This window comes from Mastigoproctus giganteus, chromosome 4, assembly GCF_048544385.1.
Source record: "Mastigoproctus giganteus isolate SK-2022 chromosome 4, ASM4854438v1, whole genome shotgun sequence".
Classification (NCBI taxonomy): domain Eukaryota; kingdom Metazoa; phylum Arthropoda; class Arachnida; order Uropygi; family Thelyphonidae; genus Mastigoproctus; species Mastigoproctus giganteus.
The window spans coordinates 50,516,798-50,660,976 of record NC_143578.1 but is presented as its reverse complement, the minus strand read 5'-3'; the positions used below and the strand labels follow the sequence as shown (position 1 = coordinate 50,660,976).

Below are 144,179 nucleotides of genomic sequence, written 5' to 3'. Positions count from 1 at the left end.
GCACTATATACAGTACAGTATTAATGTTTAGAATGAGAGGTATTTCTGAATTTTTCAATACATAATCCTCTCCAAGGCATTCTTTGGGTTCTGGTACCGTGTTTCCTGCAAAACATCATTAACTCAAATACCAATGTCGATTACTGCAAACACTTTTTATATATAATAACTCCTGAAAAAGTACACTAAAAATGATTATTAAATTGTCTTCTTCAAAATAATAAAATTATTATCTAAATATTTTCATTCTGTATCGATCTATTCAGTTTTTATTGATGTTTTTGAAATGACCGAATCAACTGTATTTTATCAAATACCGCCATAGAAATAGACTCATATCCCACCATCGGACCAATCCCAACCCAAGGTGTTGGGATTGGTCCGATGGGTTGTTTGGAATTTTGGGTTGGGTTGTTTGGAATTTAGCCGAAGGCATCAAAGGTCAGGAGGCGTTAGCATATCGTGTTGAATGTTTTTCACCCAACCCAGAAAAATCATGCAGCTCTCACCAGATGCTGAAGGAGGATCTGCATAAAAAAGAAAAAAACCATAAAATTTCTAAATTTGTTAAAATATTAGTTTCAAATTAAGAGTATAGGCAAACCGTGCTTTTGGAGCCATCGAATTAAAAAAAAAATAACAGAGGAAATGAGAGGAAAACACGAATAAAAATCATTTCATATTTAGCCTCATCTCTTCAATTTAGTTACCACAGAGGGTGAAACAGCCGTGTCTACTATTTACATAATCGCAGCGCGAACAAAGATGTCTGTCCAACTTCCTCTATATTTAAACAACTAATTATGTCGATGCGAACTTCAATTATGTCGAGGTAAACTTGATTCAATCCTATTCAGATCTGCCTTTCAAAGCGACAGCTCCTGTACGTTTAACCGTTGATGCGAAAATTAACAAAACATTAATTTAATAAATAATTATGGAACTAAACGTTTTGACAGATGATGCAATTACCTTTCCTAGCCAGTCAAGTCAGGAACCTATATAACGAGGAGAGGACAATAAAACTTTGGTATATGTATGGCAGAAATGCAAAGATTTCCAAGATGTTCTAGGATTGCAATGAATATTCGGGTACCTTTATATTATAAGTAGTCATTCAAAGTGTTTGTAACTTGACTACTAAGGAATTAATAAGATTGACTTTCAATTTTTAGACATAGTTAATTTAGATCTTTTAGGATCATGTACCAAATTTCATAGTAATAATGTTCGTTTAACCCGATTAATAGACGTTTGTGTGTAAGTTTTTAACATGAGACAATATGGATGTTATGAACGTTGATAAGCAAAAACAAAGGCAACTTCGAATGATGGCCTATTGCAGTTTGGAGTTGCTTCGAAAAAAATCCTACCGAAGATCTTTTATCGTGGTTTATTACCATGGTGAAACATTGGTTTATCATTTTGTTCGTAGCTTGCAATAAACTAGACCTGGGCACTCCAAATGACGTTGATCACGCACACTAAAGGACACCTATTTATTTATTATTACTATTATTATTTTTTTTAGAGAATTAAACTTCAATGGATACATTGTGGTAGCTGCAATCTTCGGTTCCAGGAACGCTGTATTAGAGAAAACCGAAAATGCTTTATTTGTGGGTGATGTGAATAAACAAAATTATATTTTAAAATGGTTCCCAGAATTGTTTCAACCACTATAACCATAGATAAAATATAACTTATTCATCGCTAGGGTCTTCCGTGAGAGTATAGTGGTTTCGCCACTTATTACTCGTATAGAAAGTCTGGGTTCGATTCTCGTCAACGACTGGAGGAATTTTCAAAGTCCTCTTCAGTCGAGTCTGTACTTAGACAATTTCAGCTGGAGGAAGTAGAGTTTTCCGCAGTGAATTTTTTCGGGTTTTTCACCCCAACATACAAATCGGCCGTGAACACATTCGCAGAAACATAAAATACAACGACCCAATATGTCTAAGTCGTTGATGCACTCCACAAAGGCGAGGTGGAGTCAACCAATGAAAACAATGTGTTTAACTGCTGTAATTCTTTGATTTTTTTTAGATTTTTTTAAGTTCACATAGCAACACAGTGCTGTTTATTGTATTCTATCTACCTTGTGTGTTTATACACAGAGGAGTTAATGTAGCTGAAATACTTCAATACGAACTTCTGTTGTTTTTTTTTTTTTTTTTTAGCATTTATATCTTAGATGCTCAATCCCTCCCCGGCCTCATTTCACCTTAATGCATTTATCACTAAGAGATGCGATTAATGAGATAATTACTCATCCATTAGTTTTATGGTATAAAAATCAAATGAATATAAAAGAAAAAAACTTCTATAATTAAAAATAATCATAACATATCATGATAAAAAAAATAAAAAATTGTGTGACAGGTGATTTCTTAAAAGTAAAAAATATGCTTCTAGCTTTTAAGAGTAAATAAATAAATGTAACTTCATAAAAGGCCACAATAAGTTAAAAGTACTACTGTTAGTTATAAGCACCATCTTAGGGAGAAAAAAAAATTTCTGAATACATATTCATTTATTAAAACTATTATTAAGAAAATAAAAACTTACTTTATTCACAAATAACTTCAATATTCTGCCGGCAGACGAGAAGCTCGGCCAGATTCTCATCTTTAACACAGTGATTACAAACTCTGTCCGTCAAAACCGTGTGAAATAAGACCGACCTGGGTTCGAACCCGTCTCGAGCGGAAAAGCGTTTATGGGCACATGGACCAGTTAATCGGGCTCAAAAAGGTATTCTCTCTCGGTTTTTGCATCGGCAAAACAGACATCGACAATAGACTATGCACAATTTACAGGAGCTCTGTACTGACACCTCATGGCCTTAAGCTGTCTTGAGGAAATAACAAAATTGTTGGTTCGGAATGCTTCAGCCAAATTTAATTTATCTTCATTCCACAGATGGATTTGCCTTCTGTCCCATTATGAATGAATATAATACTAATGCACAAAATTTGGAATTATTCTATGGAAAATATTTCCTTTTATGGCCAAAATCTTCTTCGCCTCTTCTGAAAATTAACGATTTTTGAAGACATCAGAACCAATATCTATATACAGAGGTTAGAAAACTACGGCACATTAATGACAAAGAGAGACACTCAAGGTTATTTTCAAAGGGCTCCGTGAAACCAGTTTATTCAATCATTTCAACAAGATATTTTCACCATAGTTATCACGGACAGACAGACAATCCGACCCTTGTTTCAATTCAATCTCAAAATGAAATCCCCAGATACATTTCACAGTTCCCCGCTAACCCTGCATGCACCCATATTGCCAAAATAAAGCTGGAAATTTCTTCCAACCCGATTCCTAAAATTCACTGGCACCAGAAGGAATCTGATACAATCCTTGAAAGGTTGTCAACCTCTGTTTAATAACATTCAATAAAAATCCGACCAGTGGACTGTTCGCAGATATTCAAACACCACCTAGGAATTCAGGACGTTTTGAAAAAGGACTGCCGAGTACAGAAAAGGGAGAAGGAGGAAGATAATTTGTATACAACAAATCAAGAAAGATGACATACGCACAAACAAATACGATAAAGAGTTTTAAATTTAAAAAAAAAAAAATGCTTGTATTTAAAACTAATATCAAAATAAACAATATCGGGTTACTGAGATCGATGTTCCACACAGAGATAAAGTACAATCCTGGTTATCCGATACGATTAAGATCGAGGGTCCTTCGGATAATTTATTTTAAATCATGCAGTAAATCTACAAGTAAATCTCGTATAGCATAAAGAGGTAGGCGGGGGGGAAAAATGAATGAGTGGTTTTAAGTTCGTGTAATATTTTGGTTCTTATAGTTAAATATATCAATTTCTTTGGGCAAAATCAGGGAAAATATAAAAAACGAAATTAAACTTAAAAAAATTCGGATAATCGAAATTTCGGATAATTGGTGTTCTGGAATTTATAATAAATTATAACAAATGAAAATTGGAACGAGTTGTCCATTTTAAAAAAGAAAATGATCACTTAAACAAATTCTTCAACTTCAGGGTGCAAAGTTCGGATGGGAAAGGAAGGAAATAAGTGGAGGACTAATTTTAAAGAATATGGAAAAGGAGAAGATACTTACGTATCCATTTGCCATCCAACAATGGATCCTATGATTGAGAATTTTAACATTCGATTTTAAACGTCCGTAATGTCCGCACAGTGCTTAGAAGACGAAATTTGAAATTTAATGTCAGTAATAACTTCCATATGGTGATACTTTTAATTCACACTGGTGTCCAATAGCAGTGTTGATTGTGGCCAATTTATACTTTAATGTATACTTCGGATAGTTGGACCATAAACATCGGTTGCCTTTCTCATTGAACCGACACTAAGACGTGCGTTCTTAAGCATTTTTCTCATACGAATTCTGGGAATCTTAAACAGACTGTGATGATTCACACTATAGCTGCCCATGGTAAACTACTCCGGAAGTGGTAACGTTAAACGGTTAACCATCTGCCTGAGTCAGTACTGTACGTAGGAGCAGTATACAATGCCCACTTTATGAATTTGTCATATGATAGTTGGGGTCACTTTTTATTTTAATTTTTTTTTTTTTTTTTCTGCTTGCTTTTCCGCAGCTGTCGAAAGAAAATGGGAAAAAGTCGACCAGAGTAACCTGTTGAACTGACAATCTGTGAGCATGAGTAGGTGGGAATCAAAACAGAATTACAGGCAATAAAAATTTGTTGACCGAATTGGAAATAAAAATCTAAACAAAATACACAAATTGTTTCTGTTATGAGAACATAAAAAAAAAACATTAATGTTTATTTGGAAGCATGCAATTAATACAAGGATACGTAGGTTTATATGTCTGACTTGAAATATCTCAAGGTGTAGCCTTCCAGCAGTTTACTATCCTCCCGGTTCAAAGACTTTGGAGAAGCCTTTAAATTGAAATCTTACAATTACAGTCATTAAATAAACCAGTAGAAAACTGGTTAAAATTGTGATTCTGCATTAAAGTGTTACAAGATGAAAAGTGAACACCAAGCAACCTTCAAAGTTAAGCATCAAGTACTGGCAAATGACTTTTCTTAATTTAAGAAATTCACGTTAACCTCTGACAGCGATATCTATCTAAGCTAGGATTAGATTCTAGGATCCCACTAGACATACATTTAAGTGCATGGGCAATATGAGACATTATGCACTTAAGTATTCCCAGTCACTGAACGTTGAGATTATTCATTTAATAGATGAACAGCATAAAATGGGCGTCTAATTAATTTACTCTCAATGGTACTGCCAAATCATTGCCACTTCAGAAGAGAATGTAATCCGTATTTCTGCCCAGGAATAATACTGAGGGTTTCTCTCCCAGTTTAAGTGCTGCCCCATAACGCGATTTCATGACCTGCAGACAGTTTCCATTCATTCCTAAAATAGCAAATATTAAATAAAATATATTTTTCTTTAATATTTGCATTGTGAAAACATAAAATGTATATAGATCTAAAAATTTCTATTTGGTTGTAATATTTACGGCTCTACTTTTCTCTCCTTAGTACTAGTATAACTCCTTTGCTCTATTTATAAGTGTGTGTGTGTGTGTACGCGCTTTTTTTTTTTTTTAATTCAAAAGAGAATAAAAACTTGTCACATTTACCAATGCGAAAGATAGCCACCAAGAAGTCGCTTCTTACGAGTCTACATCATTTGAATAATAGACACATTCGTCCACATGAAACAACTCCCGGTGGATGGATTTGCATGAAATTTTATATTTGAAATTTTTCGAAGATTTGTCGAGCCATCCCAAATTTCATTAAAATGGTAAAGTGCAGAATGGAAGCCTCCTCAACAATGTTGAAGGAAATGGACCATAATCTGCCACGCTGGTCCAGTGTGAATTGACAGTATTTAGCAGTCAGGGGACTTGAACCCCGGTCTAACGCGGAGAACGTGTGCTGTTGCACTCCCGCTCCTAACGAATCGGCTACGGAGGCCTAACTATTAATTTCATTAAAATCAGACCTTTTTATTTCATTGCCCGTCCATCCGCAAGTAATAAACTCGACTCCAACCAGACGGATTTTTGAGAAATTTTTTTTTTTTTTTGGCCTTTTAGAAAGATCTGTAGTATAATTCAAACTTTTATAAAAATCAAACTAATATTCATTTATCAGTTTAATATAGGATTCAGATCTCAGAAGTACAATATACATTCTGGTGAATTATTTATTTATTTTTTGTTCATCCGTCCGAATGTAAATACCGTAATTCGACTTTCAATGAACGAATTTTTTATATTTTACTCTCACAGAACGATTTGTCAAGCTTTCTCAAATTTTATTAAAATCAGACCAATATAAATCCTGCAATTATTATTTATTATTATTAATTTTAAATTATTTTTCCCCATACAGAACACAAGGCTATCTACAAAGGGTTCTAGGAAAGTTTTGCAATATGACGCAACAACGAATCACAGGAAGCTGCTTGTTGCTGCATGTTGAGACATGTTCATACGTGCATAGTAGCCGCCGCGCCAAGTCGATGGGCTCAGTTATTCATTAGTAGTGAGAGTGTAAAGTGCTTGCGATGGCATCGTGGTCACGAAATGAGATAAGGACAGTTTTGCGGTATAATTTCGTGCGTGGTTTAACCATAGACCAGTGCTTAGAAGAAATGACTCTTGCACTAGATGATGATTGTCCACATCGTACAACGATATTCAGGTGGTATAGAGAATTCCAAAGGGGAAATTTCACTCTGGAGGATTCTGAGAGGCCGGGAAGGTCACGAACGTCAGTTACGGAGAAAAACGTTACTGCTGTGAGGAAAATGCTTGACGAAAACAGGCGAGTGACCTAGTGAAGAGGATACTTTGGGCCTAAATGCACCAGCAATTCGTTCGATTCTGCAAGATCATTTGCACGTGAAGAAACTTTGTTCTCTCTGGGTGCCGCATCAACTGACTGAAGAGCAGATGACACGACGTGTGACTTGGTGCCGGGAGATGTTAAAAAAGTTTGATAAGGGACAATCTCGGTATGTGAACAACATCGTGACAGGTGATGAGACTTGGCTGTACTATTACGATCTGCCGACCAAGGCTCAAAACAAAGTTTGGGTCTTTGATGATGACGACACACCCGTAATTGTCAGAAAATCCCGATCTGTAAAGAAGAAAATGATAGCTGTATTTTTCAAATCGAGTGGAATTGTGGAACGTGTCGTTTTGGACACGCAGAAGACAGTCACAGCTAAGTGGTATACTGAACAATGCCTGCCTAAAGTCATTGGATCTATGAAGAACCTGCGGCCAACGTCAAGAATGGACACCTGGTACCTCCATCACGATAATGCTCCAGCTCACCGCGCCAAAGCCTGCACCGAATATTTGACCACGACAGAACTGAAACTTCTCGAGCACCCTCCCTACAGTCCAAACCTTGCTCCCTGCGACTTTGCACTGTTCCCGCGTGTGAAAATGAAGCTAAAAGGGAGGCGGTTTTCCAGTGATGAGGACCTTCTACGGGCTTGGGACAACGAGTGTGCTTTACTCCCTAGTGAAACTTGGCAGAACTGGTTTAAAGATTGGTTTCGGAGGATGGAGAGGTGTATTGAATGTAGAGGAAATTACTTTGAAAAAATTAAATAAACAAAGCTGTATTGCAAAACTTTCCTAGTACCCTTTGTATATACCATATATTGTAGTTGAAGCACTGGATATTCTTTGATACCATGCGCTGGTGGAGCAATCAATGGACAATGATGAATGCGCAGAAAAGAAATTTTCTTGGTTCGCCCATAAAAGTCGCTTTTTGCTCGTTTTTGTTATAAATTATTACTATTTGCTACGCGTGAAATGAAATGCACCGCGTACATTATCTCTAGTGCACTCTAACCCTATGGCATACACCCCTCCACCTCCCAACGGTCCCTCCCATACTTTTCGCCTGGTGAACCTTACCACCCTAATTCTGTGTCTACCTCTAACAGTCTTCCCCCAGCAAGTGGGTTGCTTCTGCAGGGGTGTCCCTCTTTCTATCATCCACCTCCTATGCCTTTCCCTTTTGTTTCAAACTCAAACTGTCACCCCATATTCCCTTTCAGATTTTTTTCTTTTCTACTTTCATCCCTTTCTCACTTCCATTTCCTCCTGTTTTGTCTATTTTTTTATATCGGGGCCCTCCCCAGAAAGCTCAAGCGACATCCAGGGTTCGCCTCAACCTGAGTACTCATACGTCTACTTACCTAATGCCCTGACCCACCTCATCGAGGTAGCGACGGGCAACAGGGTACCTTGATTTCCGTGGCTAAGAGGCCAGATGAACATAACACAACAACACTTACACAATCTGGCCTTTACAGTGAACTGTATGCATCACAGAGATACTACACGGGGTTGGGGGAGATCCTTGGTGTCGCAAGACAATTAACACAATGTGTACATTATCTAACTTGTTTTTAAGTGTCAAATACTAGCAAAGACTTAAAAAAGGTTCAGCTGGGGGTCATGGTTTTAATTAAGGTGATGAACACAGTGCACGCCGCATATTGTGATCACTGATATTTTATCATTCGTTTAATGTTATCACAATCAGAAACTTTACAGAAAAACGCCGTTTATTGTAATCGACGCTTTGGTTTTTGTTATCACTTTTTTGCCTTATCGCGGTGTACTCATGTGCAGTGGAAGTGATCACGTAGCATCCATATTTGTTCTTGAACTCCGGCATGTTGCGTGGCTAGTTACTGATTTTGCTTCGACAGTTCATATGATTGTCGGTGTTACTCCTTGAAAGAAAGCAGAGTATCTATACTCCTACCAATCTAATTGTTTTACAGTAGAGCATTAATCCTTTTCTAATTCTTGATTTTAATATTTTTTTTATTTGTTTTTAATGGTTTGTATGATTTCCAGAAACATTACGACAGTTTCATTTTTATTAATGACTTTCTCGAAGAAATATTGAACAATCAAATTAAAAGTATTTTATACTGTTTGATTGTAATGTTTTCTTTTTGTCCACTTCCACCTTTTTATGTACACATTTCCGCTCTGCATCAATAAACATTTCTGAATCTCTCTCTAATAAAATATTACTACTATAAAAGACCAGATTAAGTCTTTTTTACAGAGGGTTAGTTTACAAATTTTACCGCGTTGCCTGTAATTCAGAAATTGTTTTAAGTTGGAGGGATTAATTCGCATAATTTACTTTTCTCTAAAGTGATTACGCTGTCAATGTAAATATTTTCCTTTGAAGTTTACAGAAGCATCTATAATTAAACCATCCTATAACGCGTCATTCAATGAAAGGTTATAGGTAACTTTCACAACGTAAATTAGAATTTTTAATAAAGTTATTTATGTACTAAATATATACTGACAGGTCTATTCTTTTCTAAGTTTGATCCAATTGAAAATTATACGTATTCACAATGTTCCTGTCGTATGACGGGTTGAGCGACATTGTGTGCTGTTTGTAAACTGAAAGTGTTCTAAGGCCAGTTTGTCTATTTGTTGATTCCCATTACGATTTTATCTGCTCCAACCACGGTTTTTAAGTCGGGAAAGAAAACCAAACCACTACTGTTTGCAACTAAAAGAATGGTATTTCGGCATTCTCAAAGCCACTGATACTAACTATTAAAAGTTAGTTTTTAAAGTATTACATCTCACCTGTAAGGTGAAAAAAATATCAAGCTGTACTAATGGAACGTCCAAGACCAAAGGGTAAAAAACAGAATAAAAGTAACACAATAAGTGATATTCCATGTTTCCAATAAAAGACATTAGTCTTCGCAGAACTGACAACATACCGAGTAGATGACCAAATTTCTTGGCTAATTAAATCCCTCTAACAACCTACTGCACAGAAAAATCTATATCTTAAGCTAAAGAAATAAATAATAAAATGAACGTAACACTGTTTACTGATGTTGCAATGGTCACGTCAATTGTGAGAATGACTTTCTTTTAAAGTAGCACTCCAAATATAAAATTCTTCCGTGTAGGTCGCCTCAAATAAAGCTGCTTCATTCTTTTTTTGTTGATGGTAAACGTTGAGCGTACCCAGAATAGTGTACGTTTTGTTTGCAGCTATTTCGAAGTTTATTTGCGGACAACTAATCGTTTATCCTATACGTAACTGGGGGATATTCCGACGGTAATGTTTCCTGATGAAGGAACTCTTTGTAAGTATGCTTTCGTTCGTTTTCTTCCTTGTGGCGGTAAATAGAACAGGACTCGTTGTCAATCGATATTCGATGTGTAATTAAGTCGCTAATGTTAGCTACTCGCTAATGTTGTAAACACTGGCGCAGTTGAACTCGTAATGGTACAGTTGGATTGAAAACGCATTGACATCGTGAAATAAAATAAACCTGAAGGTATCGATATTGCTGGGAAATACACTAATGTACAAATAGTCTTAGTACCATTATCGAAATTGGAAATTAAATGAAATAGGAAAAATTCAACTTAAAATATGTATTTAACCTTTGCGAGATTTTATTACTGTCTGTATGACGACCTTATACAAAATTAGGACTTAGTATTAATTTTAAAAATAAATATTAAATTAAATTCAAAAATTTTAATTTCAATTATTTAAATATAAATACATTGACATATGGGTTAGCGCAATCGCGTCATTTTTATAAGTAGTAAACTACTAAGATAGATAAATTGGAGTTGTTTTAATTATATACACCAGGGTACCTGCCCACCCACCGAAGAGGGGCCAAAAATCCTTGAAATGGTGCCATCTGCGTGGTAGTATCCGCCGAGAATAAGTAACAGTAGTCTTCTCCATCGGTGAAGCGTTCCTTATTCGAGTTAGTGCAATATCATGGCAACTCGTTGTGAAGGTATTCACAATATGAGATATAATTAAAACGAAGACAATTTATCGACTTTGGTAGTTTACCACGTATAAAAATGATGCAATTGCACTAACCCATATCACAGATATTAGCCAAATAATATTTTAATATAAATATTTTAAAATATTTTAAACAGGATAAAACAAAAAATGTTAACTACTTCAAATAACAGCATTTCTTTTGGAAATTTTTCTTCTATTTTTATTCTATCAGGTGTGTTAGTAGCAATGTTTCCCAGAATTTCGTGTTTTCCACTGCAGAAACGGTATCCAGAGTTTCTTAAGATTGCTCAATCTTTCTTAGAGCATCGTGTTTTATCCGCCTTGTTATGGGCCACTGCACACTATAATCCTAAAACACAGTACCTAAGAAAGGTAATGAGGTTTCGTCTCGCTACGCCTCGGTGTGTGAACAGGCAGGAATTGAGGTGGAGGACGCTGAAAAGTTTCCGAATTGAGAAGCAAAAAAAAAATTGCAGAATCAGGTGAACGGAAGGTGAAGATGGGAACCGTTCAATTACTGGATGGGTTGGAAACAAATGCGCTATCTCGAACCGTTCACCGAAGATCATTTGCGGAAATACTCCGATTACACTGAAACATCTTTAATTGGGGGGGGGGGGAGTATAAATTAACCTCAGTGTATTTACTCAATCTAATTAAGAAATACTACTGTTCATTAACTTAAATATGTAGTTTTCCGTAAATATTTAAAACTTGTATTTTTTATTTTTACCAAGGTACAGATATTTTTAACATTTTAAGGCGAAAAGATCTGTATTAGCGATAATTTGAAAGCTTCATTTAAACCTAAAGTGTTATTTGCTCCGATGCAAACCAACGATGAAGTCACCAAACTGTGAAAGCAGAGACGTGTCGCCATGGAAACAGATAGATGCCATAACGTAGGCTCATTCTCTAGAACAGCGAATACCGAATTTCAGGTTTGTTTATCTATCATTCAAACTTACAACACGATGGTATGCACAATAACTGAGTAACTTTTGAATAATTAAAATAATTAGACAAACTGGATTAACTCAATTTCTACCAGTAAACAGCTGATGAAAATTAAAATAATTCCAATAAATATTAGAAATTAATAGGATGTACAATACTCCATCTCAGATTCTAAAATGTAGGTAAGGTTACACTGCAATCATCTAAAACAGTATAACGTTAATTACCTTTTCATATCATCAAAATTCTGGAATACAGCTTACAGAAGTAACAATAGCTATAACGCTCTCTGATTATACAACGATTGGCAGGATGGTTAAGGACAGTCATCACAGTGAGCTACTGCAACAAGATCTAGGAAAATTGGATCGATGGGCTGAGAAATGGCAGTTGAAGTTTAACATTGACATATGCAAGGTACTGCACATGGCTAGCAGCAACCCCTGAGTAAATTATCAATTGTATCAAGTAGTGGAAAATAAAATGAAAGACCTGGGGATAATTGTACAGTCAGACATGGAATTCTTTGAGCAATGCAGGCATGCTGCCAGGACAGCTCTTGGGTTTTGGTCAATCTGTCAATACAGAAACTCTGCTAGCAGGAATAAGGAGGCGATTATCCCTTTGTATAAGGCCATGGTTAGGCCGCATCTTGAGTACTTTAATAAGTTCTGGAGGCCTCACTTTAGGAAGGATGTAGATCTGCTGGAACGGGTACATAGGACAACCAGATTGGTGAAGGGAACAAAAGGGTGCTCTTATGTAGAAAGAGCTTCAGTTCTGCAAATTGCAGCATCTCGAGACGAAGCACCTGAGGAGAGATCTGATTGAAGAGTTTAAAGCCTTGAATAAACTGAATGTTAAATGGTATTCTTCCACTTGACAAGACTTAGGAGGGGACATAAATTCAAGTTGAGGAAGGATGGTTACAGGGCATGTGCGGGTTTGCCTTCAGCCAGCGGGTGGTTGATTAATTGCGTGTGTGTGTTTTTTTTTTTTTTTTTTTATGTAAACCCAAACACGAGAGGTATTAGAACCTATAGTATTTAGAAATGTGCTTGGGTTGGAGGTTGAGAAGACGAAAGATATTGGTTGACATTGGACTTTTAACTTCTATAGACTAATTTTCAGGAAATAAGTATGAAGGAAGGTTGTTCCAGAAAACGGCAATTGAATGAATAAACGAGGAAGATGAAAAGTTGGTTCTGTGAGTTTGAAGTTGGACAGTAAATGGATGTTGGCGGCACGTGTTCGGACTGTTTTGAAAGAGAGAGCGGGAATTATAGAAGCCAATTCAGAAGAACAGTGCCCATGGAAGTATCTGTAGAAGAAGCATGCAGCAGAAACAGTACGTCTATGAGACAGAGAGTGGAGAGACTCTGTTAGAGATGAATCATTAATTAACTTAACTGCCCTCTTCTGAACGGAATTAAGAAGCCTGAGAGAGGTTTTGGAGGCACCACCCAAGATGTGGGAACAATATTCCATGGCAGGGCGGATTTGCGATTTATACAGAGTGAGCAGCTGTTTGGAAGAAAAGTAACGCCGAGAGCGAAAGAGAAAACCAAATTTTTCAGATGCAGAGGAAGCAATGTTTGTAATGTGCTTGTGCCAAGAGAGATTAGAAGTCAGGGTAATCCACAAAAGAGATATATCAACTTGCCTAGAAATCGGAGCGTCATCAAAGGTAAGCATAGGAGCAGAAGAGTCCTTTTTGCGAGATATAAAACAAGACTGAGTTTTAGAAGGATTGAAATCAACTAAGTTGTCTTTGCCCCACTGCAGAACTAGCTGGATATCGGCATTTAAGGAATTGGTAGCAGATTTTCGAGAAGTTGAAGCTGATTGAGCAGGGCAAGGTTTCTCAAAATGGAAAGTGCAATGCAGTGTGCTATCATCGGCTAAACTATGGATAGGATATCCAGTCAATGGAAGAAGGTCACTAATATACAAGAGGAAAAGAGTGGGGGACACCAGGATTAGTAGAGAAGTTAGAACACAGAGAGCCATCTACCATCACCTTCAGTGAGCGATTACAGAGAAAACTGGATAACCAATTACAAAAAAAAGTTGTCAAACCATAAGATGGAAGCTTGTTTAGAAGACCTTTATGCCAAACACGATCGAAAGCCATTGAGATGTCAAGAACAACTGCTTGTGTTTCAACGAACTTTTCCATTCAATTAGTCCATAAATGGGTAACATAAGCCAGAATATCACCAGTGGATCGACACTGACAGAATCCATACTTGCGATCGTTGATCAGACAGAAAGTTTCTAGATAGTTTAAGAGTTGGCGGTTAATTGATTTCTCCATTACATTAGAAAGAGTAGAAGTAATTGCAATGGGACGGTAATTGGATGAGAGGGATTTGTCACCCTTTTTAGGAACTGGCTGGATATGAGCAAATTTCCAAGCAGAAGGAAAAACACCTTTGGAATAAGAAAGTGAAAAAAGTCGGCAAAGAACAGAAGTGAGTTCAGAAGCACGGGTTTTGATAACAAGTGGAGAAATACCATCGGGACCTGGAGCTTTCTTAGCATCAAGATTCATCAAAATCCTTCTGACGGAAGACCACAGGAGGCATTGAATGGAGCGTGTTGGGAATGGTGGGAGGTGTTTTACCAAGATCATTAATACATGAGTTGGAAGAAAAATGGGATGCTAGCAGGTCAGCTTTATCCTTGACTGAAGTGACAACAGAACCATCTGGTTTGGACAGAGGTGGGAGCAGAAATGGGCAAAGTTGCGGCCAATAGCTTTGGCAAGAGACCAGAATGCTTGGCTACTATTAGGGCAAGAAGCAAGTTTTCTAATCTTAGCCTGTTCAAACTCTAGTTTGGACTGATTAATAACTGCTTTACAATTGTTGCGAGCTTTGGTGTAGGCAGAAAATGAAACTGAAGAATTAGAAACAAGCCAATTACGATTTGCAACGTTCGTCTCTTGAACAGCCTTAGTACATTTAATGGAAAACCAAGGTTTAGATAAAGGACGAGATTTTAAAGTGGGTGTGGGATAAAGGATTCCATTCCTGCAAGCATAATTTTACTGATACGATCTGAGCAAACGTTGACATCAGAACTTCTGAAATAGTAATCCGACCAAAGAAAAGAAAAGAAATCTCGCAGGTCATCCCATTTTGCATTCTGGTAATGCCAAACAATACGAGGTTGGGAATAGCCATGAGATAAAGGCTCCATTGGAGAAGAGACAATCACCAAGTTGTGATCTGAGGTGCCTAAAGGACCTCTCACTTCGACCGTGTTCTTAGAAGGGTTGTTTGTGAGAAAAAGATCAAGTGTGTTGGCTGTATGGTTAGGATTGTATGGTATTCTTGTAGGTAAATGAACAATCTGTGCAAGGTCATTAGTAATTGCAAAAGCCTCAGCATCTCGGCCAGCTGGGTCGGTGTGACTAGAAAACGGAAGCCAGCTGGAGTTGTGAACATTAAAATCACCAATGAAAATTGCCTCACTGTTAGGAAAGTTGGACTGGAGAAAGTCAAGTTGCAAAGAGAGGAAGTCAAAGAGCTCCAAGTGATTAGTGGAGTTGGGAGAACGGTAGCGACAACAGATGAATTTGACACAATGAGGTAGAGAGATATTAAGCTAGAAGATATCGAAAAGAGGAGATTCCAAATTACCAAATCTCTGACATATCGGAACGGACATATGCACAAGTACCACCTCTGAGGCGAAAGGAATCATACAGCGCATAATATGGGCAACTGAGATGAGCAGTAGTTGAATCAACTGATAATTGATATTCTGTCAGAAAAAGTAGAACAAGCTTCCATCTGTTGTTGTGGAAGTGGATGGGTTGAATAAATTCAATGGAGAACTAAAATTCCAGGTCTGAGACTACAATAAAGGTAATAGTGATAAAATAAAAAGATGAAAAATTTGTATATCAAAATTCAGGCGGGTAATTTAATGGATACCAGAAAAAGTGCCATATTAGGGTCGCCAGAGAATTATCTCATCTATCCGTGTGTATTGTCTGTAAATAGTGTGTTCTCTTGTCGGTTTGACTGTTTTTCTGGAAGAAAACTCTAGTTTCTGGGGGGGGGGACGTCACTATCATCGCTTGAGACCGGCAAACTCAGGCACGGAATATAAAAAGCCAATAAAAATTCTTTGGGCCATTGACGGGTTTGAACCCGATGCGAAATAAAAAAAATTTTAAATTCCCCAAAAAGTTTATAACCACTATGCTACTCGCGAAGATATGGAAAAAGTGCAATAATATCATCAATTACAAGAACGAAAATTTTGGAAATTTATAACCACCATAACTTTAAATTCCGAGTTCTTAAATATAAGCCATAAACAGAATAAAACAAAAGATGATAGCTATATATTTTAAAATTTATACAGAAAAATTGGAGATGATTTTTTTTTTAATTAATTTATTTCATGAAAAAAAAAGCAATGTAAAAGAATTTTCATTTTAACTGAGACTTGATTATAAATGACGGACTATAAGTAATATATGGCATGACTGAATAGACTGTTTAGAGAATTAGGGAATGCTTTCATTTCACAATTACTAACGAAAGACTAGTAAGCACATCATTTCAATTTAAAAAAAAAAAGAATTTTTAGACAGTTATAAAACACCATACAATTAAAATCTGTCCTTGAATAAAAGGCAAACTGGGGAAAAAAATGAATTCAACAGAATGACAAAGGATTAAAGTACATTTTCCTTCTACGGTGTGATTAAACTTAGAGAAACAAACAGGGGATGATTTTTCAGCAGTGAAACCGTGAAGGAAAACGTTTTTTTGTATTTTTTAAAATAAATAAAAAATCAAATTTGCATGCAAATGCGCTATATTCATGCTTGTTATTAACATATATCCAATTTACAGAAAGAGAACACATCTTTTACTAAAGGAAGTAAATAAATAATTTCAAAACAAATCATTTTAGCAATACTGTTACCAAGCTAGGCTAACATAACCAAAAACAAGCTCTTGAATGAATTTTTCTTTTATGATCATTTTCATCACCTCGAGCCAAACACCAGATGTAGTCCCTCATCATCAGAGGCAGGGAAGAGCTTGGGCCAACCAGAGCCAGCCTTGCAGTTAAAAATTTTTAAATTTACTCTGAGTCTCAAAGAACACGTGATAAAAACAGTAAATAGCTGTTGTTACTGTGACTCACGTAACGCATTAACATCTAAGCTCATATTGCACTGTATGTATATTATATCTGTACAAACGTTGGTTCTCAGGGCAATGTATATGTTGTGCAGAGTAATTAGCTACAATTCTCTTTGTGTTTAAGACCAACATCCTAACGATCTGGAGATGCTTAGCGAGGCTCAGATAAGGGCCCGTGATACCCTAAATTCTAGCACCACAGCAAGTCTGCACAAGCTTACAAACATCGCACGTGCTAACCAAGCTAACATAAATATAATGCTGTCATCAATGCCTGATCGATCTTCGAATATTTATTTATTTTTTTACTGGTTAAAAGTTGTTGTATTGACCTTCTTTATCAACTACCATAAAATGCATCGTGTCAACCTAATACTTCAACCACCAGACTGTGAAATTATTTTGAGTTCCCATCACTAATTATTTTTGCGTCTTACCTTTTCCCAAAAATAGCAACAATCCTATACCTTTCTAACAAACTTCCTCATGCCATAAATTAATAACAGAACGTAAATATACCCTAATTCTAATACAACTGTATTCACTTCAGAGTACGAGCATGATAAGAATTTTTATTCTAGACAGTGAAAAATCTCAAAGCATTTATGGTTGGCCCACTCTCTATCAGTTTATTGGATTTCTTGGATAATCAAATGCCAGATTACTGAACTTCAGTTTCAAGATTGCTAAAATTCTAGAACTTGAAGCAGGGTGGTTATAAAGTCTTTTCCCACAATCAAAAATTAATAACTTGAAAACTATAGGTGGTATTGAAAAGTAGTTTTCACGCGTTCACATATACGAAGCGTCGCAATAAAGTTCGCGGATTGATGTAATAAAAAGAACAAAGTAAAGGTCAAAAATGGTTTTATTTTTATTCGAAGTAATCACCAGCTGATTGAGTACATTTATTACGCCATTCTATAAGTTTCTGAAAGCGTCAGCGAAGGCGTCCAAAGAGATTACGTTCAGTTTGGTGGTCACGTTTTTCTTCATGTCCTGAACATCCTGAAATCTCTTTCCTTTGAAGGCAGTTTTCACTTTGGGAAAGAGGGAGAAGTCTGCTGATGCTAGATCAGGAGAGTACGGTTACTTTGTACAATGCCATATTTCGTTAGAAATGTCTTCACAATGAGTGCGGAATGGGTGGGGGAATTGTCGTGCAATAAGAACCAGCTGCCTTCTCTCGAAATTGCGGTCTCATCCGGAAAATGCGCTTCAATATTCTTTGAAGCACCTGTGCGTATAACGCAGTATTGACTCTCTTCAGGGCCAAATTCCTTGTAAATCAGCCTGTCTGTTGAGAAACATGAGCAGCATCATCCTGATACTGGATCTCCTCTCATCAATTCTTCGAATCACTTCTTGTGATACTGAGAGCGACCACGTAGGGGTTGGGCAGCCTTCTTCGGCATGTGTCATGCGCCGAAGCAACTAAGGCTATGAGGCGTTAGTATATTCAGTCTGTAAACTGTATCCCGTGGTCGAGTTGCCTGTTTTGAGGACAAAAATCCTGAGCTTCCGGGAGGAAAAACCACGCTATCCTCTCCGGAAACCGATGAACTCAGTCATGTTGTGGCGCAAAAATTCCTGGCATCATGGACGGAATTCGAACTCAACCTTTTTTTTTTTTTTTTTTTTTATCCATTGGAAAAAGGTGTGGGGAGGACGGTGATGATATCCACAGTGCTACTCGCGAGAGCGCCTTCTTCAAAACATCTTATAATATTTAATACGGTTCTTGTCGAACAAGGAGGCCTTGAGACATTTTTCTGTCTTTGACACGGTCTAAGGACTGCAATAAATGTCAACATTCTTATAATAAAGTTCAATTAAAAGTGCAGGTTCTGTGCAGGCCTGTGATCAATGCTAACTTCATCCTTAGGAAAGATTTATAACGAAATTCTCTGGTTACTTAAGTTAGAGCTACATCGTCAAGCACTTCATATTGATGACGAATAATAAGACGAGGACAAACAAACACTCGAATTCTCCGAACCCATAATCCGTTTTATAACGGACGCAAAAAAAGCAATTTGTTTAATGGAATGAATAAATCGCTTAGCTCCTGGTGGTCAAAATTTGAACTTTTTTTTTTTTTAATTTTTTTTCTCTTTTCAGAAAAATTCCCATATATTATTTCAACTAGCTTCTATACTTTCCGTTTTTGTTGTTACCCAGAAATCTATGCAGTTCAAACCAAAATCCCACGCAATTTTTTACAAGCGACTTTTTTTTTTTCCCCAATCTCTTTAGATGCCAGCATCTACTTAACTTGTGGTCCACTAAATAAAGACACTTTCCAATTTCGTTCTAAACAATTTTGGGAAAATGAAAATTACTTTTGAATAAACAAAGCTTTAACAAATTGCTTCACCAACCCTAGTTTATTGTGAGCGACTACTCTATTTGGACCACAGCGCTGTTACCACTTTGTCTATTTAATGAGGTTAAGAGCGCTCTTTATTCCTGTCCGACAAGCATTTCTCTGGTATAGTGCTGATTTACTGCTTTGCTGTCTATAGGTACAGGATACCTAGTGTGATTACCTTGCAACCCAAGGAGGAATCCAGTCATCTTGAAGTCCTCACAGATATTCCATTTGTAGCTGTGATTGCTGACCATCTCCAACAAATGCCTCACACATTCACAGCTTCCTTCATATGAATTTAGTGAACCACAGGAATCGGTGAAAATTTATTCTCGCTGTGGCCTTCAGATATCTCGTTGAGTGTAGATGAACCGTAGGTTCTGTGTCGGACTGTGATCAATGCTAACTTCGTCAAAACGACCATTCAAATCTCAGCAGTAGCACAAAGAATCAGCAGTTATGCGAAAGTGAGATCCATGAGATGCATAATTCAGTACAAGTAAATTCGATAATAAGGAAAGTGAATCAGTGCCCTTGTAAATTTTGGTATGCGATATCAGATCATGCTGGAATAAACTCAATGACCTTATTTCTAAAGTCTGATCCAGGCTGGAAAGCTAAAAACTGAAGCAAAATAAGAATCAATATTTGGAAAATTTAGGAATGTCACGTGTCAAAAATTTTGATATCTCGTTTAGAAACACACCAAGAGTGTCAATTAAAAGGTAGTATTTGTGGCATACTTGGGAAGCTATCATCCAGAACGATACGTAACGAGCCTAGAAGTACGAGAAGAGGAAAAGATGTTTTCTGTCCACAACATATAAGGACAAAACAGGTACCGTTTGCATGCTTTGAATGCAAACATATTATTATTATTATTATCAATTTATTTCCGAAGAAATGTCCCTTTACAGCTATGCAGTTAGAGGACATTATTTGCAATGAACGTCGCTCTAAACTGTATGACGAATGCGCAAAGAAAAAAAAAGTGAGCTTTGAAGACATGGGTTATGATTCTACATAAATCAATGAAATTTTGCTTTTCAGTAACAAGTAAGTTAATATATTTTTAAAGCAAAACCATTTAATTTTTTCCAGTTATTAAATTATATATATATATATATTTTCCTTTTCGTGTTTTTATTTATTTTATTCTTGTTATGCACGTATACTTAAAATAATAAATATTTTTATATTGGGTATTTTTTTTTATCAAAAATCAAATTTCGTGGATCAGTGGTCCAAGTGTAATGAAATACTGATGGAATTCTTTCTCTTGCTCAGACTATGAGAGCATGAGAAGACATCAAATTAGGAAGGATGGTTGCAGAACAGATACGAAGTTTGCGTTCAGCCAATGGGTGGTTGATTGATGGAACAAGCTTCCATCCGTTGTGAAAGTGGAGAGTTAGAATAAATTCAGAGAAGAACTAGACAAACTACTGGAGGGGATAGGTGAAATGGTGGTGTTGTTGTTGTTTTTTTTTTTTTTTTTGGCTGATGCTTGCTTTCTTGCTCTTGTTGTAGTAGGGTTTTAGGAGCATCGCGACTAAGGCCATATTGCTTCGTATTTCAAGGTCGATTTTCTGTTTTGTTGGACGAAAAACCTGAATTTCAGGTAGAAAAAACCTATTACCCTCGCCTGACACCGCTAGCTCAGCCACGTTGTGAAAAAGGCCCATAAAAATTCCTCCCATCATCAACGGGACTCGAACTCAGGTCTTTTCCACCCTGTGTGGGGGAGGACACGTATATTAATACTAAATATACGTGTGCCGGCGTAAGATTAACAGGGTTAAGTACTTTTCAATACTTCGGTTAAGTACTTCGTTTCAGTACTTTCCGTACCAGCGTACGGTTAAGTACCTTTTCAGAACTTAACCGTACGCTGGTACGGAAAGTATTACAAAAATAATAAATTTGTACAGAGGTTAGGGTTTTGAAAGAATCTTTTATTTCTGAGTAATACCGTACCATAATAAAATATACTGTACATACGTTACTGTAATCAAAATCACTTTCTTTTAAAATAAATACAATTTTAAAAAAAAGTGATTTTTTTTATTGCGGTAAAGTTGAATTATTTCTTGAAATTATAAAATGACATACTAATTTGGCTTTTGCAGAATTATAAAAGTAGTGCTGTATCCTTACTGCATTTTTATTTATTATTTTATATTATTATTTTGTGCCAAAAGGATTTAAACTGCTAAGTAAATGTAAATAATGTTTGTCAAAAGGCTAATCTGCCATTTATTTAAAAGTCGAGGGCATGCTGTAATGGCCCGTTTCTAAAAATCTAGGAAAAAATTGTTCTCCCGCCAACATCCACTATCTCCGAAATATTGATTTGAAAAGGAATTTCAGTAATGATATCTTCAAAACCGTTTCACATTAAAGAATCATTCACTTTTCCTATTTTTAAATAAGGACAAGGGGGAAGACAGTCCCCCTATCCCGCAAAGATTAATGGATAAACAGATCGAAAAGGGAAGCAAAGATAATTTCGAAAAATGTTCCTCAATGTATAATATAAATCCCAAAAGTGAATAATTCGTTAATGTATTTATTTAAATATATCTGATGAAAACAAAAATGACAATTATAATTATACATTTATTCAAAATTTGCGCTTTAAGAGCACGGGTGAGCAACGACTTCCTCTATAACAACAACACAGAAAATCACTCATTTTTCAAATGCAATTAACGATTACATATTATAAAAGTTTAATGAATACAGTACATTTACATCAGACGCCTGCAGGAGCACGGATTCGTGCTCCTAAGGACACGAATTCGTGCTCCTATTCGAAAACACCAAATGTAAAATTAGTCATGTAATAAATACTGTACAAGGTTATACAGAACAGAAAGCACAGTGTATTACGCATTTCATTTATATAATATAAAACGGATATTTTTCACTGAAGCAAACATTTCATTAAAAATAAAAGGAATTTTTTTATCCGGATATAAAAAGGTTATATCATCTTTTTTCCGTTACCGTTTCGAAAATGTAAAATTAGTTTCGTTTATTAAAACGAAACTTAAAAGAGCAAGAAATAATGAATGACTTTTAATAAAAGCCAGAAAACAATTTCGTTATAGTGAAATATTTGAAAACTGTATTCTTCGTAAGCGATTTTACTGTAAGTTAATATGAAATATAGACACGGATTCCATAATGGAACATGATATTTTGGTACTACCGGAAATACCTGGATAAAATACACTTAATTAAGAGAATATTATAAAGGCAGCGAGTACAACGTTTAATAATCCCCTAAGTTTGTTAATTTTAGCAGTTATAGCATTTATCAATAATTTACAGGTTTCAAGGAAGCTATGGAATAAATTGCCTCCGTGGGTGGTTGAGGCTGACAGCTTGGTGAAATTCAAAGGTCAGTTGGATAGGGAGCCAAACAGATAGTTTATTATTTATTCAGTTTTTGGTTTGGCTGGTACCGCAAATACCTAGGGCTTCTTGAACCATATGACTAATACCTCACAAGAAGAGTTGCAAGGGATAATTCCTTGCTACAAAGAGATTCATTGTAGGACTGCCATGGAAATTATAATATAAACCTTAAACTGTCACGATAATGACTGGAATTTGGGGGCTGGATACTCACTCACTAGCAGGGCTTTTGTGGATTTATTGGATGATTGTTTTCTACATCAGCATGTTCGGGAGGCAACTAGAGGGAGTAATACTCTTGATTTGATTATCAGCAGTGATTCTTCATGCATTAAGAATCTGCAGATAAATGAACCACTAGGTGGCAGTGATCACAGTGTGCTGAAGTGGGATTTACTCAAAGAGGTAACTACCATTAGGGGTAAAGGGAAGGGTTATTGCTTCCGTAAAGGCGACTACGATGGACTGAGACAGTATTTAAATTCTATACAGTGGGACCAACTGATGATGTTACCAACAGCAAATTCAAAATGGGAAGCATTCAAAGAACTTATCTTGGAAGCTACTAGGCTTTACATACCAACTAAGAAATATTGTTCAAGGTTTAGGCCAAAATGGATGTCAGATGAACTAATGAGGCATATGGCAGAGAAGAAAAATGCATGGGATACTTACAAATTAACACATGACACAGAAGCCTATGATAGATACAAGTTGATATGCAACCAAGTTACAAAGGAGGTTAGGCAGGCCAAGGCAGATTACGAGAAATCCTTGGCAAGGGATGCAAAGAAAAACAGCAAAGAGTTCTTTACTTATGTAAACTCTAGAAGGAAAGGGATGAATCAGATTGGTCCACTTGATATTGATGGGTCAAGTGTTGATGATCCTGCTCAGGTGGCTAACAAACTAAATGAATATTTTGCATCGACATTCACACATGAGGAGTTATTCAGCGAGGGGAATGCCAGAGGTGTATTCAACTCTAGCAGTAAGCTACAGAATCTTGAAATAACTGGGAGTAAAGTGGAGGAGAAACTGTTGAAGATAAACACAAGAAAGGCACCCGGGGTGGATGGGATCTATCCAGTTATATTAAAGGAGGCAGCAAAGGAAGTAAGCAAACCCTTAGCCATAATTATGAGAGCTTCCTTGGACTCAGGGGAGGTACCCATAGACTGGAAATGTGCAAATGTGACCTCAATTCACAAAGGAGGATCAAAGGCTGACACAAGTAATTATAGACCTGTGAGCTTAACTTCTGTTCCAGGAAAATTAATGGAGGCACTGGTTAAAGAAGCACTGCAGGATCATTTAGACAAGACTTCAGTTATAGCTCAGACACAGCATGGTTTTGTTAAGGGGAAGTCTTGCCTGACCAACTTGATTGGATACTATGATGCAGTCACAAAAGAACTGGATGCAGGGAATAACTTTGATATTATATACTTGGATCTTAGAAAGGCTTTTGATACTGTTGCACATGGAAGACTGCTACACAAATTGGAGCAGTGTGACATTGGAGGCAAATTGCTGCTATGGATAAAGGGGTGGTTGAGGGGGAGAAGACAGAGAGTGGTAATCAATGGACACTGCTCATCGTGGACTGATGTTATTAGTGGAGTTCCTCAGGGCTCAGTGTTGGGTCCATTATTGTTTTCTGTATTTATAAATGATATTGATGATGGTATATCGGGATTAATGTCCAAGTTTGCAGACGATACAAAGGTTGGCAGGGTTGTCAAGGACACTACTGACACTATGCTGCTGCAACAGGATCTGGAAAGGTTGAGCAGATGGGCTGAGAGGTGGCAAATGAAGTTTAACATTGACAAATGTAAAGTACTACACATGGGAAACAGCAACCCCAGAGCAACGTATCAACTCTGTGGTACAACACTGACAGTGGTAGAGAATGAAAGGGACTTGGGGGTGGTTGTGCAGGCAGATATGAAGTTCTCTGAGCAGTGCAGACGGGCTGCAAGAGTAGCTCATGGAGTATTGTCAATGATATACAGGAATTTTTCCAGCAGGGATAAGGAGGTGATTATTCCATTGTATAAGGCGATGGTCAGGCCACACCTAGAGTACTGTATACAGGTCTGGAGGCCTCATTTCAAGAAGGATGTAGAGCTGCTGGAACGAGTACAGAGAAGGGCAACAAGATTAGTGAATGGAACAAAGGGGTGCTCTTACGAAGAAAGGCTTAAGTTTTGCAAATTACAGTGTCTGGAGACTAGGCACCAGCGAGGTGATCTGATAGAGGTGTATAAAGCCTTGAATGGTTTAAGCATACTCAATGCTGATGGGATTCTTCCTCTAGCTCAGAATAATCACCTGAGAGGGCATAAATTCAAATTGAGGAAAGACAGATGTAGGATAGACGTGCGGAAATTTGTCTTTAGCCAGCGGGTGGTTGGTTGGTGGAACAGACTTCCATCCCTTGTGGTGGAGGTTGATAGCCTAAATAAGTTTAAGGCTCAGCTGGACAGGTATTTTGAACGAACAGAGGGGTGAAGTGGAAGTGGTTTTTTTTTTTTTTTTTTTTTTTGGCTGATGCTGCATAAGCTTGCTTTCTTGCATCAAATGCCTCTACTAATGCTAATGCTAATAATGTAAACCTCAGTTTTTCTTGGAATAAATACAATGAAATAGCAGATTCATGCATATACTGCTTTGGTATGTTTACTATTGCAAAGTGGTGCGCGTAAAAATGATAATTGGCATTTAAGATTTAAGTTATTAAAAGTTATGGTGGTTGGTTACAGATTTTTTGATAATGAAATTTTAAGAAAACGGTAAATTTTTCTGTCTGTACGTTCTATGTTCAGAAAAAAATTCATACAAATCTCCAAAGAAGAAATACATAATCACTTCCCTTTTATTTTTTGCTCTTATATAGTTACTCTTTCTCTCATATGGCTTTCATTCTCTTACGCAGACACTTAATTAAAACTATCATTGTCTGACATTATCTGTTTAAATGTATCATAAGTGCCCATTTCCTGGAGAAGACTATTAACAACGATCAAGCAAAGAAAAGAGGCAAAAGACATCAATCAGGCTATTCACCCTTTTTATGCCTTACATTATACGCTCAATGGCTGCACGCAAACAAGAAATGAAACATGTCATTAAATACAACTCTTCCCCATCAGCACATTCGAAACGGTTAATGCAACTTGCAATGGCGGTTTTGTATACATCAAGCACAATACAGCTAAGGGTGAACAGTCTCAATCTGTCCTCAGAAAGCACGCAAGTTCATAACAGCTTTCTTTTCTCCATTCAGAGATACCTAAGACAGCTATTATGCGTCTGTGTTACAACTCTTCACTTGGGTTGAAGTTCCAGCAATCTATGGACAGTTTCGTAGTATAAACCAAATAACGAATATTATCAACTATTCCTCATAGAGCGCGCGCAAATGCGACAACTAAACCTAGCATGCCTACACATCATTAGCCATGTTTATGCTGCTCACTGATATCAAGACTCCCGGTGTTCCGCTGTCTCCATCGCAAACAAACACAAACGTCAAAGAGCAATAATCTACACGTATGCCAAACCTATTCTTTATCAGTGGCAACGAATGTAACAATTAAACCTTCAAAATATTGTCTTAATATTCAAAGAAGTTCAATTACTTACCTCGGTATTGTGGTAGGAGCAGCAACGTTCTTTGCTAGAGATCTCCGGAAGCCGCTTCTTGACTCCAGTGATCGCGGTATGTGTTGAGCGCGGGAAGGAACCAGACGGATCGACCGACTCTTTCTCTCTTTCGTTCACACACTGCGCAAACTACTGGAGGTCAATGTCCGAGAGAAACGCGTGATGACAATGAACTTAAAATTGTCACATCAATCCGATCGACCTGAAGAACAGACAGGACATCCCCAATTCTTATCATCAGCAGCAATAGTATTTCTTGGAAAGGGAGGAAATCTAACGGTTGGTGCTTTCCGACCGTGCCCAGATTACTCCCACTTGAAAGTGAGGGAGGAACGCTACTGATGCAATGGAGAAAACCGTTTCTCCTACAACAGGTACCAGCTAGCGGCTCGGTATCGACTTTCTGCAAAGCGATCTTAGTTAGCAGAAGCAACTAACTTTGTGGCGCGCGTGCACACACATCGCTAAGGAGATCTTAGTGATAGGCGAAGTGAAAGAAATGATGTTCGTAAACAATCCCTGAATATGTTTGTGGCAATACATCCTTGATCTATTCTCCTTTGTAAATGCTTTAAAGGGAATCCTTTCTTTACAAGTAGGGACAATAATAGTTTTGGCTGGGCGTATACTTATTTTGCTTTGTATGAATCACTTTGTATCTGAATCACTTCCAGATATTTCTGCGTAAATTCATAGTCTCTATTCAGTAATGCCATAACACTTTGTAGAATCGATCAATATGTTTAGAAACATTGGACTGTCACACTTGGAGAAAAATGAAACCAGTTGTTTTTGAGCAAAGGCAACTAAGGTTAATGAGGCGTTAATGTATTACATATGTAAATTGTGCGTATTCTATGGTGAATTTTGTTTGTTTGATGAAAAACCCGATTTGTTGTAGTTATTTAGTCATAGGCGACTTAAACCATAAATAAAGCCGCCTGAACCAGCCAAGTTGTGAAAAAGCCAATAAAAATTCTAGCGTTATTTACCGGATTGGAACTCGGGCCTTTTGGCTACCTGCAAGGGAACAAATTCGATAAAAATCCCATAAAAATTCCTACCGTCTTGATGGAATCCGAACTCCGGCCTTTTCCACACAGCGTGGAAAGGCAACGATTATAAACTTCTAATTTCAGCAGGCCTTTGGTTTCAGGTTCAGGAAACGTTCCACGATGTAATGGAGACATTGTAAAATGTTTACTAAAATGAAACAATGTAATGAAGACCTTGGTATAAAAAAAAACATACAAACAAAAGAGTCATATTAAGGCCACCCGAAAATTAATTCATCTGACCATGTTGTAATATGTCCATAAATTGCGTATGTTCTTTGGTTCGTTGCCTGTTTTGCTGGACGAAAAACGTGAGATTCCTGGAGGAGGATGACGTTGCTATAATCGTCTGTGACCGACTAACTCAGCCACGGATTTAAAAAAAGCCCATAAAAAGTTCCATAGGTCATTGACGGTATTCAAACCGACTTCTTCCCCCCCCGGCATAGTGGTTATAGCTACTGTATTCCTATCTCCTATTAAAGAGATCCAGGTACAGCAAAGTAGAGGGGTTTACATAGCACCCCCCCTCTTGTCTGTAGAGGGTATCACTCCTATCTTGTTTGGTTGGCAACTAGCAAAATCAATAAAGACAATCACGTGTTAACGTTAATGGTAGTTCTAGGTTAGTTGTAACATTATGCATGTTTCGCACCCTAATAGATGGCACAATGGTTGTGATCGCTGTATTTTCACACCGTGTGGAAAAGACGACCTGGATTCTAATTCCGTCCAGATGGCTGGAGTTTTGGTTGTTTTCCACCAGGAAATTGTTTCGTCCGTAAACAAGGCAAATAAATCACAGAATACACACAATTTGTAGACATTATATAAAGACACCTCGTGGCCTCGCTCCTAATTACACATAAACAAAGCATGCACATTTGGTATCGTGAACTACTATCCCCTTCTCTGTAAAAGTGGTCTGCAGATTAAATTATGACAGTGATAGCCGACATCCTGAAGGTTCTATGGACTTTGATGAAATATGCTTAGACCAACAAGCTAATTTACTTTTTTTATTGTCACAGAAGGAATAACATCCTTCATGTGATTCTTGATATGATACATCTTTGGCCTCACATCTTTCTACCCAAGCTGAAAATAAAACTCCTATTAAAGAGATCCAGATATGGAAAATACGTACAAGTTTCTAGTTTTCTTTTTGTCTTGGGATGGCTTCTATACACTTCCTCTATCACATAATAGTTTAAAAGTTCCTGTTAAACTATTAACAGGAACTTTTAAATACCGCATATTATGGTGTCACAAATAATTTTCAACACTGAACAAATCATATTTGTATGACAAATAAATATTCAAATACTTTTGAGCAATGCTGTGGCATGGAGTCATTTTGATATAGGAACATCTTGACAAGAATTGAACAACTCTCCAAATATTTTCCCCATATAATCATCTCCATTGATCCATCCATATCTGCTGCATTAAGACCTTGCTAGTTATGCATCCTCCACATCTTGCTACACGAATTCAGTGTGTTTTGAAGACCATCACAAGGCGAAATTGCTCACTATTTCACAGTTTAACACACCTTTTACACCAAAGCTAAGGAAGTTAAATATTTCGACTCATTTACAAAAAAACAAAAAAACTGTCCGAATAATTATTACAACTGACATACTTTTTTGGCCCACTTTAAACGAACTACACGATATTTCTTGTGACGTCATCTGAAAAGGTTAATCTTGCCTTTGAGTTTTTAGTAGAAAATCTATAAAAAATACAACTAAGAGTCGAAGCATTTTCTCGCACCCTTGGCACATCACTCCTTTTCTCAAAAGGTGGTAACGGTTCTGAGAAGGAAAGAAAAAGAAATCGGTGCTTTTCCTTTGCCTTCTGCTATCAGCAGCACTCATCACTTACTGATCGCTTAACTCAACTGGATGGCTATTTTTTGCCTTGTTATCCTTACAAGAAACAGTTTGGGTCCCACTCTTCCATCGAATGATGAAATTTGTGGATATGACGATCCCTTCAGTGGGAAAATATTACCTATTGTAAGCTTACATCATAGAGGAGGGGAGTAGTGGGTTCGACACTTGTCAATCATTTCGAAAGGTTATGGTTCATATCCATTGGAGACTGGAGTAATTATTTAAGGTCTCTTCAACCGTAGTTGAGCGGAGGAAGTAGGATATTTCCTAACGAGCTATCGATTTCCAGCACGCACACACACTTGTACAGAAGTAGTAAACAAAAAAAAATCATGTGAATTATGACAAAAGCAGTCGATGCGGCAAGGAACACCTAACCAACCCACCAAAAGATGTCTGTAATGACAATATGTGGAAATAACCGCGGAAAAGTAACTATACTTCAAGTATTCAGGTAAAAATCACACAATACACCACGTCATTAATGATAACTTTTATTCTGAGAAGAATTAACAACACAAAAAACATTGCATTACGAGATCTATACCAACCGCTCTTGGTCACACAAATGTCTATTCACTACTGCTGACCAAAAAGGAAAACAGAACAGAATGAAAGCATTTAGTCATCATACAAGTAGTGTAAATGCATCATTCTGTAAGTACATATAAGAGCATCATACATCTCATACTGTGAAGAAAATCGCACACAACGAATTACCTCACTCTTAACATTCGAATAAATGCACTTTCCCCATAAAGAGAAGTATACTGTTATTTATTCTCAGTGAGTGCCATTGCCCAGACGACCCATTTCAGGATAATAATCCTTGAAACGAGTCGTCTGAGTAATGGCATTGACAGTAAATAGCAGTATACCTCTTTTTATGGGGAGAGACTATTTACGCGTTCGATAGTTAAGTAGATTTATATATTCTACCTTGCGTAATTCGAAGAGTTATAGCCCTAAATTTATAAGGAAGACAACACGGGACTATTTCTAAATTTTACAGCTACAAAATCAATAATTAAATCACAGACTTTCTTTGCAACAGGGTTTTCTCAATCATCATTCAGCAAAGTGAACAGAGTCGAGAATTCTGAACAGTCATATTTTTTTGGGGGATCACATCAATTCGTTGCACGATAGGTCGGTGCATGACACTTCGCTGTATGACAACTTGATGAAAGACAACTGTCAGCTACGACAAATCGATGAGTACAACAATTTGGTATATGCGCGACAATTCGCTGAATCACGCAGATTAGAAAAAAGAAAATATATTTTTTGTCCATTTATTTTGCATAAAGGGATTCATGTCGGCCCTTCCCATAGAAATACATTATCCTCCACATGTGCTGGAACACGAAATGAAAAGACATGTGGTTATAAAAGGGAAATAAGAAATTATTAATATCAAGTATGACCTCCATATGCTTTAATGATATTGATACTCCTCTGGGGAGCACTTTCTAAAGTTTTCGGTATGTATAGTGCAGCTGGTTCTCTGCTTGAACCAAGACATTGTTATGGCTCGCAATTGTTGTCCCAAATATCTTCAATCAGATCCCAGGTTCACAAGGTACTGACCCTGCTTTGCGACACGAGCGATGTCATGTCTATACAAAAACGATCCCTCTCCAAAGAATTACCACAATGTAGGTTCAGATATCTATGCCGAGGACAACTGGACAAGACCAAACGAGTAAAACAGGCACAAATCATCACACCACCTCCAGACTTCGTTGCTGGTGCAACAGAATCTGGATGAAGCCATCTTCAGGCATATGCCACACCCAGATGAAAGCATGTGAAGCCTCTCTAACGTCCATCTGTGTAGTGTGATTCATCACTGCCTTATCACGTTTTTCTACTGCTGTAATGTCCGATGATTCTGTTCTCTGCATCAGGATGGGAAGTGGCGTGCTTTGCTGGGACACAGCTTCAGTTAGCGAGCAAGTGCGACTATGAAGGTTTTTATGATGACTGCTTGTGTCAGAACTGGGATTAGTGTTCTACACTAAGCCCAGTTCTGTTAACTATCTCTCGAGTCAGTTCATTATGCGTTCCTTCGCAGTTTCCTCTCGCTATTTGAACTGCCATGCTCTGAGGATTATTAATTGTGGCCTACCTGGCTTAGATTGACTGGCCCCGCTACCTTCTGTTTCCCGTTGGAGAACGGAAGGTAGTCCAACAGTTAAATTTTTGACTATCCAACTCTTTCTGCAGCCTGGCGAATGGACATGCCCGCTATGTGATAATCTATTATCACACATCTTGTAAAGAAGTCTAAGCATTTTTCTCGTTCCATTCTGTTCCCTCTACTTGTCACTGTGCATGCAGTCCTTTATTTCTGATCAAGCCAACGAAAAAGACAAGTCTTTTTAACATCGTATTTATTCCCTCAACTGACTAACATCACTTATACAACTAGTTTATCTGGTACTATTCTCAAATAAACAACACTTTTAAAAAGGATGGTTCGCTTTTTATTAAAAAGAAAGTACCACTGCCCTGACGGCTGTTTCGGCAACGCTAACAGCTCATTGGAGGGTGGATATGTTCCTGAGTAGCCCAGTATTGTAGTAATACGCCGAAAAGTTGGCGCCAGACCGTTCTAAGGAGACTTCTCGATTTTGCAGAATAAAATAATGAGATAGAAATATTCCTTCTGTTCTCTACATATTTGTTCTACAGTTCAAGAGCACTTCGATGGATCATTTGCAGAATAACGAATGCGCAAAGAACTCCCAAAAAACAAGTGTCCGTAACGAAAATACAGTATGTGGAAATAATAGTGGCACAATAATACTGTCGAAGAGCACTTTTGTGACACAATACATTGTATGATTTAAAAGAGCTGTACCTTGGAATGAATAATTATAATATGTGAAGTCTATTTTGTAAAAATAGACTTCACGTATGATAATATTTGCATAAATGTTGTAATTTCGCCTTTATTTAACTTAGTGTTTGGAGCACACACAGTCCAGCTTCGTAAACAAACTGTCTTTTAGACAAAAAAAAAAAAAAAAAAATTCAACAAACAGATAAATAAATCGTTATTGTGATACAATTAAATACAGTGCGAAGTCCATCACCAAACTTCAAGGGTATCTATCAAAAAATTGATAACATAACAGCGAGTAATTGGTTAATTAACCCTATTAAGTAATTTATTCATTTTTTTTAAAAAAATGACTTTATAATAAACTTCTTTGCCAATTAATCAGAAGACCTAATGTTCCGCTATCGTAAGCAGCAAGCCCTCCTATCGTAAGAAAATGAAATAGGCCACGTGCTAGGACAAACCTATATAAGGTGAACTTTAGATCTCGGTGAATTCATTAATGTGTAACACAGAAAAGGCAGCGTCATCAATAACCTCACGAGAGAAATAATGATAGGTACTCGTGCAATTGAAGCATCGTTGTTTGTAACGATGTGCTGTTTGTAGTAGCAGAGTTCACCGATGTATCGCAAAATCTCAGTGTCTGGGATTTTCATTCCGTGACTACTGTGGAACAAACCAGCAACGAGAAGATTTTTTTTGTACATGGCCACCAAGTACAAAAAAAAAAAAAAATAATAATAACATTGCAGACATTCGTCAAAAGCAGGGACCCATTTCCACCAGTACAGCACAGTAAGGACAATAGGAGAGGTTCACAAGAGTGCTATGGCACAGATGTGGGAAACCACCGGTGGCGCCTTACCCAAACACTATGCCACTCCATGTGAGTGTCTTGCTATTCCTATGTTCAACTGGGTAATTATTTGGACCATTCTGCTGAGTCCCTGCTGTGAGTCTGCGCGGTAGCACAGTGGTATCGCACTGTCCTCAGCACACCGGGTGGAAAAGGCCTGGGTTCAAATCCCGTCGATGACACGAGGCACTTTAATGGACTTTCACTCCGTGGCTGAGTTAGTCGGTCTCAGGTTTAAATAGCAAGGTCCCTCCCCCAGGAACTGTGGTTTTTTTTTTCGTCCAGCAAAACAGGCAAATCGACCAGAGAGCACACGCAATTTATAGACATAATACATATTTTATTTTATTTTATTAATAAAAAGATACACAACAGGTAACCATTAACAGTGTATCTGAGATCAGATCAATAAACATAATAACAATAATGTGAAATCCTACAGGACGATAAACATTCATATAGATTCAAACAATAAAAGCATATGTACAAAAGAGGATTGTCTTAAGTTAAGTTACCGGTAAAACAAGTAATAATTAATCCGTTAGAGAATAGAAAAATAATATAACAAATAATAAGCTACAATAATTAGATGTGAGCTAGTCACTTTGCAGTTTAAGTGAAGAGGCAAACTTGTGGATGGAGTTCATCAGTGACTGGGAGTTGTCAAAGAAGTCAATGCGAGAGTCATTTGCTGATTTGCTGATTCTGTTCAGTGGACTGAACTTCATTAAGTCCGTGTTGGCACAGTCAAGGCGAAACGGTGTAAGGTTCCTGACTTGTCTACAAGGAGCATTGAAGTTTATTTTACTCAGGATATCAGATGCTTCATAAATTCCAGTGATTACTTTGGCTAGGAGGGCGATGTCAGCAGTAACTCTTCTAGTGCACAGAGGCCTTAGATGAAAGTAATCACACAGCGATTCATAATACACTGAATGATAGAATAGAGGATTGCGGTACGTAAGGTAACGGATAAAGTTTTTTTGGACTGCTTCAATTTTGTTAGTTAAAGTCTTTGTGTGAGGATTCCAGATGGGTGAACTGAATTCAAGGATTGGCAGAACAATAGTTTTATAAAGGATAACCGCATATCTGTAGTTTTTGAACTTGTATGTGTTCCGTTTGATGAATCCCAGTGTTTTGAATGCTTTGCTGGTGATTTTAAGGACATGGGCATCGAATTTAGCACTGCTGGAAAAGAGAATCCCTAAGTCGTTAACTTGGTCACACCTTTCGATGATCACAGAGTTAATACTATACTCCGTATTCATTAGTTGTGGAGATCTGCAAGATGAGAAAGAGATAACTTTGCACTTCGAGGGGTTAGCAGACAAGCCATTCAGAGATAGCCACAGAGAGAATTTATTGAGAGCACATTGAAGTTGTTGAGAATCGGTAGTCTCCTTCACTGCTGAGTAGATCTTAAGATCATCTGCATAGAGAGCAACTTGAATATTGGAGGTGTAGATGAAAGAAGGAAGATCATTTACGAAAACAATGAAGAGAAGAGGACCTAAGGGAGAGCCTTGTGGTACTCCGCTTAGTGGTATAAAACAGTCTGAGTTCACTTGATCGATGATAACGCTCAAGGAACGATGCGTAATGTAGCTGCGTAGCCATGAGAGCAAAGGGTCACGGATGCCATATAGCTTAAGTTTTTCCAGAAGTTGTTCGTGCGGGACTTTATCAAATGCCTTAGATATGTCTGTGTAGACTGCATCAACTTGTAGGTGGTTATCAAGAGCTTCAGAGGTGTATTGCCAGAAAGGAAGTAAATTTGTGACTACTGACTTGCCACTGCAGAAACCATGTTGATTCTGATCGATAAAAGGCTTGAAGAATTCGAAGAGATGTTTGTGCACTGCTGTGTCGAAGAGTTTAGCCAGGCTGTTTTGCAAGGTTATGGGTCTGTAATCGCAGACGTCATTTTTATCACCTTTTTTGAAAATAGGAACTATATTGACCTGCTTAAAGTGCTTAGGATACTTCCCCAGCCTGAGAGACAGGTTGAAGATCCGCAGTATGAGGGGTTTCAATGTAGTGACAGTCCTTTTCCAAAATAAGCCTGGAATGTCATCTGGGCCTCTAGTATAGTCATTTTTCATGCATTTTAATGCCGAATTTAAATCTTCATCAGTGATAAAGAGATTAATGAGGATATCATCTTTAACAGGTGTGAAGTCAGGAAATGAGGCAGGTCTCAATGTATCATTTGTTTGAATTCTAGAAAAGTGTTTGGCAAACTCTTGAGCAATACTGAATTCGTCAGATAAGAGAATTCCATCTGCGTTTCGGAGTTGTAACTTTCTACTGGTTATGTTCTTATGCTTCATGAAATTCCAGAATGGTTTGATATCTCTGTGAGTAAGCAGACTATCCTGAACTGACTCTGTATACATGTTGTAGGAGTTTAATATGAGAGTTTTCACTTCTTTGCGGAGTTGGCTGAATATTTCATAGTATTGACTGTCACCTGTTTGCTTATATTTGTTTCTGTAGAATTCTTTGGATTTAATTTTACGTATTAGTTCACTATTATACCAGTGCGGGTAGGTAGAGCGTGCGGTAAGATGGGATTGAGGAACAATGTCAGATATAACTGAATGGACACAGTTAATCAGGTTGTTGGTGAGCACATCGATGTCATCCATAGCGTCAGCGAGCTGCTTGTCTACGTTTCTTAGAGCTAGGTTGAGCAGAGGCCAGTCAGCCTTTCTGAAATTGAATCGAGGAGTACGGGAGCTGCATTTGAAGTTATGAGAAGTCACTGTGATGTCAAAAGTAATTGGTGAATGATCCGAGTGAAATATGGGGTTGTCGGTGTGAACATCTATATGAGTAGAGGAAAATATTAGGTCGAGGTAGGCATTTTCTCTGGTTGGAAAGTTGCAAATTTGTTCCAGACCATAGCTGTGAAGCATATTAAAGAGAGCCCTAGTCTGCAGTGAGGGAGAAGAAGATTCTAAATTGGCCATTTGACAGTTAAAGTCACCCAAAACCATTGCTATGTCGGCAGATTGAATTAGTGGGAAGATTGATTCCAGCGAGCTTTCTAAGTACTGGAGGTCTATATTAGTTAAGGGAGGTGGAAAATAAAGCAATACTATTAAAACCTTTAACTTGCCAAGATGTAGAAGGCAGTATACTGATTCAATATTTGTGAAATTTGATGCAGTTTCACAGAGTATATGGTTAGAATGTATAATAGCTACTCCGCCTCCACGAGATCCTCTGTCCTTTCTATGGATTGTATATTGTCCATCTATAATCTCCTGATCATCAATATCAATGGAGAGCCAGGTTTCAGTGAGCAGGTAAATGTCGTAAATATGTGAGCCTTGGATTGCTCTGAAGTGGTTTAGGTTGCTAATTATACTCCTGCAATTCTGAAGGTAAATGTAAGGAATTACGAGTAGCCCTTATAATAGTTTTACGTCCTTGCTGTGTTACGAAACGAGGCCCACGCCGGACAAGCTCAACAAGGTCTTTTTGTTCGACCGCTGTTGAGCAAGTCACGGTAGAATCGTAACACCACAGAACGTGAGAACTTAAAAGCATGTTGGCTGTTGTCGAGATACTTACACCTGCATGCCTTCCCCACAATCATTCCACGTTTGAAGTAAGAGATCCCACGCCGATCCAGTCTTCCTCGGAGATACCCAGACTGATCGCCACGTGCGCGAACTACAATCTTATATCAGTAGTTCCAGACTTTGTCTTCACCAGCGTCACAGACCAGTCCATTCGTACAAAACGGGATGTTGCTAATACAAAACCAACTGAGTGTACATTCTCAGTCGACAGCTACCCGCCACTATACCTCTACGTCATTCAAGAAAAACAAAAGGCTTATTTATTACAACATGGAATTAATTTAACTAAAAACAGCTTAAACTGCGTTACAATGATGTTTCTTTACATCAAATTTAGCTTTAAAAATATATGAATTTTGGCCTTTATGAAATAATTTTATTATATATTCTCTAATTCTCCTATCAGATAGAAAAACAAAATTGAACGCAACTTAATGCTTTCGCGATTATAGTAAAATACTATTGAGAACTTTGAAAAACAAAAGATGAAAATGAAATAAAAACATTCACACCATTTATCTCAAAAGTCAGAACGTTGTCCCATCTTGTCATTAAATTATAAAGGCAGTTGAAAAGAGTTAATATTAAAATTATATTTTACAAGCAAAAATGTAATTTCACATATGCATACTCTAGATGATTCGAGCAATTTTCTACGAATTCGAAACTATAAAAGCATCCACATTATATCTTCCCTGAGAACGTTCTATGATTTTAGCATCCCAGGAGTAGTGGCTAGAGAAGGCAATTACATTTAAACTGAATTAAGTGAGAAGTGGAAAAAGCGCCAAAATGTGCACGTATGACCTACGAAAAGGAAACGAAATGGATTCCTAGCCAAGAAAAACGTATTTCGTGAGATGAAAAATTTAAAGCTCTCTACACTTAATGTAGGCCATTTTCAGAAAAGTCATTTCAAGATCTGGTGGTAGAAACCGTTACCAGATACCAGCCATTTTTATTGCAAATTCAATCTTTTATGCTAAAAGTTAACGATAATTGCTGCTGTTTAGCAGTTCAATTTATTCTTTTTTAGGATTCCCACTGTAATTCAAAATCGTGAATAAGATATTGAATAACATTATTATCATCTGCTTACTAATGGCTGGTGTGAGGTAGAGACTTCGTATCCTGTTCCTCAAAATTATCTATTTAGTGTTTTATACTCTATATATTCTAACAACTCTTTTTCTTAACTCTATGCAGAATGAGTTCAGTTTTTGTTTAAAAAAAAAAAAAAAAAAAAACTTGTTTGGGAGGTTGGTTGTTTGAATTTTTGCCAAGACAATTAAGGTTATAAGGCGTCTGTACTGTATGTAAACTATGTGCATTGTATAGTCGATTTTCCTATTGCGATTATGAAATCTCCCCCCCCCCCCCCCCCCGAGTTTCTGGGAGAACAAATACTGTGCTCTTCGTTCAAGATCGACTAAATCATTTTGCTTCAAAATGAGTTCGATCAGTTGCAGAAATGGTCAGAAAAATGGCAATTGAAATTTAATGCTTTTAATTGTAAGGTGTAAATACCAATGGAACAGAAATCCAGGAGTTCCAATCTAGGTAAAGTCGAGTTAAGTGGCTCAGGACGAAAAATTCTTAGGGGTTCAGTGGGATAATTCCACGTAGTAGAAAGTGCGGCTTAAAGCGCTTGGCAACTAGACATCTTAGGGGGACATGACAGAGGTTTTCATTGGCAAAAAGAAAGAAGAGCCAGCGAGCACAAATACAAAATTTTATGGAAGGATGGATCTCGTGAAGATCCATCTTTTTTTTTTTTTTTTTTTTTTTTCCATTACCTATGGGCAGCGTATCGTAGAACATTGCTTGCAAAAGTGGTCGAGGTGGATAGTCTGATCAAGTTCAAAGCAGAACTAGACAGGCACCTTTTTTGGCAACGAGAGCAAAGGTATGAAAAGGATGGACTGGATTTATTTTATTTTTAGTACAGATGCAGAAAAAGTATCTGCCAGAGAGGAGGGAGAGAACTGTTTCCTTGTATCATTTAGCCATTATAATACTAATACTAACTCGGCCATTCGAATCCAACCCTTCCTGCAAAAAGCCGGGTTCGGTATAGAACTGCGATTGTAACTAATGTACTAACAGCGGGAGCAATCTTCACTGTACTGTTGTTTGCATAAAATTTTGCATTCTTTGTTGTTGAGATGGAAGGATGACCTATCCTAAATCCAACAAGCAAATTTCTTAATGCAGAAAATAAGAAGGCAATGTGATACAAGTGCGCAAAGCTGCTGCACTTAGTGGATATTTTTATTAAAAACTTTATATCCTTGTTAAGTTGAATAAGGATAAATAAGTTAATTTTCTTATAAGCAATAGTGAGTAAAATGCAAATTTATTCATTCAAACCCCTCTCCCTCAAACAGGACTTGTAACTAAGAATAACAATAATAACATATAAATTGGAATTGATTAATTGGTCCTTATTATAAATAAAATAAATGTTCTGTTTATACTCCGGCACAATCATATTGATCACAGTTTAAAACTAGTCATCTGATAAGATATCATCATTAATCATTATATTCAATGGTCACGATGATTCCAACCACAGTCAATTAAAACGTATGCTACTTACTCTACGTCCAAGTTGACTACTTGGCTACTTTAAGCTTTTATTTGGTTTTAAACTGTCATAAACAGGCAAAATAATGAAAAATAAAAAAAAAAAATAAAAGGAAAAAAGACAGCTGAAAGAAACCAAAAATTGAAGCAATAATGGAAGCAAAATGCGAGAACTAAGACGTCTCTGATCCTCAGTTTGTTTATAAAAATATTTTTTAAACAGCTCTAGTAAAAGACTACTACAAAATAACCATTTCTTTCAATGTTTTTGTTAGAGTGTTCCGATTATTTTTTGTTGCAAAAGGCTGTTTTTGCAGATCCTAATAAGACCAAATAAATCTGTTTACTTTATTTTCTCTTTGCTATATATAAAATATGGTCGGCACAGTTTGCCCTCGACACAGAAAGAACCTCTCTTCTCACTTTAGCTTTCTGTATCGATTCTTTCTAGAATACGCCTGGTAATATTATTTCCCCTTCTTTTCTTTTCCATAATTCAACAGCCTTAACTTCTTTACTTCCATATTTCTATTTCTGAAAAATTTTCGTTTCAGGAGCGAAAATTGGGAGGGGGGGAAATTACATAATATATAGCCGACAAAGTATCCAACTGGACATCAAGTGGTCTGTATTTGGCAGTAATTCATGTTTGCCTGAATACAAAAAGGAGGTTATAAAAGCCAAATCTTGCGTTCAGGGGGGAAAAAAAAAAAATGCAGCTGCCAATAAAAGGGTGGCAAAACATAAGTCACATTTCATTCTACTGGTATGTAAATATGAGGGCCCAAAATTTAAGGAGCAAATTAATTTTTATTGACAGCTCCGTAAGCTAAAATAAATTAAAAATCATAGTATGTAATAGAAATAACAAAACGAGAGCAATGGACTGAATAATTTACATGTAAAAGATCTTTGAAATATAAAAATCCGTTCTCTATGAAGCAACTGGTAACCTTGTGACAACAGCACTTTTGGAAATGTCAAGATGGTGTCATTTAGACAAATCTAAGGTGCACCGGCAGTATGAAAGAGAGGTGAATAACGTGGCAAGGGAATTATGTACACAATTCCTGAAAATATAAAATGCCCAGCGAAACCTTCTAGGCCTCTCCTAGGGTCATTTCGCTACAGGACCACCAATATGCAACGAAAGTGCTGGATGTCTAAACGATAACTTGAAACAGAACTTATCGTTATCCTAGATAAGAGTTGTTGTTTTAGGAGCATCAGCAACTAAAGCCATATTGCTCCGTTTGTCTGTAAATTGCGTGTGTTCTGTGGTCGATTTCTGTTTGCTGGACGAAAAACCAGAGTTTCCAGGGGGGGAACCATATTACCCTCGCCTGAGACGGACTAACTCAACCACGTTGTGAAAAATGCCCATAAAAATTCCTCACGCCATCGACGAGACTCGAACTCAGGTCTTTTCCACCCGGTGTGGGGAGGACGGCGATTTTACGAACTGTGCAATCACGAGGGCCTATAAAAGAGTATTTACAATGGGTAATCAATAACATTAAATCACGTGATCTCCACAAAAACAAAGCTGCAGCCAATAAGGGAATTGGCAATTCTTGGCCCCCCCCTCCCATACACCCTTGGTTTCATTGTTTTTCAAGCCGTTTTGTTGTTGCTTCAGCAGAATCAAAAATATAAAGTTGTCCATATCTTGGTTTATTTGCCTCGTTTGGATATAGCGGTGAGGCCAAATCTGGTCGTGTATTCTAAAACAGTATGGACCATTTCCAGGCGGTGATTTAATCTCTGCGCCCATTGATGCGAACGCCATTGCTGAGTCGTTATTTGTTTCACGTGTATCCCCTGTAACCAGCTCTCGTAACAGAGTGTCTCAGAGAGTGGGTCGAGTGAAACCTTTCCATCATGACAGCATTTAGTGTACTTATTCGATGTATTTAACTCATGTCCCCAATATCTTGCATAGCCATATTCACAGCTGTAACACATTTCCTTTGTCACAACTTGTTGATTATTCGCATCCGATACTTCTATTTGATTAGTCCTTTCGCCCGTCTTCTCATTTCCAATCTTGTTTCTCTTTCTTCAAATGTTTTCTGTTCGTCTTCGTATTGTCTATTAGATATCTCCTCTAAGTTTCATTAGCATTTTTTGTACATTTTCTCCAAGTTCTTACACACATTGTTCAGCCATTTTTACATTTCTTAAAACTTAGAACGGTTTATTAAACTTGAAGACAGATAACAAAAAGTTAAAATAAACATACATCGATTTCTTTCAGGCATAGGTTGCCTTTCTTTATTCGAAAAACGTTAGTACAAAAATTAATAAAGAATGCCCGGTATGGTGGTCACGCGAGGTGAACCGCGTGAACAATTAGCAGTTTGAAAATTTGGGCAGCATACCTAAGCGTTTTATATATATAGATGTGAACCAAATATAAATCGTTAAAATAAGTACAGTACTGTATTTGTAAATAGAAGTGCTTAATTATTATTTAAATATTAGTCAATGATATGCCTCTGAATTGGCTCATGTATAAAGATGTTCACATGCGTACACCAGGCTGGTCCCTTAATTCGGGGAACGGCAAAGGCACCGTATAACCACTCAACTTTCGGCGAACTGCCGATAGATGGTATAGTGAAGTCCACGAATACGCTGACACAGTTGCAAGTTCTGACATGTTACCTGGTAGTTGCCAAGTCGCTTTTTAAGTTACGTGCTACATGAAGTTTTGTGATCTGCATAATGGAAAATTTGAAGACAGCAAAGTTTTGTTATACGCTATTATCTTTGACGTGATATGAGTGATATAGATACTATGAGAAAAATGACAGCAGTTTCAAGCGCTACAGGCGCATTAAAGTAATCCAAGAAGGTATGGCTGAAGACTTTACACCACTCCAGAGCAAATTACAAAGGCAGGTGAAGAAGTCTGGATAAAGACAAGAGAAATGCACTCTGTCAGCTACACAGAATAATGCCAGTCACACACGTCAGTGAACACGTGATTGTTATAGAAACCTTTAAAATGTCCTGAATATGTTCTAGCTGGATTCTATACCATTTCACACTTGATTGAGGAAAGGTAGACAATTTCTTAGTCGCGTAGTGACCGGTGATGAGACACGACTAAATTATGATCCAAAAAAACATTTTACAAAACGGTTCACACTTACAGCATGTAATTAAGGTCACTTTGCAACTAACTAGACAGGTCAGCACATGCAATTATGTTAGCGTATTTATTCTTGGACATGCATTCTCCTGTCATCTATCGGCAGTTCTACGATACTTGAGTGGTTGAACTAGGGCGCTGCAATATCACGAATTAAATTATTAACCTTTTTGAACATTTTTGTAAATATAAATTTCTAGAATATAAAATATCCTACCAAAAGTACTCAAACACCCACCCCCCAATATCGCCGGCCTCTAGAGAAAGTGATGAAAGTGAACCAAAGGGCGCCCTCGGAGAAGGTTACGATGGAGTTCAGACGTCCGTAATCGAGTGTGGATGTGGAGAACGCCTGAGGAACGTCATCCATATACCGCAGTGATCGTGCTTTAGACCAGGAGTCGGTTGCAATGCCAAAATGTATCAATTTCGATATCAACAACATTGATATCTTGGACAATTTCGTGATGTTGTTTTAGGGTTTTAGGCATATCAGCATGTGCCATGTTGCGCCGTATATAACATGTCTGTAAATTACGTTTTTTCTGTGGTGGATTTTCTGTTTGCTGGACGAAAATCACAAGTTTCCAGGAGAAAAATCCATGCTACCCTCGTCTGAAATCGATTAACTCTACCAAGATGTGAAAAAGATCCATAAAAATTCCTCATCATTGACGGAATTCGAACTCGAGTCGTTTCCACCCGATTCCGTAGTGTTCACACTCTGGTAGTTCAGAAATGGGTCAAGTTCCAGCACAATAATGCTCCATCCCATACAATGAGCAGTATAAAAGCCTGGTTTGAGAACAATTCGCTTGGCCGACTCCAGTCCAGCCCCATTCTGATCGAAAACTTTTGAGATTAACTGGAACACTGGATCGGAGGGGGTACTTGATGGGATGGGATATAAATTAACATTTAACTACAACAGTTCAACATTTTTACTAACTCCGCCTGCAGCTTCTGTGACGAGAGCGTAATCTGCCGAACACACACGACCAATCGGGAATAAATATACAAAACTTAACATTTTAAATAGCATTATGATGTAATAACTAATGAAAAACAGCACCGCGAAATATGAATATACATATATATAATTTATAAATATGTTAAATTAGGAGTACACGCTTTAGGTTGATCGTGGTTTGCGTCTGCTTAATCGCCAAATACAGTAATGTTCTTGCGTTTTATTTTTAAACTTCTCTATTCATAAATGACTGTCAAGGATAGACACAGAAAATTATTTATTTATTAATTAATAATTAAATAACTTGAACTGCTATAAGTAGATATACCTTCATTCAATCTGTTTCTTTTCTAGTCTTACCCTGTCTTTCTAAGAACACGAAGTGACATTAACCTCAACAGGAAACTCAATGCATAACTGCTCCGTGAATCATCAGTGACAAGCTTCTAATGTGATCGATAGTAGAGATGGAAGCCTGAAGAAAAACTGATTTTGGATGCACCATGCATTACAAGTATGCAGCGATCTACAAGATGACAGATGACATGTAACTTCCCTACCGGAAACAACAGCTGCCATGCACATACATCATTCCTCTATTGTATCAACACTCAACATTCGTCTCTGATGGAAAATCTATACAGTCTCACGGATTGTTTCTTCATTCTTGTGAAGATTTCAAAAAAGAACACGTTATTGATGTACTAGGCTTCTGAATGACCAATCAAAAATTATATCGTATATAGAGGCAATGAAAACCTATAAGTAAACATTATTCATCCCTCTGATGTATTAAACTGCAGGTAAGTGCTGGTCTTTAAAAATTGTTGTTTTTAAAATCTGCATTAGTCATATAAATCATATGTAATATAATTTCATATTACTTTAAATTTTAGTGTAGTGTTTGTTCGTTCGTTCGTTTTTGAGGATGGAGAAGCCTCTGTTTGTGGAGGAGTACAAGGTACAATATTGGTCCATATAAGTGAACATTACCGCCTTCAAAATAGACCTTACGAAACTATAAATATTAACCAATCAATATTCAGACATATCTGAATATTTTCTTTCGATAACCTTTATAACACCCTCTTTAATAAATGCTGAAAATATTTTTCTTTTCTCTTTGATTGAGTTTGCTCAATTTCTTGAGAAAGAGAGAGACTTTGTATAATAAAAGGGAGAAGTATTTTTTGAGAGTTATTTTTAGTATTATTATGGCTAAATGATGCAAGGAAGTGGATGTTTTCCGCATCTGTCAAAAAGAGGGAAAAAAATTCTATCCCTCATATCTTCCCCGTCACCAAAAGAGTGATTATCCAACTTGATGAAGGTTCTGATCGCCTAACTTGGGATTGAATCTTTCCGCTCCAATCCCAAGCTTATTGCTCTACCTTTGAACATCCTAAAGGAGGATTTTGGTTACTCGTTTTGGTCTTTTATCCCTGGGAGCTAACTTTCCTATTCCAGATTGCCAGTAACATTGCGCATCTTAAGTTTAAAGTTAGTATGAATACAAACAAACAACAACAAAAAACCTACTTTTATTGTTATTTTCAACCTTTATTTTGGAGGAAGGGATCTCCTAACTCAAAGAAACAGAGATACTAGTATATCACTCAAAAGACACCATGATCATTAATAAACTCGCGTGACACCTGGGGCCGACAGAATAGTGCACTCTCCATTTGTCATTTTACAGAGGTATAGGTTCGATTTCTGCCATGGATCGGAGGAATTTCTGTAAGCCTCTTGAATGTGGCAAGGGGGGGGGGAGGCTATAGCTAGTCGATCTCAGGCGGATGGAGTGGGTTCTTCAGCCCTACAACATGAAAATCAGCCCGCAAACATACTCAGAGTCCAAAAACTACTACGTATTTTTGAAATTTTATTAATTTTATTCCCAAGTATACTTTTTAACAGTTTTTATCTGACATGCTATTACTTATTTTAATTTGTATATTTTATAAGAAATTCATTCCAACGCCGGTCGGCTTGTACAAGAACTTCAATATGTATCCGACTTCCGACCCCTAAGAGTTATTTACCTATTGAATTCTAAATTAACAAAGATGTTGATTAAAAAAAAAAAATAATAATAAAATTGTTTTCGCTTTCGAGATTTTCGGAGGTTAAATACTTTCCCATTGAAGACGGACGTTTAGTATCTCTTCATGTTTCATTGTCAGTTATTCTCACAAAAGACTGCGTGAATAGCTGCTGTATTTTTAAACTCTACTTAAAAGATCAAAACAATTCAGTTCTTAACTACATTTGGTATTAGTATCTAATGGCAAATGACGCATGGAATAAACAGTATACAGCATCGGGGGTTTGGAACATCGTTGTCTGAATTCTTCCTTAAATTTATTCAAACTACGCACTTCCACAACACCAGATAGTAGCTTGTTCTAATATTCAATCGTTCTAAGGCTGAAAGTAAACTTTCGCACATCTGCCTTGCAGCCATCCTTTTTCAATTAAATTTATGTCTCCTTTATGTGTGTTGTCCAATAAAAAGTAAATAAACCATCAGCATTTAGTTTATCAATCCATCTAAAGCCTTGAACACTTCAATCAGATCTCTTAGGTAGTACCTAGTTTCCAGACTGCTGCAATTTTCAGAACTGAAATCTTTATGGTAAGAGTACCCTTCTGTGTCTTTGACTAATCTGGTTGCCCTTCTCTGCACCTGTTCCAAGAGATTCACATTCTTCTTAAAATGAGGACCTGTATGCAGGACTCAAAGTGAGGCCTAATCATTGCCGTATACAATGCGATAATCGCCTCCTTGTCCATGCTGACAAAATTGCTGTTTATCATTGGTAGAACTCCATGAGCTGTCAAAGTTGCCTGTCTGCACTGCTCACAGAACCATGTCAGATTGAATAATTACCCCTATGTCTCTTTCATACTTAATCCAAAATTTGTGAAACCATCTTTGCAGAAATTTTCACCATGTTCAAATGTTCCAAAAACTCGGCAATAAAGAGACGAACGTCTGTTTTTAAAAATTTGACGCAGTCAATCAAAAAATTATTTTAACGACAACATAAAAATAAAACATGCAAGGTCTCCACTCCAGCTGGCAGCAAACTAATTCAAATGCTGGATGAATGCCCAATAAAACATTTCCACAGATGACAAAGCCTCACTTTGTAAAAACCATATACTAAAATCAGCGTCACTATTTTATGCTCCCAACTCGGGTTATGAAGTCTTGATGCAAATATGACAAAGAGATGATAACAGCTAGAGAGACAACTGGAAACAGACTTTGCCTATCCACGTGATTTAACAAAACTTCGCATTTCACATTTCAGAGCAGCTTTTCGAGCATCAAAACACAGAATATCAATATAGCATTTCTAGTTCCAATTTCTCTGAATGATGATTAATCGTATTCTTTTAAACGACATCCCATTTGATGTTCAGTTATATTTTTGGTTTATCAATCCTTATATGAACGATAAGCTATCGTGTCAATGTATTAGAAATTGTTTGACAACCCCTCTTGTATGAGAGAACTGATGTCTGATTGAGAGAATGAGTTACATCCTTCCGAAAGAAACAGAGCGAAACTGACTGAATGGAACGTTCTGTTATGTTTGTGGGGGGGGCCTTCCTGTATGGTCTAATTTCCCATGTCTGTGCGTGTGTGAAAAACCCCGTTTTTCCTCAAAACCTGTCTCCTTCCCTAATTAGTCCGCTTACTTTCGTCTGCCTTTTATATAAACTCTCTCTCTCCTGCCTTAATAACAATGCCTGTAGGTGGATAACAAAATTACTAAGCTAATACCATTCATTCTAATAGTATTAAAATAAATCTGCCTTACTTCGGCACAACCACCAACACAGAGCAGAAAATTTTCTGCTCTGTGTTAACCATATTTAGCGATGACTTGAACCAAGGTCAAACCAAACTCGTGTGCGACAGCACTCCCGCATTTGACCACTCGACTACTTTTTGTGGACAAAGTTAAGGCAGGAAAGTTTTCCGCCTTGCTCTCTTTAAATCGAACACATACCAAGTAACTAACGCAAATACGCTGTTCGTTCTTATCAGATCAACCGATATGCAAATTTCGGTTGTTTTAAATAGGGCAGTCCTACCTGAGTAACGTTTTCACGACCAAATGGCATAGAGACACCAATACCGTGATTCATTGCGGTGGAGAATCTGAAGGATAAAAGCGAGATAAAACACAGACGGAGGGAGCAGGAAACCGGAGTGTCCATACAAATGTGGAGACAGTTGCAAAAGACGGGAGAAGTATCTCTACGACACATACAAGGCTAACAATTGGTTACAACACCTGCAGACACCATCAAGCAAAGGAGAAAGGTCTGTTTGCAAGACGACATGATTTGTGTCCCTCTCACCTGATCGCAGAGAACAGTCCATTTCAACCAGTGTCATGAATGTCGACTGAACCTCACATTTAGTCTACAGTGCAATTTTCGAAGTGTCCCAATCTGGAAATGGTTGTTGTTGTTTTTGGTTTTTAGGAGCATTAGCAACTAAGGCCATATTGCTCCGGGATATGCGGTGGTCATTCCCTGACCTTTCCACATCCTCCGTATTTGGTGGTGACGGGCTCGAACCCCGGTCTAATCAAGAAGCATGTGATACGCACTACTGCTCCTTCCCACCTGGCTATGGAGGCGCCTCTGAAAATGGAGAACGGTGGACCGAAACCAACTCAAACATTAGGAAAAGGTCCACTACGATGGTGGTGATCTGACAGGTATAATTATTTACACATGCGAAGCACAAGATCTTCGAGAGAGGAAATTACTGTTGTGATGTATACGGAATCCATCCTTGATCTCTATATAAGATTTTTACGGGTACAGTAAGCTTCTGCAGTTCCCTCTAATGGACGATAATGCACTCCCTTGTAGAGAGAAACTTATGAAGGCCTTCCTTCAAAATGAAGGAATTTCCCGATGAAGTGACTATGAGTTCTCCATGCTTGAATCCAATTAGGAATACTCGGATGCGCTGGGAAGAAAAATTTCGAGTCGTCAACTATCGCCTTTCCCCACTTCTCCCCAAGGTTCGAGAGGCTTCAGCACCACCAAAACTTTTCAACACTATTAGTAGCATCAGAGCCGGCTGTGAGCGTTTTCAATGTTTGAAGCTTGACTAACATTGACAAAAAAAAAAAAAAAAAAAAAAAAAAAAAGCTTTTCGTTAAATGAAAGTTAGTCAATTCAAAGAATTAGTTCGATTTTAAAAACACAACACTGTTCGTTTTCTTGACTTTACTAAGGGATAACAAATTAACACAATAATAATTTTTTTTAATATAAAATCAAAAGGCAAATAAAAAGGAAAACACTCACGTGTGAAGAGAGAAATTGTCACTTCAAAGTAGGTGGGCGATAGCAAAACATAATAGTTTCTACTACGGTCTGTCATTTTGAGAGAGTACAATAGCCGTCAGATCTACGCATGCGCCATTCGTCGATAGCGTGACGAGTAACTGTCATTTAATGGTTAGTCACACCATTTTATTTCCATCCCTTTCTCGTTTTTTGTCAGCCGTTTCATTAAAACCCCCCGGAGGAGTAGAGTAGAGTGCACATGCAAGAGAGCAGAAACTTTCAGGAAGCGATAGTTTGAACTAAGTGGATTAGTAGGTTAATCCTGTCTGGGATGATGGTCATGTAATGTTTGAATTTTCCAACTCAGTAATGCGATTTCTTTTTCGTGTAGCTATTTACCTTTGACATTTAGTTTTTTTGTGTTTTGGTTTTACAAAGATGGTTTTAAAATTCGTTGACGGTTCAAATGAATTGTGAAATGTCTCGAGTTTCCAGGGCAAAGAGTCGCTTTCTCATGCTAATGCTATTAGCAATGACGTCGGTAGTTATATTGCAAATGGGATTTAAGTATAAGCGGCAATCCTTCTGGGCTCTACCCTCAGGCATTCTGATAGGCGATGGTCGAGATTACTATAATCAGGAAAATATCAGTGGATACAATTTTGTGTCTTTGTTTTGGCCTTGGGAATCTTCGACGTCTACAAGATGTCCCGTGATTCAGTTGACAAAACCGAAAGAAATTGATATTAGTACATCAGATATCTTTCCTCATTTAGATTTTTCCCCACCTTATCGAACTTATTGGAACAGATCATTTGAGAAAAGATATCTGCAAATTCGTGAACAGAGAACTCAGCTTCCCTTAAAGGTAAGCAAATCCGTCCTCTCAAAGTATTGTATAGTATTTACTAGAAAACAGCTGAAATCAGTTATCCTGTTATTTGACTCATTAAGATAAGATAAAATAATTTTATTCTTATTTCAGTTAAAATTAAGAATTTTTGAGGCTTTCATTAATTTACTGAGAATTATTTATACGATACCGTTCTCGATATAGAAAGTTTATGCAATGGCCAAATATTTAAGGCACGCTTAAGGAATATATTTAAGAATAATTCTGATGTTTCGGTTTTGTTACCAACTGCCTGTGTAACCGCTAATTTTTCTTTCAACTCTTCGATATTGGTTTCCTATAATAGGATACCTTATATGGCATAGAGGATTGTAGAAGAGAAATGTGGATTCAGTGCATCCTCAATTTTAGGTGGGCATACATGAATGTGTTAATATTGAAAAAGATGAACAAGCATCCAAATTTTACTTCTTACTTGGTTTAAGAGTTTATCATGTAATGTAAAAATATTGTGCATGCAGTTTTTCCCCATCTTCCCTACACAGTGATAGCCATTTTATTAGGTATACTGTACCTACATAATAGCCAGTAGATCCTCATTTAACCTTCACAAAATGTCTGGATGAGTTGTGGCACGGACTCAACGAAGTGTCGAAAGTATTTCACAGAAATGCTGGTCCATGTTGACTGAACTGCTTCCCATAGTTGTTACAAATTGGATGGTTGCCGATTTCTACTCCAAAGAGCCACCCAACTAACTGAGACCTGGTTACTGAGGACACCACAGTAGGCTGAAATTGCCAGATAACATTTTTCATCCAAATGTTGTACCACTGGTATCTAGAAACAATGTGCACAAGGAAAACAATCCCCACACCACTATATGCAGCCACCACTAGCCTGCAATTTTGACAGTTGGAAAAATGGGTTCCCGGACTCGTATTGTTTTCGCCATATTGTGATCCTCCAATGAGGGCGAACAAGAAGAATCGGAATTCATCAAACCAGACAGCGTTTCTCCAATCCTCCACTGTCTACTGCTGATGTTGCAGATCTCAGCGTGGCGCCTCCGTAGCCAGGAGCAGCAGTGCGTAGCACACGCTTCTTGATTAAACCCGGGTTCGAGCCCGTGACCACCAAATATGGAGGATGCGGAAAGGTCAGGGAATGACCACCGCATATCCCCGGTGCAATATGGCCTTAGTTGCTAATGCTCCTAAAAACCAAAAATAACAAATCTCAGCGTGACCGTTTCTTCTTATTTTTCTGTTGATAGAAGTGGAACCCAGTTTGGTCATCGACAGCAATACATCCGTGACAAGATACAAATTGTCCGCTGTGAAATAACTCTTTGGTTGCCACTGCTGTTCTCACTTGTTAGTAGATCTCGTGTATCATGAACATGTAATTCTGCTCCAGATGTTTGCCAAGACTTTAGTGTAAGATAAGGAGATACTCTATCCACTCTGCTTTTAAGTATAGTTTTGGACTATGCTAAATATTGCCAACAGAATTAATGTGTGCCTATACTGATGACGTTCTGATTATCTCTATAAACCCTCACCTCTGAAAGACATTTGCTACTCTTAAAGAATCAACCATATCAAAAATATTTTTGAATGTGTGCTGGTAAATGTTAAGAAAGAGTACTATAAACGGAATATTCTTTTAATACAATACATATGCAAGGTGGTAATTTTACTTTTACTTTCTGGCTTGGTTTTAATAAGGTAGGAAGTCAGAAAATTATTTCAGAATTATTTTTGTATTTAAAATTTTTATTATGACTCATTTTTGCTTTAAAAGTACTGTATATTGTTTCCTTTCACATATTTTTAAAAATACGATGAATATTCTTTTTTGACACTGACCAGACAGAAAATACAGCGGAAAAAAATTTAAAATAGTCCAATAAAATCCATCCATATAGAAAAAGAGAATAACGGGAAAAGGAAGGAAAACGCAAAAACCGGTGAGAATTTTGTTCCTTTGCAGGTTTAGTTTCCAGAAATGATAAAATATAATGAATGGAAGGTGTTGTTGTTGTTGTAGGGTTTTAGCACCATCAGCGAGTAAGGCCATATTGCTCAGTGTATACTGTATATAAATTGTGTGTTCTGTGGTCGATTTTCTGTTTGCTGAAAGAAAAACCCATGCTACTCTCGAATGAGACCGACTAACTCAGCTATCGATTGGACTTAAACTAAGGTCTCTTCCACCCGGTGTGGGGAGGATGGTTATTCTACCAACTAACGTAACCATAGCATTACTTACAGAACAGTAAGTAATGCATTTTTAATATATAACTTTATATATTAAAAATGTTATTTAAAGAAAAAGTTTTTGGTAAAAGTGGACATGCATGTAAGTGTATCAAGATTTTTTAATAAAGCAAACACACCGTTTGTCTTATAAAGAATTCATAGCAGGGCGTTTCTCAAAACAGTTCCACAGCCCGTGTGACACGAGTCAATTTGAGATTGATTTTTGAATAGAGACAAATAATTTTTTTTATCGCAAACTATTTAAAGTGACAGGTGAACAGCTTCATGCTTTTACCAATAGAACAAATCAATGTGAATGGAATGACAAGGACGTTCTGAAATGAAAAAACAGCAAAAGTCCAAAGGTTTCTTAAGTTATATTTTGTAATATCAATATTTCGCTCAGCAGCAGTAAACGCACTTGATAATAGAATCAATATACCATTTAGTTTCCTATTTTTCGTTGGCAAAATTAAATAATCTATACAAATATTTACATTGAGACTTCCACTTTCATTCTACCATAGCGATGCCTCTACTGGCAGACACAATGCGCCATAAAGTTTATAATATAAAATAAATATAGTGTATTGAATTCGAATGCTTTAGCGTGGGTGCAAGTGAATGAACTCAAATTATTTTTATTTCAAGTGAACACGAAAATCGACATATGGATGCGAGAATAAAAATAGTCGGACAATTGTTCACTTCCCGGAATCCTTTTCTCATTTTTTCGTTGCATGTCTAACAAGGTGTTGGTAGACCTTGACGAAGGAAAACAGGTGCAGAAGGGGGGTGGAGAGGGAAAAGGGCGACTCGCATCTTGTACTCTATGTAGCGTGGTAGCGATTGTCCTTTGTGCGAAATTATGGAACAGGATCCATGCTGGAGTAATCAATTATTGTCAGCCCTAGGAAATACCAAATACCAACCAACGATGTCTCTGAACTCGTTTATTTTTCCCAGTGCCTTTATTCTCGAAGACATTAAGCTTTCGACTTTTTAAAAAAAAAATTGTATATAATAACTGGAGATTTGTGTTGGACATTACGTCAAGCTTTTCATAACATAGATGCTTCTCCCAGAAAAGTTTCTCAGTGACAGACACTAATTAAGCTACTATTAGTTTCGAAATGCTGTGTTATCACTGCTAAAGGATCATACAATTAATACAATATTTTTATATCAAAATTCGAACGCAATATTACACTACCTGTGCTCCATATACTCATATAATAATATCGTTTCCATAAAAGAATCGGTACTTCAAATTTAAATAAATAAATATTTATTGCAGTTGCGAAAAGCACAAAATTTAAAGTACAAACCATGTACAGAAATATTCCTCAAGGCTACGAGATTTACAACGAAAGAATGAATATAAAGGAATTTATAGAACTGCACATGTGTGTAAAAGATAATTTACACATTTATAGAAATATATCACAACCCCCTTTCGATATTTCCATAAAAGCATTTAGACATCTATGAATACCATAAATTACCAAAAGAACATGGATTGGCTAGGTGTTCTGTTTTGGTTCCACTAATCCGTTGTTTGCGTTTACTGTCCAGTAAATAAATTGAAAACACGTCTAATCCTTTCTAATTAAGTCAAGTTTTTATCATCTTTTTAAAAAAAATTGTTTAAATTTTGCATTCAGTTTTCATTATAGCTGTTTTCTTGAGTTTTAATAAATTTTTCAACCTTTGTTGTTATTTAGCTAGAACCATATTCTTTACTATTTTTATTATTTTAACTGTTTCAATAAAAATTTAATTCATCGTTGTTGAATTTATACGAGCGTGTATGTGTGTGTGCGCGCGCGTGTTTGATATATCCCTCAAGTATCACTTAGGAAAAAATGGAAATTATATATTTGAGAAAGACATTACATGGAAACTAATAATTAAATTTCAAGTGTCACACACATCATGTATATTTGTAAATTAAATGATTTATTGATGTATAACCAGAGATTAAAGAGAGGATTTCTTACACAAAGTCGTGTTCAATTTCCTAAATAAATTGAACCTAATGGGCAATGTTTCAGATCTGCTCCGGGATTCCATTCTGAAGACCAGTTTTTATACTGTAGAAGCGACTTAGCTCTTCTGACACAACCACCTCAATTTATAACCATTTCAAATTTAAGTTAAAAATCATTATTTTGAATAAAATTTCAGTTAGTTCCATTATATTTTAGATTAGTACACCTTGACAAATTAACAGAACAAAATGTCTTTCATGAATATTTTATTGTGAATGAACAGTGTCGCCGAAGACGAATATTTGATATAATAGGCATCCTGGAATGCAAATTCAGTATCTAATAGAAATCGAACTACCAAGTTACAGAGCCGCACATTATGCAAATTATTCATGCCTATAAAAACACTGTTGGGACCACATCACTTCATTCCCGTTTTTTGGCTTGCTCAGTGGGACAGCCATATCTTCAGCACTCAGAATGGCAAGTCGTCGTTTAGATGATTCTTTGAGATGGCGGGCCGTTGGACTAAATGAAAACGAGCAGACGCAGGCGGCACGTACGTTGGCTTAATGTGTCACGCAGTGTCGTCTCGGCACTATGGAAGTATGTATTGTACTTTCAAGAGACAAGAACCATTATAATAAGAGATGGCCAAGGTCGTCCGAGAGCTACGTCAACCAGAACAGACGCAATCTAGCTCTAACAGCAAGACGGAATCCTACGACGTCGTCAGCAACTCTTGAGTTTACTGCAGCCACAGGTGAAAACATTTCCAACCTGGACTGTGTTAAGCTCAATTCAAGTGGACTCTACGCAAGGAAACTAGTGGTTTGCATCCCAGTAACCCCAAACCACCGCAGAGCTTGTAGAGATGGTGCCATGAATATGATGGAGCCCCGACAAATGGAGTACAGTTCTATTCCTTGATGAGTCCCGTTTTAGCCTACAAAGAGATTTTATACGTTATTTCATCTGGAGACAACGAGGAATGCATACCATCCCTACAACAGAGAAAAGGACACAGTGGAGGTGATGTTCTCGTGTGGAGCAGGATAACGATCAACGGCCAGTTCCCTCTTCATGTTTTTGACAAATTACGGTACTGCGCAGAGGTACCGAGAACAGATTCTCACACCCTACGTGCGACTTCTTAGGCGTGCGATTGGCCCAGATTTTCTTTTCATGCACGACTGAAACTGAGTATGTGTGCATACTCGCCTCATTTGAGGAGCGTTCGCTGATACTCTTACTGTATTGTCCCTCTGTCAACTTTTATTCCTTATTTCCTATTTCGAGGGTGTGATTCTGTGTGCGTGGGTCTGATTAACCTCATTTTGAGGTGGGGTTCTGCAAGCAACAATTAAGTAGGGAATTTTCTACGCTCTTCTCAATATTTCGGGATTTCTCTTGGTTCCTTCTGTTCACTTCGGTATTCATGGGAAGTCACAGTACGTTTGCATAGTTCTGCCCGCTTCCTCGTGGTATGGGCGAGTACTGGAACCAGCCTTCCTGGTGACCGCTGCTTCCGGTTAGAAAAGTGGCCAGAACCAGTGCCCTTCATAAACATAGCACTATACTTACTTACGGTCATTTTGCAGAATTATGTATCTTCAGTGTATCAAGGCAGAGTTGAATGTTCAGGAGTCGCCCTACATTAGATACATGTCTATAAAAAGTAGTTGCAAACGGTTAACTGAATCCCAGAATAACCTCATATAGGCACTAAGGTTTCAAATCTATATACACTCATGAACTAAAACATTATGTCCCTCTATCTTATACCGTACTGAGACGCCTTTTTCCGTGATAACCGCTTGCATCCGGTGTGGCATCGACTCTACAAGACAGCGGAAAGTGTCCTCAAGTATCCTGGACCAGCTGTACAGAAGGACGTCCCGGAGTTCGGCAACTGAGCGAAGAACTGGTGTAGACTGGCGAATGCTGCGTTCCACCGCATCTCGTAAATGTTCCATGGGATTGACGTTGGGGAGAACTTGGCAAACAGAAGAGAACACGAAATGCTTGGACATGATCGTCGAACTATTCCTGCACAATACGGACTTTTATGAAAATGAACGTTGTCTTGTTGAACAAATTCAGTGCCATCTGGATACACGATCACCATATGTGGCAAAACTTTGTCCAAATCGATGCCAAGGTAGGATCTAGCAGTGAGGGTATGTGCAATGGTGATGAGGGAACCTGATGATGTCCATGAAAACATCCCTAAACCATGATACCACTGCCTCCAGCCTGTTTTCATCCAACCCTGCAGTCAGGTCGTAGCTGTTCTCTTGCTCACCGTCAAATACGCACCCGTCCATCGGCATGATATAGCTGGAACCTTGATTCATCAGACCAGGCGACTCTTTTCCAGTTGTCTAATGTCCAGGATCGGTTCTCCCATGCGCACTGAAAGCAGAATGGTCGATGACGGTGAGTTTAACATGGGCACATCAGTAGGTCGACTACTCCGTAGGCCTATATCAGCAAGAGATTCAGCTGGATGGCATTGCTAGGAAGCGTTTCGCTGTGCGCTCTGGTTGTAGTCTGCCGTTAATTGAAGGATCGTGAACTGTCTGTTACCGCGGGCAGCACGTAACCTCGACTCTCAACCAGTGGTCTCCCCATCCCGGCACGTAGAGTGATTGTGTGTCCCTCTTCGAACTATTTCCTTCAATATGGCGGCCGCCTTCCTAGCGCTGCAAATCATTCCCCGTTCAAACTCCGTTAGGTTTTTCTCTTTCCCCATTCCACGGGCTTCGTACTGACGGAATGACAGGCACTACTTGTGAAGTCACTATATATGTTGCACCAGTCGGTGACATCACTCCTAGCTGCTGTGGGATGAGTCAACTCGTGAAGATAGGGGTCGTCATAATGATTTGGCTCATGAGCGTAGTTGAACAGTCAAGGTTCCGCCATTGAAGACATGGAGTGGCGTACGGCCATTAATGGTGATGTCTCCCCATACCATTATTTTCCCATCATCAAAGACTGTCCTTTTTTCCAATGTTGGAGAGCTGATATCGTACATCACATTCTCTTCAGATGTACCACCGTGGAGAATCACAATTTAGGTTGAATCATGACTCTTCGGAGAACAGAACTTCACTCTACTGTTCAGAGTCCCAATTGTATACTTCACAAACGAGTTGTCCTCTAGGACTGGGTTATCGAAATCGCAGGTTTCCTAGTATAGAGTTTCCCATTTGTTAAAGCCTGCGAGACACTGCATACCTTCATACAAACGTTTTCTGTTGCATTTGGCTGTTAAGACCAGATATTGGTTGACTATTTATGGATGTTGCCCATGGTGCCCTTTCTGCGGTTACAAGTTTCCTGGAATTGTTTCCGTAGCCTTGAGAGGACACCTTCGGACATACTGAAAAACCTAGCCATCTCGCTGACAATCATCCAAATGGTAACTTCTTGCTGTACAGTTTTGCAAAAGAAAACCAGTCAGATGTTTCACCCAGTAGGAAACAAAGCGAAAAATATAATTTAAGCCTATTTATAAAAAGGCTTGCCGACCGGGCTAGCCGGGTGGGTAAAGTGCCTGCCTGGCAACCCAAAGGTCGCGGGTTCGAATCCCGCCTCGGGCTTGAATCAAAGTACTGCAAAAACCTTGGGAGGTGCATTATGGCCATAGAAGCCGATGCGCCAACAACTACAAAAAAAAAAAATAAATAAAAAATAAATAAATAAAATAATAATGAATAAATAAAATGGCTTTTTTACAACATTGCAAGAAATTTTATGCAATTTTATTGTACAATTCCCGAAAAGCACGTGAAATTTTATATATGGCATAATTTCTCCAGTTTTACATGTACACTGTTTCAAAGTGAAAAAAAAAGCAACTTCCTCAACTTTTGAAAATGAGTGTACAGTACGCAGAAAATGTATAGAAAAAATAATAATCTGTGCTCTTCTACTCCATGATGACGATATGGTCAAAGGAATTCACAAGATAGAGACAATACAAGAAACAGCACCATATTTAGCAGTCACGGGCTTGAGCCCAGGTCACTCAAAGTACAGGTACTAATGTACCCTCGCACTTAACCACTCAGCTACAGCGGCATGACATAACGTTTTATATTCCATAGGATTATAAACTCTGGAATTTTTTTAAAATTGTGTAACTGGACAGAGAAAGAGATATTAACTGATCAGTAAAATTGGATAATCCTATTATTTTTATCAACTATAAATATAAGAAATCTAATTTCTTAAATTTAAAAATAATAATAATAAAAGTTAATCCAGGCTATCGTTGAATATCCAAATTCGTAAAGTAAAAATGAAATGAAATACAATATTGGTTATGATATTCCTAAATATCATAAACAGCTTTAACATCTGCTTCCATTATAACAGGTAATTGTGGTTCCCCATTCGCACAACGACCCAGGATGGCTACAGACCTTTGACACTTACTTTCATATGACAACAATCAATATCTTGAACAATATGGTAGAGGAATTAAAACGACATCCTGACCTCACCTTTGTATGGGCTGAAGTTGCTTTCTTTTCAAAATGGTGGGACAGGTAAGTGATGGCACTTGTATTTTTGAAGTAAATAATTAAATAAAGATTGTAACTTCACTATTAATAAGCAGGATTTGTCAAATAAATAGCATCGGCAATGCGGGAAAAGTGGAATAAAGCCATCTAACGATGGCTAGGTGGCTCTGTTTGGCGTAGTCCATTTTGATAATCATAACACAGTTACAGCAGGCCATCGATTTAACGGATAAAAAAATTTATGTCCTAAAGGAAAAATTAGAACCTATTTATATATGGAAACTAGACACCTTAGAGGAGATTTGATTGAGGTGTTTAAGGCTCTGAGAGGCATCAGTAAAATGAATGAGGGCGAAATTTTCAAGGTTATATGATGCTAGAACTAGGGTACATAAATTCAAGATTGTGTTTAAATTCAAGATTGGAAATGTTTAGATTGGACTGCAGGAAGTTTTATTTTAGCCAGCGAGTTATAAATTACTGGAATAAGTTGCCTACATGGGTGGTAGAGGCTGACAGTTTGGGGAAATTCAAAGTTCATCTGGATAGTACCTTCGGGTCAGGGAAGCGCATAGGATGATAGGTTTAATTTCCTTTTCTTTTACTAATTATTATTTATTTATTTATTATCATTATTTTTTTTTTTTTGGCCGGTGCAGCATAAGCCATAGGCTTTCTTGCACCATGCGGCCATTACTAATACATCTGATAGCGTCGCACATCAGGCAGCACATCTGTCTGATGTGCGACGCTATCAGACAGATGTGCTGAAAATTCCATCTACTGAAATAAAGGCTGTTTTACTGCTAGATAATGCACCTGCTGATCCTAATGCTGAGAGGTTAGTTAAAAGGGATGGGAGAATTAATGTGTTTTTCTGCCTCCTAACACTACTTCATTGATACAGCCGATGGATCAGGGTGTAATCGTTGCATGTAAGAGGTTGTATAAGAAGTTTTTTTTGAAGAGGTGATGGTTGTTTTGAAAGAAACAGAAGACGATACAAGAGGCACCAGGACACTGCAAACTTTACATGCATACAACATCAGATCTACTATCTTCAACTTAACAGCTGTGTGGAAAGATATGAAGATTACTACTTTGGCCAATGCTTGGAAGAAGTTGTTGTACGGCGTAGAACCTGAAATGGACTTGGTGGGAGTTGAGGCGTTTAATTTTTGGGACACTGTTCTGAGGACCGGCATCAAAAATGCAACTGAGAATGATGTGGAACAGTGGCTCGAAAATGATGAAGGTGATCCGGGCTATCAAAATTTTCTCTGAGGGAGGGATTGCGGAAAACAAGACACCTCTTGCTCATGGAGAACAAGAGGTGTAAAAAAAATTATGGAGGTCTTAAAATCTCGAAACTTTATTAGACAGTTGGACAGACAACTTGAGTAGACGAGACCCGCTAATTTTCGTAAAGTCGGACAGATGCTAATAATTTACTGTAATTGTTCCTTTGTAGTGGATCTGCGATCTCATTATGGATTTAAAACAAACTTTGTGGATTTTTTCCAAAAAGCATAGTATATGCTATAGTAACGAATGGGCCTGGTGTACTGGGGTCCATGGTTGAGAGAAAAAATATAGATACGTATAATTATAACCCAGTTTAATGTAATAATAAAATATACTAATAAGTAACAGGCAGTAGCTTTCAAGACTTATAATTACTCCCCATGCAAGGATTTAGAACAAATGCTTACTTTTTCCTTCGTCCCCCTACTAGATATATGCTATTTCAACACCTTTCGAATTACATCTCACCCGAAGAAAACCCCAGGTAAGAGAATTCTTATGCCTTAAAATATAATATTTGTAAAATTTAATATTCCAAAAATAGCTTGTACTATTTTTTGGAAAAAAATAGTACAGGCTATTTTTCCTTTTTGGAAAAAATCCACAAAGTTTATTTTAAATCCATAATGAGATCGCAGATCCACTACAAAGGAAAAGTTAATAAATTATTAGCATTTGTCCGACTTTACGAAAATTAGCGGGTCTCGACTACTCAAGTTGTCTGTCCAACTGGAGAACAAGAGGACGATGATGATGACAAAAACAAAGAATCAGTTGGACCTCATCCTAAATTGTGTTTATGGATGAAATCATACATTATATTGAATCATCATCAGACCCTGATGTGCTTCCTTATTATGAACATTTTAAAGAATTTCGATTTACGGTATAAGGAAGCAGCACCAAGGTAAGGCAATTGAAGCTTGATAATTTCTTCAAGGCCATTTCATCAACTGGACCTGTTTCACCAGAACCCTCTACTAGCAAGAAATTAACACCTCTACCCTCCATATGACAGTTGTTTCTGACTCTGAAAATTGTGAGTCTTTCAATTAAGTTAATATTGATATTGAATATTATGTATTTTTTAACGTTTTTTATTCAATGGAGTTTAAGAATTTTAAAGTATTTTTTCCCCTCTAAAATGGATTTAAATTAAAAAACTAATGTTCACATTGAAAACAACTTTGTGTGAGCTTTAAGGGGAAAAAAATAATACAAAAAAAGTGGTGGGAACACTCCACTAGTTACATTGTATAGTTTTTGAAGTGTTTAATTAAAATAAAGTTTGGTTCCTGTCGTAAATTTATTTTTAACAGATGTTTTAGTTAGTGTATAAATTACTTAATGCACATTATAATAATATTTTATTCATATTTATACATTATAATAACATTTTAATACATCCTGTACATTGCAAGTTAGTTATTAATAGATGTTTTTAAAATACATTCGATTTAAGGGACTTTCGGAAATAGCGGACACCCCTTTCCCCCAATTAGTCCGTTAAATCGAGGGCCTACTGCAATTGTATATAGGGTAATTCGAAAGTATATTGAAATTTTGCAAGCCTAATAACTTCGCGCAATTTAAACAGCATTGAATGAAAACCATGGTCTTCAAGTTTTTATTAGTGACTACCAAAAATCAGGCAAAAGGTAAACGTACTGCCACACTCGCTATATATCAGGTGTTATGTGATCATTAGAAACTCTCATTCTGCTCTTTAACTGGTGTAAATTTGCTGATAATGGTATCCAGTAACCTAATGAATCATCACAGGGATAAAATCCGAAAGTGTGATATCTGGAGATCAGGCCAGCACAGATTCGGCCCACCTCGTACCATCCAAATCGAAGAGGCCGTTTCCAGAAATTTATAGACATGAGAGAAACGATGAGGTGCACCAGCTGATTGAGATATAGATTGATGATAAGAATCATTTTCAGTGATCTATGATAGAAGAAAGTTTAATAACATGTCAAGATATACAATCGGAGTTATGGCCCATTTTTCCATGACGCAAAATGGGCCATAAACCTTCGTTTAGCTGAGGGTATAAAACGCATTCACATCGCAACAGTCAAGCCCAGATTCTAACATTCTGTTTATGAAACTCGCCGATGGCTAATGAAACCTTCGTTGTCTATTCATACTAAAATGTTGAAACAGAAATCTAACTTTTCTGTTGGTGCCATCTGTTATGGCTTGTAACATTATTTTGTACTTTTTTAATCTCAACTGTTTTAGCAAGATTCTCCACACTGCAGGGAAGAAGACCCGGCCTTAGGACCTTGCGTTCCAATTGACAAAAAGAAAAGAAAAATTAGATATGCAACTTGTAAAACGAAAATCCTACCGCGCAAGGTCCACAAAATCGTGTAAGAGAAAATTGGAAAAAAACGGAGATAACCATACTGTACTTTTGCTGGCACAACTTGCAAACTCGCTCAGCAGTACGATTCGTAAAGGAAATTGAAAGACAACCTACATGAGACCTTCATTTTTTGCCATGTAGCACACAACCTGTATAAAAAAAATTCCTGTGTCACTTACGAATAGAATATCTATTGGAAGGCAGTTTTCCGAACATGTGTGAAAACCTCAATGAAACTGCACTAAGAACTTTGTTTTTATTCAAACAGAAAAATGCACTGTGCTCCTATTACTGATGCCACTGTTTGTGTGCCAACTACCGGCAAAACTGCATACGGCTTTTATTCAGTTCTAAATATACGAAGCTACACTGGGTTACAAAGCTCGGAGCTACTTTTGAATCACCCTGTGTAGATAGGACTCTTATTTTGAGAAGGCCTGACGATATACATCTCACCTAATGTTCAAGTAAGATGCATTATTCCGCGATAAATAACTTCCAGTATGACTGCTCTTGACACAGATTGTTGGAAATACAGAGACTTGAAGAACGTTAGGAACACATTCTAGATGTTAGGTTCGGCGTATGTTAAGTGCCAAAGCCAATAAGACTATGAAGCGTCAGTATAGTGTCTACTGTATAACTATGTGTATTCTTCAGTCGACTTGCTGTTTGCTAAAAGAAAAACCAATGAAACCCTTGCAAGAGACCGAATGACTTAGCCAAGTTGCACAAAAAAAAAAAAAAAAAAAAATCAAAATCGCGTTACTGAAGGTATTTGAACTCAGATATTTTCAACCCGGTGTAGGAGAACTGTGATTATAATTATTATAACCACTAAAATCACCGTCGTCCTATACTGGGGGCACGTGTTTTGGGAGATCTTATTAACGCACAATTTTGACTGCAAGAACAAATTGCATATTACAATTAATTCCATTGATGTCAGAGGTCTTGTAATTAGCTGACCCGCCATGGCGATTTCCAAATATACACTAATGATTTGAGCCTGGATGTGCAGGTTTTTTTTTTTTTACATTTGGTGTCACCGTAATACAACATCTAAATTGACTTGAAGTATGGTCCCTGAGATGTTTTCGCAGAAATATGTTCCACTATCCAAAGATCCAATATTCTAAGTTTAAAAGCTCTATTTTTATCTGGCGTATATCAGGAGTAGCCTAGGTCCAAATGCCAGTAATGTAATGGGGGAGGGGAATTACCATCTGGAATTTCAGAGGCGATACAGTATTGTATTTCTTGGTGATCTCTGTGGACTTCGCTGGGGCGTTCGACACACTTTGGTGGCCGAGCGTCCTGGCCAGACTTAGAGCGGCAAATCTTCCCAGCAACCTCTATCAGACCTTACAGAACTACCTATCCAACAGATTCATAGTAGTGAATGCGCCCTATCAGACCCTCTCTAGAAGCATCCACCGGGGCTGCCCGCAGGGTTCGGTCCTGGGACCATTTCTATGGAACGTCGTCTCGGACAGCTTCCTCGTCTCGGACAAGTGGATGCTCAAGCATTTGCCGATGACCTCATTCTCTCCGTCTCGGCGAACTCAAGGGCAAAACCGGAAGAATCTGCGAACCTGGCCTTGGAGCTACTGCATAACTGGGCAAAACAGAATCACCTGAGAATATCACCAGAAAAAAACCAACTCAACCTTGCTGAAAGGGAACTTTGACCTACGACGACCTCCTCAAATTAAGATAAACCAGACGATAATAAAATTCTCCAAACAACTCAAGTATCTAGGGGTCATCCTAGACCACAACCTATCCTTCAAAGACCACCTACAAAACATCCGAACCAAGATTAGAAAATATGCTGCCCTCGTTGGTAGGGTGGCTCGAAGGGACTGGGGCCTTAGCCGGCGTACGTCACATATCTTCTACAAAGCCATATTCATACCTATCATCACATATGCCTCTGGCATATGGTATCACAAGGCTACTACCGCAGTCAATCGACGTATCATCGACTCAACTCAAAGATTGATTCTACTATTTACTTCTCGTGCCTGCAGCACGGTGAGCACCCACGCTTTACAGGTCCTGACCGGAGTTCTCCCACTTGACCTGGAGATTGTGGGCAAAGGATTACTTTACCACCTGGCAAAGGCCACCTCAAGGACTTGTCTCGGACATACAACTGACCCAGCAAATAACCGCACAGCTGAAAAGAAGCTCTACGCTCACCTGCTGCAGGTGTGGCAAGAGAGATGGACAAACTCCCATAAAGGGGAGATAACCAGAAAGTTTATACCTGACGTCGGCAAGGTCTACCCTAAGTTTCCAACGTGGTTCTCACCTGGACTCCATGCGGCATACCTTCTCACCAGACATGGCGCCATCAATGCCAAACTTTTCCTTTTGGGAACTGAAGAGGACCCTACCTGTGTTTGCGGCGGTCTGGAGAGCTGGCAACATCTAATGTATGATTGGCAGCTTTATTACGACTTCCGCAACATCCTAATAACAAAGATCTTATATTGTCCTAGAGGACGGGAGCACAACATACTGGATACAAAACAAGAGTACCTGGCTTTCTCCTGCTACGCCCAAGAGCTCTTCGCAAGAAGACGAGTGCTCGCTGCAATGGAGCACAACTGAACCCTATATATAACAACTGAACCTACTTAATAAAGGACAAGAACTGACTTGACTAAACTGGACGGGACCTGGTCCCATGAGTGATATCCAAAATGGGAACACCAATACCACTGAAGACCAACTGCAGCTTGCTGCTGGCCATCTTGGCTCTCAAACCATGCTCCCTTGCATGGTCCTCTCTTTTCCCCTCTCCCCCGGCAGGGGGGTACGGTATTTTCCGTCCCCTCGCCTCCTTGCCACTCCTCTCTTCGCCTGGTGGGGCATGGGCCTGCCCTACTGATTATCTGGGGTCGCCTTCTCTATCGTCCACATATTTCTGTCTTTTCCCCAGCCTTCTGTCTCCCCCCACTCTACCTAATACGCTAGTGTATATAATTTAATTGCGTTCACACTAAACTCATTTGGCCCTTCTACTCAATTTTCTTAATCCTACTGAGCGAAAATTTTATTTTATTTTATATATATTTTTTTTTTTAGGTCCTAGCTACTGAAATCTCAGGAAATTAGGTGGCAGGACCTGCCAGAGTAAATATTTCAATACTAGTATATCTGGTCTGCCTCCACGAGGCATAGTGTGGACAACGTTGGGCCCCAGCAGGGGCCTAGCGGCTAAATGGCCAGAAGAACAACGATACACAACACTACACTCATACAATATCCATACACTTTTAAATCTCTGGCCTTTACAGTGAATTGTTACACCCACAATGAAAGCAACGCAGAGATGGGGGAAACCCCTTGTGCCGTTAGACACGAACACACTATACAACTGTGACTTCTGGTTTATGCACTCCGACTAAACTCCTGCATTTTTAAGGCTCACACAGCAGCATGTATGTTGACTATAAAGAGTTGTTGAAAGCAGAGGTTTTCATCCAGCATTAAAGCTAGGCCCTTGTGGTGAGTCACTCTTAACACCAGTCACACTTCACTTTGATATATCATTTTTATTATTATTTTTTTTTTTATGGTAATCTGTGCAGATACTGTTCAAGATGACAGCCGATAGCTGCTACAGGTCGTAAGATCCCACTCAATTAAGAACATAATATCGTCAGTATAAGTCAAACTCTCACTGCTCAGAAAAGATTTCCGTAAAACCATAAAAGATGGGTGTTTCAGTTAATTTTAATATCACAGAATTTATAATTCAATATCCATTTCTCGAGAATTACGAGATTTAATGGGGTAGGACCGTGTAATAGCATCCTAGAGTTAGGGTGCTTAGTTCTTGAAGGATGGATCCCTACCGTTCGTTTTAACCATATTATAATTAGTAAACATGCGTTTTGTGGGTCTTCGTCTGTGTCGGGGCCTGCGTGTTTCGCATTCTGTGCACCTTCCCTCAATTTTGCACAGTACTGGCTTGAAGAAAATGCTTCAGTCGCTGCATCCTCCTTCCAGCGCTAAGAAATACGATTATAAACATGTAACTGTTGCGCCGTTTCATTAATAAATGCGTTGGCATCCTCTGAGACAACGGATTTGTACCCATTTACGTAGTATATAGTTGATTCTACCAAAGAGTAAATGACACTAATGAAATCTATCCAACACTAAAGGATACAGAAACCAGCAAATCAGGAAACGGATTTTTTCACAACGTAACTGAGAGTCGATTTCAAGCGAAGGTTGAGTGGCGTTTTCTGCTGGAAACTCTGGTTTTTCGCCTAGCAAACAGCAAAAAGAAGAACACAAATACTGACGCCTCATAGCCTTACTATACAATATAAATAAAATAAATTTGCAGCCATTGTCAATCCACTGCAGGATGGAGGCTTGGTTTGGATTTTTATTGGCGCATTAGCAACTAAGGCTATAATGCGCCACAGGATGGAGACCTCAACAAGTAACGTTGAGAGAATGGACCATAATCTGCCACGCAGGCCCAGTGCCGGTTGGTAGATCGACTGTATTTAGCAATCAATCATGGGCTTGGAATCCAGATCTACTCAAAGAGCATGTGCTATAGCACTCCTATTCGTGAATCGACTACGAAGGGCTTATACTCTATACATAAATATAATTTATAAGTGGGCTAGGAAAATTTCTTGAAGTTTGGATGAGCTGTGTAATTAAAGTAGGTTGGAAAAGATGTATTGTAACATTAGCATGTTAGCATTTTGTTGCATCATATGGGCATATGATGCAAGAAAGCAAGCTTATGCAGCATCAGGCAAAAGAAAAAAAAAAAAAAAAAAAAAAAAACACTCCCATTTCCCCTCCGTTCGTTCGAAATACCTGTCCAGCTGAGCCTTAAATTTATTCAGGCTATCAACTTCCACAACAAGGGATGGAAGTCTGTCCCACCAACCAACTACACGCTGGCTAAAGGCAAATTTCCGCACATCTATCCTACATCTGTCTTTTCTCAATTTGAATTTATGCCCTCTCAGGTGATTATTCTGAGCAAGAGGAAGAATCCCATCAGCTTGATGCATGCTCAAACCATTCAAGGCTTTATACACCTCTATCAGATCACCTCGCCGGTGCCTAGTCTCCAGACACTGTAATTTGCAAAAGTTGAGCCTTTCTTCGTAAGGGCAACCCTTTGTTCCATTCATTAATCTTGTTGCCCTTCTCTGTACTCGTTCCAGCAGCTCAACATCCTTGAAATGAAATGAGGCCTCCAGACCTGTATACAGTACTCAAGGTGTGGCCTGACCATTGCCTTATACAAGGGAATAATCACCTCCTTATCCCTGCTAGAAAAATTCCTGTATATCACTGACAAGACACAATGAGCTACTCTTGCAGCCAGTCTGCACTGCTCAGAAAACTTCATATCTGCCTGCACAATTACCCCCAGATCCTTTTCATTCTCTACCACTGTCAGTGTAGTACCACAGAGTTGATATGTTACTCTGGGGTTAGTTTCCCATATGTAGTACTTTACATTTGTTACATAATAAAGCACATTGTAGCACATAATAAACGTTATTTATTTAATAAAATCAGACGGTGGTACAAAGATTGTCTAGTAGGCTGAGAGGTTGCAATTAATAACCCGTTTCGTTAGTAGCGTTAACGTTCCATGTCACTATTTTACAATGGAAAGCAACGATCAGAAAATCTGCAACCGAAACGTATGAAATGTTAAAGACTATTTATGGTGATGAAACAGAGTCGTACCAGAGTGTTTGAATGGTATAAACGGACGGTTCAAAGAGGGACGTGAGGATGTTTGCGATGGCCGAAGAAGTGGGAGTCCATCAACCTCTCGAACTGAGGACAGAGTTGCAAAAGTTCGGGAAATTGTGGAAAGAGATCGTCGTTTGACGTACAGAATGATGGCTGATAAGTTGGATATGAATAAGGAGATGATTCGTCAAATTATTATTATCATCATCTGCTTAATCCACAAAAGGAAGACAAATTCTGAATGAAGATTTAAAGGGAAAAGGTCTGTGCAAAATTTGTGCCGCACAGCCTCGCGGATGAGCAGAAGCAACGAAGAGAATCAGCATGCGAAGACTTCATCCAGATTTGTCAAAACCATCCTAACTTCCACGATTTTATTGTCATTGCAGATTTGACGCGAGGAACTTTAATTGCCTTTTTTCACTCCGTGGCTGAGTTAGTCGCTCTCAGGCGTAGATAGCAAGGTTTTTCCCCCACAGAAACTGGGTTTTTTTCGTCCAGCAAAACAGGCAAATCGAGCAGGGAACACACGCAATTTACAGACATAATACATATACGGGCATATGTAAGAAATTATGGGTGGCCCTAATATAATATAATAATTTGAATCTGTCATTACAGATTAGTGTTTCAGTACGACCCAGAGATGAATGGTCAGAACATGTAGTGGACTTTAAAATCAACACCAAGACCCAAAAAAAAAGTTTCGTTTACAGAAATTCAGGATCAAGACGATGTTGATCATGTTTTTCGACCAATAGGGCGCGATTCAGAAGGAATTTTTACCTGAAGGGGGAGAGTCAATGCTGTGTTTCACACACAGGTGCTTCAAAAACTATTAAAGCGCCTGTACGTTTCCCAGGTGAGGCTGCAATTTCGAGAGAAAGGCATCCGGTTCATGTTGCTCAACAATGTCCCCTCCCATTCCGCACTAAACATGGCAGTGCACAGATCAATCGTCCACCCTACTCTCCAAATCTAGTACGAGCGGACTTCTTCCTCCTTCCCAAGTTGAAAACTGCCCTCAAAGGAAAGAGATTTCAGGATGAGATGTTGAAGACAAAAATGCAACCTGTGAAACTGAACATCATCTCTTGGGACAAATTCGCCGACTCTTTTCAGAAACGTTTAGAAAAGTGTATTCAATCAGGTGTAGATTACTTTGAATAAAAATAAAATCATTTTTGAGCTCCTTCACTTTATATTCTTTTTATTTCTCCAGTCAGGCTGAGAATTTTATTGCCACACGTCGTATATCTATCTTTAGCAAAATAAAGAAAAATTATGTTTTTGATCCAATACGGTAATTGTGCGAGACACGCCACACTTAAGAGGAAAATTATGATAAACTGAAGATTTGTCTTCAGTTTATCATAAGCAGTTATCTTCAGTTTATCATAAAAGAAGAAAAAAAAAAAACTGTTGCATGTTTCATGACATTTATTCCTTTTAAAAAATAAAAGGTTGCTCCAAAAACAGTAAGAGAACACGAGTATTTATCTGTGAAACATTTAAGAAATTATGTAATTTCGAAGTAATAGTATCGTGTTTCTTAAAACTACAAAGAGATGGCGCTGCTATTCATTGTCTACATCTGGCAGATAAAAATGGAGGTACTACTAGAGATATGGTGCGAGTAGAAGGGCGTTCACTAATTCGACCTGTGCTTGTAAAAAAGGACTACATCAAAGTGAAATTCATTAAAAACTTGTCTGTGAAAATAATGTGCTGTCTATGAAACAGGTCTGTTTGTGGTGTAAAGAATTCAAGAAGAGGAAGAAGGAAGATTGGTGTGAACATTTCTGATGAACCTCACACTGCTTCACAAACACATCAATGGCTGCAACTCAATCAGTGGGAGTTGTTGGAGCATCCACCATACAATCCAAGCTTATCCCCCTTCACTCTTTCGTTTGTTTGCGTCTTTAAAGCAGCATCTTTCTAGTAGGCACTTCAACAAAAAGATGTGAATGTCCTACATCAAGTGTATTTTTTTTTTTTTTTTTTTTTTTTTTTTTTTTTTAACTATTAGTATCGAGCCCAGACTTTTTTCCTAGAAATATATAGATAATCTCATTCCATGATGGGGAAAATGGCAATAGAAAAGATGAATGTTCTGAAATATAGTACAGATATGAATATCTGTAGCTTAACAAAAACTAAAAATACGTTCTGTTCTCTACTCACTTTCCATTTTCTTTCTCTTTTCCACAAAAATTCCGTTTAGTATTATATGTTACAATTTTTCATCGAATTCATAAAAGCCTGAAGAGATTGATAATAATTGTTGTTTTCCGGACACTGTAAATAACAATTCCATCAGCCCCTTCAAGATCACCATCAACTGCAGCATTTTTTCTAAGTTTTTCAGACACTAGACAGGAATTATCAGCCTCTTCTGATTCATAAGTCTTCAAGTTTGTCAACTATAATACTTTTATTTTATTTTATTTTATTTTTTATTTATTTATTTTTTTTTTTGTGCCTTTATTTTCTTGTTTCAATGCAGAAGAATTCAAATCAGTTGCTTCTCCATTTTGTTAGCAAGCAGAGGAAGTCATGTGTTTAACTCAGTAAAGTGCTTAGCTGGAAATGAACTCCAAAAGTACCAAGTTCCCGTTCAGCATCTTTCAGACTTACTCTATCTGCTCCTTGAACTGCGAAAATTATTTATTTATTCTGACAAATCAGAATTTGAAAATGATTCCTCTGAAATTGCGTCAAGATTATACCCAACCATATCCATTAGACTGGGAGTTCTTCTGGTGCAAACATAACAGAATTCATTCGCAGCTACAATTTGAGCATTTTAGTAAAGTTGTAATGTCATGTATGACACTATCTAGAATCAAAAGGAGTCTTACCTCAAAGGATGAATGATTATTTTTAATTTATATAATTCTCAGATCCTAGAGGTAAGGTATCCTCAAAGTCATTATTTTTCTTTTATCTTTCATAATCAATCTCTGGATGAAGGGAAATTTCCTTCTGCATTTCAGCACACTATCATAAATTAAAATTTGTGTCACTCCCGCAAAACACTCTTCCCAAAAGCTGTCTCTCCTCTTAAGTTTGGAAAGAGGCCCATTCACGCTGAACTGGTTGACAAACTTAAAAATGGCGGACATTAATTTACGATGAGGAGGGTTCACATTCGACGACTCAACTATGAATTATCTGCTAAACACTCATTATGGGCAAGCAAAAAGCCATTTTACGACAATACTTACCTTCTATAAGTCGTTTGTTCACAAAAACATAGGAACTTTGCAGCAAACCACCATGACTTTGGACGAACTTTTGTAAAACGCTATGAGATCAGTTTCTGGTATACGATTATAGTAACAAATCATAAAACTGAATAAGTTTAGCATCTTTTCTCACAAACAGTCACTCTCCCACAAATACTATTTGATAACTTGCTTAAAATTCTATTCTTAATTTTTAAATAGGCTATAAAAGTAAACAACGAATCCTAGGATAATGCCTTTTTACTTAATTTTATGATTTTTAGACAATGAAAATTAAACTTTAGTTTAATTGTCTAAAAATCATAAAATTAAGTAAACACACACTATCAAAAAAAGAAAAAAAAGAAAAAAAAAGCGAACTTTTGTATTAAGACAGTCACAAACAGAAGAAATGCAAATTCGAGAGATGAAAAGGAAACTGTGACATGGGGAGATGACACGTTGCCTCGTTGAGTGTAAACACTGCACAGGCTGTTAGACTGCAATAATTCTGAAGCCAGAATGGGGAAAACACGTGATCTATCAGACTCTGAAAAAGGTCTTATCGTGGGTGCACGTTTAGATGGAGCTGCGATTCGTGAAACGAAAGACATAACTGGTTTCTCAAAAAGCATTCATCTCAAACGTTTTTAATGACTGGAAATCAAGCGGTCCTTCTGCATCTCAAAGGCGTAAGTGTGGCAGAAAACAATACTTCAAAAGCGAAGCCGTCGTACTCTAAAGAGGACTGTACGAAAAATTAGGACATCTAGTGTGCAGCAAATAACATCTGAATAGAACCAAGCCCGCCCTATTTCAACCCGTACCATGGGCAAGGAACAAAGAAATTTGGTACTGGTAGTCGCCTGCCTACTCAGAAGCCAATTATTTCAGAGAAAAATACAAAAACCCGCTTGCAGTCGTGCCAAGAAGGTCGTGATCGGACAGTAGAACAATAGAAGAAAGTCATGTGGTCAGACGAATCACGATACTGTACACTGTTTTGCACTGATTGCAAGCAGAAAGTGTAGCGAAAACCTCACGAAGCGATGGACTCCGCTTACCTTGTTAAGACAACCCAAGCACCGAGCGACAACCCAAGCGATGGACTCCGCTTACCTTGTTAGGTCAATACGGTGGTATCGTAGTAGGGGAATGTTTGGCACGGACTGGGTCCGTTGATATCGGTGGAAGGTCGTATGTAATCTAGGGAATACCTGAATTTTGTATTAGATCTACTGCACCCTGCAATGTTACACTTTTATCCCGAGGGTGATGGTCACTTTATGGACGACAAGGCAACAGCGCATCGTGCCAGAATGATTCGGAGAACATACACGGATTTCCACCATCTTAATTGGCCCCGACATTAACATGATCTCAATCCTATTGAGAATGTGTGAGATATACTAGAGAGAGCTATTCGACAAAGAAGTCCTCTTCCTTCAATTTTGTCGCACCTACGTGATATTTTGCTGGAAGAATGGTTACAATTAGACCAAAACACCTTATAGAATCCATGTCGCGCCACTCACTTGCTGTTATTCTAAACAAAGGCGGTCCAATTCAATACCGAATAAAGGTTCGTATTATAAAATGATTTTCCTATAAAAATAGGATTTAAGTTTTCGAGTGAACTAAATGAATATTATAATACTATTTAGGTCGCTAAACTGAAGTTTCCATTTTGAATTAAGAAATAAAATAGAAAAATTAAAGACTTGTTAATTATCATTCAAAAGTATGCAGATGTAGATTACGTTTCCCAAATAACACATTTTTTACTGGTTTTATTTTCTTTTATAGTTTGCAGCAGAAACCCCATGTGCGTACAGCTGTCAAAAAACTAATATCTGAAGGTCGACTGGAAATAGTTACCGGAGGTTGGGTCATGACAGATGAAGCTACTCCGGACTTATACGCTATCTTGGACCAACTAATAGAAGGTCAACAGTGGCTGAAAACAAACCTCGGAATAACTGCACGCAGTGGATGGTCTATTGATCCATTTGGTCACTCCACAACTGTTGCTCACCTTCTGAAAGAGTCTGGAATACAGAATATGATAGCAGTGAGAGCCCACTATTCGTGGAAACGACATCTTGCTTGGAAACGACAGCTAGAATTCATATGGAAACAAAGGTTTAAACCAATCAGAAAAGCAAGGGATATATTGTGCCATCTGACGCCATTTAGTCTATACAGTATAAAACACACGTGTGGTCCAGACACAGAAGTCTGTGAACAGTTTGATTTCAAGATCAAAGAGAATGTCCTTCCGATTTCCGCTCGCAATAAAGAAGAAAGAGCAAAAGCGTTGTTAGGTCAATACGGCCGAACTGGTTCTCTATTTCCTCACAACGTAGCTTTGATTCTTCTAGGAGATGATTTTAGATTCAACCAAGAAAGTGAATGGAGCAATCAATACTACAATTACAAAGCACTTTTCGAGTTCATAAACTCCAAGTGGAACGTTGATGTCCGGTTTGGTACACTGAAAGATTATTTTAGAGAATCTATGAAAGCAATGAAGATGCTTAATAATAGATATCCTGTACTGACTGGTGACTTCTTTCCCTATGCTGATGTATCGTTAGATAATCGTCCAGCCTACTGGACAGGTTATTATACTACCCGTCCTTTTTGGAAGCATTTAGTAAGGGAGCTGGAACGTTGGCTGAGGGCTGCGGAAATCGTCTACAGTCTTGCTCGCAACATAGCCGGAGGTCATCCAGCATTTCTTGAGAAACTGAATGCTGATTATGTCTATTTAACTGTGTGTCGACAAAATCTTGCGCTTTTTCAACATCACGATGCAATTACAGGAACTTCGAAAGAGTTTGTGATGGAGAATTACGGAAAAAAACTCAATCGTGCTATTGTAGAAGCAATGAGTATAGTGTGTCATGCATCTCAACAAATTGTAGTCCGTTCTGGTCAAGTGGATTCAAATCGTATTCTCGCCATTACCTCAAAGCTATTTCCGGATATTCAGTACAGTTTTCATGACGCACTTCCTGAAAAAATAGTCCTCAACATTTCGCCCAATAATGCTCGCCAGATTATCCTTTTTAATCCTAATGCTCATCATCGTCAAGAGGCGGTGACTGTTCGGGTTAGGTCCCCTTACGTAGCAGTCAGGGACCCGGAAATGCGTTTAGTTCCATCCCAGATCAATCCCGTATGGAAAGATCTGGTCACAATTTCTGATGACACATTTGAATTAGTTTTTATAGCAGAACAACCTGCACTAAGCCTAACAACATATATTATTGAATCATCACCTGAATTATCATCACGATCGTCTGTGACAGCTTTTGTGAATGACGTTGCCCACGATAAAAAAGACTGGCTGTTTAACTTTGACAGTCCATTAGATGATGACTTCACACTTGCCTCTCCAATCCTAACAGCTCGCTTTTCCAAGACCGGTAGTCTACAGTCGATGGAACTTACAAGTGAAAAGCTAACAAATCAAGTGACAATAGACTTCGGTGTATACACACCTAAACCATTCCACAGCGGAGCATATCTCTTCTGTCCAGAAAACGATAAAACAACAAACATCTCTAACCGTTTCCCAGTAGTTCGTATGGTAAGAGGAATAATCATGTCACAAATTACTGTAGCCCATGGAAATAATGTTACTCTCAACATCCGATTATACCACACTGATGGCCCACTAGGTGGCGCTTTGGAACTGGAGACGCTTTTCGATATTAGAGATCTACAGTCAGGTGAACTGTTCATGCTCATTAAAAGTGATATTCATAGCGGAAATACTTTTTATACTGATGCTAATGGTTTTCAAGTGATGAAGAGGATGACCCATGAAAATCTCCCACTGGAAGCTAACTTCTATCCAGCGACCACAACATTATTTCTTCAAGATTCCATTTCAAGGTTAAGTGTCCTGGTCTCCCATACCCATGGATGTGCCAGTCTCCAAAGTGGTACACTCGAAGTAATGTTAGATCGCAGACTTCCACATGATGATTATCGTGGGTTAAATGAAGGCGTGATGGATTCCAAAAAGACAGTAGCGAAGTTTTGGTTGTTGCTTGAAAAACGGGAAGGATCTGAAGATAACATTCCCAATGTATCCCTTCTCGGAAATGTGCTGTCATCCACTCTCAACTACCCAACGATTGTTCTTGCAGTGGATGGAATAGAACACGCGGCTCTCACTCAACGAGTATCCTTCCTGGAAAAAGAGTGGCCAAAAGACGTTCACCTGTTGAATCTGCGTACTCTGCCACAACAACAACATTTTGACACTCCATCTAATAGCAGCCTACTGGTTTTGCATCGACATGGTTACGCGTGTGATGTCAGAAATCATGTCATATTAAATGATAATAATGAAATAAGTGACTTCTCCAAAGTGCTTGTGAGCAGCATACACCAAACTTCGCTTACGGGTGTGGAGGACGGAGAAAGAGTGGAATATTTGTCAAGAACTAATATATCTTCCATGGAGATTGTAACTTTCAAAGTGGTATTTTCTAGAGATAGAGGTTATAAGTGATGATATATATTGTAATTATTACGATGCTGAGAATTTTGAAACAGAATACCGTAGTTCAGATCAGTTACCACTTTACGCGTGTCAGAAAACTTTAGTGTTTCGCATTATCGATGAAGGAAGAAAGGCAATAGGGAACTGTTGCTGATGCTCCACTGCCTAACCTTTTACATCAATTAAGTTTGTTATTCAGCAAAGCACCCTCTCACAGTCGTGACACGTTTGTAACCAATAATTTTTTGGGAAAATATTCATTTACCTACGAAGTGTTTGCCACATGTACGTCATCTCCTTGCCGACTTTGCAGCTAGGACAGGACACTGCTGCTCAATCTCCATTGCCTAACCTTTATCCATCAAATCAAGCATTTCTTATTCACTAAATAATACTTAATAAGCAGTAGCCAAAGTGTGGTGAATATACCCTCCCCCCCTCCCCAGAGAAGAGATATTGAGAATTTTAACCCATTTGGTCTCGAAGCTATAAGTACTGGGATGAAGCAACCAATTCCGTTTTTAGGAAGATGGCATAAACATAAAAATGTGTGAATCACTGTTACAAAACATTACATGTTTCATAAACACCTGGGTATAAAAGAACTGCCATCTAATAACAAGGTCGAAACAACTTAGTCTATTCACCACTGATCTTGACTGTTCAGGGATTGGCCTCTTGAACCATTCATGAAAAAATCCGCAGCTCTTTCTAGCAGTCTTAGAGGACCTCATCCAGTACCTAAAATTATACTGCATCTTGTTTCCCTGATAAGGAGACACTGATAAGCTAGCATAAAGAATTACTGCACCATGAAAAAAAAAAAAAAAAAAGGACTTAATATACGGTATAAAGCATGGCAAAAGTTATTTTGCCATGCTTTTAAGTTGAAAAAGTCAACTACTGGCATCTTTGTGATCAAAGAGAACATCTTAATTCAAAGACTATATTAAGACAATATACTAATAAGTCAGTATATTGTCTATTCTCTGCTTGATTTGCCTGTTTGCTGGGCGAAAAACCGAGTTGCAATCCTCCTCTGAGATCAACTAACACAGCCATTATCAAAAAAATAAAATAAAATAATAAAATAAAAAAACCAATTCCTCGCATCACTGACGAGATTTAAACTTAGGACGTTTTTCATGCCCCGTCTGGGGAGGAATGCGATTATATCCACTGTGCTATTTTATATCCAGTTGTCCTAGGCCAAGCAATTGTGGAAGGGATCCAGAATTGGAGTCAAGGGCCCCTGGTCGGCTGTTCTTGAAAAAATACGATATGGTAATATCCATATTGTACTTGTTTTTATTTCTGAGCATTGTAACTCCTAACTCAACGGGTGCCGTACCTTAAGGGACTGGATTTGCTGACCTAGCCAGGCGTAAGATCCGCCACTAAAGGGGAGGAAAGGCAAGCAGGAAAAGTTGTGGTTCTTGTTCGAGGATTTAGCAGCATCACCGACTTAGGAGCATATTGTGCCGTATATGCGTCTGTTATGTGATCGATTTGCCTGTTTTCTGGACGAAAAATGGGCCGATTTTCGGAAAGAAAACCACGCAACTCTCTCCTGAGACCGACTAAACTCATCCACTGTGGGGGTGGGGGAAGCCCATAAAAATTCCTCACGCCACTGACGGGATTCGAACCAGGACCTTTCCCATCCAGGGTGGGGAGTACTGTGCTTACTACTCGCGAGATGGAAAGATAAATCGAAAACAAAATAGAAAAAAAAGAGAGAGGTCTCGGTAAAAAAGTACAACAAAAAAGGAAAAGAAATAAAGTACGACGAATGGTTTAAAAGAAAAAAATATCGAAATTAGCGGAATATTGGGGGAAAATGAAAAGGTTTAAAACAGAGACAGAAAAAGGAAGATAAATTTTGTTAGGCAATTCGTATGCAAATGATGCCAGCAGAAATCTAACAGCAAACTCCTTTTGCAGCGCGCAGTATTAACGAGATCAAGAGAATAATCGATAACGCTATTTGTAGGGTATGTTACTGCTTTAGTGGAACCTCCGGACGTTCTAGAGGACAAACCGCATTCTTCACCGTGTCTATCTGAATCCGAGCTCCTTTTCTTGTATTATCCGAGCGAACGAGTTGCAAGTATATTCTCTATCTTCAACAATACCCAACGAAATTGAAAACCTCCCCAGCAGGCAAAATTTTAGACATTTTTGTTCGATGTGAACTCTACCTGACCTTGACTGTGTGACTGTGGTGGGCTTAATGTGCGCCGTACCGGTTTCCAAGGTATGTTACGGCGCAACCACTAAACGGGAGCTCATAGATAACGCTCGTGTGACGACCTGATGATGTTAAATGACAAGTCACAGTATTTTTAGCAACGGTGCAGTTTATTCGATTATATTGTGCGACTGATCGCAGATACCAAAGAATTCCTATACCATGTACCGAATGTGACTTTTGTAATTCTTGTACGTGGAAATTTTAAAGAAATTGGTTGGTGTTTTATTATTATTCTCAAAAATGTGTTTCAGCTGGATGGTTGGTTTGCGATGTTTCCAGTAAACGTTGAGGAAAGTACGGCCATTAAGGCATCAGTATATTGAGTGTCTGTTAAAAAGTGCATTCTACGCTGATTCTTACGTTTTCTAAGGAAAAATCTGATCTGATTACAAAACGGGGAACCTTGCAACCCTCGAACAGACCGAATAACTCGGTCACGACTGAAAAAGCAACATACATATAAGAAACAGATGTCTGTTTTTCATTATTTTCACAACATAATCCCCAGTCTTTTCAGCATAAGACTTCCAAAGCTAGAGAGGCGATTTTATTTCCAGAAAGAAAAAAAAAAAAAAAGCCGTGTGTGTACTCTGTACACACGAAAGATGTTTTATTTTATGTGAAAACATCTTTGACGAAAATCAAAACCGTTTAAATTTTTAAAATCAAACAGCTAGAACCAAACTTATGAACGATGTAACGTTTTATGCTCACGCCCGCTACTTACTCTATCGAATCTAAGTTAGGAACTGAGTTAGCGTCATTAGCGTAATTTAGGAAGTGGCTTCATTTACGTTAGTGCTGAGTTAGCGCCGTCAGCGTATTTTGGGAAGTGAAGTCATTTCCGTTTCGCATTTACCAATCGGTTTTACTTCAGTCCGAAAAATTTAGTAGGTGTCGCCAAAGATGTTTTCACGTCAAAAAAGGTCTTCATCAGCATAGTTTTTCTGAGATCTACATGCTAGCCAATTTCACACCACTTCTGCGACTTAGTCATCACAACTAAATCGAAGCGCTTTCAACTTTCGTCTTTAGAACTGCTTTAACAAAAATGTGTCCATAAAGTCAAAATCCCAAAGAGCCAGATCAGATTATAAAGGATGAATGCTTTGGGAATGTTCTAAGATTTGAAATTCAACTTTTGAACAGGTACCAGTGGCTTTAACAAGGCACGTGTGGCCTGGCATTTTCTTTCCGCAATAAAATTCCTTAATGCAAGCAAACCGCTTTTTTTTATTCTCTCTGATTAAAGATTACAAGTTCGTACCATTACATGAAATTACAAACACAACACGCTTAAGCCTCAGTCTTAACACACTTTGGTGGATATTGTTTACAACCTTCGTCACTGACAGCGAAAGTTAACATCAAACTTGTTATACTTCATTAATGTCATCAGCAATATCAAAGACAACGAGACCCTTTATGAACCCTAATGGAAGATGTGTCTCGTAAATTCCACCCTGTCAAGATGCTCCAACGATTTAGGCTTAATCAGGAATTACATAATTTTCCTAGACACAGATCTTTAAACTTAAAGTCTGTAATTACCCTTTTCACACTCGGAACCACGTTTGTAAATTAGAGAAACAGTTGTATATCTCCATTCTATTAGGACTACACATGGGTTAGAGATTCACGCATTATAAAATTTCTTCAGCAATCCCTTTTCAGTATTCACACACGTCTAGAATCCAATATCTATTATGTGGACCAATACTCGTATCAAGCCTAACAGAAAGCCCACACAAGAATACTGATACAAAATTATTAATTTGCATATCAGCTATCTGTTTTAGGATTAACAATGTTACAAAAAGCTATCCTCTACTAGACGAATACTGTATAGTTTCTTCCTACTAGCGAATTCACTTGACGACAGGGAACTCTTCGCCCTCTTTGCTAAAGACTTTTCCAAATCTGCCTCAGTATGTATTACGAGTTGAGCATACGAAGGCAGATTTGGAAAAGTGATATGAAAATATGAGTGGCTTCTACAATTATTTCTTTGAACATTTCCCATTTGGCATTTATACTTGTTCGATTACCGACTATTAATGCAAAGACGTTGGAGCGCACCTTTCCAACAAACACAATACAGTTAGCAAACATGTACCAAATAAATTTTAAGAAGTTCGTTGAAGACAAAGGATAAATGCAACACAGCATAAATAGCCTATAAAGATTTACGTAAAACAAAGAGATATGGACAGAGACAAAAGAAAAAAAAAAAAATGGCGCCTCCGTAGCCAGGTGGGAAAGAGCAGCAGTGCGTAGCATACGCTTCTTGATTAGACCGGGGTTCGAGCCCGTCACCACCAAATACGGAGCATGCGGAAAGGTCAGTGAATGACCACCGCATATCCCGGAGCAATATGGCCTTAGTTGCTAATGCTCCAAATAACAAACAACAACAGAGACAAAAAAAGACATCGTGCTTCTGAAAGGATCCAAAGACGGGTAACTCTCCTGACAAGATCAGCAAAAGGGCGTCGATATGAGGAAAGACTTCGAATATGTGGGTTGCAGAGCTTGGAAACTAGGCGCCTTAGAGGTGACTTGATGAGGTATTTAAGGCTCTGAGAGGCATAAGCAAAATGAATGAGGACGAAATTTTCACGGTTATAAATGATTCCAGAACACGGGTCAATTTCAAATTACGGGGGGAGATGTTTAGACTGGATTGCAGGAAGTTTTATTTTAGCCAGCGAATTATAAATTACTGGAATAAGTTACCTACATGGGTGGTATAGGCTGACAGTTTGGAGAAATTCAAAGGTCAGCTGGAGAATTACCTACGGGAAGAGGGAAACGCATAGGTTGTCTATTTCCTTTTCTCTTATTAATTTTTATTATTATTGTTCTATTTTTATTCTTATTATTTTATTTTATTTATTTATTAATTTTTTTTTGTAGTGCAGTATAAGCCGTAGGCTTCCTCGCACCATGTGGCCATTGCTAATACTAATACTAAAAAGTGAAACCAAGTTGTTTGGTGGTGTGGTGATTGCACAAACATAACGTTATTTCTGGCCTTTTGCAGAGTTCTGTAATCAACACAGTGTACAAAGGCGGGGTTGAACTGCCGTTCAGGTGCCATCCTATATAAGATACTATACATGTCTTAATAGAATATAATAAAATACGTAGAGTATAATATTAGTATCAGGTGGTTCAGAGTCTCGTATCGAGACAGTACGTGCTCCATTGGGACTGGCCCACCTTCCCGTGGTGTGGACGAATAGCCAGAATCATCTGTCCAGGTGACTAATGCTTCTGGATAGCCAAGAGGCCAGAACAGAACACACACATAATACACACAAACCTACGTCACACACATCTGGACCGTTTGTAGTGATACTGATCTTCACAGAGATACGAAGCGGAGATGAATTCACGTTCTAGGAGCCGCCCCTTACAAAAACACATGTCCATTAGTATTAAGCAATGGCCACATGGTGCAAGGAGGCCTATATCTTATGCTGCACCAGCAACAAATGAAATAAAATAAAAATTAATAAGAGAAAAGGAAAATATGCACCCCCTTATTCCAGTAATTATAAATTACTGGAATAAGTTACCTACATGGGTGGTATAGGCTGACAGTTTGGGGAAATTCAAAGGTCAGCTGGAGAATTACCTACGGGAGGAGGGAAACGCACAGGTTGTCTATTGTAAAATTTTGAAATTAAAGAAAAAGAATGCAGGAAGGAGGCGTTCTAAAAAAAAAAAAAAAAAAATTCAAAAACCTGGTCGCCATGCCTCCCGTTACGATGCCACCTGGATACTCCACTGCATGTAGGTAACTTATTCCAGTAATTTATAACTCGCTGGTAAAAATAAAATTTCCTGCAATCCCCAGTCTAAACATCTCTCCCGTAACTTGAAATTATGGCCCCTAGTTCTAGAATCATTTATAACCGTGAACATTTAGTCCTCATTCATTTTGCTTATGCCTCTCAGAACCTTAAACACTTCAATCAAGTATCCTCCAAGATGCCTAGTTTCCAAGCTCTGCAACCCACATATTCGAAGACTTTCCTCATATGGACGCCCTTTTGCCAATCTCACCAGGGGAGTTACCAGTCTTTGGACCCTTTCAAGAAGCACAATGTCTTTCTTTAGGTGAGGTCTCCATACTTGCACACAGTATTCCAAGTGTTTGTCATTTGGTTTTTAGGAACATTAGCAACTAAGGCCATATTGCTCCGGGGATAATGCGGTGGTCATTCCCTGACCTTTCCGCATCCTCCGTATTTGTTGGTCACGGGCTCGAACCCCGGTCTAATCAAGAAGCGTGTGCTACGCACTGCTGCTCTTGCCCACGGAGGCGCCTTATTCCAAGTGTGGTCTAACAATAGTCTTATATAAAAGGATTATGACGTCCTTATCACTACTCGCAATTGTTCGACAAATCATTGATAGGACGCCATGGGCCTTCCTTGCAACCACAGTCTACAATGCTCGGAGAGCTTCATATCTGACCACATCGTACCTTTCCTCCACTACCGGCTTCAGTTCAACATAATAAATTATAATGTGATTAATGCATATGTAACACGCTTCTTGATTAGACCGGGGTTCGAGCCCGTCACCACCAAATACGGGGGATGCGGGAAGGTCAGGGAATGACCACCGCATATCCCGGAGCAATATGGCCTTAGTTGCTAATGCTCCTAAAAACCAAAAACAACAACAGCATATGTAACAAAACTTTGTATCGGGGTGATCACCAAACTGATTAAATAAACAAAATAAAAATAATTCAATAAGAAAAAGTTTTAAAAAATAAGCCGTTTTTGTTTTCCAAGAGCATGCCTAGTACCCAATAACAGGTATGGGTACTAGGCACGCTCTTGGAAAACAAAACAAACAAAATCACATTATCGGTTATTAATTTTATTTATTTATTCATTTATTTATTGTACCAGGCGATCCTGGCCAGTGTTTGGCAACCCAGCCATATCTTTATTATAATCTTATCGCATAACCTTTTATCTGTTAATTAATTTTGAATTAATGTTAATAAAACTCATTGTGCAGTCAGATATGAAGTTTTCTGAAAAGTGCAGACTGCCAGAGCAGCTCATGAGGTCTTGTCAATGATGTAGAGGAATTTTGCTAGCAGAGATAAGGAGGTGGTTATCCCTTTGTATAAGGCAATGGTCAGTTTGTTTGTTATTTGGTTTTAGGAGCATTAGCAACTAAGGCCATATTGCTCCGGGAATATGCGGTGGTCATTCCCTGACCTTTCCGCATCCTCCGTATTTGGTGGTGACGGGTTCGAACCCCGGTCTAATCAAGAAGCGTGTGCTACGCACTGCTGCTCCTGCCCACCTGGCTACGGAGATGCCCGCAATGGTCAGGCCACACCTTGAGTACTGCATACAGGTCTGGAGGCCTCATTTTAGAAGGGAGGATGTAGAGCTGTTGGAACGAGTACAGAGAAGGGAAACGAGATTGGTAAGGGGAACATAGGGTTGCTCTTACCAAGAAAGGCTTAAGTTCAGAAAATTGCAGCGTCTGGAGACTAGGCACCTCCGATGTGACCTGATTGAGGTGTCTAAGCCCTTGAATGGCTTGCTCAAATCCGATGGTATTCTTCCTCTTGCTCAGATTAGGCATCTGTGAAGGCATAAATCCAAATTGAGGAAAGACAGTTGTAGAATAGATGTACGGAAATCTGCCTTTAGCCGGCGGGTGGTTGATTGTTGGAACAAAACTTTCATCTGTCAATTGTGGAAGTTAATAGCTTAAATAAATTCAAGGAAGAACTGGACAAACGTTTGGCGCGAATGGATGGGTGAAATGGGAAAGGGGGGGGGATATATATTTTTTTTTTCTTTTTTTTTTTTTTGGCTGATGCTGTATAAGCTTGCTTTCTTGAATCACATGCCTCTACTAATGCTTAATACTAACTCAAAAACCAGACATCTGGTAGTTCAGAATTTGGCGCACTAGACAGTTGCCTATGCTGCCTTAGCGTAATGCTGATTCTGTTGCGCTATCTGTGCAGCTTTTCACTGGATACAATTGGACTTTAACCAAATGTCCTTGCGGATAGCACAGCGGTTATAATAGCCGCCTTCCTATACTTTGTGAAAAAGTTCTGGGTTCGAATCCCGTCATTGTCGCAAGAAAATTTTACCTGCTTTCATTTCACAACGTAAGTTCTGGCTCTTGAGCGAAAGAAGCATACTTTTATCTCCAGAAAACCTGGATATTTCATCAAAAGACAGGCAAATTAACCACAAAATACACACAATTCACAGACAAAATGTACTGACGCCTCATAGCCTTAGTTGTTTTGGCGAATAACCCGCACAGACTTTAATTCAAGTTTAAAATAACAAAGAAATCTTTTGCTGATTCGTTTTAAATACGATTTACATGAAATAAATGAGGGAAATATATTTCTGTCCCGTCTCAAAATTTTCCTTTAGTTTCCAATTAATATTGTTAATATTGATAGCGGCATTGGTGATAAATATGACTTCAAAAGTATAAATCGATAAAATTAATAGCAGAAAACGTACCTGAAAACGTGTTACTTGAATTCTTTCTCGATTATTTATCATGTTTATCCATAAAGGAAAGCCAACCCCAGCTGCAGAATGGAATGATTCACGCGCAGTGTGTAAACCTCAGTGGTCAATATATTGTGGAGTTACCTCAGCAACAAATGAGTTCTCATTTGTTGTTCCATAAAGTAAGCTTGCGAAACTGCGAAGCAATTTCTAAATGGACTGCAAGTGTGAAGTCATTTACAAGAAAAATTGTTTCTACGTAGGAATATTTACGCATTTTGTTAACCAGAAGAAGAAGAAAAAGAAAGTAATAATGATTACATAGAAAAATCTTCAAATACGGGAGTAAATGACGCATAGGACTATTTTAGCTGTGCTATTTTAACAAAGCGATCTCCCCAGTTTCCTTTTTGGTAGCCAAATATCATTTAAAAAATAACATTCATGACAAAATATCAATCATAATTTAAGGGAATTTTTTTATTTATTATTTATTTTATTTTTTTGTAAAATATTTGATTAACACTCAAATTTTTAAATAGTTTCAAAGGAATTATTAAAAGCCCTATTCAGCTGAAATTTAACATTTTGAAAATAACAAATTTTCATTCTAAATCTGCTCATTTGTTAATAACTTTTCCATATACAGTACTGTATTTATTTTTATGCTGAAATGATCAACAATAAACACGTTTTATTTTTACTATTAATACTGTAGATAACTGTAATCTCTGGATGCTTTTTCATAAGCGTCTATTATTTACTTTAATAGTATTAATTATATAAAATCGTTCTACATTCAACTCTATGGACAATAAAACTGGATGTTTCGAGTCTGAGCACTTTACGCAAATATAAACGATCCAAGAAAACGAAAATGAAGTTCTAGAGCAGTTATTTTTCATAAACCGCTGACACTGACATTACTGGCAATTTGCCAAATGTGTGTGTGTGTGTGTGTTCCAAGGATATAACTTCCGGTATTTAGGAAAACAGCTAAGAAAAGAATCGATCGAACTACCAACGTATTCTGGCTATTGGAAATTGTGAAGTTCGCTTTACAGGTAGAGACGGTACTTAGGGGGTGGCGTCCAGGAAAACTCTCCAGGGACGCAGTTTTGTTTGCGCAGGGTAGCGCATGTGCAGCATTCACAGGTTCGTGTGAATTGAGACTAGGGAACGTCTAAGGATTTTTCCCACTGGTTCGTCTCCGGGTTTGCAATTTTGGAAAAAAAAAAAAAAAATATATATATATATATATATATATATATATATCATCATCAGCCATTTTCAATCCACTGCAGGGTGAAGGCCTCTCCAGCAACTTTCCAGTTCCTTCTGTTTTGAGCACTGGCCATCCATTTACTACCCACAAACTCATATATATATATATATATATATATATATATATATTAAAAAAAAAAAAAAAAAAAAAAAACTGTTTCCGATTGATTATTGAAAGATGAGCCATTCCTAGTTATTAGTAATAAATCCATACAAAAAACTACGGCAAAACCGTATGTGCCTTTGATATTAATTACAAGACTTCATCTAAGAATGAGAATATGAAAATACAGTCGCGTTAGTTACCATTAAGTTACGTTAGTTACATTAACGAAAAGGTTAGTGCACTTGCAGCATGTTTTTCCGTAAGGGAATTGCCAAATGGTAAAATGACATCGTTTTTATCATATCTCATATTGTGAATCACACAACGAGTTGCCTGATATTGTTGAGTTACACTTCGTAACTGGGTTGTCACTATTGCAACACCGGGGTACCTACCCATCCACCGATGATAGGCCAAATAGACTTGAAACGGCCATCTGGGTGGTGGTGGTGGTATTCACCGAGAATAAGTAACAATAGTCTTCACCATTGGTGAAGCGTTACTTATTCGAGGTAGTGCAATATCAGGCAACTCATTGTGAAGGTATTCACAATATGAGATATGATAAAAACGATAATATTTTACCAATTTGTTAATTCACTTACGAAAAAACATGCTGCAATTACACTAACCTCTTCGTTAGTGAAATCTTTACGTAGGTTGAGACTATAGCCCTACCAAACCCTTGCGTTATATTACTAAAAAGAAATCAAACTTATAAGCAATTAAGTTAAAGAATCTAGTGATGCTTTAAAACAACCTCACACAACGAAGGCAGTAGCGTTACCTCTAATTAAAAGCGAATTTTACATTGCGTGAAGGATAGTAATCTGCTGTGTATATGATGGTGGGTGAACGTCCGCGAGGCGTATCGTTCTTTAATTTTTAGGATTACAATTTCCAACTATCTGGACTGATTATATCGAACTTCATCAGATATTTATTTACAACTTTGCTTCCCAAAATGAGATAAGAGGTCCGAATTCGTGCAGTCATTCTATACAGTCCTCCGTGACAGCTTAGTCAGCACGATAAATGACCGTCTGCCACTCGTTTGGAGAGGTCTGGGTTCAATTCTCGCAATCAACTAAAGGAACTTTTGAAGTCCTCTTCAATCGAGATTCTAGTTAGCTAATCACAGGTGGAAGGAAATAAGGTTTTCCCCATGAGTTAATCCGGATCGTCTTTCAGCTTACACGACATGAAAATCGGTTCGTGTATACACACTTCTACAGACAACTACATACGCGGATATAAGCAACAAAACTGTGTGCCATTAAAATTCTAACTTGTTATTCTACGCAAACATAACTTTTTTTTTTTTTTTTTTTTTTTTCCCGCCTTTCACTACAGTGAATTTTAAATGAAAGATATTCGGAAAGTTTCCCGAAAATAAGAGTTAGAGAATAATCATCATTTACAAATCAATTACTGCACCCCGTCCGGTACCGTGAGTCAGCCACGTCAGAAGTTTTTGCACGTTTAAAATATTCATAATGAGACAATGGCTCTAATAGAAAGACGGAAATTAAACAGCAAAGAATTTTTCTTTTTAGTTCTTTCTCTACAAGGTGTATTTGTTTTTGGCTTAGACATGGTTTCATTAGAGAAAAATCGATTCTAATGAACGGGCCGCAATTCCACATGAACGTGAGCAGACAAAACCGGGATAGCGATACCTTACTTTAGTAAAATCTCAATAAAGATCCGGGTGGCGATTTTTCAATCGGAATTCGTTAAATTAAATGAGCACGGGGAGGGGCTTAAAAAGGTTATTCCTTCGAAACAGATAAAAGGTGGTTCAACGTACTTTGAAGAGAAAGTAGAAAAGGTATTAATCTATTTCGGTATTCCGACGATTGGAAAAATAAATCCATCAGCCACTAAATTATGACTTTTCCGCATAATGGTAGCAAATGAATCATTCCATCAGAATAAAAGATAAGCTGAGCAATTGCTAGCAATAAATATAATGCTGACGTGTACAGCACTTATAAATTCGTAATTGTACCTACCGTGGAAACGCGTGATTTGTGAATTTTTTATTTTTTTAATAGTTGTTGCGAAGGCATATTACGAATTCAAATTATTATTTTAATGGCATCGATGCCATTAAAATAATATATCCGTACTATGAGCATTGTCTGCAGAAGTGCGTGTGTATGTCCACAGGCTGATATGCATGTTCTGCGGGCTGAAAAGCCGGAATAACTCAAAGGGAACCCTACTCCCTCAGCCTGAGATCAACCTACTACAGCCTAGATTGAAGGACTTTAAAAATTCCTCCAGCCTTCATCTGAATCACCTGGGAATTGAACCCAGGTCCCGCCAAACGAGTGGTGGCATACGGCGATACATATAGACTAAACTGCCACGAGGACAACATATACAGACTGGAAAACTGTGGGACAGGCAACTAACCGTCATAAGCAATGTGGCGGAAAACAAAAAGTTGATATACGAATGAGAAAAGGGTGGAACGTCCGAGTCACTTGGAGTACAACACCAGGAATCAGACCCCCTTCCTGTCGGATAATATAGCGTACCTCGATTAATTGGGGGTTGCACAGCTGACATCCAAGACGACCTTCCTCCATTCACCTCAGTTAACTTCACATCACTGACAACGGTGATTTGCATGGTGCTAGAAATGTAATTGAATAGTCAACAAAAAGCGGGCTGGCCTAACAAAACACTTCCCTTTAGAAGAAAAGCACTATCACGTTTTGGGGAATGTTTTATTAAGGGGTTCAGAGTACACCTCTGGTACAAGAAGTTGCATAACTACCACACCGTCAGAGGGAGACCTGAAGAGTAAGGCAGTCCAGAAGATTAGTGTGGCATGGTTGTTAAAGAGCACGGGAGAGCCTAGAATTTGCAGTTTCGCTACTGCATACAAGTACTGCCATGTCTGATAGATGTACTATAAATATTGCTGTAGCTATCAATATATCACATATCAATATTTCTAACTAGTACCATGCTACCGAGCGAGATTTGTCCAGATACGCTTCTTAAACTATCCGGAACACTACTTATCCCTTGGCTTGCTACCTCCCAAGGTCCAAATCCCAACTGGAATCTGTGGGATGATGTTGGTCAGGCCAGCTAGTATCATATAATTCAAGTTCAGTAGATGTATAATATGTTGCCAAAAGTATTGCAACACTAAAAAAATATATTTTATGCAAACTACTGGTTATGAAAATATTGTAGGGGGGTAGTGCAAAAACAGAGGTATGAGATTCTGCAATGACGTTGCATAACACAGATCTCTCATTTGCAATCCTGCTTTTTAGTGCTTCCCACCATCACCTGTACATATTTAAACGAGCTCAACAAATATGAACGTCGACGGGCGGTGGGAAACCGCACACCAGCGCTTTGTGTACGACAGCTTAGATGAGTGTTAAACGCCAAAGCAACTAAGGTTATGAGATGTTACTATATTTTCTCTATAATTGAGCGTACCCTTCTGTCAGTTTGCTGTTTTGCTGGACAAAAAAAAAAAAATTATCCCGAACTTCCAGGAAAAAGAAAAACTGTACACCCTTCGCTTGAGACCGACTAACTCAGCCACACTATTAAAAAAGCATGTAAAAATTCCTTGTGCTATTGACGAGATTCAAACTCGGGCCTCTAACACCGGATATGTAAGGACGGTGTTTATAACCACTGTGCTTTCCACGAGGGCAGGTGTATGAAAGATTTCAAAGCTTCTGAACATTTCGAAAATTTTTGTCTGGAACAAGGCAAACTGGCGAGCCGTTTGCCATACTATCAGCCAAGAAGGCCGCATATTTGATAAGAGACTTCCAAATAGCGGATTGTGTTGTCAGCGTCTAAAGGATCAGCAAAATGGTTTGAGAACGCACAAGAGTTGTCAGTACATTTATTGTAAGCTGAACATTTTCAGAACCCAGACCCTGGCACAACAGAATCACTGTGGGATGAATCGAAGACGTGAAAGAAGACTCGTCCATTGAAGCCAACGTGACTTACCCGATTATAAACAATTCTGCTGAGGTAATTGAGAAATGTTTGTGTTCAAAGTGTAAAACTAAAATTACATGCTGTATTAAAAATTAAAGGGAACCTACATTGTATGAAAATCATCTGTAAACAGTCGTTTTTTTCTCTTAAAGTCACATTAATTTTGTTAACATAGCATATATTGGATTAGAGAGCAATTTATTCTGATTAGCAGGGAAAAACATCGACAATCAATTCTAAATTTTTCGCTTTTAAAAGTCCTCGCTGGTAGCACAGAAAATTTAACCACTGTCGTCCCCGCACCGGGCAAAAAAAGGCGTGGGTTCGAATCCTGTCAGTGGCAAGAGGAATTTATGGGATTTTCCACAACGCGGCTGAGTTAGTTGGTCTCAGGCGACGGTTGCATCATTTATCTTCTGGAAGCTCGGGTCTTTCGTCCAGCAAACAATCAAATCGACAACAGAATACACGCAATTTAAATTCGATATTCGCCTCACTGACTCAGTTGCTTTGGTGCACACACTTATAAAAGTTGATATTTCAAACATCGCGGAGGTGGTGGTGGTTGTATTAGCGTTTTAGGAGCATCAGTGACTAAGGTCATATTGCTCCAACATCGCGGAGGAACAATAAAGCAAACATTAAGCTGCTCTAGATAGCCTGTCTTATGAGTCAGCTGTATTGACGTGTCCCATCAAATAAACGTACTTCTTTGATCAAGCTCATGCATAAACTTATATTAGCCATTACGCCTCCCTTTCTTGTAGCAAACAAGTTCTTAGATATGGACCACATAAATAATAATCTAATCGAATTCAAGTGTCATAATCTAATGGACACACCTCAGGCTTCAGTAAGCATTGTGTGTTCATTGTCTGGAATCCCTAAGGTAAAAACTGAAAAAAAAAAAAAAATATATATATATATATATATATTTATTTATTTATTTCTCCAACCAAATCTGCATGCATCTATTAGATGGACAAAAGTCTATGCGGATTTTAAGGGTACAATTAAAACATACGTTAAAAAATAAACAAATGCACTTTGTTTTCTGTTATCGTTAAAATAGAAGTTATAAGCTCATAATGGATGATAGCAGCTGTATTCTACAACACACACCTTCTGCTGAAGTGGGGGCTTCGATACACGCACACAGGTTCACGGAATTGCAACCAATAATGTCGTCATTTGGTGTTGCTGACGTAAGCCATTTTTTCGTTGCGAGTTAACAACCGGTTGAAAAATGGCTCATTACTGGTGACGCGAAAGCAGCGGCAAGCAAATTGATAGTTTCTGGAAGTCGTCGGCTGAGAGCTTAGGTATAACTCATTCGCTAAGTTTGTACCACCTTTCCCAGTTGATGAAAGTGCACACGAAGGGTTTTATCGCTCACATTGAATTTTTCTGCAAGCACCTGGCATGTTTTGCTTGAATCCCACCCAGTGGAAGTCTTCAGTTCCTTGTCATCAATGGCGGTCAGTCCTCCCACACGGGATGCGTCATCAAGTGATTCATCTCCTGATTTAGATTTTTTGGACCATTTTTGGGCTGCGCATTCGCTCACTGTATCTTCTCCGAATACCGTGCATATCTTACGAGCTATGTAGAGTGACTGTAGTTGGAGCAGACATCTCTTAGTCACTTTTCACCATTCTACTGAAACGCACCCTTAGCTAGGCATCAAAGTGACCCAATTGTACTTTCGACATGTATCGACGAATAATTGCTATCTACAAGGGGCTTCCACATAATTTTTGTCAAACCATTAACCTTGAAAAACCGTACGAACTTTTTTTTTGTCACCTAGTATATTAATTAAGTAACCTTGTTAAGCATGTTTGAAAATGTGAAGGTGACAGCACTTAGATGATTCGCTATGGTGGAGGACAACAGATCGAATGAAAGGCCAAATACAAACGTCAGAGATGAATAAATTTAGGAAGAAAATCAAACAATTAAAATAAATTTGCACAATGATTATCATTTAGCAAAAAAAAAAAAAAAAAAAAAAAATGAAATAATGCGCAGTATAAATTTTAACAAATCATACTTTACTTTACACATAACTTATCGTCGTTTTTCACAAACCGGACACCATCGATAAACTTGCAATGTGTAATTCACATTGTCCTGAAAAAAAGACTGTGCAACCGGACTCGAAACGTTAGCCTTGTTCTGTTGTATAATGCTCGAGTGACTTACTATTCCGAATTTGAGCACCAACAAGATTTTTGTCATTAAATTTTGGTTTTGCATTTTTGTTGCTTAACATTTAGGCACAACTGTACCGTGAAAAAAAAAAATCTGAAAACAAATGGCGCAATATATATTGTAAGCATGTGTGAGAGAAAGGATCGTCACTGATGGCCTTTCCACTTGAGGGTTAGATGAAAACGAGTCTTCTCTGTGTTTTAAAAGTGACTTCGGTGGGGGAGAGACCAGAGAGAGAGGGGGAACACAGAGAGAGAAGCAATAACAGCATTCCAATTCCCCTCCCACGAATATCTAATGGCCTTTCCCTAACCCACATTCTAGCACCTCTAAAAGACATTCCACCCAATTCTTAAGATTGTTGCAATCGGTTAGATATCCCAAGCATTTTCATGTAAACTGCCAAACGAGCATTCTCCGTTTCCTCTGTCGCGTAATTTTTAGACTGCTCTTCTCGACCTTAGCATTCCAAGGTCAACACAGTATTGTCTTCCCTACACATCCTTTGCTTACCATAATCTCAACTTCATCCCTAGCCACTGACGTAAAGAATTTTCAAAAGCGATTAATCGTGAAAACTTGCCGACAAAACATCTGCGCAGACGCACCTTAACAACGATACGTTGTGACAATCGAGCAGCGAATTTTAGTTTTAATTGTGACGTGTGCACGGGACTGCGTGGGTAGTTCGAACAAGGCAGTCGAATGATGATAAACTTCGCACGGAACGCTCAGAAACAATGAAAGATCAGCGCGCGCCAGCCAGACTCCAATCGGCTTCCAGTTGAAAGATACCAAAATAGCAATTCGGTTATCTGTGAAGTAATAAGCTGTCATCTGCTGTTGCTCATTAGAGCTCGCATTAGTTTTTTAAAGGAGAACATCCCTAGATTTCCCAATATCCACCTGTTTCAATAATGCTCTTAATGCGATTAAAGGAGAGTTTAAAATACGGCTTGTTGAGCTTCCAGAAATGAAATTGTTGCCAAGGAAACGCCCACATGCCGTCCAGTCACGGATGAGCTAACGTCAGGCAAGGAAGCTTTGATGCTTGTGGCTGGCGCTTGTGCGAAAATCGTTCAGTGTCACCGCCGACTTGGCCGTAGGAGTCGAGAAACTGCGTTCGCCGTGTGTGGTTCGAGGATCAAGCAATAATGAAGAGATGACAGGAATATAAAGCTTCTTTTATGTTCTCGTTAAGAACTAGTTATTGACGAAGAAGTGAATGAAAAGAGGCTCGCCACAATCGGACAACTTAGTGAGTTCTCCGGAAATGAGAATTACACTCGTTCAAAACGTTCCGGAAACAACGCTCAGATGTGCTGTCCGCGTTCTAGCTTTGATCGACGCTACAACACTTGGATGAAAGTGCGGTAAAGTATCCGATGGAGTTTGTTCCTTTCTTAGCTGAAATGTCTTTAGAAATAGATGGTCCCATCCCTGAAAACAGTTTTAATCAATATTTCTTTTAACGTTTTCGTTAGCTTCTTACGATTATTTGTGGTTTTTGTACTAATTTTAAATTTAAGGACATTAAAAGCTACTTAAAAGAATATTAGACATCAAAAAGAAGTAAAAATGAGATCGACAAACAAATTATAAAATATCAAATTATGAATACCTATCCATGCAAATACAATTAAGGGTTTCAATAGCAGATATTATTCATCCTATAAGATCTTTATAGACTGTTAAAGAAGGTACAGGGCATTCAAAATAGGGTCTCAGTTAACATACAGGTTTGAGTTATTTTGCATAGCGCCTCCCTGGAAGAACAGTGGCTACGCTATTTGTACCCCGTTTGGAAATATGTACGTTTGATCAAGCGCACCAGCAGGAGGAAAGCGAAAGATGAATAAACTCCCCTTTCACTTCCGTCTGCAGAAGGTGGGCTTTATATATCTGTTAGTGTCAGCAAAAACTTCCAAAGACCTTTTCAAGTACCAGTTGAATTAGCGAGTCTGTCAAGACAGGGGGTAAAAATACAAAGAGCCACAGTAACTACAGAATACTGTGGTTAATAATTGTAGAGATGGAATTTCCACCTCGTGACCTTGATTGCCTTGGCACTAAACAACACATTACATAAATTATTATACAGATTATCAAATTGTAACGGGAGAAGGATAAAACTGTGATAGCAGTGATGACAATTTTATCCTAGGATGCGGTAACATCTCAAAATTGAACCCCCACCGATGTATTCTAGTGTTGGACTGATAACGTGGGGACAAGTGCTATCATGTTGCAGAATAACTAACCCCTATTGTTATGCAATTACGCCCTCTGGACCAGATTACTAACATTTAGTTTCTCACAAACTTCATCTAAACACTGATAGGCCGACCCTTCTGAATAAGTTCATTGGTACGTTTCTACCCCGATATTTATCAGCTACATTTGATGATCACTTCTGCACAATAAACACGACTTGCACTTTCTTAGATGATAAGCAACTACCTCCACACTGTGGCATATGCTACGACTCGGGGGACTCAAAAGGCCCAGATCTCATGGAGAACCAAAAAGGAAAAGATTTAATTACTTAGTGGGCCAATAAAGAAACGATGTGCCAGGCCCCAAGACAGTAATATCCCACTGCGCAAAGTTCACTTTAACTCTAGACGATTACAGGAAGTTTTTAGTAGAATAATGGAGTTTTCTTTCTATTTCTTTGAATGTGGTAAATAATGGCAAATATCCGCCATTCATATAGTCAGACTTCCTTCTCCTGTGCTGTAAATGGTTTGCAATAGACTGCAAGCACATGAGTTGGTCTGTTCCAACCCACAAGTGGCATTTATAATTTCGGCGGCAGCAGAAATTATGAATTGTTTCAAGCTGATAGAGCGAAATAAAAACATCCTCAACAGGATGTCCTATTATTTCCTTATATGCGCTGTTTGGTGTGGACACAGAATGACAATAGGTATAGGTCCGAGAAAAATTTACCTTATTTATCACCTCACTTTCGTACGTAGTTAATTCTATAATAATCACTAAAATGATTACCATATAATTACAAAAAAAAAATAACAAAAAGAAGCAAACTAGCTTCCATAATTTTTTTAAGAGAAAGAGCTGGGTTGAATTGTTTAAAAATCCATTTGTTTCTAAACGGATTATTTAAAGCCTATAAAAGACCATATTAAAAACTCACATTGTGAATAGTCCATTGTGAATGGACTATTCACAATGGTAGATTAATCAACAAAGTGGTGACCGTTTCCTGATCACATATCAAAGGAGGCTTCAATTTTCTGAACCTTTGTCATTAACCATTAACCTTCGCCGAGACCGATTAACTCCGCCACGTTATGAATAAAGACCATCAGAATTTCCCCTGTCGAGATGGCATTCTAACTCAGGCAGAGGTATGGAAAGATTGTGATCATATCCACTGTGATACCCACGACAGCTGGAAAAATCATAGAACTTACAGAAAAAAACGCTTTGAATTGCCCGAATATTATTCAATTTTCCCATAACAAACACGTTAAATGATTTTATCGAATTCCGTAAAACTTTTACCAAAATACGCAATTTTTATCATATTTCGTTCTGTGTCTTTCCCTGACCTGACGCTGAGCAGTTCAGCTCCACACTATAACCATTCTAAAAAATTCAGCCAGCATAATACTGTGTGTTTAAATAGGTTGCTGACCCCTTACATTAGGCTAATGGATGAGGTGCTCCAATAATTTACGAGCTTTAGATGTTAAGTTTAGTTTCTCACAGTGTGATGGCTTCATCCCCTTTTGAAGTGTAACAACATTAGCAAGCTTCCAGTATGATGGATGACGAGCTTAGTAAAATGAAAGACAAAAATCTTCCAGGCAAAGTGAAATTTCACCAGAGAATTTTCATAAAAGTGTATGTGGTAATCGATTGTGTCAGATTTTTAAAAAATAATTCTGAGGCGCATAAATCAGGAATAAATAAGGTTGGCTTAGTGCTGGACTGAGCTGGACAAAGTGTAGGGTTTTTTGGTTTTTTTTTTTTTTTTTTTTTTTTGTTATTGCGTTTGTTTCTAAACGGATTTTTAAAAGTGCATATTGAGTTCATTCACAATGGTAGATTCACCAACAAAGTGGCTACCATTTCCTGATAAGAATGAAAATTGTGGATGGAGAGGAGAGGAAAAGGATTACAGTTCACAAGATTTTATCTGGAAATTGTGTGATGATTTCAGTTGGGCTACTAGCACGTGAATTTAAAATAGTCCCTTGCCGTTCTAAAGGAATTTGAAAGTTCAAGCTTTTAAGTCTGGCTTCTTTGGGACCAAGTCCATGGGGGAGAGAGGAAAAAAAAAAAAAAAAAACATACTACTTCAAAAATGGAATTATTGATGAGCATGCACCCAAAGGTCAGAATTTTGTAGAAAAAGACAATGGCGATTGCATCATAATTAATATTACATTATTCTAAAATAAGGCGCACTTAAGAAAAGGGATATGAGATGGATTTCAGTATGCCTTTGACGCGATGAAAAAACCTATAACCGATGTTCCAGTCCCATAAGTAAATCTTGTGAACCAGCTTGGCATATATACCGAGAAACTGTGAGCAATAAGACTTTTTTTCCTTTCTTCTTAAGTTAGGGCGGTCCCATGCCAGAATATGGAAAAACCCTCCACGTATTTATATACATCACTGTACCCAACAAGGCAGCTCCATGTTATGTTACACATCTATATTTTGATCCATAGCAGACCAGTATAACACATAAGTCATTACATAATGTTGGTTCCAGTCCATCCTCAGTACAGAACTAAGTAATCAATGAATACAAATCAATGAATTAAGATTGTAGCCAATAAGACCTAAGGAACTGTCATTTTTCAGCAATGTTACCAGCTTATGGGCTCTAGCCTGAAAGACAAGGATATTTTATCTATCCCGCTAGCATATTACTTCCATACTGAGGTGAAGTTGTACACTTCAAATTAGGTAAATAATGAATAATTTACATACTCTGTTTCAGAATCAGTAGTTCGATTACACACTCGTAAAAAATAAGTTGTAAAATAAGAGGGTCTTTCACAGCTGTTCTGAAAGAATTACACCCTTGGTTTTCGACGGCACTGAACAAAAAGCTGTTTCATTATTAACTTAATATACGTTTTCCGTCAGGGGAGAAAGAACTAATCCAATAAAAAATACATTTTCCTACCTTGCACATCGACTTAACGCTACATAAGGTTGCCCTTCAGGAAAAATAGAAGAACCTAAATCAATTACAAGGCTGCTTGCAGTTACATTTTTAGAAGCACCATCTGAAAATAAGAAAAACATGGTGTCTTAAAAAAAAAAAAAAAAAAAAAAACCTACTTTCAGCAACTATTACTATTAAGAAAAACTTATATTTCATTATTCACAATTAACTCGAAGTTCCCAAAACGTCCTTTTATTTAAAAACAAAACCGTTGCATAAGAACAGTTGCACCGATATATCTTATGAAAGTATGCACAGCAGGCAGCATGACACTCTCTAACAAATGAATCCTTTATCGCTAGTTATGTAAAACTAGAGCTTTCTATCCAGCAAACAGGCAACTCGACTAGAGAATATACGCAATTTACAGACACAATGTACTGACGCCTCGCAGCCTTAGTTGCTTCGGAGCGTCGCACGCACAAGAACACTTGTTTATAAACTGCTGCACAGCGCGGCGGAGTTTATTCAAAACCCACAGGAACAGGATCTGGCATATACTTCTGAAAAATAGTTTTTCAAAATTATTTGGAATTCTCCTTCACCCTCCCGGTTTCTGGTGATATGAGAATGATTTTATAAGATACTGTGGACTGGATAGTACGATCAAAGTCGTTTATGATTCCATCAGTCTATTATATGAATTAAAACTTTGCTCTTTGGAGAATTTTCTCGGTGCATCAACTGCTGCGATCATATTAGACCTAGGAGAAATAATAATAATATTGCGTCGGTTATTATCTGTAAAACAAATTTCATACTGTGTTATGAAAAATTTTGCATTTTTCATAACACGCTATGGCATTTTTCTAAGTGCCATTTTTCAGACCATTTGTACAGCCAATCTAAGTCATTCTGAAGCAAAATGGCCTGGTTCTGATCGTCAAATACCTTTTCTACCTTAAAATCGTCAGCAAACTTTGACAACTTCTCTTGCACTCCTCATAAATGTTATTAAGGAAGATTACAAACAGACGGGTTCCAACACTGATCCATAAGGGATTCCACTTGAGATACTGTTCCACCCTGAGATATGTCCATTTATGACAAATTTCTATCGCGTACATTTTAGCCAGCTCTTGATCCAACGAAGTATGCTGCCATTAATCCCAATTTGCTCCAATTTATATAACACCCTTTCATGAAAACAGTATCAAAAGCTTTAATGGAATCAAGGTAAATAATGTCTAAGTTGTTTCTTGCATCCAACTGTTTCATGATAATTACGTATACCATCCGCACCATGCACGCCTTCACTCAGCTTCAGCAGATTTTTGCAAACCTTCTCCAAGAGGATCTGCATATACTTCTGAAAAAAAAAAAAATTTTTTTTTGTTAGTTTATGGCGCATCAGCTTCTGTGGCCATATTGCACCTCCCAAGGTTTCTGCATTTTCTACTCTGATCGAAGCCCGAGGCGGGATTCGAACCCGCGACCTTTTGAAAAATAGTTCTTCAAAATTATTTGGAATTCTCCTTCACCCTCCCGGTTTCTGGTGATATGAGAATGATTTTATAAGATACTGTGGAGTGGACAGTACGATCAAAGTCGTTTATGATTCTGTCAGTCTGTTATATGAATTAAAACTTTGCTTTTTGGAGAATTGTCTTGGTGCATCAATTGCTGCGATCATATTAGACCTAGGAGAAATAATAATAATATTGCATCGGTTACTATATCTGCAAAACAAATTTCATAATGTTATGAAAAATTTTGCATTTTTTCATAACACGCTATGGCATTTTTCTAAGTGCCATTTTTCAGACCATTTGTACAGCCAATCTACGTCATTCTGAAGCAAAATGGCCTGGTTCTGATCGTTAAATACCTTTTCTACCTTAAAATCGTCAGCAAACTTTGACAACTTCTCTTACACTCCCCCATCAATGTCAGTAAGGAAAATTGCAAACAGACGGGTTATACAACTCAATTTACAGAAGTCTGTTACTGATTCATTGTTACTGATCCCTCGTTCGAATGGTCTTTCAAATTTCAAATCGTTGCAAAGTATATATTTAATTCATCTGCTGCTTTTATTGGGCTTCTAGAACTTTTCCGCTTCGATCAAGTGAGGGGCATATCTGATCAACTCTTCTTTATTTATATTCAAGTACGAAAAGAACTGTCTCCATTTTAGTTCTCTTTGCTAACGATTTCTTTCGCTCAGTTTTCACCTGTCTTACCTCAATGGTTTTGTTGCACATACGATTCTATTCCTTACACCGAGTGATCACTGAATTATGACCACCTACCAAATACCGTGTTGGCAACCCTTCGCACGGATAAAAGCCATTGTTTCTCCTAGATATTGACTTCACCAGATGTCTGAAGACGGCCACAGAGATCTGCAGCCATGTTGCCTGTAAGGCTTTCCACAGGGTCGGAATAGATGACGGTAGTGCGCACATACGCCTCACTTCCCGTTCCACAATATCCTACAGCTGTTCAACTGGATTGAGGTCAAGAGAATTTGGAAGCCAATCAAGATGGGTGATGATATATATTCACTGTGTTCCTCGAACAACTTGTCCACAGTGCGAGCCCGATGACACGGCGCATTATCGTCTAAGAGCTGCCGGTAAAGCACACCAGTGAAACATTGGTCCATACGCACCAGGGCTCCTAGTTCTTGCTAGCAAAACGTGCCTCATATTAAGCAGCTACTGCTACCTGCCTGTGCAATGGGCACCATGTATGATGGGTCCATTGATTCGTGTTGCTTGCACGCACACACACACACGAAAGCATCCGTCGGCGTGTTGCACTCATCCGACCAGCACACTCGTTTCCAATCCTCCAGTGTCCAACCAGCGTGTTGTTGACACTACAGCACATTCGTCCTTAACCATGTTCAGTTTCCATCTTCACCACTTTTGCACAGGACGTCTTCAACAGACGAAGAACAGTAAGGAGCCTATTAAACCACCAAGAACAATAACTTTGAGACAGATTCTGGGCACCCATCCCCAGCATCGACCACCAACCTCATTGAAGCTCAACGGAACTGAGATTCACTTCTTGCATTCAAGTTCCATCGGGCTGATATCTACAATTAAATCCGCAAGCAAGATCAATCAATCGAACTGTGACATTACCTGATTTAGACTTTGAAACCATAGGACTGACTGTCCCTCACACCGGAAACAAGACATGGATTAGCACCTAAAACCAGTATCTGAGTTGAGAAGCGACAATTTGGATTATGACATCAATCGATTTGGAAACATCAAGACCTGGACAATTCCGCTTAAGGGAAATCCTCAACTCACCACGACGGAAACCATTGGTCTCTTGATGATCTACCCTAGGTTCTTTTACCACTAATCCCTGGATCCCACTCGCCTGACAGATTCGTTTCCATTGTTTCTTTGATGATGCCTCTATCTACATCCTCAAAACTTCTGTCTATCCCCCCCCGCTTGACTGAATCCCTTACTGTGCCTTTGCAATTTTTTTTATTTAATTAATTTATTATTTTTCATATATATTTTATTTTTATTTATTTATTTATTTATTTATTTTTACTTGGTTTCCGTCCAGGAAGCTCAGGCGACTCTGGTGGAGTCCAGCCAGAGAAGCAAGCTTTACTACCTGGCTTACCTAGTGGTGTATAAGGGCAACGGAGGTTCCACCAGGGGGGGGCCCAGCGGCCAAGTGGTCAGAAGAATAACAGAACAAGACACAAAACTACATAAACCACACATACTTCTAGCATTTACAGAGATACTGTTTTTCCCCACAAGAGTACTAAAGGAACAGTTGCGGGAAATCACCGGTGGCGCCTCACCCCAAACACTATGACTATGTTCAGTGGTGAGAGGGTGTCTCTTGGGTTGTCTGCTGTGGAACCAGATACTTCTGAGTGTGCGGCACATACATAAATAAATAAATAAATTTTCAGTTTATACTCCGGGACGACCAAACGGTCAGAGGAGTTCACAAGACAGACAGAATACAAGAAACAGCACCGTATTCAGCAGTCACGGGTTTGAACCACGGTCACTCGAGGCGCGTGTACTTATGCACCCGCGCACCTGACCAGTAGGCTACGGCTTGCATTTTCCATATTGTATTGCGGTGTTAACTGTTGCACAGTGACCTGCCGTTCAGACCATACAACCCGCTGCACTTCGCTCACCACGAACGTCCACTTTTGCGTAATCCATTAATTCTGTTAGCGGGAGATAAGTTGACCTATTCGACACCATTCTTTGTACACCTTAACCAGAACGGACCGTAAGCAACTGACACGACATGCCGTTTCCGATATGGAAGCACCCGAAGCATGAGCTCCCACAACCATACCCTTTTGAAACTCTGTGATATCTTTACTATGTCCCATAACTGCTACTTTAACACTGACTTGCATGAGCAGATGCGAATTACCACTGCTCTAGCGTACGAAGTTGTTCAATTTTCATACTGCGAGATATTTGTCATCCACTTGGTCATTTCATTTTGCGGATCCTCTCCTCCTGGAATAAATAGATTGAGACACTTCCCATAATGAACTCGTATCAAACAGCGTATAGATACCTCACCAGTTACACGAGCTTGCTTGCAGCCATTGCCCCAAAAGTGGACATACATATTGCACTTGTCCGAATAGTCATGTATATGAAGTTTGACTCAGGATATAAAGCAGACCATTCAGTTAGGGACAAGAGATGCCCAGAGTTTGAAAGAACACAGAAATTAATAATTGAAAGAACAGACATATGTTATTCAGAATGGAATAACCCAATAGCCAAAGAAGTTTAGATCTGAATCACTGCATATATAGGAATGGTACATACAACGATCGTAACAGACGAATTAATGGTAAACATAATATAAAAATAATACAGCTGAATGGACACCGGTTAAAAGCTGTAGCAGCTGCGCCGAGAATAACATGCAATCCCGAACAGGTTGATCTGGCATACATTCAGGAACCCTAAGAAACTGATGGAAAAGTCATTGGATTCTTTCTGTCTACGAAAACTGTAATGAGCGTAACCTGCGAGCGGCAAACATTGTTTTGAATCATAATTTAGAGGTAACTATACTGCATTTGTTTTGTAATTCTCATATATGTGTTTGTGTTGAAAGTGATAGCATAAAATCTTACTTGGCGTAGTTTTACTTCAATAATGGTGCCGAAATTAATTGAACCTCACTTAATACTACATAGAGCGTTGGTTTAAAATATCTGAAAAGACAAACGTTTTCTTTTTGGACTAATTCCAAAAATACTTCATGATATATCAAGTATAAAGATAACAGAGGATGTTTACTGGAGAAAATCAATCGAAATAATCTAGTAATCCATAATCAGAGGTCGGAGCATGGCACATTTTGAGCAGTGAATGGAGAATCGAATATTGATATCACACTATCAACTAGAAGAGGATCTGAGCTAATTACGAGCTGGAACGTTGAGCCAGAGTGGGTCTCCGGTGATCATAGAGCAATCGGGTTTGAGATTACGGAAAATATTACTCGCCAAACTGGATATATGCAGAACCAATTGCGAATTCTCTGTCTGTACTGCTAACTGTAATCTATTTGACGAAGAATTAGGTAAACGGATGGCTGCAATGTCAGCCCATATGTTAGGTGATTTGAGTGGCCCTGCAGCAGTTCACTGGTGCAGGGTTGGTCATATAATGACTCTGCAGTTGCAATGAGGCGTTGCCAAACTAAACGTATTCCTCTTTAAGTGGTGAACTCCACTGTTGATAACGCTACGTAAGGAAACCAACAGAGCAAGGAAGATATACCAAAGAAGCAAACGTCAGACGGGAGATCAAATACATTTAAGGAATGAGCATCAGCGGCTGAGAAGAAAATACACTCGCAAAAGGGGAAAAAAAAAAAAAAAAAAAACAACTAAATAATGCCTGGAAAGAACTTCTAAGGATATGCGGAACAATGACCTCTCAAACTTTACAAATTATGTACTAATAAAATTAAACACCCAGCGATAAATATCACATGTTCCATTCAGGCTACTGATAGTACTTCTCGAACATGGGAGGAAAGCGTAGGTTTGGTTTTAGATCATTTGGTGAGTAGCCTAAGTGAAAATGAGGATGCTGATGTTACTGAAAATAAGTACGGTACTTAAAAATGAAGTTGATCAATGAAGGTTACACGAACAATGGAGAAGAGCGCAGTTTCCACATGAACGAGTTAGATACTGCAGTACAAAAAATCAAATCAATAAATGCCCAGGTATGGACCTCATAAAACAGAGTTTGAAAGGCGATACGAGACTACCTGATAATTGTTTTTAATGCTTGCCTCAGAGATGGAGTATTTCCACCACCATGGAAGGAAGCACTATTAAAACGTCTGCTAAAAATCGCCATTGAAACCAAACTACAGAGCGGATTCATATCGTCTTATTGTATTATTGAATGGAGTATAGAGCGATGAAGACTGTTGGCAGGTTGAATTATGGACTGCGTTAGAGAAAACTGTGAGTAGTCTGAAAAATTATGGGTTTAAAGCAGGGAGAGGGACTGAGGTGCATTGAAAAAGTTATTGGAATCTGTACAACGTTGCAGATAGAAATACTGTCTGGGTATTTTTGTAGATTTCGCTGGAGCATTTGACAGCATTGACTGGAACAGTGTTCTTATGATATTACGTCAGGAAAATGCACACGACAGATCTCTCACAGACATCGGCTTGAAGTATTACCAGAAAAGTTGTAAGAGACTGTCCAGGAGCCAGTCCTTGGGCCACTACATTGGAATTTAGTCCTGAATGATTAGTTAAAACTTGATGACAGCAAGGTCATTATGACTGCATTGGCCGATGACAGCTTTGCTGGTGGAAGGTAATTCGAGGCGCCAATTAGAGGATCATTCAATAACTGGTGTAAATTGCACAGGCTCAGTTTCCACAGCAAAGAGTAAAACTGTGTTGTTAAAAGTACATTGTCTATTACGAGAAACCCATTATCGAATAGATGGAGCCCGTATGCAGTGAGCGAAAGCAATCAAGGGTTAAGATTGACGGGCAGTTACGGTCTGTCTCACATCAATGATATTGCTGAGAAGATTCATAAATTCGTTAATATGATTGGGCATGTAACTAGGGAGGAATGGGGGATAAAAGGCAAAGCACTGAATCTATTTTATGACTATCTTTTTGCCAATTGCGAGCTATGGTGCACATGTTCGGCTAGGGTGTGCATTGTAAAAGGCAAATGTTAGGAAGATATTTGCAATTCAACGGATAATATTGTTGCAACTTAGTATGGCCTAGGACGGTGTCAAATGGAGCCTTGCAGGTGATAACAGGACGGTTGCCACTGGATCAGAACTTAGTATTTAAGTCAATGTGCTTCTATTTGTGGCGTAGATAGTCATACAAGTGGATATCAATTGAGATTCGTTGTGATGGTGGACTCTTCTTGTTGACCAGTGGCAAGACAGTGGAACACTTGCACAAAGGATTTAATAATCAAAAAGCTTCTTCCAAGCATTAAACAGTTTGCGAAGGGTATGCCAAGTTGGTTTCATCCAAACCTCCATTCAAAGTTCCTGATTACAGGACACGAGTCCTTGAAAAATTAAATGAATTAGATATTTCAGCACATTCATGGTGTGCTTTTGGGAAAAAAGAAGACTGGGTACACTTCTGTATAGATGATCGACAAGAGATACTGAATGATGGCGCATCCAAGTGCAAACACTACTTCCTGGTTGTGAAGACTTTCTACTGAAGACAAGGAGACTTTTGGGCTTTTCAAAATTTTGCAGGTACAAGATTAATAGAAGACAAGTCCTGCTATAAATGAAACAGGAACAATGCTGATAAAACGACCTGCATAAATTTGTGGTCGGGTGGACGGGCTAAATAGTCCACTGGACATTGGAATTCTGCAGTCAGGGTAAGCATAAGATCTGTGGGATTGCTCCAATTAATAGTGGGTAGCTTACCCTATGAAAATATACAAATGCAGCTATTGCTCACAGCGAAACACTATTCTTGTGCGAGAACATCATGAAATAAGATACCCCTGCATTTCCATGTATTGCACTGGAAATTTTAATAACACATTCCCGTTTTTTGGAACTGACAGGAATACATTTCAGCTGCGGCAAACAAAACGGAAGTGATTTAGCCACAGGTGACACTCATGTAAAACTAACATCTTCGGTAGGAGGCGACTACTTCGCTGTATCTTTGTGGAGGTGAAAACTAACATTCTCTTCAGCAGGAGGTGACCGTGATCCTTGCAACATCATGTCGAAAACAAATTCCATCACACAGTGAAAAGCTCCCACATTTTCTTAAATGACCCTTGTTGCATAAGTTGATCCTCTGGTTACATCATATTGAAATTACAATTCTAAGGAGTGAACCTGTTCCTAAAACACGGTATCCTCAGAGGAGCTGATTCACTTGATCTTTAGAGTACTGCAGAGCTGTTCCTTGTCACACGGACGACAGCTGTGCGATGCAATACTTCGTGCTGCAGGCACGAGCTTCGGCAGCTGATAGGCAACCACTAATGATTCAGCAGGACAGTACGAATAGGCCAGTTCATCCCTAGTTTCACTGAGTGGTCTTTCACGTCAGTGTACTCGACGGGATCATTGGAAACATTAACATCTAATTAAGCATATTTGAAGGATGATAAAGATGCACTTGCAGCAGATCTATATTCATCTTCTGGCTGCAAGTTACTGATGAGAAGAATACTTTCACGGTATGGAATTCAGCTTTCCAGATTATTATTTATTAAAAATTATATTTCATTTATTAGAAAAGACATTCCCAAACCGGACATCATATTAAGATTGCATGAACTAACTGCAACTTCTCACTAGCGACTCTTCATAGCAGGTACTTCAAATTCACATTACACGAGCTGCCGATCTTCAATGCCTTATAATGGAGCGGGTATTAGTTAGTGGCTGTAAGTCTAATTATCTGTGCAGTATTGTAAATAGGTGGCGGAGCTGCCAGGAAAGCTGGTTGTGACAGCCTAGTATAATATTTTAAAAAAATATTTTAAAAAAATATATATATACAGTATATACACATCCCCTATGAAAACTTAGACGCATTAATCGTGAATATAAGGGGACAACCGAAACTGCCATTTTTAATATGCTTGAGCTAGGTGCTGCAGTAGCTAAATTGAACCATAAAAAATGTCCTGGCATTGACCTCATTGAGAATCAAGTAATTGGAAAATTTTATGAATTCTTCCCTGAGATTTTATTAAACTTATTTAATAAATGCCTGCTAGAAGGGCTTTTCCCTCTCGAATGGAAGCTTGCGCTCTGAAAAATCTTGCATAAACCGGGAAAGCCAAAAACAAACCCCAGAGCATACAGGCCAATCTCTTTATTGGCAAATCTTGGCAAATTATTTGAAAGGATGATTGCCCCAAGGATTTTTAAATTATTTACAGAACATAATCTCTCCTCTGATTGCCAGTTTGGATTCAAAAAAGGACGTTCCACTGAGGACGCAATCTCAACCCTGCTGACTTACATTCAGGAGGCAAACAGCAAATATGTTCTTGCTGTTTTTATTGACTTTGAGGGCGCTTTCGATTCCCTTTGGTGGGAGAGTGCTCTCAGGTCACTGCAACTGGCAAAGTGTGATGACTACCTGTTCAGAGTCCTCAGATCTTACTTTAAGGATCGACAAATTAGAGTATGTGCAAAGCATTTATCATACACGACTACCGTTTCAAGAGGATGCCCTCAAGGTTCAGTCTTGGGACCTCTCTTTTGGAATGCAGTGCTAGACCAGTGGCTCACGAAGGATAGCGATGAGTTCATCAAAGTTGCATATGCAGATGACTTGGTGGTGGCGGTGCAGGGAGGATCAAGACAAATTCTCGAACAAAAAATTCAGTCAGTTTTGAATAATTTAGTGGCATGGGCGGGTTTGAATAAACTAAAGATTTCTGTCACCAAGACCAATTTCATGGTGTTTAAACACCACTTCGATTATGGAAGGCCGCCAAAGGTAACCCTATATGGTACTCAAATTCCATATGTACAGAACACCAAATATCTGGGTTTAACTTTAGATGATCGTCTCAGGTTTCATGTACATGTCACTAAAATCAATGAAAAAATCAAAAAGTTCGTAGCTGCAGTTGTTAGAATTTCCCGCAAGGAATGGGGTTTATCCAAAAAAACTCTGGTATTATACTACAAGACGATATTTCTTCCCATTGTAGATTATGGTGCTGGTATTTGGTTTGCGGCTGCTACCAAGGTTACAACTAAAGCCAAGCTTCTGTCCCTGCAACGTACAATGTTGCTTACAGTTATACGCGCTCCAAGGACAGTGTCGACAAATGCCTTACAGGTTATTGCAGGTACCATCCCCTTGGATTTACACATTATTTTCCGAGGTATTGTATATAACTTAAAGAAGGGAAGGGCGTTACAAATATTGAATATCACCTCTAATCCAAATAACAACATAAAGGAGGAAAAACGTAGAATTTGGGGCGAGCTTGTGAATTGCTGGCAGCAACGTTGGGATTTGAGTGAGTATGGAACCATTACAAGAGGCTTCATTCCAGCCGTAAGCTTTGCAATGGACAGGAGGGTGTCGTCTTGGTTTGCTCCCACCATGACAACGAGTTACTTAATCACTGGACATGGCTTAAGGGCCAAACTATTTGAAAGAGGATTAGAACCTGACCCCTACTGTTCGTGCCGTGAGGTGGAATCTTGGAGACATGTCATCCTTGAATGCGGACTGTATACTTCAGACAGGCAGGAATTACTAAATAGGTTGCCAAACCTCACGGAGAATAATTTACCTCTCTTGGTTCAGAGGTGGGACATCTTTGCTTTGCTTCAGGAATTCTCGGCCAAAGTTTTTAAAAGAAGACAGGAGCTAAGAAATCTATTGCAGGATACCAATTAAGGGAAGTGCTGCACATTTGACGACAGAACACTTCGTGTAATGTCATCTTTATAGGATGTTTCTTGTCTACAGCGAGATGATCTTCTGCTCCTGGACACCCAATTCAGGCTTGCATTTGTGGATGGACTCTAAAGTGGAGATAATGTTAATGTTTCTAAGTGTTAAGTTAATGTAAGTGTATGTATTTGCTATTTGCATGTAAATAATCGTATAATGTTGCTTTTTTTTCAACAAGTGTACATTGTTCTTAGTTGGAAAATTTTTATTTTTATTTTTTATTTTTTTTTTTTTTTTATTATTTTTTTTTTTTATTTATTTATTATTTTTTTTTTTTTTTCGCTGGCCTCCAAGTTTGGGCAGCCTTGGGGGCGGGATTGCTGGCACCTACCAGTATAGCACTACTTCCGGTAGGTGCAGGATTTGTGCATTACAGCACACATAGAGAATGGTGGATCCAGGTGTTAGTTAATCCCTGGTGGCGAAATGGCCTGACATAATGCTCTTTTTTTCAGGCCTGTCTTGCAGACGTTCTGAGCTTTCTCAGGAGTAAAAGGTGGAGATGGGCTTGTGTCTAGGAGCCACCCTTCATATCAGGACACACACAATCAATGTACAGAAAGACTACAGTATATATAAGAGCATGTATATAAATCTGTATATAAATATTGTATATAAATTGATTAATATTGTATGTAAATTGATTAAGATAACTTGAGAATGTATATACAGTTGTGTGTTAATAAATAAAATAAAATAATAAAATAATCCCCTATGAAAACTGAATGCGACCCGTTGACCACGTGAGGTACAAGAGTGCGGAGTTAGTCAACCTACGTAGCATAGATAAGGTGTCAGTGGTTCAGTAGGTAGTAAAATTCGGAGCGTGATGGGTTTTAAAAGGAAGGATTTATCGGACTTTGATAAAGGACAGATTGTGAGTGCTCGACGAGCTGGTGCCTCGATTTTCCAAACGGCTGAACTGGTGGGGTGTTCGAGAGCCGCCGTAGTTAAAGTGTACCAGGACTGGCGTCAAAATGGTCAAACAACGACCCGACGGCATACAGTCGCGTATGCCGTCGAAAGGTTGATGTTAGAGGTGAGCGCCGGGTCCGACGACACGAACAGGCGCAACACTGTTGAAGAGTTGACTACCCAATACAACATGAGCCAACCCGGAACAATATCTGGTATGACCATACGTCGCACGTATGGGCTATACCAGCAGATGACTCCCCCTACAGCATCCTCTCCTAACCAAGGTTCATCAGCGTAAAAGACTCGCCTTTTGCAAAGAGCATGCAAGTTGAACGTTAGAAGACTGGAAGGTGTGCTGGTCGGATGAATCACGTTATTTACTCCACACCGTGGATGGTAGTGTACAGATTTGGCGTCAACAACATGAGGCTCTTGATCCATCATGTATAGTATCAAAAGTGCAGGCCGGAGGAGGCGATTGCATGGTGTGGGACCTGTTTCACTGGCAGGAACTTGGACCCCTGGTGTATGTGGAACAACATATCACTGGTTTCCGCTATCGTCAACTGCTTTGACTGTGTACACCCCGCTATGTTACACTTTTTCCCGAATGGCGATGGTGTCTTCCAAGATGACAATGCGCCGAGCCATCGAGCACTTGTTGTGCTGAAATGGTTTTAGGCACACAGTTCTGACTTCCAGCATATCGATTGGCCTCCGAACTTCCCCCATTATTAATCCTATAGAGCACTTGTGGAACACTATGGAAAGGCATATCAGGCGTCTGGATATACCAATCACCTCCATACCTGCACTGCTGACCTCATTACACACAGCTTGGTTGGCCATACCTCCCGAACGCTTCCGACATCTTGTTGAATCAATGCCACGTCGGATAGCTGCTGTACTAGTGGCAAAAGGTGGCCCTACGAAGTATTAGATAGGTGGTCATAATTCAGTGATCACTCTGTGTATATAGTTCCCTATAAAATTGAAACCCTCCCCTTTACACACAAATATTTTTGAACACTACCCATATTATGACATTGTGATCATTACCCGCTCTTGGTTCCTGCACTGTCAAATTTTGGATAGTTTGGATCCTTGATGAGAACCAAATCGAGAATATTAGTTCCCCTTATACTTTCTCTGATATGTTGGAATAAATAATAATCATCCAGTAGTCTATTATATCAACTTTGGTTGAATTAATCAAAAGCCAAAATTCAGTTTAATTTATTTACAGTATTCATGGCGTTACTGTATAAAAAAAAAAAAAAAAAAATCAATTTTGTATCTTTTGGTTTTTACAACCCTGAGACATCCTTTTTAGTTACTTAAACGCGTTTCATCGATGATACGCGACTGCTGGCGGTTTCTGCACCTATTCCAATACTTCTTTCTGTGCACAAGACAATTATGGGTTGGTCACAAGCACTCAAGGCGGCCTCTGTAGCCGAGTGGTCAGGAGCGGGAGTGCAGTAGCACACGCTCTTTGAGTAGACCGGGGTTCAAGCCCCTGACTGCTGAATACGGTCGATTTGCCAACCCGCACTGGACCAGCGTGGCAGATTATGGTCCATTTCCCTCAGCATGAATTGTTGAGGAGGCTTCCATCCTGCAGTGGGTTGATAATGGCTGCACTTTTTTTTTTTTTTTTTTTTTTTTTACACAAGCACTGATATGTTAGAGAACAACTGCTCCAGAGTTAATATGGCAGGTACTTTGGTAAGAAGCCAGTATTAGCTCGATATAAAGGTCCAAGGTTTTCATTTTAACTGACTTTGAATTACTGATGTGCAGAATGTAAATAAGGTTATCAAAGTTTAGCATTTAGCTGTACACATTATTAGTTCTACGTTTTTTTTTTTTTTTTTTTTTTGTGGTATTCCGCAGATAATGCTACTAAACCATTCTACGGTTTTGTATGATGGTAATTACAAAAAACAGACAATGTAGTAGGTAAAGAGAATGATACTTCTATTGTATACTGAGGTTGTTTTATAATCCAAACAGCTTTCTCCTTTTTTTTTTCTTTTTTAATCTATGTAAGTACGTTGCTTGATTGTTCTGAGAAATTTTAGCCCCCCTAGAATACACTGAAAATTTATTTTACCATGGTCAATAATGCACCAATCTACATAGTAACGGTGTCATTGAAAGATGTGTTCACCAAAAATAAAGCCCAATTCCATGCATAAAGTAACTCTGGGTATTACCTTATCTATAAAAATCATCGTGTAATGATTTTTTAATTATTTTTATAATTAATGTATCTACAAGAAAAACATCAGAAGTGGAAAAGATATGCTATCAAATACAGTCTTTTTTTTTTTTTTTTTTTTAATGGAAGCTTTAATTTCATCTTAATTGTTTGATCACTCTGACGCACCATACTGGCTTGTCAGGACCCTAGCAACTAGCATGTTGACCTAAGTCTGTCAAAAGACCTGAGTTTGAATCCCATCTCACCGAAAGGAACTTTTTACACCTTCAACATCATCGCAGCATTAATCGGTCTAGGACGAGAATTTCATGTTTCCCCGGTCTCCCGGAAACTCAAGTGTTTTATCCCACAAACGGACCACAAAATACAAGAAATTTACACATAATACACCAACGCTTCATTGCTTTCGCTGCCTTGAAGAACTGACGTTTCTTCCAGATTTATTTAATTAAACGTACATTCCATTACAAGGTAAGACAAGCATTTAAAGCCATGTCGAGGACCAAGAAACTGCCTTAATGATGTTCCATTAGTACAGTGCAACTTGTAAATCTATAAAATTGTAGTAGCGTAATAACATCTACTAACAGCAATATTAAAAACACACCATAAAGATCGCTCTTTAGATCAAAATGGATTTCGAATGACCGTTGCGTTTAAATTGACCGCTGAATGCGTCTTGGATTACCAAGACAACAACATGAAGTTTCTACTTAAATGACATGATGGCGTCTCTTTGGCTCTTGCCACACGACTATGTCTTCCATATTTATGCTACCATTACATTATGCCACACGGAGCGCATGGACGAAGCCATAAATATCAGCTGAATGTCATCTGCAGTCTTACGTCATAATTCACCAGCACTTTAACATTTCCAAAGAAGCTAAGATTCTGCTCCCACACGATATCGAATTCTTGTTTAGCAGCAAAATACTCTCAGCAGAATTGCTTTTAAAGTGAAACCCTCTGTGGTACTTTTAACCTTTAATATTACTTTTAAAAAATACGCCGTTCTATGAGAGCGCGCGTAAAAAAATAAAATAAAAATCCTCGAGACTCGTATGACTGCAACCTCAGCATCCTCTAGTGATGATTTATTCGCTCAAATGGACACCGGTAATATTGCACGCCAGTAAGCGCACATTTGTCACTTATCTCCAATGGATGATTTTAAAGTGTGGTAAGGTGACAAAGGCTTTTGTTACCATGACAACGTTTTCACACGTTATGGAATAAAGTGTCAAGTATGTATTGGTAATGCTGTATTATGGCAGATAATAATTCACTTAATCCATCCTCTTTATATTGAAATATTTTGTTCATCACTTCCATTTTTTTTTTTCGAGGTCGAAACTAGGCAACTTCGTACAATTAGTTACACACCAGGAATCTTCTAGTCACCAATTTATTCAAATCAATGGCATTATTGCAAGTTTTGCAGAGTGGGAGGAGATAAAGAACAGAAATGCTCAAATCCTGTTAACAAAGGCAACAATTTTATACCTCCATTCTCTTTGGCACATTATCCCGATAAATATGAAATGCTTTATAAAAACAGCATCCACTTATTGGCGTAATGATGGATATCGTTGCCATAAAACAGAAAAGTTTTACTTAGAGGTGAATTATAGGTGAGCATAATGATTACAAGTACAGTATGCAGCCTTTTCTTTAATAAATAAAAATAAATTTTCGCATTAAGCCTTTTCTTTCTTGAGATGAAGCATTTAAAAAAAAAAATAATAAATAAATAAAAAACTGCATGCAGCCACTACACGTACATCTCCACTTAAAATACAGTATATACACCGATGAGCCAAAACATTATGAAAATTTTTTGGCTTGTCGTTATGCGAATCGAAGCAACTGCAGGTGAACTACGGCCACTTGATACTGAGCTCCATTAATAAGTGTTACTCCTGTTCTTCAGATGGGAAAGGCAGCGGACTTAAGTGAGTTTGACAAAGGCCAAAAATTGTAATGACCAGACGATTGGGTCAGAGCATATCCGAAACGGCACGGCTGGTGGGATGCTCACGGTCAGTCGTGGTTAGTACCTACCGAGAGTGGTCCGAGGAGGGGAAACCCACGAACCGCCGGCGAGGTGTTGGACGACCACGGCTCATCGATGCTCGAGGTGAGCGAAGGCTCTCCCGGATGGTACGTCGCAACAGAAGGGCGACTGTGGCGCAACTCGCCGGTAATTGGAATGCTGGTGGCAGGAGTAATGTGTCACAACACACAGTACATCGAACCCTGCTGAAAATGGGGCTGCTCCGAGTGCCCATACTAACCACGGTTCATCGGCGTCAGCGTTTACAATGGGCACGCGAGCATCGAAACTGGACCTTGAGTGATTAGAAGGTCGTCTGGTCCGATGATTCACGTTTCCTGTTGCACCATGTGGACGGCCAGACACGTGTGCTTCATTTACCTGAGGAATTGATGGCGGCTGGATGCACCGTGGGACGAAAACAAGACCAGGGTATCGTGGGACGATACCCTGGGTCCAGTTATCCATGTGTCGAGCACTCTGACGTCTACAACCTACATAAACTGAGTGAAACGCCATTTTTCCTCTGTAGTGAAAGTGAAACGTGGGAGCACCTAATGTACAGTTGCCCACTATAGGAGGATCTCTATTGCAGGTTCATCACTAGAACACATCTTAACCTCCGTAATCAAAAAGACCTCGCCACAACTGAAGTCGACACATACAAGGCGTTCGCGCAGTTGGCCCAGGACATTTTTACAAGAAGGACGCTCCCACAACCTCAGCAGTAAACAACGATGCAGTGCATACCAGCAGAAAGTCTACACAACTACAGAAACCTACACAGATGATGAGCTGGACATGACCAGGGTGAAACAACCATGGAATCAAACATCACAACTGTCTGCCTGAAGTGACAATTTATGACAACCTGACGTGACAACCCCATCACAGCTGTATCCACCTGACGTGACAATCTCATTCAACACACGAACATGACATGGATAAGATAACTGGTCCTGACCTGGACGTGACAAAATAAAAATATCACACTGACAATCCGATTAGACAACCTCAACAAGACTACCATGCAAGGACTCAGGGTGAAACTGCAGTACATTGCTGCCACCTAGTCATATGGTGATCTGGGCTTGACACCTCTACCAGCCTGCTTTCACTCCTATTCCTTGGCAGGGAAGGAGACGGCTCGCTGTTTTCTCCCCCTCCTGCCACCTCCTCTTTCCCTCTGGCGGGGCATGGGCATGACCACCTACCTAATACTTCACAGGTCCTGATTTTGTCGTCAATACAGCAGCCATCCGACGTGGCACTGATTCAACAAGATGTCAGAAGAGTTCGGGAGGTATGGCCAACCAAGCTGTGTAATGCGGTCAGCAATGCATGTATGGAGGTGATTGGTGTATCCAGACGCCTGATATACCTTTCCATAGTGTCCCACTAGTGCTCTATGGGATTAATATCGGGGGAAGTTCGGAGGCCAATCGATATGCTGGAAGTCAGAACTGTGTTCCTCAAACCATTCCTGCACAAGAAGTGCCCGATGGCTCGGCGCAGTCATCTTGGAAGACACCATCGCCATTCGGGAAAAAGTAACATAGCGGGGTGTACACAATCAGCGAGCAGTTGACGATAGCGGAAGCAAGTGATACGTTGTTCTACATTTTTTTTCTTTTTTTTTTTTTTATGAAAAACCCCAAACACGAAAGGTATCAAAACCTATAGTACTTAGTACCGTGCATGGGTTGAAGGAGAAGTATGGGGGGAGGGGGATGCCGGAAACTTTGCTCTAGAGACTAAACATGGGTTTCACCACTTCAAGCCTCCAATAAGCAAAGTGGTGGTACATACACCAGGGGTCCAAGTGAAACATACCTCACACCATACAACCGCCTCCACCGGCCTGCACTTTTGATACCATGCATGATGGATCAAGAGCCTCATGTTGTTGATGCCAAATCGTACATTATCATCCACAGTGTGGAGTAAATAACGTGACTCATCCGACCAGCACACCTTCTTCCAGTCTAACGTCTGACTTGCATATGCAGAAGGCGAGTCTTTTACGCCAATGGACCTTGGTTAGGAGAGGATGCTGTAGGGGGAGTCATCTGCTGGTATAGCCCATACGTGCGAGCGTGCGAAGGTCATGCCAGATATTGTTCCGGATTGGCTCTTGTTGCATTGGCTAATCAACTTTTCGACAGTGCTGCGCCTGTTTGCGTCGTCGGAACCGGCGCTCACCTCTAAAATCAACCATTCGCTGACCTTTTCAATATTGCCGTCGGTTCTTTGACCAATTTGACGCCAGTCCTGGTACACTAACTACGGCGGCTCTCGAACACCCCACCAGTTCAGCCGTTTGGGAAATAGAAGCACCAGCTCGTCGAGCACTCACAATCTGTCCTTTATCAAAGTCCGATAAATCCTTCCTTTTACCCATCATCACGCTCGGAATTTTACTACCTACTGAACCACTGACACCTTATCTATGCTACGTAGGTCGACTAACTCCGCACTCTCGTACTTCACGTGGTCAACGGGTCGCATTCAGTTTTCATAGGGGTGGTAATAATTCAGTGATTACTCAATGTATTATATGCATTGTGTAAAGTTCGTTTTTAATAAAAATGGTTGGTTGTAGGTCTATCAGGCCATACCGAGCTTTATATAATATTGTCTGTAAACTGCGTGTGTTCTATGGTTGATTTTGTTTTCGGGAGGGAGGAACCATGCTACCCTCGCTCAAGACCAACTAACTCCTCCACGTTGTGAAAAATATCCATAAAAATTCCTTGCCTCATTGACGGGATTCGAACTCAGTTCTTTTCGACTGGGTGTGTGGAGGACGGTGATTATATTAACTGTGCTACTACTCACGAGGATTTTAAATAAAGGATAGTTGCTGCACCATGAAAATTGTAGCGAACAGAGAAGAAAAAATCGATTACTTCCGGAAAATCGGTTTTGTTCAGAGAAACCAGCAATTTTAATGACATTATAACATTTCTTCTGTAAGATAATTTTGTTGTTTGAAGATTTTGCACTCAAAACCTACGTTACTTCATTATGTTTATTTCCGAATTGGAAATATGTACATAATGGCGTCAAACGTTTTGTTGTATTTTCTTACCACTTCTTCAGCGAAGAAGTTCAAAATTTTAGAACTTGTAAACGAAGTGATCTTTTGTGACGGTGCACTGCAAAGGCAGCTCTCTCTGAAGAAGTGATAAGAAAATACCACGAAACATTTGACCATTATGTACATATTTCCAATTCGGAAAAAACATAGCACCAATGTTGGTTTTGAGTGCTTTATTATCTTTAAACAACACAGTTTACCTAACACATCAAGCTGCTCAAGGAATATCTTAGATAATTTCGTTGCATTGTATTATTGCTAGTAAATTAATGTGTCACAGTTAAAAACGTAGCGTATATTAAAACCCTCCTTATATTTTTTCTCTTTTCTTTCTTTTGATGATATTTATTAAACACACTGGCAGTTAGCTGAGAACTCGAAGACCGAACTCATTATTTCACTAGGTTGATTGTATTATTAATTTTTTGCACATAATATAAAAAATTTTTTTTTTTAAATGGATGCAAAGTATTTTCAATTAATTAATGATTTTAAAGTGGTTTTTAAGAATAGTGTTTTTAAGGTGGTGACTAATTCAAGATGACTGCTCCTAATACTTATCCAGAACAGTAATCGGAAATTTATGACCTGTTTGTCAATGGGTGACTAACAGTCAGGATTACCACTAATCAATGGTCAAAAATTATCACCAAATAAATTTTTTTAAAAAAAAACTTAGGATAGCAAAAAATATTTAAAAGGTCTACCTTGATTTTTAAAGTGTCCAACTGGACTTAATGTAAGGAAAGATGCGATTATTCTTGAAACTCTCTGTAAGGTGACGAGAATGCTAAAATTGTGGTAACGTTTACGAAAGAAAAGCACATGGAGCTGCAGTTGCAAGTTCGATTTTTTTTTTTCCATTTTCATCCAAATTTTTTGAACTTATCCTACTGATCCATCATACGTGGCAAAAATCTTATAGTGACTCGCGATCATCGTCACTGCCGACCACTTATCAAGATTATAATGATCTAGTCGAAGTCTAATTAAACAATTTTCTGTCTAGACAAGGTTACATTCTGTTTTTAAACATAAAAAGTGTTATATATGTACGTGCTGAACATTTTAAATGAGAGCCTATGAAAATGCGAATAACTTCGAGTAAAAGAGTACTACAGATGAAGTTCACAAGTACGGTAGAATTCTTTATTCTCTGACGTCACTTAATTTGTCATAAAAATTTTGATAATTACTGCACCGTGATTACAACGTAACTACACGATGAAGAATGTTCGAAAACGCTGCCTGCAGCACGTTGCGAGTGCTCGAAATGATACTAAAGATACTATACTGAAGTTTTGATTTATTAATTAACGGAACAGGAAAAGTATCGCATCGAAAAAAATCAAGCAGCAATAAGACCTCAAAACAGATTAGAACTCACCCTTTTGTAGTTGCAAAGGTGGACTGTTTTTTTTTAGTCAATCTTCGGCATGTCAATTAATGCCGTAAAATTAACTGAACACCATATTTGTTTCCCTCTGTTGATATATATCTTGCTGTTCAAAAGTCTTCTTATGATTTATTCCGTTATTACAACGGTTCTACTCACCCTAACACGTGTAATTTGGGCAGATGGGCTAAGAAGTGGCAACTGAAGTTCAACCTTGACAAATGCAAAGTACTGCATATCGGTAGAAGTAACCCCAGAGAAACGTACCAACTGTGTGGTACTACACTTAAGGTGGTAGAAAATGAAAAAGACCTGGAAGTAATTGTGCAGTCAGATATGAAGTTTTCTGAGCAATGCAGACAGGCTGCTAGGGCAGGTCATGGGGTTTTGTCAATGATATATAGGAATTTTGCTAGCAGGGAAAAGGAGGTGATTGTCCCTCTGTATAAGGCAATGGCCAGGCCACGCCTTGAGTACTGCGTACAGGTCTGGAGGCCTCATTTTAGGAAGGATGTAGATTTGCTTGAGCGTGTACAGAGAAGAGCAACACGATTGGTGAGGGGAATGAAGGGATTCTCTTACGAAGAGAGGCTTAAGTTCTGTAAATTGCAGTGGCTGGAGACTAGGCACCTGCGCGGTGATCTGATTGAGGTCTATAAGGCCTTGAATGGGTTGAGCACGCTGAATTCTGATGGGATCCTTCCACTTGTTCAGATTACGAACCTACGGGGACATAAGTTCAAATTAAGAAAGGATAGATGTAGAATAGATGTGCGGAAATTTGCCTTTAGCCAGCGGGTGGTTAATTGCTGGAACAAACTTCCATCTGTCATTGTGGAAGTTGATAGGTTAAATAAATTTAAGGAGGAACTGGACAGGCATTTGGAGGGAATGGTGTGATTTTTTTTTTTTTTTGGCTGATGCTGCATAAGCTCCTACACTTGCTTTCTTGCATCATGTGCCACTACTACTACTACTAACATCGAAAGGTCATTTCTTTATTCTTTTTCCATTTTCTTCTATCTTCCTAATCTTCATCCACCAGTCCTCTTCTATTCATAGCTGCTCTCACAACCTCTATCCACGTCCTTCTTGGTCTTCCTCTCTTTTTCCTTCTCCATGGCATCCATTCCATGGCTCCTCTGGGCAATCTGTTGTCCTCCATTCTCTTACATAGCGAAACTACTCCAATCTTTTCTCTATTTTATCGATGATGGTTTTTTTTTTTTTTTTTTTTTTTGGACGTTCAGGGTATTTCTTATCACGTAATTTCTAACTTTTTCAGTCCTAGACTTTCTTGCCGATCTTGGCCAGAAATCCATCTCGATAGCCAATAGTTTATTTTTTTTTTGTCTTTCATTTAAGGTCCAAGTCTCATATCCATATAATAAACACTTTGTAATATTGCATTGTATATTTGATGTTTAGTTTGTTGATATTTTTATTCCATAGCACAGAATTGAGCATTCCTTATAACCTTTCTACCTTCACCCAATCTTCTCTCAATTTCCTCCGCAGATGATCTGTCAGCCTGAATAATTGCACAGTTTTCACTTATATTCCATCTAAATCCAAAACATCCTCACTTCGATTCATGTACTCTGTCTTATTAAAATTTGCTGTCAGTCCCCACGTTTTATAAAGTTAAAAATCAATCAAAATTCAAAAATCAAAAGTTAAAACCAATAAATCATACCGGGGGGGGGGATGGGTAGATTAAAACGAATTGAACCAATTTACACAAAATTCTTGTCAAACATGGAGGGAAAAAAGCGATCATATAAAAATGCTTGTGAATCGATTTCTATTTCACTATTGGATACATATTTGTCGCATATGCATTTCTGAAAATGTCAAAGTGATACTAAATCGACAATTCTCTGAGTTTGATGGGCTAAACCCTTGCAGAGGAAGACAGAAAAATCGACAATTTCTACAGACATTTTTAAGAGAAAAAAAAAAAAGGACATTAGTCTTGTCTTCATGCAAGAAGGCTCCTGATTTTTACGTCCCTGTAACTGCAGTGAAGACAAAAAATAACTCACTAATAGATGGAGCAGCTAATAACTAATAACTCACTAATAGATGGAGCAGCTAATAACTCACTAAAAGATGGAGCAGCTAATAACTAATACCTCACTAATAGATGGAGCAGCTAATAACTAATACCTCACTAATAGATGGAGCAGCTAATAACTAATACCTCACTAATAGATGGAGCAGCTAATAACTAATACCTCACTAATAGATGGAGCAGCATTCTCTTCACTAATTATTTAATCATCCTGTGTAATAACAAAGGGGGTGGTTATGAAGCTTTATGGTGCGGTGATGGCCTTGGATGAGCATGTGCAATGATCCAGCCATAGCTGAGTGGTAAAACGCGAAGATACATTAGTACAATCGTTTGAATTGACCGTGGTTCAAGCCATCATGTAAACTCCTCTGACCACATGACCATTCTGACAAACAGAAAATTTATTTATCCCACAGATACCCATTCTCATGAGCGGAAATTCAGCCTAGACCTGATCTTAATGGACGCTGACAGAACATTAGGCAAAGCAATCGATCTATCTCTCCTAGGGAGTGAGGATACAACAAATATGGATTGGTGTGCACAGCCTCAAGATCATGACCCCATAAAGAAGACGTGGAATATCCTAGGAAAACATTCTGCAGTCTTTATTCCTCCTCCAGACACGGGCATCTATATAAATTTATTATTAGTCTTCGGGACACAGATTAATAACAATAACTGATTTAGGCTTGATGTAGCCGAGTGGTCAGGAGCGCGAATGCAGCAACACGCTCTTTGAGTGGACCGGGGTTCAAGCCCGTGAACTGCTGAATACGATTAACATTTGTATTGATTGATTTATTGTAAACTCCACTGACCTGGTGGTCGTGCCGGAGTATAAACAAGAACTTTTTTTTTTTTTTTTTTTTTTTGATTAATAAAAATAACCGAAGCGCAGAAATGTGTACATAAAAAGACAAAGTTGGACAGAAAGAAAACATGAAAAATCAAGCAATATAAAATACATTATTTTTACTGTCCACTATTTCTTCAAGGAAGTCATCAATAAAAATGAAACTCGATATTTCTGGGAATCCATAGAAGCCATTAAAAACAGATAAGATAATATTAAAATTAAGAATTAGAAGAAAAGGGTTAACGCTCTACTATAACAGTCAGATTACGAGTACAGATACAGTACTTTCTTTCACAGAGTAACGACACTGACCACCACATGAACTGTAAGAAGCAACAGTAGTAACGGGACATGCAACGTGTAAGAGTTCAAGAAAAAAATCGTTCAAGAAAAGAACCACTATATTGAAAAAAAGTGCAATACGTGGTGTTTGTTTCAACCTTCTATCACAAGTACTTCTGGGTGAATACAAATCTTCTTTGAACTCCCCTCGTATTTTAAGAGGGTTGTTAGGTTTGCCTGTTTTTCGGGATGAGAAATGCAGTTTTCTGAGGGTGGGCATGTAATCCTCGTTTAAGAAAGGCTAACTAAGTCAAGTACAGGGATAAAAAGCACAGAAACCTGCAACTAATGAGAGTTTTACATGACACTTTTTTTTTTAATCTGTTCCTTCACAGATTAATCTCTATTACTGGACAAATTTCAGAACACCAACCTTTATGTTATCTCACTGAATAAATAATAAATGGGTTCACCTGTTCAAACAAAACCAACAAAATATTTTTAAAAAAAAACACTTTTTTTTTTTTTTTTTTTTTTTTGAGAAAACTGAAAGCTCCCAGAGAAATCATCCAAAGATAAACACGGCCCAGAGACTTAGCCGCATTAATAATGAGATACCACGCGACACAGACATTCCTTAAATATCCCATGAGAGAAAAGACTGTCACTGTAGTTTAACAAATACGCTTACAAAATTAGCTAATGAACACCCTTTGTTAAAATATTAAAGGCAGTATATGTACTGTACTGTAATTTTAAATATATTCAATAAGTGTTGACCTTATCTCCTAAATATTTATAAGCGAAATCGTTCTTCAAAATAGAATATCCAGCGGCTCTCTATTCAAATTACTTCCTTATAACTTTAAATATGATCCAAGTCGAATTCTCAAATGCAGCGTCGATAATTAAGCAAAATACGCTGCTTTTTTTGGAATAGCTGAAGTTGTGTAGTAAAGAAACTTAGTATTCATTCGATTCATAACCATTTATAAAGAGTTGGCGAGCGTGGCTTCTTTGATTCTTTGTGAGCGACGCTGAGAACTACATAAATGGTGGGTATCATTAAAAGACTGCCACCAGTGGTAAAAGTGTTTTCAGCAGAATAACATCGGTGCACTGGCTGATGTCATTCTGTGACATCAAAAGGGTTTTCACCAAGTGAAAGGGTTACGACGATCATTGTCTGCAAATGGTGTCAACAAAATGACAGCGAAGCTCGAAAAAGACGTTAATACGTGGACAAGAAGAAAAAGAAAAAAAAGGAGAAGGGAACGATAATTCTTTGCTCATACCAAATAATAGTGTATGTGCTGAATAGCACCTCCCAGTCATACAAGAAAAGTAATCGGACACCCAATGTAATGAACTGTGCTCACTAGATGTATCCAAAGAAATTTTCACTGATGGAAATACCAGAAGCCTATTAAATACCGATTAGGAGTCACTGCGTCATTAGTAAAAGTATGATCACTGCATCTTTTATTGCTGCAGTTGATTCATGAAGCTCTCATTAATTCACAGAGTAACTTTTTTTTTTCTTTTTTTTTTTAAGGCGCATCAGCAACTTCGGCCATATTGCGTCGTATATAATGTCTATAAATTGCATGTGCTCTGTGGCCGATTTGCTGTTTACTGGAAGAGAAACCATCATACCTTCGCCTGAGACCGACTAACCCAGCCACGTTGTGAAAAAGGACTATAAAAATTCCTTGCGTCATAGAAGGATTCGAACTCAGGTCTTTTCCACCCGGTATGGGGACGACGGTGATTTTACTAACCATAATGTTCGAAACAGTTTAAAATCACAGTTCTTTCAGCAAATTCCAATTAGCAGGCAGCCAGTTTTGAAAATCGTTTAACCGGTGCAAAGTGTGTGCATGTTGCGGACATCTTAAGAAAGTTTTTAAGATTGATTTTTTATATATCGGTAAGTTTGATTCCAATAGTGGGTAAGACGGAATCAATGACTGAGAATACAACATAAGGTCACCTCGACGAAAATGAAATCGTTAAGAGGATCAGAGCACGGGTTTATGAAGGGAAAGTCTTGCCTGATAAATGTCGTTAATTACTATGCTGAAGTTAAAGCATTTAGATGCAGAAACTAGTTTCGATTCGGTTCCCCATGAAACCTACTGTAGAAACGAGGGAGTGTTGGAATTACTAGGAAGGTCTTCAAGTGAATCGGGGCTGGCTGAAAGGGGACAGAGGGTAGTAATCAATGGGCATTATTAGAGCGGACTAGTCTAATAAGCAGTATTCCTCATGATTTGGTAATGGGGCCTCTTGGTTTTTGATTTTCCTCGAGGATAATGATGGCGGTATACGAGAAAGGCTGTCAAAGTATGCTGATGATTTAAAGATTAAAAAAGATGGTAACTAATCGGAACTAGAATGTAATGCGTCAGAATGGCATAGATCGGTTGCAAATGTGGCGTGAAATATGAAAACTGAAGTCCAATCCTACTATATGTAAGGTATTGCATTTCAGGTGACTTACAGGTTAAGGAATACAGAATTAAAGGTGGTACAGGATGAGAAAGATTTAGGAGTTTTGAAACAAGCAAATATCACGTTTTCTTTGTAGTATCATCAGGCGGCCAGGAAGACTTGGTATGTACTATCAATGACCTTTTCTAACAGAAATAACGTTATTACCAATTCGAAATGGAGGAGTTTACAAAATGAACCTGGTCAGATTAGGTGCGAAAGGCAGCTAATGCATGTATGTGACATTACCAATGCTTACGAAAAAACAGTGTTCTGGTGTTCATTCCGAGCCCTAATTATTCCTCTTTATAAGAGACTACGGGACCACATTTAGAATACTGTACTGAGGTCTAGTGACCTCGCCTAAAAAGATACAGAACTTCCGGAGAGAGTCCAAAGAAGGGTATAACTAGATTAGTTGGAACTGCTAAGTGTTATCTATCCCTATGATTATAGCCTTAGAAGATGCGGAGACCAGATACCCTGGATTACCTGATCGTGGTGTTTAAGGCCCTTAAAGGAATAAGCTAAAAATGAATTAGGGAGGTATATTCGCGCTAGGAGGTGAAACTAGACCAAGACGGCACGAATATAAAATTTCAGAAAGCAACAGAAGATGAGATCTCATGAGGTTCACCTTCAGCCAGCACGTTGTTGAGCATTGGAATAAGTTGCTTCTCAGGGTAGTTAGTTCAGATAGGGGCCTGCCAAAATTCAAGGCGGAACCAATCGGAAAGTTACATTTTTAGCGATGCGTTGCGAAAATTATGATTGTTTGAGGAAGGCTTTTTCTTTTTTTGCCGTCACAGATTAAGTTCGCTTCCTTCCATTGTTTGGTCTGATTAATATTTTACCACGAATTAGACCAAACGATACAGTATTAGAATAATGCTAACATTAACTGCACGTTATATGGTCGGTTTGCTGAATAAAAAACCAACGCAACCCTCACCCGAGACCGATTCACTCACGATGTGAAAAGCCAATAAAAATTCCTCTCTTCTCGGCGGTATTTGAAATCAGTCCTTTTTCATACGGTATGGAAAACAGCAAGCATAACCAATGATTCGCAAGGATAATTTCTCAGATAGCGTAGGACTTCAATTGCACGGTTGACACCGCAATCAAAACCAACCCTATTAGGTATCTACAGTAATTAAAATTTTAATCATGCCTTTGAACTAAAAGAAGAGTAAAGGAAAGTTACTAACACAGCCAATTATCTGCTCTTAAAATTTCAGAATAATTTGTGGACCATCTTGTTTTAATTACTATTCAGGAATAGATAATGCTTAATACAAACATACGTATACAAATACACACAAAAGTCTGCCGATAATTTACTGACCAACAAGTGGGAACGAGTAACAAAATATGATGACAAAAAATCATTTAGAAAATTATGTTAATATGGAGCGCGATATCATCTTAGAATGAAAGGCGACTCTCCGTGGTAAGAATGAGAGTATCATGAATTAACAATGCTTTCTGTGATAACTTCAAATCCAAAGTGATGGGCAATGGTCTTCTTGGCGTCAACCAATGCATCGATAAACTGATTGAGCGTTCTTACAACAGCTAATGACCTGACTCCGTGCACTTGGCTAAGCGAGACACTGAACAAAAATAGATGCTCAATACCCTTGACGGTACTGCTGTCATTACTTCATACACAGAGAACTTATTTCTTAGATTAACAGATACGAGATCTGTCATTTCGATGACATTAACGGTATACTCTTTAAGCACATGTGATCATTAAGAGGTTCCGAGTAAACCTCGGAAGTGCGTTTGAAATTAGCTTCATCTTCATTAATTTTCACTATAATTAATTATATCAGCATGCTCCAATTAATATTCATCAGTATTTAATTGCCTTATTGTTAATCGTTAAGCAACAAGTTGTTTTAAATCCATCAGCTAATGGGCTAGAACTAATGCATAAAGTTTATTTCTGGTTAGAAATCCATATTAAAAGCTTTATATGTTTATTTTATTTAAGTACTTAATGATGTTCATAATATTTCCCATAATTATTTAAGCAGTTATTAATTACATTAGTACGATTCTAATAGTTAATTCATTTGCATACAAAAAAAAACAATAGTGTTATCATTTGAACTGCTATAAATATAAAACTAAAAGTTATGGAAATGAATAACTAAATTTATATACATTTCGTATATTAAAAAATATAGTATAAATAACTTTAATTCTGTTCTTCCCACCCCTAGTGACCATAAGCAGAAACTGTAAACTTAAAAGTAGAAAAATCACCTACTCTCGAACAGAAACATACGCGCAAGAAGAATTTTGAACTTCATCCAGTAACGCTGTAGCAGCATGGGAAGTGGTGAGTTTTCGTTTGGTATTGTATAACAGTATTCGTCTGCTAAAGAAATAACATTTGAGGGTGAGAGTAAAGCATATTTGGAATTTTTAATGATGTAATTACGAAATGTAACTCGTCACTTGTTTTTATAAATGTTTTATAAAAGAATATAAATTTTCATTTATATATTTATAAAATATAAATAGCTTGATAATAAATATAATAATTAAATGAAAATAAAATTAACGCTGAAATAATCCAATAAGTTATGAACTGTATAATAATTCATTGTAAACTTGAACTCCTCTTGTAGTTGCCTTACATGTGCCTTTGTATATTAGATTATTTTTGTAAATTTACGTGTTTGGAATTAATCTCATTTTACACACCTAGAGTTAAAATTTTATTTTTATACTCCGAAATAAAATTTAAAAAAAGTGTAGGGATAAATAAGGTCTCTCAAGAAGACCTGATATAGTTCTTTATTGACTCAACTTTGTATAAAAGCTGTAATAAAAAATATCTATTAAAAAATTACGACTTCCATGCTATCATCCTGCGCAGCAGTCCCCTTCAGACCCTACGAGTCCAGCTATTCCGCACTGTTGGAAAAACATTTATAGAAGCATCTATTTTATCCCCTTCAGAACGTCTTGTAATTTTTCATGGACCTCCGAAAGGTCCAGAAAATCTTGGCCAGAAATTCTCACATTCCTCTTACATTGTGAGTCGGTCCGCTCACAATGTAAAATACAAGTCTTGCTGGAATTATGCCTCAAGAATTTTGTTCCACTAAGCCAAACATCAATCAGTATTTCAACAAAAGTTCTACGGAGAATAAGGTGTGAACCAGGGTCGAAATGGAAATTATGAAAAGCAACGCTCATTAATAAAATATGATTTTTAATAATCACATATGTTCGTACCATTACTGATGAATGCCATGAACAGAAACGGCGTTCCTGTGCACTCCAGTTCATTCCAAGGCCCGGATCATGTACTACGAAAATGTCTGAGAAATAACGTACTGTAAATCGGTTACTTCTACCAATCTAAATATCTGAGCGGTCTGGTCAAGGACAACAAGGATGGTTAAAGTCCATTCCTAAGAAACCTTAAACTTAAGAAACTCTTAAATTTTTCACTCAAAGAGTAGAGATTATGATATTTCAGAAATTTAAGGAAAACTTGCAAGATGTCCTGACTGAGTTAAAAAAAAAAAAAAAAAACATTGAGACTGGAAATGCTTCCAATATAGTTGTTGTGGGATTTCTGGCGCAAGGGCTTTCCAATATAGACAGAATCACTGAACTAATTGTATCGCCCGACTTCTGAGGTGACAGCATGGAATAGCGGTAACACCACATTTTTATTAATACAATCCAGGGAATTTTTTTTTTTTATCACACCTCATATTTATGCATTTATTTATTTCTTCTTAAAATAAACAACTATAAACTAATATTCATAAATAATTAGATCGAAGCTGTATCAGTTTCATTAACAATTGTCCAAAAACAGTGCTAAATCACTAGACACCAACCTGAATTCATTTTTTTTTTTTTTTTTTTTTTTAATTTTAGGAGGGTCCGAAAAGCAGCCAGTTGAACTTCCTGACCCTGATACACCGACCGGTTCAGCACTCCGAGATGAAGAAGTTGTCATTATCGTAATCATCTTAGCACTTTGGTTAGCTGTCATTGGTCTCTTCATCAACCGGTGGGGGAAGCTTCACTTGTTCGACCCTTACCAGCCTGACTATAGAGGAGACGACTACGACGACCTCTTACGTAAATCTTCTGCACTTAGCTCTCACGATGGAGGATACGGCTACCCTTATGATTTGCCGCGATTAAGTCGCGCTGCCATGTTTTACGAAGATCGGCCAAGACTGAATTCAGTGTTTGTGAAAAGTCCATATACCATCTCCTCAGAAGGAAGATCTAGTTCACGTAAAGTCAGAAGTGCAGAAGATTTAAAATCACTGATGGTGAAGATTGCTCAGCAACACATTAAAACATCTGCTGTGTGACAAGATTAGATTTTTAGGTGAAAATCGCCATGCGTAGATTAGAAAATAAATTTAGTTGATGTTAAGATTAACGTAGTTTATTTTCATTCATTGACTAACTCGCATCAGAATTTATAACCAGATACACCAACCTGCAGTCTCCCCTCCCACTCTCTTATATTTTCATGGCTAGCGTTCAAACCAACCCCTAGTAATTGTACCCCACACTCAAAAATTTAATTAACACAATTTTTAATCACCTCCGCTAATTTCTTCCCCCCCCCTTTATGTCCTTGCTACTGAAGTCTTAGGAAATTAGGTGGCAGGACCTGCCAGAGTAAATAACTAACACTGATGTACCTGGTCTGCCTCCACGGGGCAGTGTGGACAACATTGGGTCCCATTGTGGGCAACTCTGACCCATTGGGGATTGTTTATAGGATAACAACTAGAAAACTCCCTAGGGGAGAGGTCATTCCCTCCACGAAGACACCTGAAGGACAGATGACAACAACTAGAAAACTCCCTAGGGGAGAGGTCATTCCCTCCACGAAAACACCTGAAGGACAGATGACAACAACGTGGCAGGACTCCATCCGTAATATCTTGAATGTCACTTTAAGCAACTATACCCGGATCGTACCACCGAAAAACTTCAACTGGAGAGGGAAAATGTCCTGTATCACACCACAGTGGTAGAACCACCCTTCACTATACAGGAGCTCACTGCTGTAGCCTACAAAATCAAGAATAAGAAATCTCCCGGAAAAGACTTAATTGAGCCAAAAAAAGTCTGAGTATGAACCTGATCTCATTCTAAACCTCTATAACCACTGCTTGAAACATGGAGCATTCCTAACAGTTTGGAAAACTGCATTAGTCCGCCTAATACTCAAGAATCCGTCCAAACCACCAGAACAGCCAGAAACCTATAGGCCTATTGCTCTGCTGTCCGTCCTGAGCAAAGTGTCTGCGCAGCTCCTTCGTAAGAGATTAGAAACCCACTACCAAACCGCAGGGTTGGTTGCTCCAAACCAATTTGGTTTCAAGCCAGGAAAATCAACTGTTGACGCACTGGGAAATATTATAGCCAAAGCCACAAACTGCAATAACAAATACTTCTTGGCAATATCCGTGGACCTCGCAGGGGCATTCGATGCCTTATGGTGGCAGAGTGTCCTGGGTCGACTCAGACGAACCAACATCCCAGAGAACCGATATAACCGCATCAGTAGCTATCTTTCAGATAGAAACATCATGGTGAAAACCCCCTACAGTCACGTTTCAAGACATATATACCGAGGCTGCCCGCAGGGTTCCATTCTAGGGCCCCTGCTCTGGAACTACATCCTGGATGACTTCTTGAACATTGACCTTGGAGAAGTCCAATCATAAGCGTACGCGGATGACCTGATCATGATGCTGGGGGCATAGCCCGGGGCTCTCTTAGAGACTTATGCAAATCGTGCGCTGACAGTGCTACAAGAATGGACTACTCATAATCGACTGAACATCTCACCTGCTAAGACCTGTTCTGTCTCACTGAGTGGCACGCTTGCACCAACCAGACCGTCACAGATAAAGATCTATGGCACCACCATAAAACTGCAAGCTAAAATGAAATACCTTGGAGTAGTCATCGACAAAACTCTTTCCTACCGCATCTTGTCAACCTACGTAAGAAGATCACAAACTACACTGCCCTAGTGGCCAGGGTAACCCGGCGTGACTGGGGCCTCAAAAATCGCACCCTGGCGCTCTTCTATAAGGTAGTTTTCATCCCTGCCATCACTTACGCCTCCGGGGTGCGGTTCGCAAAGACGCAGACCGTCGTCAATCGCCGAAAGCTAGAAACCATCCAGCGCTCTATCCTCTTAACAATAACACGAGCTTGCCGCACAGTCTCAACCCATGCCCTGCAAGTCCTAGCAGGTGCACTACCTTTAGACCTAGAAATTGTCCGCACAGGTCTATTTTATCAACTCTCTAAAGGAAAATCAGACACAATATTAGACTTTACCTCTGATTCAGTCAACAACAGGACTGCAGAAGAAAAGAGACATCACCGATTTAACGCAGGTCTAAGTGTAAAGTGTGTTAGTTGTCTGACGGCACCAGGGGTTCCCCCATCTCCGCGTTGTATTCTTTGTGAGTGACACAGAACTCTGTGGAGGCCAGAGATTTAAAAAGTGTGTAGGGAGTGGTCTGTTGTGTAGCGTTATGTTCTGTTGTGTTGTTTCTCTGACCATTTAGCCGTTAGGACCCTATTGGGACCCACCGTTGCCCATACTTTGCCACGAGGAGGCAGGTCAGGCACCCAGTAGATTATTTAAGTACTCTGGCAGGCTTCACCACCTAATTTCCAAGGATTTCAGTGGTAAACAAGCCTAAAAAAAATAAAATAATAATAATAAAAGTGGTGTACACTAGAATTTGGCCGAAAGAGATTTACAAGAAGGCGGTAGAATTTAGACGTTGATTAGAATTTGGCGGCATTGTTAAGGGGTATACTCGGTCGGTTTAGTGAGAGAAGGGAGAAGACTGAAGACTGGGGCAAAACAAGAATAGGGACGATAGAGTAGGCATCCCCAAAGAGGTCAGTGGAGACGAGCACCAGGCGAAGTATGGGGGTAGGCAGGGAGGTGTATTTAGTGTCAGACGGCACCAGGGGTTCCCCCATCTCCGCGTAGTTTTCATTGTGGGTGTACCAGTTCACTGGAAATGCCAGAGATTTAAAAGTGTATGGATATTATGTGTAGTGCCATGTACCGTTGTTCATCTGGTCGTTTAGACGCTGGACCCCTGCTGAGGCCCACCTTTTCCCCGTGGAGGCGGACCAGGAACCCAATAGACTTAAGTTACTCTGGCAGGTCCTGCCACCTAATTTCCTGAGATTTCAGTGGCTAGGAACTAAAAAAAAAAGTAAATAAATAAAGAAATAAAATAAAAATGAAAAAGATAAATAAATAAAATAAAAAAAATAAAAAATTCTTATATTGTATTTATATTGCATGTATATATGTGTTCATACAAGTACATATATATATATATACATACACACACGCACTTATGTACACAACCTGCATACACATACCAGCGTCAATCGTGGGGTTGACGTCGCTTGAGTTGGGCCGGGACGTGGGCGAAGATATTTTGGATGTGTTTAAATTAAGGTATGTAGAGCTTCGCTAGCGTGAAGATAACAGAGGGGGGAGCTGAAGACTAGGGGGGAAAAAGACAGAAGTTTCAGTGTGGCATGCCCATGCCCCACCACAGTAGAAATGAGGGTGGGGGACGAGAGAATCGTCTCCCGCGGGGGAGTAGGGTTTAAAGGTGAAGGGGGCTAGGGTGCCCTCTTCAGGCTGCCGTAAGGCTTTGGGAGCTAGGCTGCAGTTTGTTGTCTCTATTCTTATCCACTTGATTCAGGTTGGGACACTCATGGGGCAATCCCTGTCCTTTTTTCTTTTCTTTTTCCCTTCTTTTCTTTATTCCTTTCTTTTCCTTTCATTTTCTTTTCTTCCACAGTTTTCTTTTCCAGGAGTTGTCTCTGTCATATGCGATTTGTTTATGTTACTGTACTATCAGTCTCGATGTATGGCAATTAACACCCTTCTCCTTGTGAAGAGGTCCTGTGCATACTGGGAAAGCGCTCGGTACTCCACTTCAGTGTCAATGAAGTGATGTTCAAGTCCTTTGGGGAGGTAATGGATTTTCGTGATGAAGATGCGTCTGAGATCTTCGTATTGTGGGCAGTCGTAAAGCAGGTGGTCCAGCTTTCAACCTCGCCGCACGTGCAATTTGGGTCATCGGCGAGGCCGAAGCCGAACAGTTTCTGGTTGAAGAGTCCATGTCCTGTGAGTAACGAGGTCAGGTGCAAGCCCGGGAAGAACCAGCTCGGTTGCCTGGGGTATATTTTGTTCAGTTCTGGAAAGAATTTACGAGATCTCGCCCTTTATCGTCTCTGTCCATCTTTGCTGCCACTCCTGAAGGAGGTAGGTCTGTAGTCGTGCTCTTTCCGTTTTTTGACTGCTTGCTGGGTTGATTGTGAAGTCCTGGTGATTTGCGGCCACTCCCTTTGAGTGCAGGTAGAGCAATCCTGCTTCCACAGCTTCTAAATCCAGGGGTAGCGCTCCAGCAAGCACCTGCAGTGCAGGTGTGCTTACCGTGCGGCAAGCTCGTGTGGTTGTAGGATGGTCCTATGTGTCATGTCCAGGATTTTCTTGTTGGTTACCAGTGATGTTTTGGTGTACCATACTGCAGCTGCGTAGGTTATTGCTGGGATGAAAGTTGACTTATAATATAGCATTAGGAGTCGTTTTTTCAGTCACCAGTCCTTCCTCGTAATCCTAGCCACTAGGGCTGAGTATCTTCGTATTTTCATTCTTATGTGTTTTAGGTGGGGTATGGTATGAAGGTTAGGTTATTATCAAAGATAACTCCTAAGTACTTCATTTGCTTGGTGAGTTTGATGGTCAGGCCACATATTTTTATTTGGGGCGGACTCCTCCTCAGGCAGGGGAGGAGAAGAGACAGAGACCTGTCTCCTCCCTCCCCTGCCTGTTTTAAAGAGAACCAGGTTAGAGTATCCAGTTCAGATTGCCAATGGTGTGTTGGCAGCAAAGCCACAGAATGTCTTCGTCGGTGTCATGTCCAAGTAATTTTTTTTTTTTTTTTTTGGTAGTTGTTGGCACATCGGCTTCTGTGGCCATAATGCACCTCCCAAAGTTTTTGCAGTACTTTGATCCAAGCCCGAGGAGGGATTCGAACCCGCGACCTTTGGGTTGCCGGGTAGGCACTTTACCCACCTAGCTAGCCCGGTCGGCATGTCCAAGTAATGTCAAATCCGGTAGGAAGGTCAAGCTGCCCATCCTGCTCCAGGGGTGGGATATGCTAGTTGGCAGTGGTTAACCCACCATGCGAAGGGGTGGGAGAGACATTTACTTCATTTATAATTTGCATTCTCACTCTACTTGCATTCTATTTTAATACTTTTTTTTATATATACTTTTTTATTCTTTTCTTTCAAGTTTCATATCTATATATTTTTTTTTTTCACTCACACATCTTTTAATCATTGCATCCCCTCACACCAGGGGGGATGCAATGATGTGTAATGTAAATTTAAATACTAATTAAATAAATTAAACTAAATAAATTTAAATACTAATTAAAACTAGGGTTTGTGCGTCTTTTTCTCACACAGTTACACTTTCATTCATTCTTCTGGCTTTTATTTCATTTATTCGATTCTTGCTTTTTGCACTGCCCTCTCTGGGCACCTCAACTTACTATTATTCTTCAGTTGTGGTGCAGGCCTAGCTGCAAGTTTTTTGCAGGCCAGGGGAGAACGCAGTGATAGCGTTTGTGTTGTTAGTAAAATGTTTGTTAGTATATATAAAATAATGTAAGTTATTTTTAACTTTGTATTCTTTCGGCCAATTACATTTGCTCTTCCACTCATTCCCATTCCCTCTCTCATGCTAGGTCACTCTTTCTTTCACCAAAACTGCCATTTATTCCCTTTTACCATAATTCCTAGTTCACTCAGTGCCCAGCCTATTCATTCGATCTTTCATTCTCCTTTCATTCTACATTGCATCCCTTTGCTACTAGCATAATGATAATTTTCAGCTGATCTGCTTCCCTGGCTGCCTGTACATCTCCCTCCCCTATGTGGTTACTTATTTGGCATGGGGCCCTAGGTTCCTACACATGGCAGGGTAGTCCTGGGGAGGTTTGTTATGTCAGGTTTGCAGGGTGCAGAATACTGCTATCCTGACAGTTTAAGTCATCGTCTGGGCGTGGTAGGAAACTTGGGTAATTTTAACTATTTATTATTGATTAATTGCTGGGGGGGGGCTGAATTGCATTCTTTAGATAGTTCTACGCATTTCGAATACTTTCTGTGTGAAAGATGTAAAGCCTTTATAATTTGACTCTATGATGAACAGATGTTATTCATATAGAATATGTGCCCAGTCTTCACTCTCGCCACAAGTGCAGTTTGGGTCATCAGTCAGACCAAAGGAGGTTAGTTTTGTCTTTAGGGAGCCGTGACCTGTCAGTACAAACGTTGCAAAAAGTCCAGGGGCATACCACTTAGGTGGCTTTGGGCTAACAATTGCCACCCATGGTAGAAACCGTTTGGTAACCAGACCTCTGGTTTCCTGCTCCCACTTTGTTTGCCACAGCTCATGGAGCTTTGTGGCTATTTTTTTTTTTTTTTTCATCATTGAAGGTGTTGGTTGTATCAAGGGCTATCCCCAAAAATTCTGTGGGTATGCCCTTTTTAAATCTATAATATAATCCTCTTTTGGCTACTTCCAGGTAAAGTGAGAGAGCCCGGCCAGCAACTGTAGCACATGCTCTGGTAATAGTGAGTAGTATTGTGCTTTGTATTGATTCTAATTTATTCCTATTTCTTACTATGGCCGAGGGGGCGAACCACGCACGGGCTCCATAGGTGATAACTGGTAGGAACCTTGCACGGTATATGATTGCCAGGGTCTTTCTTTTGAGCCCCCAGTCTGCTCGACTGATCCTGGCAATCATACCTGCATAATTTCTCTCTTTCTTCGCCAAATAGACCAAATGTGGATAAAAGGTTAATTTTGAATCGAAGACCACTCCAAGATATTTCAGTTCTGTTACCATTTTTATAGTGGTTGTGTTAATTTTGATTTGTGGGCGTCTTCTTATGTCCAAATTGCCTTTTAAAAGTATCTGTTTGGTTTTTCAGGCGATATTTTGAGCATGTGCATTTGTGCCCACTCCTGCAGCTGCAAGTGGGCGGCATTTGATCTTTGCTTTACAACCACTCGCGTGTTACCTTTTACAAGGAAAATCATGTCATCTGCAAAGGCCAGTCTTTATACGGGATCCAGATCCAAGGGCAGAAATTCGTCCAGAAGAAAGGGCCGAGGATTGAACCCTGCGGGCAGCTTTTATTCACAGGGCGTGTCAATTCCTGGAACCTTGTGCGTACTGAGACACTTCCTGTAAGGTTTATTACCTTATAGAGGTTTTGTGGGGTCAGTAGAGTTGCCCTGCTTAAAACCATACTGAGTGTTACAATGTAAACCTGCTTCCGTATAGTACTGAACTAATCTACTATATATAAGTCTTTCATATATTTTCCCCAGTACAGGGAGCAGGGCTATTGGTCTATATGATTTGGGATCAGTAGGTGGTTTCTCGGGGTTTTTGATAATTAATCTTAACACACATTCTTGGGAATATACCTTCTGTCATACAGTTATCATATAGTGCTATTAATTTTTCTGGTACTATTTCCGCTATTTTTTTTTTATATAATCTCAACCTCTAAGAGGTCAAAACCTGGGCATTTATTGTTTTTGGTTTTAGATAGTGCTATTTCTAAGTCTTGTATAGTAAAAAGAGGCTCAATATTGGCATTGTCATATTCAGTGTTTCTTTTTATAATGTCTAGCTGGGTGGGGGAATGTTCCCCAGTTTCAGTCTGAATAATACTGTCTAGGATGTTATTTACAGAATCCGCCCAACACAGGGTTGGGATTCCATCTGGTTTGACAGTAGTTTCCAAGACATCTCCTCTTGGCAGCTTGTTGGTCACTATTCTGTAAACAACTCCCCAAGGATTATTGTTTCCAGTAGTTCCCACCAAGTGCCTCCAGCATTCCTTTTTCTTGTCTCTTATGAGGGCTGTATACCGATTCCTGAGAGTTCTATAAGAATCTCTCAGTGCATCCACCTCATTTTATGGCCAAGATGTTCTGGCTCTCTGAAAATTTTTCTTCGCCTGGTGCACCCTTCCCCTGAGTATAATCAGTTCAGGGCACCACCAGGGGACTGCCTGCTTCCTCGGCTTTTTCCGTGGGATAGACTGGTTTGCTGTTTTTGTTAAAATGTTTGTCATAGTCAGTGCTTGCTCGTCCGGGCTACAGTTGTCTGATCTAGACCACTCATTTTCCTGTTTTTGCAGCTCAGCTGCTGTATGTTCTGCGAAAATCTGCCAGTTTGCTTTTTTGAGTTTATACCTTTTGGTATCCAACAAGGAGTGTTGGGTTATTTGTAACTGCCTGTTTAGTTTGAAGGTGATGGCTCTATGATCTGATGTGGTCCAGGCTGGCTGGACACACTAGTCTAATTTTATAGGCTATTGAATTGGTAGCAAGAGTGACATCAATGTCACTCTCCCACATGATACTGCTAAAAGTTGGTAAGTTATTAGGTTGATTTATCACTTGATAGGTGAGGTGGCTATAAAATCTGATAATATCTGGCCATTGTGTGGGACTGACTGCTCTGTCTTCTGTACGGATATGCCATAAGGCTGACGGGCAGTTGACATCAGCACACACTATGATATTTGCTGTAGGTAGCAGGTCAGTGACTGCTTGTAAATATTCTAATTGTAGGATTTATTATACCTTCGCCAGGTCTGGAATAAAGTGAGATAACATAGAACTGTCCCACAGCACTAGTGATATGCGCACACACTGCTGTTGGGGAGCAGAGGTAACCCACCTTTGTGACTGTTAGGTCAGTGTTTTTCCCTACTATTGCTGTAGAAGGGGCACCCGAGGTGCATTCTATGATTTTGTAGTTTCTTGGGTATCCTTGAATCCTACTCGTGTGTGTGGTTCGTGGAGTACCGATATGTCTATGTTATTTTCTTCTATTTGAGCTTGATCTGATCTACAACAGCTCTTGTTCTTTGAGCATTCAATGGGACGAGATTTAGAGCCCTTGTCACGTTTATATTTTCAATCTGGTCCTAGATTGTATACGTTTTACCTTTTTTTTTTTTTTTTTTTTATAGCAGGGACATTTGTCATCCGTAATGCTGTGTGCATAGTCAGTCAGCCGTGCTGCCTTGCAGGTAGCACATTTTGGCTGCTGAGACTTATTTCTGCAGCTTTTGTAATCGTGGCCAGTGACTGCACAGTGACCACAGACAGGTTATTTTTGACTGCAGTCCCTGGCAGTATGGCCATATTTATGACATTTAAAACACTTTTGTATGGGGAAATGTTCCCTGAATCTATGGCTGGTGCAGCCAGCATAGATTCTCTATTCCTGCATTTTAGGTGGAATTTCTGCTATTATGTTAAATAATCCATTTCTTTTGCTTCCTCTTTTTAGAAGGAATTCTGCAGAAAATTCATCTATTGTCATTATGCTACTGAAGTTTTTATAGTATATATCCATCATTAGGCCTTTTCTAAAACTGCCTCTTGTACATCAAAAATTAAGATGTAAAGATTTTTTCCCTTTTGGCTTTCCTGTTTTAAGCCCAAATTTTGTGACTTCAGGTATTGCCTCCACCTTTTTTAAATCCTCTTTATTTGCTACTTCCAGTAGCACCCCATTTTCTTTCACTTTTCTCTTACTGTTAATTTTTATGTCCTTTAAGTAGGGCTTTAGTTGTGTCATCACTGTTTCTTTGACAGCCTCACTGGATTTGTGGGCTGAGTCAGACATTGCTTTTAGTATGACAATGTTTGTTTCTTTATTTCTGGATGTTTGCTTTGTCTTGTTAACCTCTTTCGGCTGTGTAGCCACTGTTTTATTTGCCCTTGCTACTTGAGCATAACTTAATGTGTTGACCTCTATTTTTTTTTCTTCTGTCACAGTTTCCACTTTGGTTTTTAAAACTCTGTTTTCTGTGTTCAAATCTGACTCTCTGCTCCAAGACTGTCCAGCAGTTGACTATCTGTAGTCTTGTTGCAGACTTTATTCTGTTTGTTTGCTTGTGGAGAAAGTCTTCTAGGTATAGTTTTAACTCTTTAATTTGTTTGGTTGGGTCTTGAATCTGGTTAATGGTTTCAAACCTTACTTCCTCTTCTGTTTTGTTTTCTGTATTTTCATTGCTATCTTTTTCTTTGTACTTTCTGTATTTTCTGTTTGATTTCCTTCCTTTTTTTTTTTTTTTTTTTTTTTAGCCCTTTTCATACCAAGGGGGCCTGAGGGACATGCTTCAGTGTCTTCATTATTTATTTGCTCATTATTGTTGGGGGGTTCTTTCCCTTAAAACTCTGATATCTGAGTCTGGGTTATTCTCTATATTTAAGTCAGGGTTGTTTCCTGCATTTTAACGCAGGTCTGGCAGACTAGATGGACGGAGTCTACAAAGCGGGCCATAACCCGAAAATTTCTTTCAGAATTCCAAACAGTTTATTCCATATGCCCGCATGGTTCTCTCCACGCCTACAAACCACTTTCCTTCTCACAGGGCACGGTTACGTTCGTGCAAAACTGACTTATTTCCATAGATCAGACTATCTTCTGTGTAACTGTGGATCCCAGAAAACTTGGGACCACCTTATGTACCATTGCCCGCTTTACGAAGATCTCCAACGCTTTCTCATTACACAGATTCATTACCTTCTGCAGGATCAAGAAAACTATCTTCTAGAACACGAGCAACACTACCGCGCCTTTTCCAAGTTTGCCCAAGACCTTTTTGCCAGGCAACAAACCTTACCTCAACAGTAAATCTCCGGGGGAATAGTGCCACATAACTCCTTCCTTGATTCGTCGTAGGAGTGACAACTACCAGCACAGCTCAGATGCTGCCATTAGGCCTTCCTAGCCACGCTCCCTTGGGTGGTCCGTTGTCTCCACTCCCCAGGCAGGAGCGGGAGGTGCCGCCTAGTTTCCTCCCCCCTCGCCGCCCCTCTTTTCCCTCTGGTGGGTTTGTTTGTTTGTTATTTGGTTTTCAGGAGATTAGCAACTAAAGCCATATTGCTCCAGGGATATGCTGTGGTCATTCAATGACCTTTCCGCATCCTACGTATTTGGCGGGCTCGAACCTCGGTCTAACCAAGAAGAGTGTGCTACGCACTGCTGCTCCTACCCACCTGGCTACGAAGGCGTCCCCTCTGGTGGGACATGGGCCTGCTCCACTGATTTGAGGGGGTAATCTTCTCTATGGACCCCTTATCTCTGTCTTTTACCCCCAGCCTTCAGTCTGCCACCCCTCTCTCTAACTTACAATTACTAGTGTCCGAATCATTGTTAAATTGCTTGATCCCTACACCCAAAAACTAAACATCAATTCGCATAAATAGTACTCCTTTTGGCTGACCCCTATCTATAATGTTTTTTTTTTTGTTTTTTTTTTCCGTTTAGGTCCTAGCCACTGAAATCTCAGGAAATTAGGTGGCAGGACCTGCCAGAGTAAATAACTATAATACTGGTGTACCTGGTCTGCCTCCACGGGGCGGCGTGTGGATAACGTTGGATCCCATTAGAGGCCCAGTGGCTAAATGACCAGCGTAACAACGGTACACAACACATGCACAAAATCCATACACTTTTAAACCTCTGGCATTGACAGTGTTCTGTTTCACACCCACAATGTATACTACGCGGAGATGGGGGGAAACCCCTGGCGCCGTTTGATACTAAACACACTAATCTGTAGCACACAACAGCAATGTGTACGCGACTGACATCTAATTTAGAATGCAGTCACATGTTCAAGATTAGCATGCGCGCTACGCAATTTTACGTGTAGCAATTCCGGATGGGCATTTTTTATTATTATTTCTTAAAATCAAGTCATCCTAAGTTAAAGCTATTGTTAGCTACACGGGTGTGTATAAAAAGTCAAGGCATATTTTATGAAGGCTACAAGACAATCAATTATAAGACGTCTGGCGCGTTTTTTCTGCAAATTGGTTTATGAAAATAGTAGAGTAAAACAGTATCCTTTAGGCCATATTTACGAGAAGGGCATGAATATCAAAAGTAGCACATGAAAAAATTATCAGATTATATTTTCAAATTAAAAACTACGGGCCATTCTAAGTAAATTTGAAAAGTAAGAGTATAGTGGCATATGCCATTGTATTCAAAAGGATGTTAGGTCACCATTTCCCAAATGGGGAAATGGAGCCTAACCCTGGAACTTTCCATTTTAATCGCAACCTCAGGAATCCCTCAAAGTGGGCAGAGCAACTCTCATAGTTCTGAAAAATTTTAGTAACCCTCTTAGATTGCTTTCAACGTCCAAGACAGAAGCATGTTACGGTGAAGAAGTTCTAATTTCAGCTATATTTCCAAAAAAGTATTCGGACATCACTTTAAGAAAATATTTATAAACGAAATGTGTACCCATTTTTGATCTTGATGATTTGATTTTGATTTCCTAATTACGTTTAACAATTTATGGTCATCAACATTATGATTCATTTCTCCTTCAATGTAGCAATCATTGACCTGATCCAATATTCAAAGCTCAGAACAAAAAAAATATTTCACTGGAACATCCTCAAAATAGACGTTTACAAGTGTGGAGTTGTTGCTCACTGCCATATTATAGGCAGTTGAAATTATGGAAAATGACAATGTGAATCTCGGCTGTGAGAATTCTAAGCACTAAATTAATGACCTAAGTCCAAATCTCACCAAGACTACTGCACCAAAGTTCGTCATTCGAAAAATGCCCTCAGCTAACTGAAGTTCTCGGGACATTCAGAGATTGTCTGACCTAAAGAGTGCAAGGTTTAATTTGTCGTTCAATAATTCATCCTTATATCACTCGAGAGCAAATATCTGCAACGGTGTGCCGAGAAGGAAAAAAAAAAAAAAAAAAAAAAACAGAAAATTTAACACATTCAGCCCCACCATTGAGTATTGCTGATGTATGGCTCCTGCTTTCATAGCCCAGTCTCTATATAACTCAATGCTGGGAACAGTTAAATGTAAATATACACTGAGTGGCTACTTTATTAGGTGTGTATATATATATATATATATATATATATATATATAATAACGAGGAGGTCCTCCTTTAACCCTCAGAACAGCGTGGATTTGGATTCGTCATATCATGGACTCAACCAGGTGTCGAAAGCGTGCCATAGGAATGTTAGTCTATGTTGACAAAACTGCATCCCACAGTTGTTACATATTTGATGTTACATATCCCTACTCTGCAGGGCCTGACTGACCACATCCCACAGGTGGATCAGATCTGGTGACTAGGGAATACACTCGTGTTCCTGAAACCAGTACTGTGCAACTTTGGTCTTGTAACATGCACATTATCCTGTTCGAACAACAAATTCGCAGAGGGATACACTACAGCTACAAAGGGATGCACCCGGTCGGAAAAAATTTCCAGGTAACCTGTGGCATCCAAATATTACTCCACAGATATCAAGGGACTCAATTCGCACCACGAAAATACTCCTTATACCATTAACACCGCCGCTACCAGCATGCAATGCAGACACCTAGCAGGATAAGTCCGTGAACTCATGTTTTCGCCATATTCTGGTCCTCTCATCAGCATGCAACAACAGGAGCCAGGATTATTCAGTCCGGGAAACGTGCTCCTCAGTTCGCTGTAACTGTACCTTGTTGGGCATTTTTTTACTGACAGGAATAAAACCCAGTTCAGTTGTTAGCTGTGATACCTCATCGGTGACGAGGTACGACGAGTTGTGCATTCTTAAATGCTTCTTTGATTACCACCGTTCTACTCCCTGCATAAGCCTTGTCAGTCTCCGTTAGCCTCTCGCATCAACGAGCTGTGTTCAACCACACGATAGCCGCACGCTGATGTTATTTGTCCACTGGACCAATATCGATACAATGTCTTGCGTGAAAACGCCAAAAGATTTGCAGTTTCTCAGACTCTCATACCGGCGCCGACTTCTATTCCACTTTTCAAGTCATTTAAATCTTTTCGTCTTGCCCATTCTCGTAATGAATCGCACACAATACAGGCATCCTCATGTATCCGCTCACCTGTTTTATGTCGCAGGGCAGGAACACATGATGGTATTACTGAAGGAGCATTCAATTTCGTGAAAAGGGTAACAGTATCTAATAAGGCGGCCACTCGGTGTAACTTAAAGTAGATTATGAAGAATTAGGTGGATGCTCTGATTTCATAGAGCTCGTAGTGGGTCTGGGTTTATCATTCGAATCCTTTTCTCTTTGCAATACCGCAAAAATTATGAGGCTGTGCAAGTAGTGGGAAAAAAAAAAAAAGTCATTCTTTATTTGATTTTGAGTTCTAATTGTATTTGCAATGAACAAGTCTAATAGAGAAAGGGAAGTTAAATAAACAGAGCGTTGAAAGAAGTCCAACGTCCGAAAGAATTTGTTACTACACATCCGCCAGATTTACAGCCTGTTTTGATTATCTACTTACCGTGTATTTCTGCGAAGGAATACGAGTGGATGTTTACACTCTACGGTTCTTCTACTGATGTCTTCAATAATGCACCAAACCGTAGTCCGGCGGAAATGGAAGTGCTTATCGAGTTAACTTGCACACGTTTAAAATGAAATTTCGTCGTCTATCACTAATTGCGTTTTGGCTGTCCATAAAAGAATTATATCCAGCAATATTTAAGGGCTTTGGATACTTTGATGGATACTTCGCATAGTTAGAAAGTTGTGCCCTTCTTAACTTTCTCCATTTTCATAAAAACACTCAAGCGCAAAATGCGAAAGATTTTCGTGTCTGCCTATCTACAGCCAGGCCCAGGATTCAATTTCAGAATTAAGTAGTCTGAGTGCCGTGGTAAACAAACACTTAACTCTTGACACTAATTGCTCTGTCCGGGCCTTTGTCTCAGTGACATAGGAGCACAGCAGCAAAGCTGTACCATTCATATTCATTCATTGCGCCCCAGTAAATCTGGTCCTGCCAAGATTGAACAAATCTTGCCATACCATTAGCCACAAGTCTCCCGCTGCTTGTTATTCGTATAATATTCTTTTAATATTAAACTAGGGGGCTGCGCTCGCTTCTTTTGATAAAATAAAATAAAATACTTACAGAAGCTTTCGAAGTGTGTGTCTCTTCCTCAGCTATGAATACATAAATACGTTACTATATCTACAGGGTGTCTCAAAAATATTGGTACAAACGTTTAGGGGAGGTAGGTAACATCTAAATGAATGTGAAACGCATAGGAACCCATAACTGGAAACGTCACCGTAAGTCGGTACACGGCGCTGTTCATCAGTTCGCGAGAGGGAAAATTTCGGGTTTACTCATTCAAGCAGTAGTCGCCGCACGTAGAGCATGCATCGATATACAAACTGTGAGCTGGCAGACATGCACCTAGTGTATGCATTAGCAGAGGGCCCACACGGTGTGTGCCCCCCATGCGGCACAACATCGCTTCGCAATAAATATGTGGGCAGGTATGGTCGGTGACTGCTTAGTCGGCCCATACCTGTTACCATCCCTCATGAACTCCGCTAAATATCGGATCTTTCTGGAACAAGTTCTACCAGGGTTACTTGACGATGTTCCAGCAAATGTGAGACGCAACATTTGGTTTCAACATGACGGGGCGCCTACCCATTATGGAAGGTGTGTTCGTGACCATTTGAACAGGCGTTTTGGGCGTCGATGGATTGGCCGTGGTGGACCTGTTTCCTGGCCCGCTCACCTGATTTATCGAGCCTTGATTTCTTTCTGTCGGAGGATCTCAAATCTATCGTGTATGAATCGCCTGTGGAGACGGAAATGGATCTCGTGGCGAGACTCGTCTGCGCTGCTGCTACTGTCAAAGAAACTCCAGGTGTGTTCGACTGTGTCTGCCAATCCATGCTGCGTCGGTGTCACGCATGCATCGCGTCTCATGGTGGAACCTTCGAGCATCTGTTGTAACATCATGAAATGCATCCATCTCGTACTCCATTGTTAATATTATGTCAAATAAATGTTTGCCACTAATTACTGCCTTGTCATTTCTGCTACTTGTGCCTCTGCTACTACTTTCCCGTGACGTTTCCGGTTATGGGTTCCTATGCGATTCACATTCCTTTAGATGTTATCTACCTCCCCTAAACGCTTGTACCAATATTTTTGAGACACTCTGTATATAATATCGGTGTAGATACACCATGCAACAGTGTATTTCAAACTATGATCGTAGTGTGAAATACAACGATCGTAGTGTGAAAGGCATCATTTCATCTGTATCTCATATTGTGCTCATCCTTCACAACGAGTTACCATGTATTGGACTACCTCGAATAAGTAACGCTTCACTAATAGAGAAGACTACTGTCACTTATTCTGGGTGGGAACCACCACCAAGACGGCGCCGTTTCAAAGCTTTGGCTTTTCATCGGTGGGTGCCTTTCACCCTACTTTAAGAGTTGTCTTTGGTGTATCTACACCGATATTATACAGAATCTTAAAAACTTTTAAAATATTATGCCTTGTTGCATTTAGTTTATTTAAAATACGTTACATACGGAAATCAAGAATGGTACCGCGTGGTCGTGTTAAATAAACATCGCGCG

General features: G+C 38.8%; 2 protein-coding genes across 2 annotated transcripts; both read left to right on the top strand.

Annotated features, from left to right (window-relative positions):
* Nucleotides 1-49,305: 49,305 nt before the first annotated feature.
* LOC150086718 (alpha-mannosidase 2-like) lies at nt 49,306-75,616 on the top strand. The gene is made up of 3 exons (XM_090372237.1): nt 49,306-49,641; nt 58,268-58,440; nt 72,895-75,616. The coding sequence occupies exons 1-3, from the start codon at nt 49,306-49,308 to the stop codon at nt 75,614-75,616; spliced, it is 3,231 nt and encodes a 1,076-aa protein (XP_090228363.1).
* Nucleotides 75,617-92,639: 17,023 nt separating this feature from the next.
* Nucleotides 92,640-127,996, top strand: LOC150086717 (uncharacterized). Its single transcript, XM_090371543.1, has 3 exons — nt 92,640-93,358; nt 125,802-125,920; nt 127,483-127,996. Exons 2-3 carry the CDS (start codon nt 125,911-125,913, stop codon nt 127,929-127,931), a joined length of 459 nt encoding a protein of 152 aa, XP_090227669.1. The 5' UTR covers nt 92,640-93,358; nt 125,802-125,910; the 3' UTR covers nt 127,932-127,996.
* Nucleotides 127,997-144,179: the final 16,183 nt, after the last annotated feature.

Excerpts from the sequence above, each read along its gene's own strand:
- LOC150086718 (XM_090372237.1), top strand. The coding sequence starts at position 49,306 with ATGACGTCGGTAGTTATATTGCAAATGGGATTTAAGTATAAGCGGCAA. Across the intron at positions 49,642-58,267 it reads GAACTCAGCTTCCCTTAAAG|GTAATTGTGGTTCCCCATTC; the intron begins GTAAGCAAATCC and ends CCATTATAACAG. Across the intron at positions 58,441-72,894 it reads TTTTCAAAATGGTGGGACAG|TTTGCAGCAGAAACCCCATG; the intron begins GTAAGTGATGGC and ends TTTCTTTTATAG.